The sequence below is a fragment of the Erpetoichthys calabaricus genome, chromosome 5 (assembly GCF_900747795.2).
Source record: "Erpetoichthys calabaricus chromosome 5, fErpCal1.3, whole genome shotgun sequence".
Lineage (NCBI taxonomy): Eukaryota > Metazoa > Chordata > Cladistia > Polypteriformes > Polypteridae > Erpetoichthys > Erpetoichthys calabaricus.
In genome coordinates, this window is record NC_041398.2 from 192,778,773 (window position 1) to 192,897,541 (window position 118,769).

General features: G+C 36.6%; 2 protein-coding genes and 1 long non-coding RNA gene across 4 annotated transcripts; 2 read left to right on the forward strand and 1 right to left on the reverse strand.

Annotated features, from left to right (window-relative positions):
- The first annotated feature begins 26,995 nt into the window (after nt 1-26,995).
- On the forward strand, nt 26,996-56,174 carry LOC127527961 (uncharacterized). Its single transcript, XR_007935154.1, has 2 exons — nt 26,996-28,200; nt 56,056-56,174. It is a non-coding gene; the product is annotated as an uncharacterized LOC127527961 (long non-coding RNA).
- abhd17b (abhydrolase domain containing 17B, depalmitoylase) lies at nt 38,566-84,095 on the reverse strand. Of its 2 annotated transcripts, none has more exons than XM_028802339.2 (4): nt 83,983-84,095; nt 77,408-77,882; nt 42,117-42,296; nt 38,566-39,742 (listed from the first exon to the last, which is right to left on the reverse strand). In XM_028802339.2, exons 2-4 carry the CDS (start codon nt 77,872-77,874, stop codon nt 39,523-39,525), a joined length of 867 nt encoding a protein of 288 aa, XP_028658172.1. In that variant the 5' UTR covers nt 77,875-77,882; nt 83,983-84,095; the 3' UTR covers nt 38,566-39,522. The 2 variants fall into 2 exon arrangements, with proteins under 2 accessions (XP_028658172.1, XP_028658173.1); XM_028802340.2 differs by having other exon boundaries at nt 83,974-84,083.
- Nucleotides 84,096-84,426: 331 nt separating this feature from the next.
- Nucleotides 84,427-111,936, forward strand: c5h9orf85 (chromosome 5 C9orf85 homolog). The gene is made up of 4 exons (XM_028802343.2): nt 84,427-84,685; nt 86,721-86,827; nt 99,301-99,414; nt 111,343-111,936. The coding sequence occupies exons 1-4, from the start codon at nt 84,584-84,586 to the stop codon at nt 111,665-111,667; spliced, it is 648 nt and encodes a 215-aa protein (XP_028658176.2). The 5' UTR covers nt 84,427-84,583; the 3' UTR covers nt 111,668-111,936.
- Nucleotides 111,937-118,769: the final 6,833 nt, after the last annotated feature.

The window sequence follows — 118,769 nt, forward strand, 5'->3', positions numbered from 1 at the left end:
TTCTGTGTCTTAACTTGTTATGCCTAGCATTATTGGCCAAGTTTCAAAAAGGTAGTCACTTGGGAAAATAAAGCAACTAGACTGGAAAAGCAATCAGACTTTAATACTATGGACACATGTTGTAGTTACTTTATATGTTAAAATGAACTGTTAAGTACAACATCCATATATATATATATATATATATATATATATATATATATATATATATATATATATATATATATATATATATATATATATATACTGTATATACATTGAAACATGACCCAATTGAAATTTTCTATTTTTAAGTGGCAGCATTTAAATGTGTTATAATAACCAAATAGCTATACTGTCATTCACATGTGGTCTAGTGGCCATATTATTAGATTTTAAAACTTACAGAAAGGAAATTAAAATTCGAATCACTGTTTACTCTGCCTCTGTACTCAAGTCTTTTAGCCTAGAAATATAAAAAAAAAAGTTTCTTTTCCTTCACATAACATATAAAGTTAAGGTTTAGGAAATGTACATTTTAGTTAACATTTATCATCTCAAAAACGTAAATAATGACTGCACATTTATACAGGTATATTAGTGTTTTTCCACATCCTAAAGATGTATGCATAATATTGACTGGTGGCTCTAAATTAGCCCAGTGTCAGTGAAAATGGATGTGTGTTGATGAGTCCTAAATACATTCTGGCTTCTCCTAACCTTATGCAAATTTAGAAATTGAAAGAGGATGAATGTTAAAGCTAATATAAGTTTGTAAAGGATGAGTAAAGACACTAAAGCCATGGGTTCCTTTTTAACCTTTACTTTCCTTTACTTTTCTTTTCACTTGTTTCTCCCCATCTCTCTTTTTTGCTCTCTTACTACTCTCCTTTATTCCTTCTGTAGACCCAACTAATACATTTACCTTATCCAAGGAAAAAGCAATAAATTAAGAGATCTCAAACAACTGAACCGAATTATATACAATAACAAAATTATTTGTATCTATACTTTAAATCTACTTAATTTGAATTATCTGTATTATCTAAAATATATTTCTTCTAGTGCTTACTCAGACAGAAAATTTATATACCCAAAAACAATAATTTTAAAACAATGGGACTAAAATATTAGCAAAGCCGAAGAATACTTTGTAGTAAAGCATTATCTATTGACTTTTAACTGGGAAAGATGTTCTTTAGATACTCTAAGCAGTTTAATGCATAGTTTTTCATCTTTCATTTATAAATATGCTAGTGTGACTACAACCAATGTCCTGTTGACCTGTATTTCATGAAAGTTTTAGATGTCAATAGTCTGACATTTTCCTCTACAGAACTCTTATTATAAAGAGAAGTTCACAGTGGACTCAGTAATTGTGAGGCATCCAAATTCTGTGGTTGCAAAACAGTTTCACATCTTCAGGATTCCACAACTATGCATGATGGATGGCACAGATTTCCTGTACTGAAATGTTGTGCTGGGATTCTCTCAAACATGCAATTGAGCAGACCAGACAACCCCATCTTGGTGTCATCTATCCAGGAAAAACTGTTCAAAAAGTCTTTTAGGTCATTCAGATGCAGCTTTACTAATTAAGCAGTGGTGCCATTTTCTTTTTGTAAAGAAAGGGCTGTCCTCTTCCTACCTTTACATAAAAGCAATATTCATTCAGTCCTATTCTGATCATAAATTCATAAACTGTAATATTTATCATGTTGATATGGTCTACAGATCACTGTATGTAACTTTTGGATTCTTTACATGGCTGAAAGACAGCTGTGCATAAATGGATGATATTAAATATTAACAAATTAAAGCAGTTTTGTAAGGAAGAGTACAATGCAAGAAACTGATAAATTCATACTGAAAATAATTACTTCAGATTAAATTATTATAGTCATAAAAATGACTCTATAAACTACTGGATCATGTGATTTACTATTTCCTTTCAATAAAAAATTGACAAAGTAAAATTTGGCACATGCTGTTTGTCACTTTAGGTATAATTCAATCCATTTTTGGACTTGGTCAGGCCCAAATAATTTTTGAATCTTTCAATATTTATTTCCTGAACAGAATGTGTTTTATGTCTATAATTTAGGAATCTTTATGTGCAGAATGGTCTGCTCTGTTCATTTGTCCAGTAATATATGATTTTTTTTTAATATTCCCCAAAGGGCTTAAAACCTCCTTCTGATTTATGAATGTACTTTATTGTTTTCAGAGATACCTAGCCTTACAGCATTGGGATTGCGGCTAACCCTGGATAAAATGGATGTCCTTCTCAGGGCCCATTCAAGCAAAGAGGGACAGTTTTTAATTAACTTAACATGCACATTTTGAGGGATGTGGGAGAGAGACAAGGAAAAAATAACAAACATAAGGTGAAAGTGCTTACTTGACACAGGCAGTGATCAGGCAGTATAATCAGACTCAAAGATACCAGTCCTTTAGAGGCGCGAGTGCATTATAGACATATTTGCTTTTTTAACAGTGTACAAACCTGTTAATAACATTATGTATTCTAGTATTTAGGAAAGGATTTAAAATCACAGAAGTCACTTCCTTGTACTGCATGTACCATTCATGAGTATGATAAAGTACAAAAAGAAATTCAATCAGTTAATGCTAAGATATTATAAAAATGCAATATATATAATACAGTAATGTTGTAGTCAATGTGTTCTCTTTAACTTTAAACAGCTCACATAATGTGAACAGGTGGAAGAACACTTGGGAACTTCAAAGTAGTGTTTAGTTGCCAGCAGGGTATTAACTAAAAAAAATCAATAAACAAAACAAGTTCTTGACGGCACAAAAGGCAGATAAATGGTTGCATTTCAGGTCCAGATTGAGACACCTCTATCTGGGGCATCCTGTCTCATAGGACTCCAGTTGGATGGAGCGGAGTCATTTGCCATCCCTGGGTGTCTTCTCCACGCTGTGGCAACAGCAACCGCCTTCACCTCAGAGTGGTATCGCTTACTTAAGATAAACCAGAAAGGTGATTTTTTGACACGCATGTGTGACAATATACAAACTACAATTCCATACTGTATATGTATAGTATAAAGATAGATTAAACTCAAAAGGCACTTGAAGTGTTTTTTTTTTTGTTTTTTTTGCCAGTTTCTCTTTTTTAGTGTGTGCCTGGATGGCAGACATCAAAACCTTGATGCAGTGAGATATGCGCTGATTATAGCGGTACTGTGTAATGTTTACTCAGGGTATCACAGTTGTGACTAACTTGATGATGAGCTTTAATTGAAAACATTTGTATCTATCAGATGTACTTTGTTTTTATCTTTAAATTTGCATACACAGAGAGTTTTAAACAACTGGTTTCCAAACTTAAACACAGTCTTTGTCTTTTTAAATGGAGAGAATAAACTGTTGGGTCAATTGTATTAAAGGTTATTTATTCAATGAAAAATGTATTGTAATTTCACAGTCGTTTTTCATTCCTAGTATTTCATCCAGGTATTTAATTATTTCTCCCCTTGGTTTAATTTTTGCATTGTTATGTTTTCTTTAGGGCCGCACGGTGGCGCAGTGGGTAGCGCTGCTGCCTCGCAGTAAGGAGACCTGTGTTTGCTTCCCGGGTCCTCCCTGCGTGGAGTTTGCATGTTCTTCCCATGTCTGCGTGGGTTTCCTCCCACAGTCCAAAGACATGCAGGTCAGGTGCTGTTATAATATGTTTTGTTATTAAGTTTAGTGTCACTGTCTCTGTGCCCACTATTATGGATTCATTCATACAGGCAGACCAAGCATGGTACGCAGGGGCTCAGCATTTAGAATTGCCAAGCCAAGCACAGGATTAGATAGCCAAAAGACAACTGGAGAATTGAATAGTCAGCCTAAAGACAGACTAGTATATTTCTGTCCTCTGTCAGCACAAAATCCTCTTTCCTTGTTGGGAGAATGAGAACTGCATGTAGGCATTGTGGTATTCCTGTATTTTTGAAGGTGGTGTTTGAGTCCTTTCCTGTCCTTGTTTGGATCCAGAGAAAGAGCCTGCACGTGGAACAACCAGTATATAAGGATGGACCTACAGCCAATACACTTTGAAGCTAACGGACGGAAGATTATGTCCTCCATCTGGAAAATCCTTTCAGCGTGGCGATGAAAGATGGCAGTCTGCGTAGATCAAGACCCCCAAATGCTTGATAGAGTCTGTCATAAGCTTCCCGTCTGTAATACCGCGTAAGCCGATATTAAACAAAGCTAAGTTATTCTTAAATTTCTCATGTAATCTTGTGACCGCCTATATTGCATGCTGGGAGGGGGGGGATAACACCTTTTAAATTTATAATTATTTAAAATCAGGTTAATTAAAACGCCGCAACTGAAAAGAACACATTTCCGGAGAGCTAATGTCTCTTAAGGAAACAGGTGCATTGGCGATTCTAAATTGTCCCTAGTGTGTGCTTGGTGTGTGTGTGTGTGTGTGTGTGTGTGTGCACCATGCAGTGGGCTGGCGCCCTGCCCAGGGTTTGTTTCCTGCCTTGCACCCTGTGTTGGCTGGGATTGGCTCCAGCAGACCACCGTGACCCTGCAGAAAGGATATAGTGGGTTGGATAATGGATGGATGGATGTTGCACAATTGCACAATTATTTAAAGTTAGTGAAATTAAATTCAGATTATGATAAGTGACTTTGGTTCAGGGCATCATTATACTAAAATAATTTAAGATATCTAAAATAAACTCATAGATAGCATGCATGCACACTATGTAGCACTGCAGTCGTACAAATCTAGTGTCTCGCTTTCAAGTCCCATGCTCTGCCATTGTCTCTGTGGAATTTTCACATTCTGCCTATGTTAGCCTTTGTTTTCATTCATGTGTTACTGTCTTCCTCTTATATTACTAAAAGTTGTTAAGTTGCTGGTTAAATTAATTGGTGATTCGGGTTGATGGGTTACCAGTTAAATGCAGACTGCACATTCAAAAGCATAGGACTAAAATGAATTAATATCAAATTAACTCGATTAGTTCCAATATGTCTAATTGTAAGTGTTTCTCTGCTAATACTATAACTATGGAGGTAAAGGCATGACTCTCATTTATGCAAATTAGGAGAAGCCTGCTAAACTTTGTGGCCTTTATAGAAAAGTGGAATGAAGTGCTTCAGCCAAATCTGGCTTTAATATTAATGATAGCAGCTCTGTTTTGATATAGTAAGCGACTATGTGTAATATTGAAATTTTAAAAACAATGTAGTTTTTATTATTCTAATTTATTATAATAGTTGATAGGCTGTTTAACTAAAAAGAGATTTGGCAGCACAATAGTCCAGAGGGCATGGGTAATATCTTGTAGTGCTTGAAATATGCACTCGGTTCCACAGTGGGTTGGCATCTCTGTGTAGTCATCATCATATCTTATCACGCCACTGCTGTATCCAGGTAAGAGCGATGTCATTGGCATCCTTAAGATCTTCATCGGTACATGTAGGGCCTCGGGAACATTCATGGAGAATGTGGTCCATTGTTTGGGTGAGCTCACCACAGGGACATTCAGCGCTTGTTGTGAGGCCCCATCTAAATAGGTTGTCCCTTGTTTTGCCCACCTTTGACCTAGCTCGGTTAATCGTGACCCAGTCTTTCCTAGAGAGGGATGTTCGATTGGGTAGATTTTCTTGAGGTGTAGGAAGAGCTTCATTGGGAGGGCTACAGTCAGTCTCTCGCCATCTCTCGCTTTCTTACCGTATATGGGGAGTTGCGATCCTGGCCAGCCTGTATAAAGCAGGAAGGCGCATTGTTTGCAATGTGCCGGTGATGATTCGGCATGCACTATTTAGCTCAGGGTCATCCTTATTGGCATGGGTTGACCTAGCCCACACTGGTGCGCAATACTCTGCTGTTGAATAACAGAGTGCCATGGCCGTTGATCGCAGGGTCTTAGGGTCTGCTCCCCAGGATGTGTTTGCTAGTTTGCTAAGGAGATTATTCCTGCTGGATATCATCTTTTTGAGTTTAAAAATATGTTCTTTAAATCACAGTGTCTTGTCCAGAGTGATGTCTAAGTAAACAGGATTTTTGGTGTTCTTCAGTACTTTGTTATTCCACCTGATCTCTAGAGTTGTGTTTGCTTGTCTATTGTTAATATGAAAGGTACATTTTTCTGATTCCTCCAGCGACACTTTTTACCGTCCATTTCTACATAGAACCTTCTGTTGACCAATAGTGACTCGATTATATGAACCAATGGACTGTTTTGTATGGTTCTAGCAAATTTCAAAAGAAGTGCTCTGTGGTTCACTGTATCACAGGCAGCGGAAAAGTCTACAAACATTGCCCCTGTAATTAGTTTCTGCTCAAACCCATCTTCAATGTTTTGAGTTAGGTTCAAGACTTGGCCACAACAGGATCGACCGGGTCGAAAGCCCGCTTGGTCTGGTGACATTTGATCCTCGATGGTTGGGGATATGCGTGCCAGTATCATCCTTTCATATACCTTATATAAGATGCATAACAGTGAAATTGGGCCGTAACTTTTTGGATCTTCTGGGTTTTTTTCAGGTTTCAGTAGTGCCACAACTTTTGCTCTTCTCCAGATCTTCAGGATGCGATATGATGTAGGACAGATGTTAAAAAATGAGAGAAGCCACTGTTTAGTTTTATCACCAAAGTGCTATATGATCTCTGTTGTAATCCCATCTAACCCAGCAGCTTTACCAGGCTTCAGTTGTTTTAAAGCATTATTCAGTTCTTCTATGACAAATGGATCAAAGTGGTTATCACTGGTGTTCATGACTCGATCCATGTCTTTTTTCATTTTCTTGAGATAACCTTTTTCCTTACTTGGTAATTTCCCGTTGAGTAACAACTCATGTGCCACCTCATTAGGTGGGAGGTTTCTTATCAGAATTTAATTTCCTAATTGTAGCCCAGGCCATTTTGCTATTACTAGTCATATCAATGTTCATTATGACTTCCTTCCACCGATCTTTCCTTTCTATCACTTAACAAGGTCATTAGGGTTTCTCCAAGCCCTATTGTATTTTCAGCAAAGGGGTCCTCATTATATGCTTGAATGTAATCTCTGGTTTCTTCGCTGAGGCCTAAGATGTACTCTTTCCTACTGCCCCTTGGGATGTTACTTTTAGAATACTCCCATACAGTATGCTGGAACTCTGCATAGCACTGTGGAACAGGTCTAATATTTAAGATGTCAGCTTCCAGGTCTGCTGTAAATTTCTCCCATTTGGCTTTCCGAAAGTTAACCTTGGTTTTGATTGTGTCTCTCTAGGTCTTATTATGGGCTTGATGTCAATTAGGATCGATTGGTGTTGGGATTTAGGTATGGGATTTGTGGTGGACTTTTTGAAGTTTGGGTAGTGTCTTGATGAGTCAACAACCAGGTCTGGAGTGTACCCTCGTTTCCAGCGAGCACTTTGGAAGGATGACTTGTCTTTAGCATTGTAGAGAATTGTGAGGTTATTAGCTAGTGCCCATTCTTTCACAGCTTCACCATCTTTATTGGTTTGACTGTATCCCCAGATGGTATTGTGACTATTAAAGTCACCTACTATGAGGTGAGCTTTTGGTTTAAACTGGACTTCCTGGGGCCAATTAAATGGGGTTGGAGGTGGCTTGTACACCAAGATAATGTTCAGGTGTTCCATTTCCACAGACAGGATCTCAATCCCCTCATCTATAAAATCTCTGCTTGTCAGGATGGTGGATTTGTCCCAGACATATATCGCACTTCCGTGAACCAAGCTTGGATGGAAAATTATATGATCCATTCCTGGTATTGTGGGAGGTGCAAAGGTCTTATAGGTCTCCTGCAGGCATTTAACGTCAGCATTGAGTGATTTAAGGAGTTGCACTTTGTTGGCAGACATGCCATCAGCATTGAAGGTAACAACTCTAAACTTGGACATTTTCGGGACCGAGGGTTTATCCTTTTACCACCCCTGGATCAATGCAGTGGACTGTGTAGTGTAGCAATTGGTCTCTGTCTGGTAGGGCAGATTAACAGGGGCACCACGACAAGATTTGCTACATGCCCCCCTCTTTGTAGTGCTTCAATCATACTACCATTTCAAATGCTGTGAATATGTACGTATGTTCGTCTGCTTAGGCAATTTCCTGACATCATATCTACAGTATGACTGGCTCTTGCTTTGCTCCAGTTTCGTCTGGGATAACCTCCATCTTTGCACAATCCCAAATTATAATGAGCTGATAATGAGCAGATGCTAAGCACACACAGAGAATGTTTTCTGTCTGCTGTTAGAAGTTATGTGCAGGTTTGCCAATTCAAAAATTGTTTCTGAATTACTCTGTTTTTTATAATTATGAAATACTTAAATAAATTTTTGATGGATTATTAATGTATTAACATTGAAAAGTATCACATGCCTTTTTATGTACATTTGATCATGTATCATGCCTGCAAATATTTACACATTTTTTGTCTTTTTGTCTGCTTAAAAAGAAAAACTGAGCTCATAAGCTCAGCATATTCCCAATACGATAGACAACGGAAATGACAAAACAAAGCTGCTTTTACATATGGAAGTGCCACATTTATAGTAACAGGTTAATATCAAGGAATATGGGAATGTGTTATATAAAATAAAATGTGTCAGTTTGTTTTATAATCCACCTTTCATAGTAAAACAATCCAATAGCTTCACCACCTGCGCAGACAATTTTTTTACAAAAACACAAGAGACAGTGAGGAGTGACTACATTAGAGAAGGAGACGGACAAACAAATATGCTTAGGCAAACATAGGCAGTTTGAATAACCTGCAAAGGACCAATGATTACTTCTGAATTTGTTTTAAAATCAAACTACTCTGTCAATAATTTCCATTACTTACTTTTTGTTTGTATTTTATCTAATTAGGATATTTTCAAGATTGCATGAGTGTCACTGAGAATTTATACATTGCTATGCTACATCACGTGCTACATTAAACGTGCTACATTAAAAAGGGAAACATTTAGAACTGGGATATAAACCTAGCATCTTACAAACCATGTTAGGGAACTTTTTAATGTGATCTATGTAAGGACCTAGGAATAAAACTGGAAGATCATAGGTTCCACTCCTACCTTTGGCTTCACAATTTAAGCAGAATATGTTTCATCTGCCCTGTGTGCAGTGTGTTTTAAGCCCCCACAGGCAAATTGTATGGAGTTGGTTATTTATAAATCTTTGTTATGGTAAAAATGAAATGAAATAGAAATGCCATTAAAGAAGGGGAGTACAAATATTTAAAACACAATATTTATTGCTTTGAAAATAGGTATACCATCCTTTTTAAAATTAGAGAGAAACATTTCACACATATGACATTTTTCCCAAATTCACATTCAGTTGTTGTTGGAGAGCTGAAGAGAATCTGTTTATTACACCACTACACAGAGAACTTATAAGATTGTAACAGTCAACATTCTCTCAATTGGAGTCTGCAAATGAATACCTTTGCTGTGATCGTGTTAAGATTATAGGTGTAGGCTGTATTTGCCCAGTCTTGAAAGAACAACCAGTTTTCATGACTATACCTATTTAATTATCAAGATCAAAGACAAGAAAGGTAAACATATTGTGGAAATTAAACAGGATTGATCAGTCTGTCTGGCAGCTCTCCCAATAATTAATATGCTTTTTGCATAACTAAAACATACAGGTCAAACTAGTAAAAAAAATTGATATTACGTGCCCATTTCTTCATATTTAAAAAATAAAAAAATGTTTCCTAGCACTTTATTTCTTTTGCCTTAGCAGGAATTACTAAAATGTTAAATTAATACTTTTGAAAATATTAAAATATTAAAGGAAAAAGAATTAAGGCAGCTTAATTTTGAATGAACTATTAGATTGTTCTAACTGTAAAAAACGTCTTTGAACATGAGTAGGAGTGGGATCAGAGCTTTACCTGGCCTCTGTGCAGCTTTTTTCAAGTTAACAACTTAAATATCCAACATCATTTGCCAAATCCTTCACTCATGAGACTAATTTTAAATGTTTCATTTTTGGAAGTGGTCCATCAATCCATTTTTGGCTTAATCATTGTCAGGTTTTTTCGGGACACTCTTGTTGATTACTTGATCAGAAATGTATAAATATTCCCACGAGTGAGAGCTTCTGCAGGTTATCTTGGATATTTCATTCTTAAGCAGTGAACCTGTAAAAGCTATAAGGAGTTTAGGTAAAGTTCTGATCATACACCTATTCATATGCAAAAATATATTCGTAACTCTTCTTTCACTGAATAAATGACAAAGAATGAGAATAAAATATATTTTAAGGTAGTTTTTAGGTAGTTTTTCCTGCCTAGTTTTCTGAAATCTTTGGTTAAAACATTTCTCATTTGGTTAACTGCCAAACCTAGTGCAAATTTAGTTTTATTCTTGTTTGCTTTGTTGAAATTATTCCAGTTCTTGTTTCTCTTTTCAAAAAATTGCAAAATCAGTTACATTTCTTGAGTAATAAGTACCAGAATGTTTTTAGACACATTTTATTTTTTTGTTTAATATATGTTTTTATATAATTTTCTGAAATTGTTTGTGTTGTATACATTTCCATTTTGGGTGGTGCAGTGGTAGCGCTGCTGCCTCGCAGTAAGGAGACCGGGGTTCGCTTCCCGGGTCCTCCCTGAGTGGAGTTTGCATGTTCTCCCCGTGTCTGCGTGGGTTTCCTCCGGGTGCTCCAGTTTCCTCCCACAGTCCAAAGACATGCCAGTTAGGTGCATTGGCACTCCTAAATTGTGCTTGGTGTGTGTGCTGGCGCCCTGCCCAGGGTTTATTCCTGCCTTGTGCCCTGTGTTGGCTGGGATTGGCTCCAGCAGACCCCCGTGACCCTGTGTTAGGATACAATGGGTTGGAAAAATGGTATGGTATGGTACATTTCTATTTTTGTGTAGATAAAGGGCTCTGTGTCTAATTTTTTTTCTTTTTTAATAGCGCAATGTATTATGGATCTAGTGAAGATAGTCACTCTGAAAGGCACAATACTATATAAGACTGTTTGATTAATGTTCTACTGTCAAGCGTTATTGTAGGTTTTATTTATGAATTTGTTTAATAAGAAAGCTCAGTTTGTCTAACTTATTTCTGCAAGTGCATGAGTATGTCTTGCAATGAACTAGAACAACATAAAACACTGATTACTGCCTTGTGGAGAGCGCCACCTGGATTGCTCCTGCTCCTGATACTCTTCATTACCCTAACCAGGTTCATAAAATTAATGGTTGTATAATCTACAGCTGTTTTCTCCCAAAGATGTATGCATTACTCTAATTGCTAGTTCTAACTAGGGTCACCATATGAGTGTACTCAGAAACAGACGGGCACCGGGACCACATCAATTTTGCCTTAGGCCCAGAGATATAATATCAGCTCCAGCTTCACTCCACCCAGTTTTGAAATAAATGCATTTGAATATATCTGATGGAATGAATGTTTAGCCGCTGCCAAAAGACTGTGAATCAGAAATATTTTCTTTGGGAAGGGTGAGGTACTGGTTTGTAACTGTTAAAAATGATATCAAAACATTTTGCAAGGAGTGGGTTATTGCAGTTTCTGTTTTGCAGTCCCTTAAGGTAAATCTAGGTATGTCCTAATAATTGTAAATGTAATAATGGTAGTATTGTTAGGCATATAGAGTACAGTGAAGTTCTTGCACAAAAAGTATAGTTTCCCTCTTATCCTGATTGCAGCACATTAAACATTTTAGGTATTTGTCATAATATCTTGTATTTGCAGTTAAAAGGGAAAAAAAAAGCAAGAATTAAACATATTTACCTGGACAACTGCAGTGATATGTAAGTTTATTTACACATATACATTATAAAGCCTTGACTTTACTGCATTTTATAGTCATGTTTATTATAAAATTTTTTAACGAACATTAGCACAAATATGGGCCTTCTATAAAAGGTTTGCTACAAGTTGTTTCTTCAAGAAATAAAGTATAATATAATTGGCTGCACTGTGATATAATACTGATTGCTGCTACCTCACAACTCCCATAGCTTGAGTCTGATTCCAGTGTGCTGTTTGTATATTTTGTGCATGTTATCCTTATGTCTGCTTTGGTTTTAACTCTTACTCCAGTTTTCTCCAACATTACAAAGATATGAATTAAGGGATGATTGATGACACTAAATTAGCTTAGCATGAGTAAGTGTGCCCAGCAGTAGAAAAGAGGGACATTTAAGGTCACTCTTCACAACCAAGTATATAATATGCACATATAAGGGTAAGTCATTAATTATCCTCACTTTTGCAATACTTTTGTTTGAGTTGGCTGTGGTGCTTTCCCCACATACATTTGGAAACATGGTATGTCTGAGGTCACAGTGGTTATGTTTCAACCTCAACCAGTCAGTGTCTCTTACTGTTTTGAGGCATAAACATGGCCACTCCACTCCCTGTTTGCACCAAAGAAGAGCAGCAAGCAGTGATCTGCTTTTTATAGGCGAGTTGCGGATATTTATTGACTTACCCTCAGTGTATGCATTCAAAACCAAAATAGATAGTTCCATGAGCAACATTTATGGTAGATACCCACAGATCACTGTTTTAGACTAATAGCAAACCATTCTTTCTAACAATATATATTATTGTCCCTTGTACCAAGCCTAAATAATTCACAAAACATAGATGAGAAAAATCAAAATTTGGTTTGTTTTAAGTGTTTAATTGTTCATTTAAGTGCATTGTATGTATGTCATTAAAGGAAAAATGAGCACTAAAGCATAGCATTTAAGGGTCTAGGCCTTGCAAAAGAGAAATGGCAAAATAACAGCATTGCTGCAATCATTTCTTTCTGATTTCTAAGAACTGACTATTAATCATTGTACTTCCAGTTTCCATTATAAATATTCTAAAAGGATATTTTGTTCAGGAAAGTAAAGAACATTTCCATTATTAATCTTTTAAACCCACCCCTCCCCTCCAAGAACCACTGCATGTTGACAAGGACAGTAAATCATTGTTTTCACACCCCAAATAAAAGTAGTAGGCACTTTTTCATATTGGTCAGCCATGTCTTAGACAAGATAAGGGAGAATCTAAATCTGTCTTCTCTGACTGAGATTCCTACACTGAAATGAAAGTTGTGGTTCTCCATCTCAGACCACAAACCAACAGGACACTCTTCCCTTCCTACCTCTCTTTGAGCCCTTCAGGGTGAACTGTAGGCATTTGGCAGGTCTGGCAAGCTACTCAGTCCAAATTACCAGGTGAAAGCAAAGGATGTTGCTGACAGCAGAATGAAGGTAATCATTAATGTATTTACAATAATGATTCCCTAGAAAGATAAAATCTTGTTTAGAACTCTCGACATGCACTATTAACTTATGCTATAGCTTTTACCTTTTTCAAATTGTCATAATTCCCTGGTTCCACCTTAACCTGATCCAGATCTATTCACATACTGAAATGATTTTATTCCCACACTGAAAATAAAAAAAGGAAATAGGCACAAAACTTAATCTATGCTGCCTTCATTGGGTGTATAAAGGCTACACAGCTAAAACATTGTGTCTCCTAATTCCTTTCTTTTCAGCGTGGGAATACCCTTTACAGTTTTTCACTCTGATGCAGCCCTTCACTAAAGGCAGTGATAAAATGATCTGCGGCTCTCCAGTAAGTTAAATACATTTCAAAGAACCTCATGTTGTGAGAAACTTGGCAAAGGCCTTCTTAGTGTCCCACACAATAATAAAATACTGTAAACAATTTAACATGAATTAAAATGTAAGATTTTCTGTTTTGTTATTAATGATTATATGTTGTCAGTTGTGAAGTTGTGCAAGCCCAAAGCTACTGTAATTTCAGATCATGCTTCAATTTTTGTAGAACAACAGTTGATATCTTGACTCTTGGTGTTTTAAATCATTCTTAATTTCAGGAAATGTTTTTATTAAATTTATGTCCTCACATATAGACTTCACCACAGTGCCTATAAAAAATGAATTCACCCCCTTGGAAATTTTCACATGTTATTGGTTTACTGCACTGAAGCAAAAAAAAAAAATGTAATTAATATTTTTTGACAGTATTCAACAGAAAACGAATCTTTAATGTCAAAATGAAGACACATCTCCACAAAGTGATCTAAATTATTTATAATATAAAGCACTAAATAATTGATCAAATAAGTATTCATTTCCTTTAATTTGACTCACCTAAATAATCAGTGATGCAACCAATTGGTTTTAGAAGTCACATAATTAGTTTAATGAAGACCACCTGTCTGTAGTCAAGGGGTTTCAATTAACTGCAATATAAATGTACCTGTAACTAGAACTAATTTGTGGTGAGTGAGTATCATGGCCTAACCTATGCAATGAAGACTTAAGAACACTTCAAGCAACTCTGTGAAAAAGTGATTGAAAAGCGCACATCAGGGAATGGTGACAAGAAAATATCCAAGTCACTGAATATCCATTGGAGTGCAGTTGAATCAGTCATTAAGAAATGGAAGGAGTATAGCACAGCTGTAAATCTGCCTAGAGAAGGTCTTCTTTAAAAGGTTTGTGATCGTGGAAGAAGAAAACTAGTGAGGAAGGCCAGTAAGAGACTTAAGATAACTCTGAAGGAGTTACAAGCTGTAGCAGCTAAGACTGGGAAGACTTTGCGTAAAACTATAGCCCGAGTGCTTCACCAGGTGCAGATTTATAGTGGAATGGCCAGGAGAAAGTCACTGCAATCCACATCTCAGCTTGAGTTCATGAGAATGCACACGGGAGACTCTGAAGTCAGCTGGAAGAAGATTATATGTTCTTATGAGACCAAAACTGAAATGTTTGAACACTCTGAATTATCAAAACCACACCACTTCCACCATGAAGCATCATGCTGGTGGCAGCATCATGTTGTGGGGATACTTCGCTGCAGCATGCTCTGGAAGGCTTTTAAGGGTAGAGGGTAAATTGAATGTATCAAAATGCAAAAAAAAAAAAATAATAATAATCCTGGAGGAAAAAATGATGCAGCCTTTAAGAAACCTGCACCTTGGGAGATCAGCAAGACAATCCCAAGCATAAAGCGAAAGCTACACAGGAATATCTTAAATACAACAATAATCTGTGGCTGCACTTCAGAAAGTCTATTGATGCATGGTCCCTATGCAGGCTGACAGAGTTTAAGAAAGTTTGCGAAGAAGAATGGGGAGAAGTTGCAGTGTCCAAATGTGCAAAGCTGATAGAGACCTGTCCACACAGACTTAAAGCTATCAAGGCTGCCAAAGGGGCCCTTACTAACTATTGACTTGAATGGGGTGAAATATTTTGTGTTTTAAATCTGTAATTAATTTAGACCCCATTTTGAAATTAAAGACTTTTTTTAATGTCGATCAGTCTCAAAAAAGGCACATTAAATCTGTTGTAATTCAACGATGTATTGCAATAAAAGGTGAAAATTTCCCAAGTTTGGGGATGAATATTTTTTACAGACACTCTATTTATCAAGATGAAATAAATGAAGAGCTAATTAGAAACTACAAGTAACTAGACCATAATAAACAGTTTCTTTAACAGACATGACATCACAAAACAGTGCACTGGTTCCGCCTTTACTTTTGTCTGAAATGCTTCGCACTTTAACGAATATGCAGAATTGTAAATCTCTTTTCTCATATAGACACATGTTAAAATTTTACAAGACACTTTTTTTGAAACCTTCACAGATACTAACAAAACTGTATAGGTATTTTGTAAGCACCTTAAACTGCAGATGTTTTAGACTTGTATCTCAAATACTACAACTAAGGTTCTGACTAAAGGACTTTCCAAATCATTTATATAAAGACATTAAATTTAATATCATTCTCTACAATACAGCTCCTTAGAATTCTTGAATCAATGTTGGAAGGATGACCTTTTGCTCAGAATAACAGATGAAAAGTAGAAAACCAGTTTCCAAATGAATATATTCCTCCTCAATTTGTGCTTGACATGGATTAATACAGTTTAAAATCAGATTTTCTAAATCTGTGCAGAAGTTGATTCAATGTTTTAGCCGCTAATCTCCAGCTTTCATTGCCATATGTTTTGAATTACACTTCACTGGTCACATATTTTGACTGTGCTAGTAAAAACATTGCCCATTCCAGTAGATCCTCATTCTTTTATAACCCTCTTTGAGGATATACCAGATGGTACTCACTTTCTGAATAGTCATTCTATTTCAGTTATCTTTTTTGCATCACTAGCTTGGATATCAATTTGTACTCAAATCAATAATAATTAGCATAAATTATTCACTGTATTTTTCATGGAAATAATCATAGTATGTTTAACATAAGAGTGTTTTTAGATATTAAATTGCTACATCATTGCATAAAAATCTTACAGTAAATTTAACATGAGAGTGCTTTTAAGTATTAGCTGGTTTAATGCATATGCAGTTGTAACTAATTATAAGAAGATAATTATAAGAATTATAAGAATTCAACTATGGTAAACATGCAGAACTAGTAAATTATGTTTTGTTATTATCATATTCATTCATTTATGATATTAGGCTTTAGCAAAATGCAGCTACACTTATTTATATATTTAAATGTACACATATGTTTATCCACTAAACCAAAATTTTACTTCTGGTGACAGCATATTTTCAAAATAGCCCTGTATGTAGACTGAACTTTACACTTCCAGCTTCAGGCACCTGAATGTCACAGGGTCCTGAAGCTGGAGCAGCCACAGAGGGGCTTGACACGGGAGGTCTGCAGCCAGACTCTATTGAGTTATTTACACATGTACTATATAACTTGAAATTTGAAATCATAAAGTTCAATCAACAGATGGCAGCCTGGCTTAGATGCAGCTATTTTTTTCAGTTTCCAGAGCAGTCAGAGATCTTTGACCTTTCTCTTCTGAATGTGCTTCCTACTATTGTTCCTCCAGTCTGGTAATAATTTAGCAGGTCACAGGGCACGTAACATGGACCAATTGATGAAGGCAAGGTCACTAAACTAATGGTGGTCAAGACCAGGAAATCTACCGACACTGTGATGAAACCCCAATACTGTTTTGCAATACCCAGAGTATCATCCCTTGTTCAAGTGTGTTTTCATTTTATTTAATCTTTTTGCTAATCTTAAATATTATTTTGTATATTTTGTTATGTCTTTATGAATATTGTTCTGTTTATTAATTTTAAACTGTCATATTGACCGTATATACATTTAAGTGCCTTGCTGCTTTATGTTGAATCTAAGGGTGCAGAACAACTAACACTACAGTCGTGAGGCTTCCCCAGTCTTGTCTAAGAGCACACCAGAATGTAAGAGGGTCAATGTGGCATTAGTTTCCTACTTCTGTCTTTCAGCTCCCATTAAAACTTTTTATTCTTTTAAACCGTTGCAAGTACTTTGTATTGATTCTCCAGTTTTGGACTTTGGCTTGTTAAAGAATTATAATTTGGATTTGTGAATTACCTGTGTTCTGTTTGGTTTGTCTTGTTAAGGCATACGTTTTTGAATCTATTTTTACCTTTGTTCTTTTTGTAAGTAATTTTGTAAATAAATTATATAGCTGTGTTACGGGTAAAGTCAAAAATTGGATAAACCTAGCATTACCTGGGTAAAGCTCACATTATCCAACAGACCTGAGTAAAGCTGGAATTTGAAATAACATTTTGTTAAAATCGGGCTTCATCCAGGTGAATAAACGTAAGATTACCCAGGTAAAGTTAGAAACTCATATTTATTCCAGCTTTACACAGGTCTTTTGCATAATACAAGCTTCACCCGAGTAATGCTAGGTTTATTCAATTTTTGGGCTTTACCACAACAGATACAGTATAAAGAATCATTATTTTGGTTAATGAGGGCTAGGGATTTTACATGGTTCCCCTTTTCCTTTCTTAGAAGTTTCAATAATACAGGCTGTACTTCTTTTTGCTGAGTCAGTGTAGGCTAAATGCCTGCTTCTGTTTTTAAGGGTAAGACTTATAGAGTAGTATGGTAATAAGTAGATGGGAGGTCACATCCCAGTTGCTGCCTGTGTGGAGTTTGCATGTTCTACCCATGTGGGTTTCATTTGTGTTTTCCAGGTTCCTCCCACAGTTCAAAGACATGTGGGTTATGTGGATTGGCGATGCTAAATTGGCTCTGACATGTGTGTGTTGACCCTGTGATGATTTTGCACCATGACCAGGGATTGTTCCAGCCTTGTGCCCAGCTAAGGAACTTGGGTTCCTAAATGGACTTGGGTCTAGCTTCCCACCAACCCTGCTCTTGATAAGCAGGTTTAGAAAATGAATGGATGGATGGACTCACTTTATTGTTAGGCTTTACTGAAGCCTAGATTCCTGTATTTTTGAGAGAAGCCTTGGTCTTGAGATTGTGGAGCTAATCAGACTCATAAGAAATACAAAAAACCAAGAACATAGTCAAAATAACAAAGCTAGAAATTTGTAAAAAATGTTTGAAGATTACATGCATAAAGGGTTTTAAGAATTTATTTACAAACTCAGAGAAAGGTCTATTTCACCCAAAAGTGGAACATTAGCAAAAGCTTGAAGCTTCTTAGTAATGAATGCTCAAAATGGTGACACCTACAGAAAAACAAAATGTTGACAAACTACAAACAAAAAAATACAAACAAATCAAAAAATAGAATAGAGAAAGAAAACAAATATGAAACTAAAACCTCCATACTCTAAAGTCCCAGGAAAATATTGTTAAGTTTCAGAAGAAAATGAACAAAACAAATTCATGACAGCTATATTATTTGAGGGAAAGCTCATAGAGAAATGATTAGTAATATTAAAAGAGGAAAATACACATGTCAAATTATATTGTAGTAGTGATATTAAGTATTGTTAAATAGATGTGTACAGTTAATAAAAGATGATTATTTTAAGTTTTGTCAGGTTTAGGAAATGGTTGGATGGATGAATGACTTGTGTGAATTAATAGTGCTTCTTCATATACAGTAAGTGCATTTCTTTAGCCTAAGATCTTCACTTACAAGGAAGCATTTAAAGAGAACATCGAAAAGTGGAGACTTCAGACTCCAAGGCTGGGTTCTCTGAATCCAAATGGGTTCTAAGGCACTAGCTGATATGAGAAGACTCTTTATTATTTGAATGGAAGCTACACCTTCATACTAGTAATGTCAACTTTAATAAAGACAGATGGCCAACATAGGGTTAGGAGATAGGTAACTAAAACACGCTCATTTTAAGACACCGAATAATGCAATTTATGTATATACATATGGATTATAGAAATTTACTGATAAATGTTGGAGAATGTTACTTTTACTCATCACTTAAAAAAATGAATTATGTTATATTGTTACATATTATAAAATGTAGAACACTACAAACAGTTTGTTACTTTTTCAACTTTTGTATGAAAAATTACACATTTCACTAGCCAGCATTTATTATTAAATCCAGTGACTGAAGTTGGCAAATGGCGTTTCAGCTTTATCCAGTTTTTGACCTTGGTATACCAGCAGTAAATGGTTGTTTACCAGCATATCTTGCCCCAGCCTTCAACATGAACAACCCCTAAGTTCGCCAATCCAATAAATGAATATCATCCTGATTGACATGTGAAAAGTGAACCCCCAACAATATCCCACACCCTCTCCTCCACCCACACTCTCTGATCTAGTGTACCAAAATCATTGCCCTAGGAACTCTGAGGGGGCACACCACCAGGTCAGTTAAGAAATTTTGTAAAATTTGACATGCATCACAAGGACGACCAAGGACTAAGTATCCGAAAAAAGACAGAGACTATTGGCACTTTTTTTGTTTCTAATTCAATTCTAAAACCCAAATAAGAACCTTCGTGTGTTTTATAAATACATTTGGTCCTTCATGTGCTGTGCAGTAAATAAAATCCATCTGCTTTTTCCATTCTCAATGTATGCCCCTGAAGATTAGAGGTGTGAACACTAGACCCTGCACCACCAGATACAACATATCAATAACAAATAATTGAGCTGAAAATCTCAATTTATTTATAAGTTTCTGTTACTGGATTACACACAGCACACGCTTTTCACCTTGGCTGTGTGACTGTGTCCTGCAAAGGACTGCCATACCGCCTAACATGCAATGCTGCTACAATAATCACTGAATCCCAGTGTCCCTAAATTAGGACAATTAAAATTACCCATCAGCACTTGCACTTTTAAGTGTATACCTATCTTTTTTTTTCATTCCACTCCACATGCTTTTTTTTTTTGGTTGGGAATAAAGTAAGGTATATCTGGTTTTTTTTAAGTCACACAGGTATTTTTATTTTAGTCAAGTTAAGTATTGCATTACATTACATGTTACTTTAAAAAGTAATCTGAGTACATAATGCACATTACTTTTTAACTTGAATTCATATCAACATAAAAGATGGGACACAAAACAGATGAGACAGACAAATGTACCGCAGAAAGTGTTGGTGATTCTCCGTTTGTTTACAAATTTTCTAGATTTCCATGGTTTTTTGTAATCTTTTTGTTTAGTGTTTTACTTTTTACGTTTGAGCATGATGTCATAGTCATCCCAGTCTTGCTCAAATTCAAAGCCTTGGATGGGTAGGAGATAAGTTATGTTGAAATTTAAGGTTTTTGTTTCCAATTTAGCTGAAAACTTATATAATTTAGTTTACCTGATACTGCTATGAGATTGTTAAACATGAGGAAGGAGGTCTTTAGGTGACTGCTTTACTAACTACTTACAGTTTTACGATACCAAGTCTTCTGTTGCATGTTTGAGTGAAGAACTTTGGAGTGCACTATTTTTCTTTGCCTCATGATCTTTTATCCATGTTTTGGTGTTTTCTTCCTTAGCTTATCATTAGGCTCTATACTGTGTCTTCTGCAACTTCAAAGGGAAAAAGCGGAACTCTTTAGTACCAAATTTTAGGCACCAAAGTTCCCTTCTTGAAGTAATGCTGTTTTTCAGTATACTCAGACTAAGCTCAATCACTGGCACAGTGCTTGGCTTGGAAGGGCAGATCGTAGAGCTATTTCAGGGCGCCCAGCTCTAAGGCTCTATGGAGAGTAGCTTTGAGGTTCAATATGAGTTTGTGAGCTTTTTGCTCCCTAGTGAATGTTAGACTCATCCTCAAAAACAGTGCATTGTTTGCTTTCAGCTACAAAGAGCCAGAAGAGATGCATGCACCTAGTTTCAATGAAAGGTTGTTGCCTCTGGTGATTGGTCCAAGGTTCCTCTCAGTTACAGATTCAGTGCCTGCTTATGGGTGCCTCCTTTTGTCCAACAGTGTCAGCCAGAGTTCAAGTAGCTCTTACATGCTTAAAATTGAATGTCGTTTAGGGCGTGTTTTCTTTTGAATGAGTCTCTGCAGAGGTGTCAGTTCAACCTTGATTTATACCATTATTATCAGATGAAGTACAGCGCTGACCAAAGTGTTAGTAGACAGCAGTTTAGCCATTCAATTTTACGTTCATTCTGGAATGCAGCTGGTTTGTGGCTGGCTTTACTCATTTTTGATATGTCCACTTTCTTAAACAGGCCTTGTGTACCACAGAAAGTCTAGCAAAATGGGGCAATGCCCATTTTGTTCTACAGCAGAAGGATAATGCTACAATGGCACATAATTACAAAATATAGGTAACTGAAAAATGTTGCCTGGGGTGACTAATCTTCTGCCACAAAATGCAGATACATAGGATCAGAATTTGGAGCAAGCAACATGGATTGATTCTGCTTTGTGTCAATGGTACACAACCTGTTATATTAAGGAGTAAGGTTAGAGGAGAATGACAAGACTGGTTAAGATGAAAGGCCATGTCAATTACATGATCTTTTCCAATAATCTTCAATTGTAGACTTCATTTACATAATTTTAGTGAGTCAGGGACAGTGCCAGTGCTCTCCTATAATTTACAATGGTATAGTGTGATATACCCAGTGATTCATTCCAACTTGTCTGTGACTTGTCTCAACAAAATTAAACACGTTTAATTTGTGTCTTAGGTCATAGGGCCAGGCTGTGTGAGCATAAGAGGTGACAACCGATGACTGCTCACTTAGAGTTACAATGCATATAATAAAGTGGCAAACAATAAGGAACGCAGGTGTTTTGGAAGTCTTATGTTTTATATACAGCAATGAAATGGAAAAAACAAAAACAGGGCAGAAACTGAGGCTGAACTCTCCATACCAGTGCACCCATCACATAGGAAATGGCCGTGTTAGGCATCACGTTAATGGTGGTCAGACAAATTGGTGAGCTTGAGGCACTTAGAAAAATTAAAACTGATGGAAAGTCATCACAGAGCTATATAAGTTGACACTGCCAGTGATTTCTTATAATTTAAATTAACATACTCAGATGACAAGATCATCAACTGTAGTCATCAAGTTTGGCATCCCCTCTGACTTGAAGTCGTATAATGTGTAATGTGACATCGACTTAACAGAAAGGCAAAATTACACGCAAATAAAGAGCTGTTTATGGCAGTAGTATGCAAAACTGCTTCTCTGAATGCACAACATGTCAGATATTGAAGCAGATTGGTTACATTAGTGGTAGAATGTGCTAGTTTCTATTCCTATCTGGTATGAACAGGAGGATAAGGCTACACTGGCACACAATCATGAAAAATAGACTGAAAACTGGAAAAATGTTGCCTGGTCTGACAGATCTTCTGCTATGAAATGAAGATGGCAGGGTCACAATTTGTAGTAAGCAACATGGATCCATTCTGCTTTGTGTCAATGATACATGCTGATGGTAGTTGTACATTGGTGTAGGAATGTCGTAAAATATTTGCAATGACTGAGTGATTATATCAAATCAATATGGACCAAGGGAAAACTATTTAAGGGTTATTTCTAGAACACTATTGAATGCATGTGTTTGAGTAGCTGGTCTTCATTCATCACAAAGCATCCCTACCATCACATTGGATCACCATTGTCCAGACAGGTTAACCAAAGATGCTATTTTTAAGGCATTTCACACAATCGTGTCCTGGACAACTGTGGTACCTATATGAGGATACCATTCATTGACATTAGTTCAACTTCAGGGAGCTTGACCTTAGCAATTCACTCTGTAGTTGGATACTGGATTTCCTGACCAACAGACCATAGTCTATTAGGTTAGACAACCACTTTCTCACCCCTGATCCTGATGTAATCATTAAGTTTGCTGATGACACCATGATAGTAGGCCTAATCAGTGACGAGGATGAGTCACCCTTTGTGGTGGACATCCGGGGCTCCTACCCAACTGGGATGCCTGGGTAACAGAAAGACTGGGGGAAAGAACACATACAGGGCATTATCTCCTCTGGAGTGGTAGATGGCAGCCCCCTCGGGTTGCAGCAGTGCTTTGGACTCCCACAGTCTTCCATGGGAGTTGGAATTCAGCACAACCCTGTGTGTTCTGTGGGTGCCACCAGGGGGTGCTGCTTCCAGTAACGCTAACAGGCCACTGGAAGTATTACCAGGTGCAGGATAAAAGAAGCCTGTTGCCACTGCTCCGAGAGCCAGAGTAGGGAGGTGGAGGACAGAACTTGCTGGAGGAGGAGTGGAAGTGGAAAAGAAAAAAGACAAAGTTCTGTTTATTTGACTATGATTGCTGTACTATGCTTTGGTGCTGGTGGGAAACGAAAGGAAAGAGTTTCCAACACCTCAATAAAAGTCTGTGTTGTTCTGGATTTGTGCCTGGTGTATGTCTGTGTCACGTTTGGGGGGCTGGTGCGCCCCCCTGGTGGCCACACCTACAAAGAAGAGGCCCAGCATCTAACGAAATGGTGTTCAAACAATGGCCCAACTTTGAAAATAATGAAAACCAAGGAACTCATTGTGGACAGTCCATAGGCTGCGGACACACCCCCATCTTCATCAACAGGACTGTGGTTGAGCATGTCTCCAGCCTTAAATTCTGGGAGTTCACATTTACACCCTGGTCAAGAAGGCAGAGAAATATCTTTAGTTTCTGAGGAGGTTGAGGAAAGTCCAACTGACTAGTCAGATTCTAGTGAATTTCAACCACTGCACCATCAAGAGTATTCTAATCAATTGTATCAGAATATGGTAACTGCATACTCTCAGATAGACTGGAACTCTCTGCAGCAGGAAGTGAAAGCTTCCCAGCATATATGGTGTCTCTTTAACTACCATTGTGGACCTTCAGTGCAATCAGTGCCTGCAGGGGGTGTGTAGCATCATTGTGGACCTCTCTCACTCCAGTCAAGGTCTGTGTTCACGTTTACATTCTGGGAAGTGCTACAGTAGCCTACTTGCCAGAACAAGCAGGCTCAGGAACACCTTCTACCCTTTAGTTGTCAACCTACCGATCCCAAAATTAAAGTACTAGGCCAGCCCTACCCTTCCCACCTCATCTTAAAGCCATACATGTACACCCTTGGATTATTTAACTATCACTAATCACTCTACATATACTCTTGTCTGTACATATCCCTCACTACTGTATATATTTAAATGTATCTGATTACTTCCAGTTAATTACTATTTCCACTTCTGGTTAGATGCAAAATTGCATTTCATTGTCATGGTACAGGTACTGTCTTCAGTGACAATAAAGCTGATCTAAATAAATCTAATCAAAAGAATTCTGGCTGTTGTGGAGCCAAAATTGTTCCTGCCTGGGGCACATTACATGTAGCTATTATGTTACTCCTGTTAAATGAAGATCTATACAGTTGTTAACATCAAATAGTATATGCAAACACAACAAAATTACAATCAATATTAAATTTCTGTTCAGATAGTGACTATGGCTGGATTTGGGTGTTTCACTTTAGTAACACTGTATTGGCCACATAAAAATGCATAAGAATCCAAATATCTCAAATCAGCTCTGCTGGAAATAATTCAGCACTTACAAGTGTTTTTATGATCCCAGTGGGATGACATAGAAATAAGGTTGATTTGACACTGCTGACTTTGCTTTCCTGGGAAAGAGGGGGAGTGGAAGCTCCTTTCTTGACACATATTCAAGTGGTCAACTCACCCAAGCATCAACTTAATGATTTGTTTACTGTGCCCTTTGCCCTGTAAGTGGCTGTTGTCCTCTTGTCATAGGGGTTCTCACGATTTGTTGGGTACACTTCACTAAGCCACTTTTATAACAGACTTTAATAAGACACATTGGTCTAGTGTTGCAGAAGAAAGGCTTCCTTTGAGGAAGTAGCACCCATATACTAATAATCGTAAAAAGAGTTATGAGAAAGACCTAATAAGGCATTGTTTAGGATATAGCTTAAATTACCCTCTTTTGTCAAACTTTCTGTGTATTTTTACTGGCTCTGACCTCCATTACATTGAATTGGACAAAGCAGGTCCTAAAAATGGATGTTTCTTTGTTAATCCCTGTAAAGGCAGCATATTTCACATCCCCATGTACTTTGTGGTAATTACTCTCAGTGAGTAGTGTCAAAATGCAGAGCTCTAATAAAGGTACAGCAGTGTTATTTTAGGGTTGACCGTAACAAAATCATTTTGTCAAGGAACAGAGAAGCTGTTGGTGATAAGGTTAAATCTTGTAACACAAAATGTTGGGAAAATGCAAGTGCAATATGAGGCAGGAACAGAGTGGTGGGGTTGACTGCATAGATCACTGTTTTTAATCTATTTGTTTTTCTTTTATACTTTCTCATATATGAAGTATAGGGAAAGCAATGTAATCGTCCAAAAATTCAATTTTGAAATTTTAATGAATGTCGACGTTTTAGACTTCCCTGAGTACGAAAATACCATTTTTGGAATTATGTGTGTGTCTGTGTGTGTGTGTGTGTGTGTATATGTAACATGATAACCTGAGTACGCTTTTGTTTAGGTCAACCAAATTTTGCATACAAGTATTAGGTACAAAACATAGATTTCTATCAACTTTTGAGCTATTTCCTCTAACCAGAAGTGGTACTTTTTTATTCATGCAGCTGCAGAGTCTGATTTATTCAACTTTACTTTTATAATAATTGTTCTATATATTATTATTTTGATTTCATTTGTTGTTGATGGTTCTTTAATATACATAATATAAAACTACAATAATTGTCTTGCAGTTTACTCCTCAAATATCCATCCCCATATCTGAGTATACAAGAAAATCTGGGGGGATGATGAGTAGTGCTATACTAAAAAAATAAAATGAGCCATCCTGTGAGAATAGATTACTACACTCTAAAAGCTACTTAAAGCTGACAGCAGGAATGGTTGTTGGCTCCATTAGAACATGAGAACGATCTAGACGAGAACAGGCCATTCAGCCCAACAAAGCTCGCCAGTCCTATCCACCTTATTTCTTCTAAAAAACATCAAATGTAATTTTGAAAGTCTTACTGTCTACCACACTACTTGGTAGCTTATTCCATATTTCTATGGTTCTCTGTGTAAATAAAAACCTTCCTAATGTTTGTGTGAAACTTACCCTTAACAAGTTTCCAGCTGTGTCCCCGTGTTCTTGATGAACTCATTTTAAAATAACAGTCTCAATTCACTGTACTAATTCCCTTCAAAATTTTAAACACTTCAATCACATCACCTCTTAATATTTTCACATAAACTGAAAAGGTTCAGTTCTTTTAATCTTTCTTCATAATTCATCCCCTGTAATCCTGGTATCCACCTGGTTGCTCTTCTCTGGACTTTTTCTGGTGCTGCTATGTCCTTTTTGTAGCCTGGAGACCAAAGCTACACACAATACTCCAGATCAAGCCTCACCCGTGTGTTATAAAGCTTCACCATAGCCCCCTCTCTACTCTACACATCGTGCTATATAGCCTAACATTCTGCTAGGCTATATATTTTTAATGGCTTCTGAAGCTACATGTTGAACTTCTAGGTATTATTGTTTGTAGTTATTGTTTAACCGAGTAATATGCTGATTTCACTGTGAACCACCACAAATATATACAGTGGTGTGAAAAACTATTTGCCCCCTTCCTGATTTCTTATTCTTTTGCATATTTGTCACACAAAATGTTTCTGATCATCAAACACATTTAACCATTAGTCAAATATAACACAAGTAAACACAAAATGCAGTTTGTAAATGGTGGTTTTTATTATTTAGGGAGAAAAAAAAATCCAGACCTACATGGCCCTGTGTGAAAAAGTAATTGCCCCCTGAACCTAATAACTGGTTCGGCCACCCTTAGCAGCAATAACTGCAATCAAGCGTTTACGATAACTTGCAATGAGTCTTTTACAGCGCTCTGGAGGAATTTTGGCCCACTCATCTTTGCAAAATTGTTGTAATTCAGCTTTATTTGAGGGTTTTCTAGCATGAACCGCCTTTTTAAGGTCATGCCATAGCATCTCAATTGGATTCAGGTCAGGACTTTGACTAGGCCACTCCAAAGTCTTCATTTTGTTTTTCTTCAGCCATTCAGAGGTGGATTTGCTGGTGTGTTTTGGGTCATTGTCCTGTTGCAGCACCCAAGATCGCTTCAGCTTGAGTTGACGAACAGATGGCCGGACATTCTCCTTCAGGATTTTTTGGTAGACAGTAGAATTCATGGTTCCATCTATCACAGCAAGCCTTCCAGGTCCTGAAGCAGCAAAACAACCCCAGACCATCACACTACCACCACCATATTTTACTGTTGGTATGATGTTCTTTTTCTGAAATGCTGTGTTCCTTTTACGTCAGATGTAACGGGACATTTGCCTTCCAAAAAGTTCAACTTTTGACTCATCAGTCCACAAGGTATTTTCCCAAAAGTCTTGGCAATCATTGAGATGTTTCTTAGCAAAATTGAGACGAGCCCTAATGTTCTTTTTGCTTAACAGTGGTTTGCGTCTTGGAAATCTGCCATGCAGGCCGTTTTTTGCCCAGTCTCTTTCTTATCGTGGAGTCGTGAACACTGACCTTAATTGAGGCAAGTGAGGCCTGCAGTTCTTTAGACGTTGTCCTGGGGTCTTTTGTGACCTCTCGGATGAGTCGTCTCTGCGCTCTTGGGGTAATTTTGGTCGGCCGGCCACTCCTGGGAAGGTTCACCACTGTTCCATGTTTTTGCCATTTGTGGATAATGGCTCTCACTGTGGTTCGCTGGAGTCCCAAAGCTTTAGAAATGGCTTTATAACCTTTACCAGACTGATAGATCTCAATTACTTCTGTTCTCATTTGTTCCTGAATTTCTTTGGATCTTGGCATGATGTCTAGCTTTTGAGGTGCTTTTGGTCTACTTCTCTGTGTCAGGCAGCTCCTATTTAAGTGATTTCTTGATTGAAACAGGTGTGGCAGTAATCAGGCCTGGGGGTGGCTACGGAAATTGAACTCGGGTGTGATACACCACAGTTAGGTTATTTTTTAACAAGGGGGCAATTACTTTTTCACACAGGGCCATGTAGGTTTGGATTTTTTTTCTCCCTAAATAATAAACACCATCATTTAAAAACTGCATTTTGTGTTTACTTGTGTTATATTTGACTAATGGTTAAATGTGTTTTATGATCAGAAACATTTTGTGTGACAAACATGCAAAAGAATAAGAAATCAGGAAGGGGGCAAATAGTTTTTCACACCACTGTAGATGACACACAGCTTTACTTATCTATAGCACCTGATGACACTGAAGCTCTGGGCTCTCTGATCGATTGTCTATCTTATATGTATAGTAATATTCTTAAGCTTAATAAGGAAAAACAGAAATCTTTGTTGTTGGCAAATATTGAAATAGTGAGGGTGTTAGAAATAAATTTTATCCTTTAGCATTAAAAGTCAAAGCAGACGTATTTAAGTTTAATCATGGCCTCTGACCTAAACATCAAATCACACAGATTACTAGGACTGCATTTTTTCATTTAAAGAACATTACAAAGCATATACCTCTATATAACATTGCAAGATGCTGAGAAAGTATGCTGAGAAGTGAATTCACACTTTTGTTTTTAATTAACTAGATTACTGTAATGCACTCCTAATAGGATTACATAAGAAAGACATCAATTGGTTGCAATTAAATCAAAATTCAGCAGCAAGAATCGTAAGCAGGAAAAGAAAATTTAAGCGCACCTCACCGGTTTTGGCAATGTTACATTGGTTACCTGTGTTCTTTAAATATTACTATTGTTATATAATGCTGTAAATAATCTTGCCTCTTATATTCCCAGTCGTAAAGTTAAATCTTCGATTAATGGTTTGTTTATCATTCCAAGATAAGGAGTGGTGAAGTAGCTTTTTGCCGTTATGCACCAAAAATTTGGAATACTTTACCGAGAGAATATGCTAGGCTAACCCCATGGAATATTTAAAAAAAAAACTCTAAAACTCACTTTTTTAAATTTGGATCTTCCATTGCAGAATGTTAATTGTATTTCTAATAGATTATATTTGAATATAAATATATGTTGCATTTATTTGCAATAATTTTTAATTTCTACTTTTCTCTGCTCTCTTTTCTGTAAGCTCCACCACCACCAAAGTACTGTGCAGCTGCCTGTAATGTTTGAATGAAAGCAAGCACTCTAGCTGTTTAATGAGGCTCACTGCATTATATCTTTTAGGATGAAGTTTTAAAAAAACAATTAGAAATGACCTAAGTACATTTAGGTTAAGTAGAATGCCCCGTGGGGGCTTTTGACCTTGGAACCCCTGGAGGTTTTGTTTTTTTTTTCTCCAGCATCTCACCAGCTGTTTTTATTTTTCTGTCCTCCTTGTCTTCCTTGGCCACCTGACCATTTCATCAGACTTATCATTAGAGACTTGAAGACACATCTATAATTAAGAACTCTAGTTTATCTAGGACTTGTGTTAGAGCGCTAAAACATTAGATAAATTATGACCAGAACAGAGAATTCGAACCAACAAGTTCTACTCTCCACCACACTACAATTTATTCCACATGTCTATGGTTATTTGCAAAAAGAAAAACTTTATCACATTTGTGTGAAATATGTTCTTCAGTTTCCAACCATGTCTCCATGTTCTTATTGCTGAATTTAAGTAATGACTGAAATCTACGTTGTAATTTCCTTCAAAAAAATTTGTAATTTCTTTTCATAACTTTAATCACTTCAGTCATATCTCTTCTTAATTTCTGTTTGCTCAGAACTGAAAAGGTATGATTCCTTCAATTCCTTCTCATAGCTCATACCTCTCAGTCCTGGAATCAGCCTAGTTGTTCTTCTCTGAACTTTCTCTAATGCTGCTATGTCACTTTCTAATATGGAGATATACACAAGTCTATCTGTGTTACGTAAGTGAGTTTAATTTATTCTTACTGATTTTGGTGTACCATTTATTCATTCATATTGTTATCTACTTTCAATTTGCTTTTCTTTTCTTGAAACTTTTTACTTTGATATCTTATAGAGTACTTTGAGCTCTATTCCCTGCACGAAAATGTGCTATAAAAATAAATGCTGTTGTTCAGTCTTTGTGTTTGTCTCAATTTGTTTGTTTTGGCCTTTTCTCTCCTCCTGAGTGAGGGCTGGCAGAATTGCTAGAGTCAGGTACAGACATGATTAACTCATTATGTCTTTCAATTTCCAGTATTTTAATGGCTCCAACTTGACAACGGTAAATCATTTGGCCATGACAATAAAAAAGAGTATGATGATTATGGTAAAAAAGCAGACTAAGAATAAGTGAACTTCTGATTGGATAAGTGGGTGCTCTTGCAGACATTGAACAGTGGGTAGATTTCCTGGATGCTCCTGACCAGCATGCAGTTTAAATACACACTTGTGACAAACAGCGTCAATTGGCAACAATCATAGCAAAAATAACATAACATTCTCAAAACATATTAGGCCAATTCGGTGTTATGGGAGGTCTCCTAACAGCCCTGCTCAGGATGCTAGTCCATTAAGTACAATGCATAAAATTCAGCAATGACTAAAAAGGAACGTGGGTGTTTTGGACCTCACAAACAGAAAAGAAGCTTGTCTATCTGATGTCTTGTGTTTTACATACCACGACAGAATAGGAAAAAGATCAAAAAGGCTGAGATTGTGACTGAACTTGCTGTAGCTGTTAACCTTTCGGTCAGTGCTGGCGCCATCAGGCAGCACAGTATTAGTTGCTAGAAAAACAGGCGATCAATCACTAAATGTGACATGGGCAGCAATTTTCAGTAATTTCGATTAACACAGTCTGGCAAAGTTGACAAATCTGACTAGAAGTCGTGCAATGTGATATCTGCCTTAGTTAAAAAGTGGCATTAGTCACGGCTAAACTGGATACTTTGCGGAACTCTGTCTTAAAGTTTGTCCATGAATCCAAATTTTCTCTTGTTTTGTTAGATCTGCTATTTATTTTAAAGGTGACATGTATTGCTCCCCTTTTGCTTCTTTAGTGTTTAATATATTTATTATTTTTTCCTGTCATAATTAAACTGTTAAAACGTTAAGGCCTAAAATTTGGCAAGAAAAATATACTTTATTCTGTCCAATGTGTTTGTATTTTTACATCATCAAGGGTTTGCCTGTAATTTCTGTTTGGAGGCCAAATGTCACTTTTTTACTCCGAGGACTCGACTTCCAATATTGCCAAATCAGCATTAACACTTAAGCATTATCTTCCACTCTAAATTACCATTTCATGTTCACTTAACTACTCTAAATTAAGAAATACAGCAAATATTAAGGCATCCTGGGTAGGATACTGGAAAATTCTGACAATGTAGTATAGTGGCTAAGGCACTAGAATTAAAACTCCAAACCTGTCGCTTCATTTCCCATTTTTGATGGACTCTTGTGACCCAGAAATGATCACTTAAACTGCCTGTGCACCTTTTGTAAAAAAAATAATGTAAACAATCGTAACATATTTTGAACTTGATAGTTACCTTGGAGAGAGTCACTTCCCAGAAACCCAACAAAAATTAAACATATTCAAAGCAGACCAGTGGTTTCAGACTCCGGTCCTGGAGGGCCACAAAGTTTTCACTCTAACTCATTTCTTAATTAGTGACTTGTTTTTGCTAATTAACTTCTTTGGAATTAATTTTAATTGACTTGTTCTTGAAAACACAGACCCCTCAATTGTTTCTTTTTCCTTAATTAGAATTCAAACAATAATGAGATGCAAAATGAGCCAAAACATGATCAGCAAACTGTGCCCATCATACAATATCTGAAAATAAAGAAAGATGAAGGAATGCTGATCTGTTCAGGTCCACAAAATATTTTAACAGTGCTCTTAGAAAAGAGACAAATCTATATTTTTGGAAATGTAGGCCATTGCACAATGAGAGCAGCAACAATCCATGGAATTAAAGAACGGGTTTAATTAACAAGAATCAGAGCCTAATTAAGCAACTGGCCGGAGTGAAATTGGTTGGAGTTTGAGGCCTCGACTTAGTTGGTCTTCTGTTGGCTCACTCACTTCACATTTCATTTCTGTTTGGGGACCATTTATGGAAAGAAATGAAGCGATTCGGAGGAACGATGAAGAAATTCAGGTTATCAAATCTTAAAAAACAAGTCAATTAAAATGAAAGGAAAAGGAATTAATTAGCAACAGGTCACCAATTAAGAAAAGGGTTAGAATGGAAACCTGTACCGGAGTTTGAAACCACTGTTGTAGACAGTTTAGAATCCCACTGCATAATTGATAAAAGCTTCTGCATTTGTGCCAGACACTTCAATTTCAGGGTCATCCATCCATCCATCCTCCAACCCACTATATCCTAACTACAGGGTCAAGGGAGTCTGCTGGAGTCAATCCCAGCCAACACAGGCCGCAAGGCAGGAAACAAACCCCAGGCAGGGCGCCAGCCCACCGCTGGGCGCACACACACGAGGGACAATTTAGGAGCACCAATGCACCTAACCTGCATGTCTTTGGACTGTGGGAGGAAACCGGAGTACCCGGACGAAACCCATGCAGACACGGGGAGAACATGCAAACTCCACGCAGGGAGGACCCGGGAAGTGAACCCAGGTCTCCTAACTGCGAGGCAGCAGTGCTACCCACTGCATCACAGTGCCACCCATTTCAGGATCAAGAAGAAATTAAAACAGTACCTGTCACTGGCAACACCAGTTAAATGGTTGTTCTTCCATGTAAGAGAGAAGAGAACTTGCTGCTTGGACAGTGAGTGCATGGCACTTATTAATGTTAAGATTAGATACAATCTTTCATCTAGCTTGGCACTGTACTTTTTTAAATGGATTGTTAAATTTAAGATCTGTTGTCATTGCAAACCTGAGTGTCAGCTCATCTTAACTGCGAGGGTTTCAAATTTGTGTTTTATGTCCATGTGGTTCATTTCTGATTCATTCTCTGTATATAAGCTCTCTTTGTTATGTTCCACATGTTTTGTGGGTGATCCCCCAAGAGGCGGGGCCACCAGGAACTGCCCTCCACCAATCATTGTGAGTGCTTTTCGGAGTGGTGAGTTCATGTTTTGCTTATACTTAATCATTAGCCGTGTATTTACCATGTAACACAATGTAATGCTGTGGTTAAGCAATCAATTGTAATTGTTATTCCACAATTTATATACTGTACATACATACTTATAAAAATTGTGGAAAAACAATTACAATCGAGAACTTAATTATAGTGTTACACAGTAAATACAAGGTAATAACACCTAGTTACTCTGTAATTATACAAGTAATTACATGGTAAGTGCAGCATATTAGGGACACCTAATCCAAAGTGATACCCTACAATTTTATAACAAAACATTCGTAAAGATTTCACAAACAAATTCACAGAACAAAGTACTAATCTGTGGTTCTTTTAATTCTTTCATTTTTTCTTAAAATTAGAACTTATAAGATTAAATGACAGGGAGAAATACTCTAAGCTCAAGCCCAGTGCTGTCCTGCTTCCATTTGACCTTCCATGATTCCTCTTGAGACGATGAGCAATATATCCTCAAAGAAATAACAGAGGAGTCCTTATGCATATACACTATGTACAGGAGCATCCCATTTTCTTCTTGCCTCTAAATTAAGGCAATTCTCATACACAACAACAAAAGAATGAACATGCATTTGTAGAATACATTTTATTTGTTAGGGTAATTTTTATTTTTATTTTTTTTTTTTACAAATACAATGCACAGATTTTTAATATTGTACATGCTAATTAATATCATTTTAAGTGGCATTTTACCTGAACTGTTGAAATAGATTCCAGTAACTAAATAATCTTAAATACATGCAAGATTGTGCCTTACATCTTTTGTGAGGTATCCTGTATAAATGCTCCCAGATATATTAAGTGATATTAAAATCCATGCCTGCAGAGAGAACACTGAATCCAGTTTAATCTTTAAGAAGGCTGCCCCATCGTCTTAAAGGTTACATTCTGCTACATTTTTTAAATAACATCTTTCATTTGCTAGATTGCCATTTGGGATGTAAATCCAATAGTGACCTTTTTGTCAATTTTCACCTTTTTAAACATTCCTTAAATGGCAATTTATTTTTAGCATGTCTCATCTCAAGTGTCTTATACAACACAGAGTGTTGGGGCAGCACAAATGCTGCTTATTTGAGAGTATTGCACAACATCTCAGCATGGCATTAAGGACAGAAGAGTGTCACAAAACTAAACCTAAGATATTCAACTTTTTCCTTTTTACTCAAAATGTTCTGTAGGAAAACAGCACTAAAAATACACACAAGCCTCCTTTACAAGAAGATGAGAAATCTAGCCAACAAGAAAATGCCATTCAAGTCCATTAAATGTGTTTGGTTTTCTAGCAGCTAAAATTGTCCCAATACCTTATCAGATACTTTTATAAAGCTGTCAGGGTTTCTTCTGCTTTAAGTAAAGTAAGAGAATTTTTGATAAGTGGAATGAGGTAATGCTGGTGGTAATTATTTTAAAAGAAATAATGAAAAAAAAAAAAAAAAACACATGGAAAATAATGTCCATTAATTCAGTTGCTTTTAGCTGCTTTTTCTATACCTGACCTTGGAATGCTTACACATGCTTCATGTCAATGGGCTTTTTTGTAATCAGCATGGGTTATTTCCAAAACAATTTCTCAAGTGGCCATTCACTTAACTACAAATAAAACTGATAATTGAGAATACATGTATGGGTGCTTCCAGTTTTGAAAATTATACTTAAGTTTGTCATGTTATACAAGTTGGTCGTTAAACATTTTAGAAATACGAAAATGTTCAGCATTATGTACATATGGGTTTCTGTCTCGGTGGATGTGAATGTTGGGCTATCTAGCAGTTCTAAATTAGCCTCATACAAGCGAGTCCTGCAATGGCTGCAATCCTGACTAGGGTTGGTTTCTGCTTTGAGCGCAGAGCTGCTGCTAATGGCTCCAGTAACTCACCATAAGCAGATTTCAGAATGTGATGGCATGTAGCAGCTCCATAGTTTTAACTTTCACACAAAATTAAAATGAACCTAATTCCCAGCTGGGTAGCTTGATGATGAAAGTTTTCTTATTTGCTAACAAAACAAATTAAGTTTAGTTTACTCACTCAAGGTGAAACTTTTTGCAACTGTTTAGTCTGCATCTATGTGGACTTCAGCTACCTTAGGTCCTATAAACTTCCACTTGAATTATTGGTACAGACCTTGAACTCTTTAAATGATACAATAGTGCAAGTAAAGAAAAATTTGTATAAAAAAAAATTCAAACTTATGTAAAGATGCTGAATGATAAGTTTGGCATTTTCAACTCAGCTAGTTTTTCATTATCATAGAATGGATTAATTTGCCACAGAAAAAGGTCTACTTACGTGTATAAAATTCGATAAAAATTTAAAAAAACAAATACCGTGCTTGTTCTTGCAAGGGATCTAAAGGGCAATGGTCCAAATGTAAAAACATAAGCCTTAAAAATTTACAGAGTATATCCACTTTGGAGGGGCAAAGGTTTTAATTTCAGAAAACAAGCTTGCCATGTTCCTGAGTTGTATTAGGTCAGCAAAAGGAAATCAGAAGTAATAAATGGTACAAAGGATTCTTGGCACTGTTTCTCCTGAGGTAAGGATATGTTCCTGTTCACAGTGACCATCTGGGGTGGAGTTCTCATGTATATAATTAAGTAAACCATGCACATATCAGAGGCTGTTTAGCGGGACATTGCTATACTACTTCTTCATTGTAGGACAAATCATTGGTATAAAATGACAGCTTACTTGTTTAAGTCCTGAGAAAAGTCTTACTCTAAGCGCTCAAATCACTCTAAGAACAACAATGACAAGCCCAGCATTCACAAAACATGTGGGTGAAAAGATTTCTGCATTGGGGACAGGAAATGAGGTAAAGGAAAAAAAAATTGGGGTGGTCTCCCCTAGGCTTTCTTGTATACTCAGATATGGGGATGGATATTTGAGGAGTAAACTGCAAGACAATGATTATATTTTTATATTATATACATTAAAGAACCATCAACAAGAAATCAAATCCAATTAATATATTGAACAATTATTATAAAAGTAAAGTTGAATAAATCGGACTCTGCAGCTACATGAATAAAACGTAAAGTACCACTTCTGGTTAACGGAAATAGCCTAAATATTGAGAGAAATCTACGTTTTGTACCTAATACTTGTGTGCAAAATTTGGTTGACCTAAGTGAAAACGTACTCAAGTTATTGTGTTTATATTTATATATATATATATATATATATATATATATATATATATATATATATATATATATATATATATATATATATATATATATATATATATACACACACACACACACACACACACAATTTCAAAAATGGTATTTTTGGACTCTTGGAGGTCTAAAAATATAGAGATTCATCAAACTCTCGAAATAGAATTTTTGGAGGATTCCAACACTTTCCCTATACTTCTTATACGAGAAAATCATGGAGGTCTAAAACGGCGAGATTCATCAAAATCTTGACATAGAATTTTTGGACGATTATAATGCTTTCCCTAAACAAGAAAGTAATGAACCAAAACTCACAAAAAGTATTTTATTTCTTCCCCCAAAAACACTGTTGATACATGGTCTTACATGTTAAGCAATCTCAAAGTGTGGATCAATACTCAAGAATGTTCTTGGGTTAAAAATAATTTTAAGGCTTTTGTTTTCACATTTGGATCAATGCCCAGTAGGCTCAATTTTAAACTTAAAAAAAATTAATAGTCATCCTCTTGAAGTTTTTAAGCAATGCTACACTTAAGAACACAATTTCCTTTGCTAAATTAAAAAATACTAAAGTTATCCTTTAAATATATTGCCTCAACCAAGGATAGGGGCTAAAGGCATGAAACCACATCTCTTTACTTTTAAAGATCTGTGTTTTCCTGACAAACATTAAAGCAATATTCTCTCAACTCAAATGCCTAATTACCCTGTAGACAAACCTTACTTTGATTTAATTGGTCTATACCAAACAAACAAACAAACATTTTAAAATAACTAAAAAAAAAAAAAGATATTTTTGACTTTCTGGTACTTTTAAACAAGATTTCAATGATGATTATCTTTAAATACACTGCAGGTGTTAATAACAGTCTGGTGGTTTTTATTCCATGTAACCACCTGTCTCTGTTCAATCTTCATACCTGTTCATAATTTTCATGGACAGGAGAGCAAGGCACAGCCAAGGCTTCGAGAGTGTCAAGTATGGGAATTTCATGGTTGCATCTCTGCTGGTAAGCAGATAGTGTCATCAGTCTCAGATCTATATTGTGCAACGCAATGGGTCACAACAGAGTGTGATGTGGAAAGGATGTAAATTGGCACTGCCAAATCGGAGGTCATGATACTCCTGGAAAATGTGGCCTGTTCCCACCAGGAGAGGAACGACCAGCTGCTGTGGTGTTGAAGTACTTTGAGGTTGTGTTTACAATTAAAAGTGAGGGTTGAGAGATTGCGAGAATAACTAGCAAAACTGGTACAATGGAAGCAGTTTTACTCACATTGTACCAGACAGGAGTGGTGACATGAGATTTCAGTTTACCTGTACATCTACATCCCTATCCAAACCTAGATTTGTGAGCTCTTCTCACTGAACAAAAGTTATTGTAAGGACAAAAGGTTTTAGATGAAGTTTCTGCACAGGATTGCCAGGCTGAAACTCTGTGATAGGGTTAGGAGCTCAACAATACGGAGTGACCTCTGAGGAGAAGCATTTCTTTCTTCATAGGAAGTGGAGCCTACTGAAGTTAGGATGTTTCTGGACAACTCCTGTGTGAGGTTTACTAGGCATAGCCCTTAGGAGAAGACTGAGGGATATACGCAGAACAGTCTGAATGGTTCTCTGTCTCCCTCAACTATGTATCTGGAACTCAGGAGGAGTTGAATTATGGTGCTAGGGAAAGGATAGCCTGGTCAGCATAGCTCATCATGTTGCTATAATGATCTTCACCAGGAAAAGTGGAATGAAAATGAGGATGACAACATGCTTTTCATTTTTTTTAATTCTAGATCTTTTTTCAAAGGTATTATGAAACTATCATACTAAAGAGTTTTCAGTTACTCAGTATAGTTGGCATAATAGTGATCCCAAAAAAAACCTTTAATTTAAATTAAGTCAGACACCTCTTGTTTGTAGCTGACATGACTTGATTCATATTTCATATTCATACTCATTAACTAATGGGTGGTTTGTTGAGCACTTTAAACTTTATAATAATGTGAACAGCCCCATGTAAAAAAGTTATAGATCGCATATTCACATTAGACATTGTATTGAGTTTAAAAATGAATAAATTTATCACTTAAATAATCTTTCAGATTTCTATTTATTAGTGTTTTTTTCTTTTAAATGCAAAGCACCTTCAGTAAGGCTACCTGTACACACGCACACACAAACGTAAAAATTAAAATTTTCTACACAGATTAAGAAACTAACATTTTTTGCTATTCACCCAATTTAAACAAAAAACAAACTGTACACTTATGTATGCATAATACACAGGAAGAATGCAAAATAAAAATATTATAAAGTACAAATACTAAATATTTACAAATTCAAAAGGGAGATATTTTCTCATTAACCTCTACAAGGTAAACTGCATAATAAGGCTTTTTAAATTAGCCACACCTAAGAACAATCACAATTGAATTTTAAACATCTGAGCAGTCTTCATTTGCATTTCCTAACAAACCATGCTTTGTATGTTGCAAAAGCACAAAACAAGGCTTGAAATAAAAATCCCACGCCCAGTAGTTAATTAATCCAGCACTCAAGTGTTTTAAGAAATACAACAAAACTTACTACTTAATGAAATTTATAAATGTAAACATTAACTTAAAAAAGTTACAGCTTTTGAGATGTTTTAAAAAAGGTTTCCATATAAATGTATTTCTCATTTGCTGAACATTTGGCAACACTTGCACAGCAGTTTTCTGAATTAATATTATTATAGCAAGTTCAAATAGGAGTACTACTACATAATGGACATTTACATTTGGAAGTATTAAAAATTGAGAAAAAATAACTAAGTAAACATATTAGTTACAGGGGAAACCGCATGATATTCCAAAAAATAATTGCTAAAATTTGCAAATCATACCCTGTACATTTCTAGAAGGCAGCAAACATGATCTGCAAAACAAATTTGAAAAGTTATCATTTTATTAGCCAATCTAGAAATTAGGGAAAAGAAAAATAAACAAAAAAAACCAAAACAAAAACAAAAGCTATATTCACAAAGTTATGGAAATGCCAATGGTCCATTTACAAATGTTTTAATTCATGAGAGACAAACTGTTTTAATCTCTCAAGATACTGTCCATACAGCTCCACGTCATTATGGCCGGCTCCTTCTACCCACAGAGGCTCCACTGGTCTCTGGCATCGTTCATAGAGTGCAAGGCCATGTGAAAAGTCTATAACTTCATCTTCAGTTCCATGGATAATTAATACTGGAGATGTAATCTTAGATATTTTGTCAATGCTGTTTAAAAAGAAATACATAAATGAAAAAAACATTTGTGAAAACAGCAAAATACAGTAAACATTCAGCTTGCAGGAATGTGAAATCAATCAGTCCTTCTTGCACATACATTGGATGGAAAAATATCATCAATCCATCCATCCAAAGAAATAAAATAACATTTACTTCAATCATCATTATAATTCTTTGTATAGCCGAGTTATTCTACTTCAACAGTTTCCCCAAACTTAATCAATTTACTGGAGACATGTTTTTAAGTAACATTCCTCCCAGAAGTATATTTTTATGCATTACTTACCCATATAGTTTGTATTGATAACTGAACAAAATGTTTACCTATACCTCCATTCTGCAATAATCTGATAAACTAGTCATCCAAAAATCTCATGTTACTAGTATTACATAATCCTAATGTTGAGTCATGTATATGTGTGCCACTGTGAGCATACAACTGGATATTTTCACTAAAACATTGTTAAATAAGCCACTTCCAGGAAAACTCTCTCAGGAACAAAAATGGAATGCACTCATGCACCCAGCATTTGAATTGAAGACCCAACGACACACGTCTCCTTCTCATTCATTGGTTGCACTTCAGTCCAGTAACAACTTGTGCATTGGCTAACATTACTTTTCATGTGATAACAAAAAGCATGCACTGGGAGACAAGTACAACTAAATATTAAAAGGTAAAGAATGAAAACATTATAAAGGAAGAGAATATGCCCTGGATTTGTGCATATCTGAGATCTTCAACAAGCAGCTGGTCAACTCAACTGTGCAGTTACACAGACTGGCACTAAATAATTCTGAGGTAGTCCAGGTGTGGTTAATCATTATGAATATTAATGTAGCAATGGGAAGAAGGTCTTCAATTCATATGTTCGCTTTTGCATCTCAGCAGGTTCCATTTTAGATCTCCAGACGTAATTTAACAATATTTTTAGTAAAAATGTGTTTGGGACATTGTTAGCATATGACTGAACATTTCGACATGATGCAGCACTAGGAACGTGAGAATTCCATGAATGTTTTGATATTGTTTGCTGTTGTCCAACGTTGGCCACCATAGACAATTATGGCACCAGAAACTTTGTGAAATTTCTTCTTGGCCATAACTACAGACTATCTAGGGTAACTAACTTTAAAAAATATTCTTGGGTGGAATATTCGTTTAATTTGTTAAATTAACATTTACACTTGTAATTACAGAAAACTGGCAAAATGAAAAGTTATGTTCAGACATTCATCTAACTCATTTATCCAATTCAAGATCATGGGGTGCTAGTGTTTATTCGTTCAGAACAGATGTCAAGTCGGAGCCTATACCAGACTGGGCACCAGGCTATTACAGGGTCATTGTCACACATACAGAGCACAATGAAATTTGTACTTGCATGTGCAATTCAGCAAGCAACACATCACCACTTTCGCTCTATGATTAGTGAGTATACACACCTTACCCTTTCAGCTTTCTTAAGGCCATGTCAAATTGCACAACTTTTCCAGTGATTTTCAGACATAACGTTCATTTACATAATCTTAGTGAGTCAGAGGCAGCTGGTGGCTTGCTCCCGTGAAGCCGGTCAAGCAGTGTGGCATGCCCAGAGACTCACTCTGGTAAAATCAAATGTTTTTAGTCATAGAGGTAGGCTTGTGTACAAGAGAGCCGACAATCAATGAAAGCTCATCCAGAAGTATAATTCACAAAATTCACTGGCAAGAAATAAGGAATATGGGGATATTGGACGTTGCAACCAGAATACGGGCTTGTCCACCTGATATATTGTGTCATACGTACAACAATAGAATGGAAAAAAGAAAAAGGGCAAACCTGGCCGTGCCCATTAACCTTACATACATCACTGGATGAGTCAGGCAGCACCCTTCTTGGCTGTCACAAAAAAGCGGTGGGCACAACTGTGTTGGAAGGTTAGCACTCATTCGGCAAATGTGACATGGCCCTCAATTTTTCAATTGTGTTAAATGACACGGCCTGGTTCTACGATCAGCAACTGCAGTCAGCAAAGCAGAGATACGCAATTACTAGAAGTCACATAATGTGATATCAGCTTTATGTGAAGCATCTGAGAAGACACTTATTACATACCTTATGCAGTCCATTCTCACACTGGTCCAATTTACAAACACCAATTAATCTAACATGCACAACACTCAGTTGCTAATGAAAACCTTTAGCATGATGTATATTTTTTTTTAATTTCAAGTATAGATAGATAGACAGATAAGATGGTGCTTAGTTTTTCTCTAAAGGCAAACTTGGCAAAAAACAAAACCAAAAAAAGTGAGGTCAAATAGCTTAACTATTACATTAATTGAAATGTCTGTGGAGGACGAAGTAAAAAACACCTACTTTGGGAACGCATCAAAGCAATAGGTCTTTTTTGTATCTGGAAACGCAACACGCATTCCTGAGGTTAATGGAGAATGAAGAACAACAGCAGCACTCTCATACTGTGCAGCCAGATCCACAGAGGGCACAGTTCCTATACTTTGGCCATAGATAATGACATGCTCAGGACGGATACCATATCTGCAAATGAGAAAGTAGAGAAAACTATTCATTAGTCATATTTAAATATATTAAAGTGTATATTAAAAAAACATGTTCATGAAAAAATTAAAATAGCGTCCAAAGCACTTCACTGGTACACTCTTCTGATGACTATAAATGTTAATGACATTTTAAAAACAAGTAATTTTTCCCCTTTTTTAAATGAATATAGATTATTATATAAACATAACTGCAAACAAGTTAAGATGTTATTGGTTTTGTGAAGATTTGCTGCAAAAGTGTGGGGCCTTTCCTTAAAAAATAAAATGAAAAGCAAGACAGATAGAAGGATAGATATAGAACTTTAAAAGAAAATGGACAGCTGCCTACTTCAAATAAATATGCTAAAGTATTCCTCATGAAAAGAGTGCCATTGTTCACAAATGTGCTCAGGACTGTGAAGCCTCCAGGCCACAGTGGGTCATGAAGGTCAGCTAAGAGGACCAGGCGGCTGCATTGTAAAGGCTACTTCCTGGATAAGCTAGTAAGGCCCATGTTGTAACCATTGTGTGAGGCATGTGTTCTTGCTTTCCTGTGAACATCTATGGGAATATTGAGGTTTTGGATTCTTTGGTGTTGGTGCAGTCAATATACATGCCCCCTTTACAGAATTGATTTCCTTCTTTCTTTGAAAGATAATTTTTTTTTTTTTTTACTAAAAATGACAGCTGTGCTCTACATGCAAACGTATCTTTGATGTACTGGTGATTGTACTTGTAGCTCTTCAAAGTAATTTAGTCTTGCTATGAAAAAGCAAATAACCCTTACCTATTACACTCTCAAAAAACAACCACTCAGAGTTAGTTTCAACTGAGCTGACAAATCTGAAAAGCCACTGGATTTCTGGAACATGAATTATACATCCTTTATGCCCCGTATTCTCTTCTGTGTAGTGTCTCCTCTTTTAATGTGTATACAATCTGGAACATATATTTTGCCCCTTCCTCATCCAACTGTTGGAATACAGTCCTTATTCATATAAAAGTTTGTTCCAGAAATCCAGATTATCAATTTACCCAATTTAATTTTGTGCATAAATTACACTTAACTCATTGGATCCTTTTTGCTTTGCCTGCAGGTCTAATTTTCCTAGTACTTTTATGCTTAGCTGTGTTTAAGTCATCATTTCTCTCTCTCTCCAAACATGTTTATTTCATTAGATACATCTACGCAAGAGCTTTGTCTTTGAAAAACAGTCTTCGTTTTAGGTAAAATTGAAAAAAACAGCAGCTAAAATTGTTGTTGGTATCCATATGGAAGTCACCTGCAATTTGTTACCTCTTATTACTTCTTTTTATAATCTCATACACTTAGAGCTCTCTGCAGCTTGTATTAGTAAAACATCTTTTTAAACCTTACAAATATGTGAGATAGCACGACTTGACTCATGGTTTCTGGATCTTTATGCATGTTTGCATATAATGTGAAAAGCACTTGCTGTCTTCACCACGTATCTGTCAGCATGAATCAATTAGTCCTGGTTATCCTAGTCCAAAATCCTAGTTAGTCAATGTTGTGTATACTTGGCACTCTTATTCTTCAAGGAAGTTTGTTGGTAGCAAAATTTTTGAGTGTGTCGATCTAAAAATAGAGAAACTTCAATTACAGATTTGAAAATTTATTGAGAGAGAGAGAGAGGTTACTTTTACGTCTGTGATAGATGGCCGGCAGCACAACCCAGGCCGGGACGCCCTGAGGTGGAAAGATGGGGTGGGGCAGCTACTTTGGATACTGCCTCCCCCAAAAATGCCGGATGGCAGCTCCCCTGGAGTGTAGCGGTGCCTGGGACTTGGGAGTTCGGGTCCTGCCAGGGGAAGCTGTCGAAGGACTTAGGGAATCATCCTTTCCCTATAGCCCAGAAGTACAAGATAGTCACGAGGATGGAAGCCCAAAGAACTTCTGGGCTGAAGAAAAAAGCCAGTTCTTCATTTGACCCGGGTCAAGGACTATTTAAAGGACTGCTGGAAACCCAACAAGTGAGCCAGAGTCAGGAGGAGGTGAACAACGCTTGCTATGAGGTGTGGAGGACAGAATTGTAGTGTGTTTGTGCTCGAATTGTGATTATTTACCTGTGCTATTGTGGCTGCAGTGCATAAGGCACAGTCTCTAGGAAGAAAAGTAATTAAAAAACTTCTTGGGACTTTTACCTGTATCCAGAGAATCTGTCTGTTGAGGTTAACAGGGCGACAGCAACCCCTAGAGTTTTACAGTGTATATTTTGCATATTTTCTTTTATCATTTGGCCAACAGCAACTCCTGAGGGCAAACACCAAAATCCCTACAGAATCACACATGCAGCAGAGACTTCTGTCTGAAGCTGCCAGTAGAAGTGGCAGCAGTGGCTTGTGTATACCACTATCATACCAGCTCACTTCTGCTGCTTAAAAATATACCATGTAAGTCACATGACCTTCATGACTATAAAAGTAAAATATGCAAGCAACTTAAATTATCTACAAATGAACAGAAGAGGAAATGTGGCTATATGCATGACCACAATGATTCAATATTTCTTTCACACTGTATTTACTGGCAAAACACCACAATCATCTCCTATATATCATGGTCCAAAGCAGCCGACAATTTGAGTGCGAGGCTTCCACTATAGGGTACATCTAACAAAAATGTCATATTTAATAAATTAGCTATAGGCCCTTCACAACCAACAACTAACACTCTAAAAAAATGCTGCTTTTTTATATCACTTGAGTTGGACTTGCTGTCTATGAAAGTTATTCTGTACTCAGTTTTAAAACTACACTGTAAATGCTATTACAAAAAAAAAATCTATCAACTGTAATTATACTCTATTATATTCTACTATCAGTACAATTTTTGAAAAGAACTCACTATTGCAAAATACTAAAACAAAACCATGGGAAATGACTCAATGATGAAGTAAATAAAAAACTAAACATATTCCCAACTTTCAAAACAGTTAATTACGTCAAGAAACGAACCAGAAAGTTATGCAATGCACAACTTTCCCTACAGTAAACGTGTGTCAGTTTGTTATGGTTTGGTGTTGTGGTACCAATTACGGGTCTGCTGTCAGATTGGGCGAGGTGTTTGCTTTTGGGATAGGGATATGGGTGGGTGGTTGTGTGTGTGTGTGGTCTGTGTGACTTTGTAGTGTTATTGTACTCCATTATACATATGGGGTTTGAGAGTTGTTCTGTTTCCTTTTTATTACTACTTAGTTTCGGTATTCAAATTGCTTGCATCTTCAGGTCTAGACCACTCTTCAATAGAAACGAATCCCATACCCAAAAAAAAAAAAAAAAAAAAAAAGTATACATCCGTTAAGTCATAAGACATAAATGCACCCCCTTTGCCTACAGTTCCCAAACCTTTTAAAAGTTTTATTTTCAAAATGTTTGTGGATAAACAATGGATTATCCCCCCCAAGCTTTCCAAAGTATCTAGAGTATACAATATTGTTTAATTGTGGGGTTGGCCCAGGCTATACAGTGTCACTTTCTCATGGGTGCACACTTGTGACAACTATAACAGGAGTAGAATGATATAAAAATGTCAGGATTTTGCATATTCACTTATTAGAAGTTATAAAAGATATGTTCATAATACATTCTAAAATAATGAATGCAGGATTAAATTTTAAAAGGCAGCAGATATATACAAGTAATTGGCTGCAAGTTATTAAAAAAAATCTAAATATACATTAACTAAATAAAGATACACTAGTAAATCAAATGTTGTAACATCCAAAACAACCAAATAACCCTTACTATTATACTCTCATATTTGACAGAGGCTGATTAAATACACCTTTTAAAAACATAGATGGAATTTTTTTTTCCATTAAAAGGAAGCAACTAATTAATACTGCTGAGGGAAAAAAGGACAACTGGTTCACATCGGTAATACACCTACAAAACTACTTCTTGCCTGTTAATACCAGATTATGTATTGGATATGGACTGTATTGTGGCTCCACCTTGTGGCTAAGAAACATGCACAAAAATAACTGAATTCTAATTCATTTCTTTGAAGCTGGTTTGTCAAGGCAAACTTTGCAAATGTGTGTCATGCCTTAGTTCGGGGTTCTCAAAATCTGCTCCTGGAGGGCTGAAGTGGCTGCAGGTTTTCATTCTAACCCTTTTCCTAATAAGTGACCTGTTTTTTTGCTGCTAATCAACTTCTTTTGAATTTTTCCTTAATTAGCTGCCAAACAATAATGAGATACAAAATGAGCCAAAACATGACCATCAAACTGTGTCCATCATATAATATCTGAAAACAAAGAAGGATGAAGGTCTTGGGCATGTTGATCTGCTCAGGTCCACAAAACACTTTAACACTGCTCTTGGAAAAGAGAAAAATCACTAATTTCAGATTAACAACAAAACCCTGAGCCTAATTAAGCAACTGGCTGGAGTTTGAGGCTCTGACTTAGTTGGTCTTCTGTTAGCTCACTCGCTTCACGTTTCATTCCTGTTTGGTTGCCACTTAAGGTAAGAAATGAAGCAATTCCGAGGAATGATGAAGAAATTCAGGAAACAAAAAATAATTCAAAAAGAAGTTAATTAGCAGCAAAAATAGTGCACTAATTAAGAAAAGGGTTAGAATGAAAACCTGCAGCCACTGAGGCCCTCCAGAACCGGACTTTGAGAACCCTGTCATAGTTTATGCCAGAGAAGTTCCTATCAGCCCTAAATTGACTGGAAGTTCTTACTAGTTTCTTATTTTGTTGGAAATATAGTATGAGAAGTGATCATTTTTTTAGGCTGGCCTTTTAAGAGACACAATAATTAAACCAAACACGCTTAATTTTTCCAACCTTATCCTAACCTCTCTCTCTTATCCTATGAACACTAATATACAAATCCTTTCTATGCCATTCATATAATATATGTGTATCCACTATTCAGAGGCAGACTTAACATCTTTACCAGTTAATTATTACTTATATACAACATTATATATGTTTGCATATAGTGGCAATTTCAATTTATCAGGTTACTGACCTTAGACAAGTTTCACTTGTTTTTGCTTTGCGATCATTTTATTTTGCTACCCAAAGTCCTATTATAAAATTATACATAAACATTTATTAAAGATAGGAACTATTTTCAAATAAAAATCAAACAGCTGTTTGAGGATGCAGCACATTTTCTGAAAGATTGATTGTATCAGTCCTGCCAGTGATAAGGAATTGACAGACAAAGAGGCTTGTCAGTAGAGATTTCCACTAAACCAATTTAATCTAACAAGTATTATAACATTAAGGCTTTAGTCCTACAATTGGCATCATGTGAAGAAGCCCAATTAATTCTGTTCTGTTTAACTGAATGTGCACTTGGTATTAAAATGAAAATACCTGGCCTGAGCTACAGCCAGCAGGTGACTGGCAAGGGGAAAAAGCTTTTAGCTGATTGGCTGCCAACACTTCAGCAGTTGGCCATTTTCAAAGAAACACCAATTGGGGAAAAAAAAATGTAAGGAGACTGTCTATTTAAGGAAGGGAGTACATTTTGATGTTAAGTGGCTGCCCCTTTCTTGCAGTCTAGTAAAACAGCCTTCTGAGAGTACAACAGGATTACACTCTGTCTGTAGGCAGAGTAGGCCTTTTTACCTTTCTAACAACTCAAAAGTTTTTGTTTTTCTATATATTTCATGGCAACGCCACAGCTGAAAGCATATTTGGTGTCATTCATGGTGCATTTTAGCACTACTCTTACCAGAATGAGGGCATATTTCATTATACAGTACATAGAATTCTTTTACAGAATGAATAACTGCACCATACCAAAACCTTTTAATATTGGAGCTAATCTGTGTTGCATAAAAATTAACCTTGCATAGTTTTATGAATATTTTCTGACCTGCCATTTAAATAAAATTTCAATTCAGAAGTTCCTATTGTGCATAATTGTAGATACTCCAAGTGATATTTGAATTCTTTTCACTAGACTAAATATGATAATGCTGGGTAAATAAGTTAAAATGTCAGTAACAAACAAAAATACAAGTTAGGGTTAGCAATCAGAATTAAACAATGATGCAGACTGCCTTCTAAAAATCTTTCAAAAGCCGGACAGTTCTTGTTAAGTCAGCAATGCACCACTTGAATTTGTATAAAGGTCATCATTAAAAAAAGAAAACACAACAAGTGATGGTGTGAAGATGTGGCTTTCAATTAATAGGACAAGCAGCTGTATCAGGAAGCAAGTTTTTGAAAATTAGATCTTCAGGTTAATATGTTGAAGCAATGAATGTCATACTACTGCAGAACCATATTTCACAATGCCTGATTGTTTATGAGTTATCTATCAAAAGTGAAAAATGGTTCAATAACTTTAATTATGTTTATTCACAAGTCAAGACAAAACATTACTTTTTTTTTTTTTTTATACAAATGTTGCATGATCATTCAAAATGTACTCTGCATGGTGCTCACTGCATTCTATTTTACAAAGAAAATGTTATAGAAAAGAAAAAAAAATTGTATGCTTCTCACCATTCACTATTAGCACACATGCTATTTTGACACAATTCCTTTAAAGCAGTTTGACACATCAATGCATCCTGTGAGAGAACAATTTCCAAACTTATTTGGAAATACTGAGTATTTCAATTAAGGCTTTACCAAAAATAAAGTTATAAAATTAGAAAGATCTGACCAGAGAGCATGAAGTTTAAAATGGTGGGAAGCATTGTAAGTACTGAAGTACATTCATTCATTATATATTGCATTAAATGAGCATACAAAGCACATTTTATTTATTTACTTCCATTGAAGTCACAAGAAGAATTAAATGTACAAAAAAAGACACTGGAATTTCTATTTAAGGTATAATTCCAAAAATTAACCAAAAATATTTCTAAGAATTCTCTTCAGAGACTGTGTATGCTACTAAACACTAGAGATGAAATTTAAAACTAGAGAGACCAATTCACAAAAAGTAGCGCAACTTTTTTTAAGAGAAAATATACTTTAAATTGTCTTCCTGTTTAACTAGGATATCCAAACATTTGTTCCAGTACATTTAAATTAGAAGAGAATTCCATATATAACATTTAACTTTGTATTTTGTACTCTGATAAAGACTTCTTATGTGTAACCGGTTATTTCTATGAATCAGATATTAACTTGAGACTTTTAATATGTTTAACTAATTTGGGACTTTACATAATACTTGATGGCATAAGAGATGTTGCTAGAGTATCCATCTATTTGCATGCTGATTAGTGTTGATCAGCAAATTCTGTTAAAGTGTTACTCGCAGCAAATTTGCTGTATTCACATTTGCCCTTGTTCAATTTTTACTTATTTTAAATACCAGTGCCCCATAATGCTTTGCGAGGCCAGTGCAACATCTTCTGGAACTGTAACAGCCAACATTGATGGGGCTGCCCCCCAGGAATATAATGCTGATCACTACATTACAGACTCTGTGGGATGAGTTTTCTGTGCTTGTAGCCAAATGTGCAGGTTGATCTTCAAGTTCCACATCAACATTAGAGAAGGAGTTATGTGCCCTGTGGATGCATAATAATTAGCCACGTGGCGTGGTGAGAATGAAAGCAAACCTTGAAGAAGCCCGGGAGAGACTATGAAATAATAATAATAATAATAATAATGCAAAATGTATTACTATTTAATAATAATAATATTAATACATTTTATTTATTTGTAGGCGCCGGACACCGAACAATAGACAAAACACAGATTATAAACAAAAGTAAAATATAAAAGTTAAAATTAGACAGAGCAATTGTAATCAAAGAGAAAAAGCAGTCTTAAACAAATGAGTTTTAAGTTTAGATCTGAAAAGTGAAAATGATTCAATATTTCTAAGCTCAGATGGTAGTGAGTTCCAAAGCTGGGGAGCTGAGCAACTGAATGCTCTGCTCCCCATAGTGGTAAGACAGACGAAGGACGAAGACATTTCTATCTTTCTGACAGAATAAAAAGTGCAGAGCATCAGCACAAACAGTTTGGACAATCTTCAGAGCAACTTCAAAAAAAAAAGAAAAACCAGAATGAGCCAGCGGCTTCAATCATGGCACACCTTTATAAAAAAAAAAAAAGACCTACATATTTTTTCTGACTTTTGACTACAATTTCAGCATTTCTGCCTTGTTTTGGTGAAATCTATGATTGCATGTCTCTGACTGCATACTTTCTTTTTTGATATCATGGAGGCACAGTGGTGCAGTGGTTGTCACAGCTCAGGTTACCTTTTTGGCCACAAAAATGAGTTCAGTATAGCTGTCCTCAGGGACACTTTAAATACGACTCCACCATTAGAATCCAGCCAAATCTACTTCACTTAGTCCTTCCCCATTGACTTTAATGCAGTTCTCGAAGTTTGGCGAATAACACAAACATTTCAGTGATTTTGGGGAACTCACAGCAAAGCGAACTCAGCAATGTTCGCTCCTCACTAATGCTGATTGATGTAAATTAAAATACATTTAAATGTGGTATGTAGATATACCTAAATGATAATAATAATAATTAATAATTCTTTGCGTTTAGACACTGCTCTTAATTTTAGTCAATCTGCCATTTTGCACTGAACAAAGCAAAGGGTTCCTCCAATTGGTGTAAGTAAAGGATGTTCATCTTGGATGTCATTTGTAATGATGATTCATGATTATTTATCGACTAAGTATTTCTTGCAACTAATTTACATACATTGAGCCGGTTTAGATATTTGCTGAAAACTGAACAGTGCCTTCTGTAGTAAGCAATGAGTCAACAACATAACCACGTGACAATTGTTGATAAAGCCTTTGACATAAACCTTTGGATTTCTCATTAGACAGTTTAATGATATTCCTTTCTGATGAAAGTTATCTTTTCAGACTAGTAGAAAACCCATGCCAAACCAAGACAGAATAATACAATTGAAATGTATGTAAATGGAAGCAAAAGCATTTTCAAAATGCCAGTTCTGAAGAACTTCAGCTCTGCAGAAGACTGGTAGCAAATTGTGAAATGTATTGATTATTCAATTTTAATCTCAGTTAAAACATGCTTCACAATGTCTACAAATAAGTGATAAGCTGAGCCTAAAATATTTTTTTCACAACATCAGAAAATAAAGACGGAGAGACCCTCAGAATTAGATGTGTAGAATTTTATGGGAGTGTGTTTGTATATGTAAAGAAAAAGAAATTCTGAGGCCCTGATAAAGCATGCACGTATTAAATAACTTTTGGTGCTCCACTTACAACAATGTCTTTCCTTGTCCTCAAAAGCCTGTCTATTTTTGTTGCTTGCTTTCTGAACTTTTCTTTTACCTATTTAAAACATGGCTTCTCCTGTTACACTGCGTAATTATGGAACACTATTCCTTTAGATTGAAATGTATTTCTGCTTACAAAATATTTTTTTATGATGCAAATTTCTCAGAGTTGCTTTTGTCATTTGATCTCTTTTAAAATTAAGGAATGAAAATTAAAGTGGCATTTATATGTAGAAAGAAACAAGGAGTTAGATTAAATTACACAATAAAAACACTTTCTCCATAGGGCCAAAATTGGCAGTGTTGGCAAGTGACTCTGGATTTATATCTGCAAGGAAGCTTTTGAAATGAAAGGCCTCATTATTCACTTCAGTACTATAAACAAATCTGTAACAGGATCATAGGATATCCAAAGCTATTTATTACAAAGAAAAAAAAAATCATGTTTTTGTGCAAAATATTGATGTATAGCTTCCAGTGCTGTAGGCAGTAGGATTGATATTGACAAATAACTGACCGGGTTTAAAGTTAAAAGCTTTATATGTCAAGTATTAAAAAGTTTACTTGCCTTGTGTATCCTCTCCATGTCTATTTTAAAAAGTAGGTATTATGTCGTATTTTCTACATGATCTATGTATCAGTTTTGCGTTCAAGATCAATTTAGGCTACAATGCACTAAAACCATCCCTTTTAGGGTGTAGTCCTTCTGCAGTGTACCATTAAAGGAGAGCATTTATCATTAATAAACTGCAGATCACATCAAACATGTTGGAATAAAGGCATAACAAAAGGTTATGGTGAACTTAAATAAATTTGCAATCCAAAGAATGGTCACAACAGGCAGATAGATATTGCTTATAGATGTGACTAACAGAACAGGGAGTTGAATGCAAAATACAGTTAGGTACTGTCGCATAACTAAATTTGTCATACTGTATATGCTTGCATTTAAGTTCTCTCGGGGATAAGTCGGGGCTTGATTTTACTGTATAATTTCCGGTATTTTATACTGTCGAATCTAGAAAACACTACTGGTCCAAGAGATTAGGATATGCTAACGCCCACCTGAGAGAGTAACCACATAGCAAACTGCCTTTTTTTTTTTTCTTTTATGTATTGTGCCTACGTGACCACACGGTAATACCCAAACTATTCCAAAGCAATGTTTGCACTGTTATGTGTTTTTTGTATCTTATACCCTTATACACCTTCATCGTAAGAGCATCCCTTATCTACGATGGAGCATTTGATCAGAAGAAAATATGAAACTGGTTTTAAATTAAAAGTTATTGAAGTGGCGAAAGAAATTGGTAACTGCACTGCTGCAACAAAATTCAATGTGTCTGAGAAACTGGTGCGAGATTGGAGGAGGCAAGAAGATGTATAAAAAAAATTTAAGTGTCGCATTTTTGAACAGACATACTGTAAGTTGGGGTCTAATTTTATGATTGATTTTTTGGGTTTCAGTATGAGAGTATATACGGTATTTTTTTTTGAATGCAAGAATAACTAATTTAGAAATCTAAAAATTAATGGTCAGATTACTTTGCTGTGCATTGCATATTAATCATTCACAACATTAAAACCAATTGCCTAGTATTGTATAGGTCATTCTTAAGCTGCCAAAATTACTCTGTCCCGTCGGGGCATAGACTCCACAAGACCTCTGAAGGTGTCCTGTGGTATCTGGCAACAAGACATTAGCAGCAGATCCTTCAAGTCCTGTAAGCTGCAAGGTTGGGGCCTCCATGGATCGGACTTGCTTTTCCAGCACATCCTATAGATTCTCGGACTGAGAATTTGGAGGCCAAATCAACACCTTAAACTCTTAGCCATACTCCTCAAAACCATTTCTGAACAATTTTTAGTAGTATGGCAAGGTACATTATCCTGATGAAAGAGGTCACCGTTATCAGGAAATACCATTGCTATAGAGGGGTACATGGTGTGCAACAATCTTTAGGTAGGTGGTACGTGTCAAAGTAAGATCCACATGAATTCCATGAACCAAAGTTTCCCAGCAGAACATTACCCAGGGTGTTACAACGTCTCTGCTGGCATGCCTTCTTCCATTAGTGTATACTAAAGCAATCTCTTCCCCAGGTAAACTACGCACATGAATCCAGCCATCCACCTGGTTTAAAAGAAAATAATTCATCAGACCAGGCCAATTTTTTCCATTGCTCCATGGTCCAATTCAGATGCTCAAGTGCCTATTGTTGGCGCTTTCGGTGGTGGATAGGGGTCAGAATGGGCACTCTGACCAGTCAGCAAGTGCACAGCAAGCTGCAGTGCATTGTGTGTTCTGATGCCTCTCTCTCTCATGCCCAGAATTGAGCTTTTCAGCAAATTGTGCTACAGTAGTTCTTCTGTGGGATCAGCCCAGATGGGCTAGTCTTTGCTCCCCACATACATAATGGTTCACTAGTTGTCCTTCCTTGACAACTTTTGGTAGGTACTAACCAATATATATGGGGAACAACATTTAAGACTTAACATTTTAGAGTTGCTCTGACCCAGTCATCTAGCCATCACAATATGGCCCGTGTCAGATCCTATGCATGCCCATTTTTCCTGTTTCCAACACATCAACTTCAAGAACCGACTGTTTACTTGATCCCACCCCTTGACAGGTGCCACAGTAATGAGATAAATCAATGTTATTCACTTCACCTGTAAGTGGTTGATCAGTGCATATTAAGTCAATTACTTTAGGATACCAAAAAAATTACTTTCAGGAAAAATGGATCCTATATAAACATATAAAAAACAAACACTAAAAGATGTTATATTCATTAGTTTGATATAATTCAGCATTTCTCAGAAACATTTAAAAAAACCTTAGCACTTCTATTAGCCATACAGATTCGCTAACTTTAGATATGCCTATCTAACCATGTCACAGCTTAACAAAAAAACTAAAGAAAATTTTAACACTTCATCTGTAATAATTCTCCTTTGGCATTGTTCTGATGGTTTGGATGATCTTCACATACATCCAGTTTACAAGGTACTACTATTCATAGAACTTTAATGTTGGTAGTATGGATGTTTTCATTTGTCGACACAAACAGGACAATCTTATTATTTATTAAAAGGTGCCTATATTTTTGTTTCAAATTGCAATGAAAAAAATTAAATACAGATGACATATACAGTGGTGTGAAAAACTATTTGCCCCCTTCCTGATTTCTTATTTTTTTGCATGTTTGTCACACAAAATGTTTCTGATCATCACATTTAACCATTAGTCAAATATAACACAAGTAAACACAAAATGCAGTTTGTAAATGGTGGTTTTTATTATTTAGGGAGAAAAAAAAATCCAAACCTACATGGCCCTGTGTGAAAAAGTAATTGCCCCCTGAACCTAATAACTGGTTGGGCCACCCTTAGCAGCAATAACTGCAATCAAGCGTTTGCGATAACTTGCAATGAGTTATTACAGCGCTCTGGAGGAATTTTGGCCCACTCATCTTTGCAAAATTGTTGTAATTCAGCTTTATTTGAGGGTTTTCTAGCATGAACCGCCTTTTTAAGGTCATGCCATAGCATCTCAATTGGATTCAGGTCAGGACTTTGACTAGGCCACTCCAAAGTCTTCATTTTGTTTTTCTTCAGCCATTCAGAGGTGGATTTGCTGGTGTGTTTTGGGTCATTGTCCTGTTGCAGCACCCAAGATCGCTTCAGCTTGAGTTGACGAACAGATGGCCGGACATTCTCCTTCAGGATTTTTTGGTAGACAGTAGAATTCATGGTTCCATCTATCACAGCAAGCCTTCCAGGTCCTGAAGCAGCAAAACAACCCCAGACCATCACACTACCACCACCATATTTTACTGTTGGTATGATGTTCTTTTTCTGAAATGCTGTGTTCCTTTTACGCCAGATGTAACGGGACATTTGCCTTCCAAAAAGTTCAACTTTTGACTCATCAGTCCACAAGGTATTTTCCCAAAAGTCTTGGCAATCATTGAGATGTTTCTTAGCAAAATTGAGACGAGCCCTAATGTTCTTTTTGCTTAACAGTGGTTTGCGTCTTGGAAATCTGCCATGCAGGCCGTTTTTGCCCAGTCTCTTTCTTATGGTGGAGTCGTGAACACTGACCTTAATTGAGGCAAGTGAGGCCTGCAGTTCTTTAGACGTTGTCCTGGGGTCTTTTGTGACTTCTCGGATGAGTCGTCTCTGCGCTCTTGGGGTAATTTTGGTCGGCCGGCCACTCCTGGGAAGGTTCACCACTGTTCCATGTTTTTGCCATTTGTGGATAATGGCTCTCACTGTGGTTCGCTGGAGTCCCAAAGCTTTAGAAATGGCTTTATAACCTTTACCAGACTGATAGATCTCAATTACTTCTGTTCTCATTTGTTCCTGAATTTCTTTGGATCTTGGCATGATGTCTAGCTTTTGAGGTGCTTTTGGTCTACTTCTCTGTGTCAGGCAGCTCCTATTTAAGTGATTTCTTGATTGAAACAGGTGTGGCAGTAATCAGGCCTGGGGGTGGCTACGGAAATTGAACTCAGGTATGATACACCACAGTTAGGTTATTTTTTAACAAGGGGGCAATTACTTTTTCACACAGGGCCATGTAGGTTTGGATTTTTTTTCTCCCTAAATAATAAAAACCATCATTTAAAAACTGCATTTTGTGTTTACTTGTGTTATATTTGGCTAATGGTTAAATGTGTTTGATGATCAGAAACATTTTGTGTGACAAACATGCAAAAGAATAAGAAATCAGGAAGGGGGCAAATAGTTTTTCACACCACTGTAAATATGCAACTTGCAAACTCCATTCCTAATACATGCTAAATTATACATGGAATTGCTTATATATAACACTTTTTATATTGCCATCAACAGGCTTCGTTAAGCCAAGAAAAATTCAAGTTCCAAAAACCTTCAAAGTAATTTGCAACACATTGAAAAACGCTTTTCTATACAACAGTGGTCCTCACGGTTTATTTCAAAGAGTCAAACTGGCAGAAAACAATGGATTGGAGAGACGCCCATTAATCAGCATAAACCACACTTAACAGCTGTCAGCTTTTCTTTGCCCAGACAACAAAATATTTCACCTTTAGAGGTCTACTAAAGTAATTAACACTAAATATACCTGAAACCAGTAACGGCATAGAATATACTTGACTTGAGCATTCATAGTTTTCATCCTCTTTCTCTGTACATTTAGCATTCATTTGCTCAGAGGTTGATGCGCTTGCTGCTTCCTGAGCAGCTCTTCTTTTCTCCACCCTAACGGCCCACTTCTTCTCTTCTTTTGTCGGCATCTTTTCACGTTAAAACTGTTTAAGTCAGTGTTTGTGTTGCAATTACTTAGTACGGTTTTCCTTAATTTTTCACTTAAGCTAGCACTTGAAGTCTTCAATCTGCCTCAAGAATGATTTAAGATATGAAGAGGTAGGGGAAGTGACGGCAAAGGTGGTAGGGATGAGAACGGCGCTCGTACGCATGCGCAGCACGGCCACCCTGCTGGCTGCTGCCGAGAGTTGATTCTACAATAAAATAAAAAACAAAGAGGATTAATCTTGGAGGTCAATCATTACCCCAATAGCGGACAGTAGAGGTCTCGTAGTATATGTGTACCAAATTTCAGGTCAATAGGTCAAACGGTTTGCAAGCTACAGGTGATTTAAAATCCTAGACAGACAAATGAACAGCCACGGTAATGGATTATATATAAAGATAGGGGTCTATGTTCATGGTGAAAAGCAGCACACAAAATTTTAAGTGTGCAAGCATCTGCTTGACAATCAACCTTACATTTGTTATTTGTTGAGGCTATTGTGGTGGCCTATATAAATGTGTGCTATCCTGTCTGCTTGGTCTTTATCGTGTTTCTTGTGAAAATTGTGAAACCACATCTTCTACACATACAGTTTCATTACAGAAATGTTCCAGATGTGACTAACACTTCACATTTTAGGTAGTCATTTCATCTGAAGCTCAACAATTTCACTTTCCAATGCAGCACACTCAGCAGGACCAATGCGAGAGGTAGAAGCGAAATAAGAGACACTGCCATATGAAAAGCATGACCACTGAAACAAAATGACTCCATTCTAATTCATTTACTCATGGAATATCAATTCAGTCTCACCCCTCAACTTCTCCAATATATTTTGTACTGCAAACTAAATAAAGGTAACATTCTTTTGCAGGTATATACAATGTCACACACATGTGCACAGGAGGCATGCTTAAGGGCTCTGGCAATTGTAAATACCTGCCGTTCCAGGGGTCAAAGCTGTCTTCTGATGCCTTTTCTCCTCTCTGCAGACTGGATGACCGACAACTGTAACATCTCTGACATCACTACCAGTGTCGGTCCGCCTAGACCTGCCACTTCCTGCTGGAAAGACTTATGACCAGAATTTTGGCCATTATAACAACAGTTCACTTAGGAACTGGTTTCTAAAAAGACATTTTTACAATTATTGCTCGATTTCTTTTGAATTGCTGCATTCCAATTATACAGGGTCATCAGTGTGGTACCCAAACTATTTATCATGGTCTGTCTGTTCTCTTACAACAGTGCTGGGATTTAATTGTGGAATGATTGTGTCAAGCTCAGTTATGTAAGCTAACAGTTTCCTTCTCTCTTATAAATTTTGGAATTAGCATTTTTGGGTGAATTCATTATATTTTCCAATTTTGGCTCGCTTCTCCTTTGCAATATATGGAGTGAGCATTAAAAAAGAGCTCATGTACTCTTCTATGAGAAAACCTTCCAACTACTGTAGATACTCACGTAGAAGTCGAAAAATGTATACCTTAAAATTCATTCAAAAAAACAGGGTCGACTTATCCATGGGGCAACACAATTGTCCATAGAATTTAGGTAATGACATTGTATACTCAATGCTTCATGGTGTTAAGTCACCGGTCATCTGCAGTTTCCCATGGTCTTTGAAATAATTATAAGCCAGCAATACTATTGCTAATTAGCTAGTTTTTTTCTAATTTCATTAAATGATTCTTTAAACTGTGAAATACTTGAATTTGAGCATTAGCTTTTGCAGGTTTTGGATAACAAACATACCATTAGCTGCCATGTGCAACCAGATTTGGAATCAAAAGAACCAAGGCAACACACGCTATCAATGCGATGCAAGCGCAGCCCGCGATTCAAAAAATTTCTCTGCCTACCTGTTTGTCTCGTCTGATAGTAGCTGAAAAGCAGCATCAGGAGAGAGCAGCCTGAAGTAGTCCAACAGCGGGTGATCTGTCGTGTCCAACAGCAAGCCATACTGTCTTGTGAAGTCCGGTAGCCAGTTCGGCTCACACGGATCAATGTCTGGGTATTCCTCCCATGCGAACCTTGCCGTAGGTGCATCGGTTGCGCGAATGCGTTCAGCTGGCGCAGCATCAGCTGGTGTCCAATCAGCTGATGCCGGCTTCTCACTCTCTTGCTCGATTCCTGATCACTGTCAATAAAATCCGATTCTGAAAAATCAGAGTCCGACTCGGCGATGATGTGCAAAACATCGACTGCCGAGGGTTTTCTTTTCTGCACTCGCTTCGCTCAATTGTGACATGTCGATGCCATCTTGCCTTTGTTTACATTTGTTTATATTTCGCAACTCACGCACACGCAAGGATTAGTTGCTGAGTCAACGAGTCTAGCATTTCTCCAAGCACAGAGGGAATGCCTGTGACGTGACAGTGAGTTTTGTCGCCATTAACAGCTGATTGTCACCCTCTATCTCTGATAGCTGTAAAGTTCTACCCTCGACTTATACACGGGTCATAACAAATTTCGTAATTTTCGGCTTAAAAATACACTTGACTTATCTGCGCGATCGACTAATACGCGAGTATCTACGGTATATGGTAAACTGTGCATTACCCAAGAACATACACCATAGAACAAAGTGGACAATGTATTGATAGATCCAGTATACTAGATGAAATTCTTCAGTATGGATTATGAGAAACATTAACCCCTTCACCGCCCTCTGCCGGATATATCCGGCACCGCTGTTTTAATGCTAACGCCATACTGCCGGAATTATCCGGCACATTTGCCTGTGGTTATATGAATGCCTGGCAAGTAGTATAACTGACGGTTTGGCGTGGGTATTATTACTACGTTGTATTTCGACAAGTCTGTGGTTGTTTTGGCCGGTCATGTGACGTGATTCGCATGTAACAGCTGTGAATATGGCGAAACGTAAACTGACTTCAAGTGAGGCTTTGCAGGCGATTTTGGACAGTTCTGATCATGATTGTAGCAGTTCTGAAGAAGATTTTAGTGACAGTGATGAGCAGCAACGTGCGCTGCATGATATTGTGAATGAAGACGCATCGGATGACGGCGCTGAGTGGGTGTATCCCCAGCATCTCAGCTGGGCTGCTGCCCGTGGTGAACTACCTTTTCTGCATTCGTTTGAGGGAACGTGTGGCTTTATTGTTGATGTAAACAATTACACTGCTGAGCAGTTTTATGAGCTGTTTGTGTCACCTGATTTGATTAGACATTTTGTTCATCAGACAAATCTGTATGCAGCACAGTTTATTGAGAAAAATCCCAATTTACCTCCACATTCCCGTGTTCGTGCTTGGTTTGACACTGATGAAAACGAAATGAAAAAATTCATTGGGATTTTGATGTTGATGGGAATAATCAGAAAACCAGATATTGAGATGTACTGGTCTACAGATCCTATGTATGCAACACCTATTTTTGCAGCTGTCATGACACGTAACCGATTCTCTTTGCTGCTGAAACTCTTTCATTTGAATGACAACAGAAACGAGCCAGATAAGAAAGATCCAAACCGCGACCACTTGTTCAAGCTACGTCCTTTGATTGATCATTTATTTGAAGCATTTCAGTTGCCCTACATGCCAGGACCGTCAGTTGCAGTTGATGAAAGTTTATTGTCGTGGAAGGGCCGCTTACAGTTTCGACAGTATCTACCATTGAAAAGGGCACGGTTTGGTATCAAGATGTTTTGCTTAGCTGAGAATTCAGGTTACATTTATAGATTTCGTGTATACACTGGCAACTTGCACAACATTTAGTGGTCAATACTGCTTGAATAAATGTAAAAAATGTAAAAAAAATGTAAAAAAGTAAAAAAACAAAAATTGTTCAGATTTCGCCTGGCTTGGGGAATATTTAGGGAGTTGGCGGTTAAAGGGTTAATGAAATACTTGTAAATACATAAAGTGTGCAAGTGAAAGGAAATGGGAAATATGAAGTTTTTTGTATTAGTGTTTTAAAGGTAATGTCTCTGGGTATGGACATGCATGTGAACTGTGTGTAAGAACGGAAGTTACATCTGTAAAGGTTTACCCCTTTTCAGAGTTTAAAAATGTATTAAAAAATAAAGTAAAATAAAAAAAGGACATGTTTACAATATGAACAAGAAAGACTACAAGCTGGTCCATCCACAAGATTTGCTCGACAAAATGTCCCAAGGAAGAAGATTTAAAAAAAAGACCTGCTGTGTAACAAACTAATCCAAACATATATGAGGAAAACCATATAGGGGAAAGTTACTATAATGCAGAGAAACCCAGTGCTGTAGCAACACATAGAGACAGCCACACCTTTATAAATAATCACCTGATGTGACCTACGTGCTTGCAAATAAGGATGACTCAACTTCCTCGTGACATTAGCTAGTTTCACCTGAAATTACGCTTAACACAATCGTTCAAAAGAAAAACTAAAACACCTGGAACATGCCATCACGGTTAAATCACATAAGACTTTCAATTAGCCATTTGTTTGTCCTATTGCATGGAAGACTGTCTTGTTTAAATGTGAAGAATGTCTCAGTTCAAAACTAGGAAATCAGGTTTTCTAGTCTGTTCAAGAAGAATATAAACGGACTATTATCTTCTTTAAAGTTGCCATTTTACACAGCATACTTTTCCTGTACATTACATTCAACATATTAGTCATCCCCTTTGCAATATTCTTTAAACATATAGAGCCTTTTCAACTTAGCTTGCCTTTTGCAAGCCGTTAATTCAGTAACAGATAAAACCGACATGTAAATCGTTTAATTATGATAGCAATAGAAAGTGCAAACAGATTTGCAGTTCTAGTATAATGAAAAAAGAAATAATCAGCATAAATTCAGACATGAAAATACTGCTTTTCCAATTTAACGGTTTGTACAGTATCATCTGTGTCTTGCAAGTAACACACAAAAGAATTGAAACACGACAGTAAACTAACAAAGCATTTAACAACCCATCATGCTCTTAGCTTTGCATAGAAATCTTGGGCAGATACTGTGGCTCATTACATTGGCTACCATAACAACTTCTTCAGGCTAAGAGAGATCTGAATGTTAGGGCTCATTTGGCAAAAGCTCCAAGCAACTTGCTGGTGCTTCATTAGAAACAGTTTAGATGGATGGAGGGAAAGAAACCATCAGCTTTCAACAAGTATTACTGACCTTAAACCTGGTTTGCCCTTACCTGGAGTTTTGGTTACCCCAGTTTGTGTGACATCCGGTGGTGGAACCCTACTTGTTTTTAACCAAGGCCTTGCCAGCATTCTTCAATTTATAAGAAAGAAGAACAATTCATAATCCAACTGGAACAATGAACAATTTTCTTTATTCCATGCTTTGTCTCTCCAACTGCAGGGATGGACAAAATGTAAATGCATATGGTAGTCTTCATGGCTACCAGCTTTGCAAACCTGGTAGTCCAGGTACGCTTTCAGTTAGCCCAGCTTTATACAGCATATGGAGTGGGGGGTTACCTGCACTTGTTCAGCAACGTTTTATTTGTGAAATGTTTTGTACACGAGTGCATACTACACGTCTACCCAATATAAACACAATTTGGCATACTAGAAACTGCGGTGGGTTGGCACCCTGCCCGGGATTGGTTCCTGCCTTGCGCCCTGTGTTGGCTGGGATTGGCTCCAGCAGACCCCCGTGACCCTGTGTTTGGATTCAGCGGGTTGGAAAATGGATGGATGGATGGCATACTAGAAAATAATTTAGTAGATGTTTTATTAAAGAAGGGTCTCACGCTGATGGCGATCTTATTCCAATGTACACAATAATATTTTATAAAAAAAAATGAACTGAAATACTGCATTGATATTGCATTCTAAAATTTTGTTCTTTGGGCCAAATTTAGACCTTGCCAATTAGTTTCTCTGTCAAAAAAAATCATACACCTTAAGTTGACTGCAGACAGTGATCAATTTATACAGTAAAAATTTGCCATGCATGGTCCATTAAAGGGGGTCAATCATGTTAGTACAGTGGAGGATTTGGCCTGAAAAAGCACATTCATGCTCTTTAGGTTAACAGTAAGGAGCATTTTCACATTCCAACTCTATCAGTTAATGGTGAGCATCTTAGTTTTTTTTCCCCCCCGAGATTCCTCTCTGTGACTGCATACAGCAACATGTGTTTGTAATGGAGTAGAGAGTCACTTAATTTCAAAAAGTTATTATGTCTTTATTAAGTCTCTTGAAAATTTGCAACAGGAGCATTGCTGCAACATTTCATTCATAGCATGTGAACAACAAGCTGCTGAATATTGTAGGTAATTTTCTCAAATGGTAGCAAGCCCTGTTAGTTGAAAAGAGCTACATGAGTGTACATTTTTGTTTCCATATTGTACATTTCTTGAATTTGTTAGACATTGCAGGCTGACCAATATAATAGTCTAATGTTACCATGCTTCCTCACCATTTTAATCCAAAAATTAGTTTTGCCTTAAAACAAGGGACTATACTTTTATATATGGTTTCTGGATGTTCTCTCCATACAGCACAGTACATTCTCTGACTTAGCTGAGATGCTGTCCCCTCTCTGCAGTGATCATTACTTTGCAGAATATCCTCCATATGTAATCCGCTAAAAAAAAAAAAAAGTTCTTCCAGTATTTAAAAAGTTATTTTCTATTTGTGTTATAATGCTTCTTGTAATTATGATTCCCTTTTACTTGTATCTGGAACTGAAGCAGTAATGGAAAGGTTCACCTTTGCCTCTTTTTTCTCTACGCCTTAATTATTACTTTACTTACATCACAGTAAATGATGAGAGGAAAGGATTAACATTTGCCATTCTTGCCCTTACTGCCCCAGCTGCTTTACAGCTATTATTATTTCTTTTGATGGCTTTATAGACTAGCTGCAGATTTTCTCTGTATTGTTCACTAGTGTGTGTGCATGCATGCAAGAAGACCCATTAACCAAAAGTGTCGAAAGGAGGGAGAGTATGATATTCTCATGACTGGGTACAGGATGAAGAGATGCTATTCAAAGATTTTTGCATAATTTCCTTGCACTTTGCTGATATGTTGTGTCATAATTAGCAGTTCATTAATTATTCTGACAGTTATATCACCGGCTTTTCTTCAAAATTCATCATTAAAGATACGTGGTGCCATGCCCACATCATAACATAGTTGGAAAAATTCAGTGCACAGCATGCAGTGAAAACCCAGTGTGTGTCGCTGCACCTGACATCTACCGTGGACGCTTCAAGTATGAACCAGTCTTTAGGCATGCGGTTGCACCAGTCTGGAATGTACTATGAGCAGCGGTCTTCAAAAGTGACACCAAAGTTAAGATATTACATGAAGAACTGGCTCTTTAATTCAAATTGTTTTTGCTTAGAAAAATATTGCATGAACCAAAGATCCAAAATATCCAGTAGTAAGCCAAACTTGTAGTTTAGATGATTGGATTAAAAAATGGTAATCCCAGGCACCTGGAACTCTGATTCGTCCACCCCCTGAATTGGATCAACAAAGAAGCACAATGAAACACAAACAGATATGATTTGCATGCAATCTGCATAGAAAGGAAAGAAATACAATGAATAGTTTAAAAAGAATGGCAACAATGTTAACCAAATACTTTGGCTGCCCCAGTTATCATACCTCAACCAAATAATACATTTACTGCACATCAGATTCTGGAGCAGTTCAGCAGGCATCATTTTCAAGGTCATAATGGGTCTAGTTTAACACGGTCAATTACCTTTAATCATCCTTCATTCATAATGAGGTATCTACTATAAAATAAAACACTAAGGTCTGTGTGTCCAGACCCTCACAACAGCTTTAGTGATGTGACGAAAGAGGAAGTGCGAGTGTGAGACGCAAAAGGAAGGGTAAAAGAATAGAAGACACTCAGAGAGTTGCCTTCAAAAGGTGGGAAGAGGTGAGAAATATGCTTCAAAAATAATGACAGAGTCTGAGAAGCTGGTTTTAAGAAAACACGTTCAAGAGAGGGATGGCTGACAAAGACATTCACACTAATGTGAATACAGAGGAAAGGTGCTGCAGGGCAACAGACAGGAAATATATTTAAATTATTCAATTACCTTTGTTTGACAGGTACCATAGCTAGTGAAATCATAAACTGAGATAAATATTTTTGGAATAAATATTGATTTAAAAATATATACTGAAATACTGCCAGATCCATTTTAAGGTCACAAAACAGAAAAGCTTTCCAACAGAGCCTAAGGCTGTTTATGGTCTATCCATCATCAAACCTGCTTAACTGAGTTCATGTTCAATGGAGCTGCAGCCCATCTCGAAGGTTTCAGACACTAGGTAAGAATCAATCCTGGAGGAAATGCCTGCCAATACAACACATGGCACACTCACACATGTAATGGTAATCTAGATTTGACAGTTAACCTAACATGCCTTTCTTCTAGATGTGGGAGCAATCTAGTGTACCCAGAGAAACTCAAGAACATAAAGGGTAAATGTGTAAAAAGGTTAATCAATTAGGCCAGGATTCACACTCGGAACTCTGGATACATGACAGGCCATCAGATGTTTTTTTCACTGTATTTTAACATTTGCCCTTAACAGATAAAACTGCATGACACCTAGAATGATAATTTTGAGGTTACTCCTTGCAAGGACTCTTCTCAAAGACTTTTCTCCCTCTAACAATCGTCCCACTTAGCGGAGTGCTAAACATTATTATGGGCGGCACGGTGGCGAAAGCTGCCTCACAGTAAGGAGACCTGGGTTCGCTTCCCGGAGTGTGGAGTTTGCATGTTCCCCCCATGTCTGCGTGGGTTTCCTCTGGGTGCTCCAGTTTCCTCCCACAGTCCAAAGACATGCAGGTTAGGTGCATTGGTGATCCTAAATTGTCCCTAGTGAGTGTGCTTGGTGTGTGGGTGTCTGGCACTCTGCCTGGGATTTGTTCCTCCAGCAGATTCAAACCCCCCCCCCCCCCATGATATAGCGGGTTGAACGATGGCTGACTGACAGACTAAATATTATTATACATAATATTTATAATAATAAATATTATTATAGAGTATTTGCTTTTAACATACTCCACAAAATGTAAATAAAATGAAACAGCTATCAAGCAGAATTCAAAAGTAAAATTACATTGCTAATCTTGGGTTAACCTTATTATGGCTGTTTGAAAAAAATGTAGCACTTCTTGTATGAAAATAACATGGCCAATGACTGAATTCCACAAACATTACGATACTGTCATATGGTAGAGATTAGGGATGGAATTTATAATCCTAATTTAAATGATAATCCACTCTTGAATTGAAATGGAATTGACCCTAACCCTGAGTAAGGATTAGAAGAAAAATAAACAATTAAAAACATCATGTTTAGCATTAATTCCCCAACAACCTGCATAACATACATATTGGAACTGGGCGCTCTAGTGAAAAAGGTGAAAGTAAGGAGCACCTCCACAAATGCAGTAGGTTTCACAGGATGATAGGTGGCAGTGAGGAGAACAGTATACACAGAAGAGCATTTGGTGAGGGAAATGTGCAGGATTGCAATGGATGAGAAACGCTAGGATTCTGTACAAAAGGGAGATGTGCAGAGTGGTAGCACGTCTACTACTGGTAGCAATTCAACGGAGCAGAGAAAGCTGAAAGAGGGTAGACAGAACAGTAAACATAATTCTTTTAAATAAATGTACAATATTCTATAAAGGAAAAGGGTGTTCAAGCTAAAATGCCCAGAATGAAACTATACACCTTTATTATACAACTTTGTTTATAAAATAAAGGCCAAACAAAGCATGTAGTGCGATTTGATGGCATACAATTCTGCAGTGATTATGAAACGTGTAATAGAAGAAAAGGCAGAGGAGGCAATGATACCACAGCAACGCACCGACAGCATATACTTGGTATTATTATTACCAGATTCAGTGCTGAAGAACCAAGCCGATTACCTGTTGTTGTTCATCTGAAATCCAGCTGCAATTTCAGTTTAAAGGTGACTGTTTGCTTTGTGATGCACATACATGCAAAGAGAATAAATATGTGTTTTAATATCAAGTTTCAAAGTCTTTAATTAAAGCCTATATGTAAGGCTTTAATGTGTGGACTTTTTGTTTTTTTATATAATCACTGTGTGCAAACACATGAAAGAGTTTGGATTCAGATAAAGCACTATCAGCTGTGATGCACTTCAGATCAAGCAAAGAAAGACTGCTTGTACTCTGCATGTAAGGAGAGACCAAGGGAGTGGCAATCCTGAAAGGATTAGTGAAGATGCCAGAAATTATTATAAGGTGTGAGCTGAAGAATGAAGAGTGTAAGAAAGCACGGCTTCTGCACTTTTTCAACAGACAGAATGGAGTTTTCTTCTGTCCAGTAATGTCTGCGTGGATTTTCATGCAGGATCTCCAATGTTCCTGCCGAGCACTAAAGATGTCTACAGTATATTTGGTTAAACAGATATTCCATACTGGACCCTGTGCGAATGTGAATTTGCTTGTGTGTGTGTGTGTGTGTGTGTGTGTGTGTGTGTGTGAGAGAGAGTAGGCACTGTGATAGACTTCTGCCTAGGGCTGGAGAGTTTAAGCCGACACAACTTTGCATTTCATTAATAATGTTTGAGAATGTTTGTTACATTTCACATAGCTACAGATAGATAAAAGGGGAAAGACATAAAATGTAAGGGCCTTTGATCCATTAAAGATTTGGACACACATACTCAAGTTTTTTTTTTTTTTGTTTGTTTCATTTTTACTATTATCTACATTTTAGAAGAGTAAAGTCATCAAAACTATGAAAAAATGCATATGGAATCATGTAGTAGCCATAAAAAAAGTGTTAAATTCTTTTAAAATCTTCAAAGTAATCATCATCCTTTTCTTGATGACATCTTAGTACACTTTTGGCATTCTCTCAGCGATCTGGAATTCTTTTCCAACCGTCTTGAAAGAGTTCCTACATATGCTGAGCACTTGTTGGCTGCTATTCCTTTATTCTCTTTTCCAACTCACTCAAAGCCAGTTTTTGGTCACTGAACTGTTGAATAACAAAAGGAAGCCCAACTAAATGCAAACCGTAAGAATTGGAGTCCCACTGTAAATTGCTGTGTAGTCATGATGGTTAAGTGTAGCTTTAATTCGGAATAAAATGTTGACAGTGTCACCAGTAAAGCATTCCCAAACAATCAAACTTTACCTCACACATTAGTTCACTTTCTCTGCATCTCATGAAGACAGAGTGCATAGAATGAACATTATATTTGCACTCAAAGCAAAGGACAAGCTTTCCCTGGTCTGATGTCTATAGCACATGTTTCTTGGAACAAGCAGGTTTTGATTGTCTCCTTCAGCAGGTTGATTTGTGTAAACCAGGCATTCAAGGTAGACTTGCTGCACTCTCCACTGAATAGATGATGATGACAATGCCATGTGCCAGCTGCTTGAAATAGGTGAAGCATTATCTGGGCTGTAATAAGCAGTGTTATGAACTGGAAATTTGAAAGTGGTGAATAGTGATTCTAAAAAAACTTGTTCTCTGTGGCAGAGGTAACTCTTGGTCTGGCTTACTCCAGAGGCAGCCAGGAGCGCCAGTTTCATCATAGTGCTCAATGTCTTTTGCAGCTGCACTTAAGCTAACTCACTTCGCTGAAATTTTCCTGAATATTTGACCTTAATTTGTTTTTGTTTTTTTGTTAAGAACTTCTTGTTAAGTTCTGAAGTTCCTGTCATATTTAAGGACTAATGACCTACCAAAATAGAGCTACTTACAGTAGCAGTATCTTGATACATCAACAACTGGCTCAAATGCACTACCGAGGAAAGAAACTCCATAAATTATTTTTAATAACTATACACATAGTAATTATGATATGATGACTGTTTTTCATTTATTCCATTAAATGTCACTATAATTCAAAATGAAAACTACATTTTCATACATATGCATTAGTCTCCCCGCCAACAGCAGTCTTAGAAAAATATTTTAAGTATTTAATATACAGCTTTAGATCTAAATAAAATGTATTATAAATGTATTTAAGATTATGAAAAACATATATTCAAGCAAGTCTTCTCAAATGTTTGAATGACACATTGTGTATATTACATATAAAAAAAAGTTTAGGTTCCCTTCATCCATTTGAATGTTACAAGTACATGCAAAAAAAAAAAAAAAAAACAAAACACTGCCATTCAATGAACTCCTGGCACATTGCAAGCAAGCACTAAAAATGTACCTAAGCATTTCTGACTGATCTTAATCTGCAGTCATCCGCCTAGAGATTCAACCAGTTTGCAGGTTACCAAGTGAAATCAAAAAACATCTACCTTTTCCAAAAAGGGCAGCGAGTTAGAAATGAGAAATGACTCAATCCTGTCTTCAAAAGGATTTATCACAGTGATTTTCAAAACCATATAGAAGTTAACAGTCACTGCTGATAACAAGAGATGGTTTTGTTTGAACACACTTGCATGCAAGCAAATGTTTAACATTCTACACATCACAAGAATTACACATTATAAATCCATTTTTGATTGTAACTTCAAGAGAAAATGTTCGCAGTAAACTGAAGTACACTTTAGTGTTGATTCTAACCCATCTTGCTCATTAAAACACAGGAAAAATGCTACCATCAACAACAAATCTTATTAACAACAGTCTCTTAAGGTTGTAACTTGGAACTAGACATAATTTGTTTGCATTTGTTCCAATTTGAAAATTAATATCATGTACCATCTGCTTTACAATAAAGAACAGTTATTTTTTCCAAAGTAGACAGCTTTTTTTTATTTTCATTTTACTACATCAAGGATACAATAGCAAACTTTCCAGCAAATACTAGTTTCCAATATGTGAAGTTCTTTTAAAGTACAGATGTGTTTAATTCTTTTTTGACTCATGAAAACTGAGAAACAATGCCCAGTGACGTCTAGAGTGCTGTCAATTACACATTTATGTAATTAAAGATAGCTGCAGATCAGATTTTCACTAGTCAAAATGTAAAGAGTCAGAATTAAAAATATCTAAGTGTAACAACCTAAAATAAAACTAACTACTAAAAACAGACAATATCTGCAACATACTGTAGCTAGCTCAAATTGGACTTCAAATTTTGAGGTATCTGAAAATTACATTTCATTAAACATTGAAAGAAAGGCATTAAATATTAAATTCAGCTTGCCAAACTATTTATATTATATACGCTGTTCAAAATTTTAGAGTTACCCAGAAATGTTTGTGTTTATAATACCTTTTACTAATATATTACTAATATTTTATTAATGGTAATTCCTCCTAGCTCACCCTTAATCAATCATTTTTAAATGCGCTTTATTTTGAGCAACATTTGCAATTCTGCTAGCACAGCTGTAGTTCTAGGGTGTTGTACCGTGTTAGCCATTATGGATGTAGTGAGAAGTCAAGAAAAATGACACCTTTTATTGGCTAACTAAAAAGATTACAATATGCAAGCTTTTGAGGCAACTCAGGCCCCTTCTTCAGGCAACACAGCTGAAATCAGTTACTCAACTGGCTTCCCTTGGGATGCAAGATACTGACATTCCTAAGGTTCAAAACCAAACGGGTCTCAAGAAACAGATCACTCTATTGTTGATCTGTAAAGTGAAGGTTATTCCATACAATTGATTGCCAAGAAAATTTGCCAAAAAAATGTATCATTCCTGCAAAAGTGGTCCACTACTGTCGAGAGAAGGGGACAAACTGGATCTCATATGGATAGTAACAGAAGGCCCAGATGAACAATTACACACGAGGATGAGCACAATCTGTAGTGTGAGAAACAGGCCCCTTACATGTCCTCAGTTGGCTACTTCTATAAACCGTGCATGCCAGTGTACATTGATTGTAGAATGTCAAAGAGTTTCAGTAATTAATTTACTGTCATTTGTTTAAAGTTTTTAATCCTCACTTTTCTAGGTAAGAAAAGTTAGTGTTTTGGTAATTATTATAGATTATTACAGAAGCATACACATTACATGCTTTGCCATATATACAGAAAATGGCTGCTTTCAGCACTACCCCCACATATATTCATATATACATGCCCACACACACTGTACATTTGTTTTACACTGCAATGTCATGACAGCTGTGCCAGAAGACAGAAGCGCCCACTCACTCAGAAAAAGGTAACCCTGAAATCAACATACCAAAGAGGATTTAGGTAAATGGAAATTCAAAAGTATGCTCATAATTTAGCAATGCATGCTATCATTTCAGCAAACAGACAAAAGCCATTTTGGTAAAAAGCATTTATACTAATCTCAGAAATACAGAACTTGAGATATAAAAATCAGAACAAATCTATTTCCCAAAAGAGTTCACTGCTAATTTCATTAAGGAAGAAGTCGCTGTCTGAGCAGATATGAAGCTACACACTTAATTTCACATTATTTTTCAAAGTAGGCCTGTGACAATTTATTTAATAGAGGTTAAGTGAAAATGGTAAAACTAAGTGCAACTAATGTGCTTTAACTCATGTAGCAAATGAACTGGAAGCTTACTCAAATCTTTATAGATTAAAAGCAAATATGAAGCCACAAAAGCATATTGACTAAAATCTGTTTTTCCATGTTTTAATGTGATGCCAATATCACCATCACTAACTGATCAAAGTAACATAAATGTACTAATTTTCAAAAGGCACAAAAACTAAGGGAAAACCTATACCTTGTATTTTCTGCTTTACATTTTTAAACAAAAATACAGACTAGTTTGTCCTCAAAAATTACAGACAGATTTCATTTTAGTACTTGTTGTTACCTTGTATATACCATATATACTGTATACACCATTTTTCGTACTTTTACACCAAAGTTATTTAGGACTAAGTGGTTACCAGAATATATTTGAGGGTTTTTATAAAAAAAAAAAAAATAAAAATAAAAAAAAGGTACCCACATTATCTTTTTCTTTTAAACAACTAAGGGGTTCCACCCCCTGCTTGCTTTGCTCGCTCACCCCCGGGTTTGGTTTACCGGATATACAATTTAAAGAGATTTGTTATTTTCATGGGAATCATTACATATGCATTATTTTCACTTTTACTTTAAAACTTTTGTAAAAACAATACTTGTCCTTTATTTCCGGCCGCGGGGGTGGTTAAATCTTTCTCGCAGGACGTATAATGCTGCTCGTGTTGTGAAGGGGTGGGGGTGAACACATGCTAAAGAGATGCCATTGCATCATCTGCTGTCTTTCTCCTGCTGCTGCTGGCGAGCTGCGTGTTCTTTTTGTCGTGCTGCACATCGATCATTTAAAAGCCTGTACAGCAGCTGTCCTTTGCCACTTTGTGTCTCTGCCGCTTGCGTTGTAAAGGGGGGGCTGAACGCACGCCAAGGAGTTGCAGTCGGATCATCTGCTGGCTTGTTGCTGCTGGCGAGCTGCGTTTTCTGCTTGTCGCGCTTTGTGTCAATCATTTCAAAGCCTGTACACAGCTGTCCTTTTTGCCACTTCGTGTCTCTGCCGCTCACGTTGTGAAAGGGGGGGGAGGGGCGTAACGCACACTAAGGAGAAGCGGTTGGATCATCTGCTGGCTTCCTGCTGCTGGCAAGCTGCGTGTTCTGCTTGTTGCTTCTCATTGATTTAAGAGCTGGGAGTACATGATGTCTGTTTACCAAAAGCATTCCCACAACTGCTTGGTTAGATGTTCGTGAACTTATTTTAAATGTTGTCTCACTGCCTTGTCTCGCGGGACGTCAAATAATCTTGCGAGAAGATCACGTCTCGTTTCCCTAGTCTCCCTCCCAGGATTTTTTTTTTTTTATAATAGAGAGATTTAAATCAAATGAATTCTCAATACAGTCTCCCTTCTTCATATTACATGTACACCAGCATTCAAAAAGCTTATGAATACCATCAAAAAAATAAAAGCATCTACCTATGGACCTCTTCTAGTCATAATGCAATTTCCTCTATTATTAGCATTATTGCTTCTAGTGTTCCAAGGAATATCTTAGGTGAAATAGCAGAAATTTACTAAACATTTCAGTTTAGTGGCCTGAAATTCTGATACACCAGAAAGACCTAGAATGGTTGCTCAAAAGAGACAAAACCATTACTTTTGACAACACTGAATATGTGGACACTATAGAAAGTTCTCATGTTCAGTGAAGTCACACAAGTTTTACTTTTTACCATGATCCCTGTGGTGTTAGGTCAGAGTCTAAACTTCTTGATTATCATCAATATATAATATAATATAAAATATATACACACACAGTATATACATATACATACATACATACAGTATATACATATATATATTTATATTATACATGTAAATGTATAAACATGCATAGTCTGTCTCGACTTTCTCAGTTATACAAGTAATTTGAAGCAATCCAACAAAAGTTAATTGTGACAAGAACAGTAACAAGATGTATATCTTGCCTGGAGAAGGAGCCCGAGTTGCCTTGAAAGCTTGCATATTGGTTTTCTTTTTAGTTAGCCAATAGTAGGCATCATTTTGCTTGAATTCTCATTTCTTCCTCCTGAAATTCAGCATATTAGTGAAGCAACTTTTCTCTCCTGAACCAATGCTGAGCAGCTGCTAATACACCAGTTTCAGACATAAGCTTCTCTATGGAGCTTACTGGCCTATAGTTACTTGGATCAGCCTGATCACCCTTTTTATACAACGGGATATTTGTTAACCTTCTGTCTTTAGAAATTTCAACAGTGTGCAGAGATTTTTGAAAAATACATGCCAAGGGTTTATATATGTACTGTACTTACTAACTCCCTTAAACAGCACAAACCCATACATCCTGCCTTATGTCAACAGTACGGACTGGTGATGGTACTAAGAAAGTGGAAAATACAGTAGAATACTGATTATCCAAGATAATGCAGTCCAATGCTACCACAGATTGCTTAAAAACCAGGATAAAATGGATGCAGTCATGACGCTGTGCAGATAAGATGGAGGCTTACACAGACACATCCACTGATGTCACAAGGGGATCGCACCGCTCACAGTGGTCAGAGATGGGCAATGCATGCCTAACAGAAGGAGGTCTCCATTTAACTCGCGCTGCAAAATGCTTACTTCTAAGCAAGTGAACACGGGTTTGCAGCTCATCACCATCTCTTCAAACTGAGATGCTTTGAGATGTTAGTCCACATTAATACAATCAGTGATAAGGGTGGGATTTGAACTGTGGACAGGTGGAATGTAGTGGTGACACTATGCAGAAAAGGCAGAGAATGATACAGAGACAGCTGACATCCCCAGGTAAGTGCACCACTCACAGTGGTCAGAGACAGGCTCTGTGTGATTGATAGGTGGAACATACCATTTAACTTACACTACAGAGCACTTGTCCCTGAGCCAGGGAATGTGGTTTAGCAGTTCACCACAGAACTTTGAAATGTATAAACACAAAAGTCCTATGTGAAAGAAACATTAGAGCTTGTGTACATGGTCAATTCTGGGCACATACTGACAACAGCCGAGGGGTGTAGTTAGGGAGGAGTGAGTGAGTTATAACCACATTCTCAGAGTCACCAGCTCCTCGACCAATCGGTCAGTACAGTCATGGTTAAAAGTAAAGTATTTATGCGCTAGATACTGTATTCATGGCAAAGCTTTTATGAATTATAAGAATTACATTTAGAGGTTCACTTCGGATTACGCAGAACCACCATGGTAAATCTAGGCATGGATAATCAGGGTTCTTAGCACACATCAGACCTATTAATACCAGCAGAGTATCATCTGAATGCCATAGGGTATGTATAGATTATTGCTGTCCAGGTGTATTTCTATTTTGTGACCCTCTACCCTTTTTCATATCAATACTTCAAAGTAGGAAACATCTTAAAACTAGTTCCCAAAGGAAAAAAAAAAACCTGCATTCAGTTTACTTTAAAGGCTTGAAGAGACCCAGTCCTCAATCTTATACAGCATGGATTAAATTTGGCAGAATGTGTTTGTGTGTGTCCTGCGGTAGGTTGGCACCCTGCCCAGGATTGTTTCCTGCCTTGTGCCCTGTGTTGGCTGGGATTGGCTCCAGCAGACCCCCGTGACCCTGTGTTCGGATTCAGCGGGTTGGAAAATGGATGGATGGATGAATGGAAGGTTATATCATATCAGTGCAAGGCAGATTATTCAGTATTTCTTTGCAAATTGTGTGATGGCATTAAGTCAGCATGATCTACCTTGCTTAATACAGGAACTGAAGAATTTGATCTTTTCTCAAGGCAAAAAGGGATCCTACCTGGCACTACATAGGCAAACCTAATCATGTATTTATATACTTAGTGACCACAAGTTCACAAGTATTTTCATTTCCTAGACTGATTTAAGTATTGGTGAGCAAAATGAAACAAAGTAAAAGATAAGCTATATCAGGTTTTGGTTAAAAATAAAAAAAAATAAATCTATATTTTTAGCAAAATCACATTCCCCTTTAAGTATGTTCAAACCGCTTGTCATTTGTGATGCAAGTTTTTTTTTTTTATCTGGAAACAGGAAAATGCTGCAGCAGTTTCTAAAGTCAATTAAGATACCAGTAGAAGTGCATGGAGGAGGGCAAAGCAAAGCTGCATTGCACGGCCTACTTCAACTCCTCATGTGCACAAAGAAGCATGTGCTCAACAAAGAATACCGTATATACAATATATCAACTGCTGTCAAAAGCTTAATACAGTAATCCATTGTACACTGGAAAATATTTATGCCTGAAATATAAACACTGCCCTCAAGCAATTACGACAGTGTTCATAAAAAAAAAACCAAAAAAAAAAAAAAACGCCCAAACAAATGTCTGAAATGCAAAGGAATAGACAGAAAATGGATTCAAATACAACCAAAAGAAATATCTTATTAATTTCCTATTTTCAATTATATACTTTTCTCCAAAGAAATGATGGAATAAGCACCAACTATCTGCGGCCCTGAACAAGATTAAATGGGACTGAAAATGGATGGATGGATTCTATGTTAAAAAGTACCTTAAAGTTAAAGATTATCTGCCTAGCATACTGTTCACAGCTAAATGCATAAACCTGTAGATTTAATATGGAGTGCATTGACAAAAATCTGGCTGTAATTTGCTGAAATATGAAAAAAAACTCAACGCTGTGTCAGATATCAGACTAAGACCAAATGGAAATCTCCAAAACAGCAGCAATACTATGATCTGGTTCCTAAATGGATAGTCTTCATATTTTGGTTGTAAATTGGTATGCTGCCCAAGGGGGGGGGGGGGGGGGGTTAAATGGGTGCAAAACCTTCATTACAGTCCCATCTTAAGCAAGGTTGCCTTCCAGAGGTGGGCAGATTCAGTCCTGGAGGGCCGCAGTGTCTGCAGGTTTTTGTTCCAACCCAGTTGCTTAATAAGAAGCACTTATTGCTCAAGTAACACTTCTGCTTTACTTTAGATGTCTCGCTCATTAAGATTTTGAACCCTTATTGCTTATTTTAGTCTTAAATGGCTGTAGTCTTGGTTTTTAATTGCTCCTTATTAGCAATAAGATGCAAATGACAAAAGATACCAGCATTTCTCCATTTAGCTTGTTTCTATTTACACCTGTGTGTATTTATCATGCACTATTGGGTTTAATTAAATACTTGGAAGGAAAGTGAAGAGAAAAAAGTGAAGCACTGAGAATAACTCATCTGTTTTGGACTTCAAATCATTTGGATGATATCCTTAGAAAGGAAAAAAATATCTATGATAGGAGAATGACCTGACATGGCAGAGTTAAAGCACTAGCAAGCCATGAAATAAAAATATTTGACAAGGATTGGTTTTTAATTAAGCAACTGGGTTGGAACAGAAACCTGCAACCACTGTGGCCCTCCAGGACTGAATTTGCCCACCTGTGCCTTAAACTTTTGTATAGACTAAATTTGTCACACTAATAGGAAAGCTTTACATCAATATCCATGACACATGGAATGCAGAAACAGCTTCAAATCACCAATTAGCTGCTCATCCCCAGGTGAGAGATGAAGCTGGGGTCCCTGGTATAGAAGTTAAACTCTGTCGAGGACTTGTTCCTAAATTAAAACAGGAAGAAAAAACTGTGACATCTATCAGAATGCATGTGTAGCTGTGATTCAGTGACCACAGAGTATAGCTATACAGCGGCTATAAAATGCATGGTGAGCTTTCTGGTATCAAAAGACAGCCATTGAATGAATACTGGTTTCTTTCTGACAGCTGACTTATAATATTTAAAAAAAAAAAAAAAAAACCTGACAATTATATTAAAAAAAAAAAACACCACACACACACACACAACACCAAACTGCATAACATACTGTAAAATAGAGAGGTATTCCTTGACAGGAGGAACAGACAAAAAATAAAATAAATTACCCAGTTTTGCAAGCAAAGTTTATCAAACAGAAAAACATGGAGATTTTTTTTTAAAGTCCAACATCTAAAATTCATGATTACCTTATTTACAAAAATACAACTTTACCACCTTTAAATAAATCAGACAGCAATACCAGGAAACCACCACAATAAAAGGAAAATCAAATCTATAGAGAAAAGCATATGAAAGAAGTGATATCCAAGCTACAGAACAAGTCAATTATTTTAGTCAAAGTGCAGCAAGTGAAGGAGTCGGGTTACTCAGACAGGATGAAACGTCTGCTTACCGTGTCCTGAGGGACTGCCAGGCAGCATCAATGTCTGCATAGAGGTTTTTCTCAGATGGTTTTCCAGAACTTGCCCCATATCCAGAGTAGTCATAAGAAAAAACATTGCAGTTAATCCGGGAACCAAGTCCAATATAAAAACTGCTCATCTGTCCTAGGTCAACCGCATTTCCATGAGAGAAGAGCAGGGTAAACTTGGCATTTGGTGAGCAGCGAACAAACATACAAGCTATCCGGTTTCCACGACTGGTCCTGGTCATGAAGCATTCAATTGCTTCTTTTTCCCTGGCAGAGTATTGCCAATCTGCACGTTCTGACAGGTGCAAGGTCCACCGGCTCCCACTTTCATCAGACATCAGCGTATAGGTGGGGTCAGGGGGTAGAAAAGCAAGCTTGGAGGCAATCTTACTCGGGCATGGAGGGCAACAAAACAAGCAACAAAGCTCACTAATCGAAAGGTTATTCATTTTCTCTCCTACAATAGAAAGACAAAGAATCAATGAACAATTAAAAATAATACACACAAACAAAGGAATAAGCTTCAACTTGGACTTACTGTGGAAATTTGTATTGTTAAAACTGCTCTAGAACTGAAAGAATATAAAAATGAAAATGCATATGTTGTTAACTTACACTTTAGATTGTGGATTTTTTAATAACATTAAAATTAAAATAGATGCCATTCTTTTTATTCTATTCAAAACTGTCAAATTTCCAGGAACAATGTCAGAACATATTGTATGGGGGAAGCTAACATGCATTATACATTCAACAGCGGAAAAGCAGATTTTAATGACAGTAATAAATTTGTCAATTTTCTGAAAACCACTTATTCCCAGAATGGGGTAAGCAATTGCAGGGCACACTCACTCATAAAGGGACAATTAAGACTCACCAAGAGTATCCAAGCAACAAATATAGCAAAAATGTACAAAAACTAAAGAGGCAGTAAATGGGCTGGGATATGAAACCAGGCTACCCCTGGAACTGTGAGACGGAAGGGCCAACTACTTTACTGCCACACCATGCAGTAGATTTAGATATTAAAACAAAACTCAACCACTGCAGAACCGTAACTGGCGTAGCCAATTTATTATAACATGCATGAAACAGTAATAAATAGCGTGGTAGATACATTTCCATTACTAACTACAGGAAAAAGACTTATAAAGCTATACAATACAGAACTTGTGCATTTCTGAAGCTTCTGTAAAGTTCTAATTTCCCCTTACGGACTAATAAATTATTTTTCTACTATACATTCTACTATGCCCAGCTGCCCTCTCAAATACCTTTTGGAAAAATCAAAAGTGTGAATTAAATAAGCCTGCATTTTACTAGTAGTTGTCACAAGGACCAGCGTAAATCTTGGCTGCATAATATAAACAGCAAAACAAATTCTCTGGATAGAATGACAAAACAACATTAGTACATGTTCACCAAAGAACCCACTGTCAAGTAAAGCAAGTTCGAAACTTATCTTCGTACTGTGGGAGGAAGCGGAAAAAAAAAGATAAAAAAATCTCGCTTGGGGTATAAAAAACAATCACATACAAAACAGACCACAGGGACCTGATGTAATCTCCAAACAAACACAAGAAAGTAATGCAAAAGCTTTACAAACTTAACTATAGCTCTAACACAAGTTGTATCCTTAGGGCTTCAAGGCTGCTCCTCATATATGCAGGTAAATTAGACTATGGTGGAATACCTACTCTGAAGTACAGGTCCTATACTAAGCAGCATGACAACAAAACCAACTATGTGAAACCATTGCAATTTGGAGCAACTTCTCCCTCAACACCCCTAGCTAATAAAAAATGAGTTGAATATGCAAACGTATAACAGAACAGCTGGAGGAGACTCTGGCTATGTTTCATTCATAGCAATTCAGTATGTCATTTTAAAGACTTTAATATGTAAAAGAAAAGTATACCCACCTTAAATGTATTCAGTAATGGTAAAGTAAAACATGCTCTGTGTTGTCTGTCACACCAAAGATTAGACTTCACGAAGTCTTAAATCTTGATAAATTTAAATGATTGTTGATCTTCCAATATGCAAAGAATTTCAACTGAAAGGGTGTATATACCCCTTGAATAGTTTGTGACTACCTCTCCACTCCCACCATGGATATCTTTATAAGCCAAAGGGAACACCCAAAAACTAATCTAAATATGTGACCTTAAACAAAACAATTACTCTTTGAACAGTTTAATTGTAGGCAACTGTTATGTACTGTCCATGTTAAGCATGTTAATATTGTGGACATTGCACAGTATAAAGATACGATATAAAATGATCTTTATTAAAAGAAACTCAAGATAGAATCTTTAATATAATAAATGTTGCTTTAATCTTACATTCATAAAGAAAAGCATGAAATAAAAACCTATGATCAAATTAATAAAAAGTTTTTATTTATAAAGTTCATTAGCAATTTCTCACAAAAAAAACATTAAAATTAATTGTTGAGTAACAAGAGGTAGTCATTTCAAGTTGCTTTACCAATGCTATGTTTCATTATTGATACAATGAGCAAACCAGCACTAGGAGGTCTTCTTTCATGTCTGATGAACATCTTGTTTCTTCTGCTATAGATAAAAATGTGCATCACAAGATGAATCTCTGAGTTTCAGTAACTGTGTACAGCAGTGTTTTTTTTCCCCAAAATGGTATACTCTTCCATTAAAAAGAAACATAAGATTTTTCTTTTTAATAAGAGCACTGAACACACTGCACATGATTTTTTCTTTTTTTAATAAGAGCACTGAACACACTGCACATGATTAAGTATGCTACGATTAAAATGTAATCATACGACAGTAATGGATACATATATAGGGGTGTTTCAGGGAAGTCCAGCACCACTAAGTTGTTGTTGCATACAAGGATAGGCACAGGGTTAAGAGCAAAAGCAAACAGAAGACAACGTCAACAGTCCTGGCATGCACACAATACATAAGCAATAGGTACAAGCTTTGCCAGATGTGGGACACAGTGTAGGTACTGATCTCAGGATATTTTGCAGGATAGATATACCTAAGAAACTTCAGTGCCACCTGCCAGGTGTATCATGTTCTTTGGATCCATGCTTGCAATCTGAAAGCCAGGCCAAGATGGCACTCTGTGAAACATTCCAGGTTGCTTCCAAATGACCACTCCTGAGCTCCAACCCAAGGTTCATATATCAAGCAGCTACAAAATTTATCTATCAACTGGGAAAGAAACGTTCTGTATTTTATCACACTCTTGTATACTCTGTCTTTTTGTTTTTTGGAATCAATGTCATAGTGACACTCGTACTTCACTTCTATGTCGCTCAAGGGCAGAAAATAAGCACACATTATAGGAAAAAAACCTAACATATCCACAAGCTCTAAAGCTATAAATAATGGTAATCCTACATAATTACACTAACTCCAGCAAACAGGCACAGTAAAATGAAACATAGCGTAACAGAAAACAGGAAGAATAGTACAACTCCAGAGATGAAAAAAAATAAAATAAAAATAACATTAAAAAAATTCAGCTCATGCCAACTAAACCATATGCCCAAAAGTTTCCCTTTTCTTAAAGTTATCTTTGCTTACATGGTACCATAATAAGAAATGTATTAATTTAACTGCCAACATCATTATTTAGCAATATTGCACAGGGACTTTCAATTAAGAATTCAATTACAGCATATTTTTGTATCATGATACTTCACAAAATTGAGCAAAATTTCCTTAAAGGAAATAACTGGCATGCTTCTAAAGATCAAAATACAATGTCCGAAAACTGTTTCAAAAATTCAAAGTTAATATAAATGAAAGGCCACTCAGGCATAAAAACTATGCATAATAATGAAAAAGGAATTCGGTCACATTTGCAATTCAATTAAATGAATACATTACACAGTTTTTTAAGCACGTGACCAAACAAATTAGAATCAAGAAACCTACAGAGAGATTATATAACAAACCACACTGACTAGAATATCTCAAATATGGCAATGACAGACAAAATAATTGTATACATGTAGAATCTGAGCTTGGGTTTTTTTCCCTTGTCCATTATTCCCGATTATCTTTAGAGGGCTAAATGAAAGCATTTTTCAAGGAAAGTTTATGTTGACACAAAACTGGCCAGGCATGACAGTGTGCATGAATGAGCCCCATATGAGAGTAAGTTTGTTTCTACCTTGCACACAATGTTACTGGGAAAGGCTCCAACCCTCTGCAACTCTAAAATTAAATCAAATGGGCACATTGAACTAGCAGAGAGAGACACTCATCTAATGATATTTCTGGCAGGTCTACCAAAATGAAGCTCTAAACAAGTACAATTCACTTGCTCATTGGGTTAATAATGTCACAGAGTAAAGTTAGTACTTTGTTGGATTTTGCTCTTGGTCTCTTGTGTCTTTGACATAAAAATTCAAAATCACAACCCATTTTCACATATACAGTATGTAGGAAAAACCAAACTTCTGTTAATGCTTTGCAAAGGTCAATGTGGTGCTAAATCAAGATGGCTAGTTTATACTCGCTGCTGTAAAGCTAAGAAGCAAAATATTTTAAGGAATCCATAACATGTATTCACTGAAGAGAAATAGCGCAAAAATAATAACCTAAAAGCTAAAGCTAAAAAAATTCAGATGCGTTTCCTTCCTGATCTATAACAAACATCTCAGGAGTCATGTATTTCTTACATTATTAACTCCTACTTAAAATATATTAGCTTAGGTAATATTTTATTCTGTCTGGAGACACTTGTCTACAAGAGGCCTACTCTCAATACACCAGTGGATGAGACACTCATTTAAAAATTGCTTTGTGTGCCAAAGTATGAGCAAGTGTGCCTGTCAAGACGGGAGTCCGTAGCTCGGAAGTGACTCATTAGGCAATCAAAAGATGCATTATGGCAGAAGCAAACCAAACTGGTGAAAGATAACTAGGCAAAGATGAAAATAGACAGCACTCAGGAACAATGACTTATTTGTACAATATAAAAATCTCAAGAAATGTATCTGCACAGCTGCCCAGCTGTATATAGTTTCACTGTATTAAGTATTATGGTTTTTATGCTTTGACTAGCTAATCACACCGAGACTGCTGACTATTTTTGCAAATGAAAAATGACTACAACTGGCACAGGTTTACTCATACACAGAAAGCCTTTCAATGAGATCATACAAAAACACTACTGGTTAAGATGATTACATAACTGCATCAAGACCCTTTAAATAAAAAAAGATATCATAAAGACATGAAATGCGCATCAATGAAATCTAACATTATATAAAGTCAAAAAATAAAAAAAACAAAAAAAAAACCACTCGTATTCCAAAACATAAAATATGCTAAAGGGGAAAAGGTTAACACATCATTAATATATCAATAAAAATGTACATGTCTTAGCAAAAGAACAGCAACTGGGTCACTCTCTGTGTGAACCAAATACGTTTTCTGGGGGTACTTTTTTCCTTCTTCTACCACATCTCAAGAAACAGAATTTTAGGTAAATGAGTGATTCTAAATTGAACCTACGTGAGCAATTGCCCCAGGAAACAGATTTGTGCCTAATACTTTCGTGGCTGTCCTGACAGCAAATTCTGACTCCGAAATGTAATGGATCTTCAAAAAAATCGATCGACGGGACTTTAGAAAAATATTTTAAGAAATTACACAGGTTGGGATAATATACCATTATATTTAAAATACCCGACAATGGAATATTTTCTGCGCTATCTTTAACACTCAGTTCAAACTTAGAGACGAGTAAGTTACAGGCAACACTCATAGGCAAGATGAAAGATGGGATACCACAACGTCTTTAATGATCAAATTCGTACACAGCTTGGGAGATTGAGACGTCATTCGTTTACTCTCAATAAAATGTATGTTCAAAAAAATGGGACTCATAACTCGGCTCATTTAACAAGAACTCATTGAGCGAGTTTAGTCAGCAAAACAATGCATGAGTCAGACAGACTACACCTTGCAAAAGGATGTGGATGGACTAAAAGGACACACCACAGTCGCGGAAATACAGCACTGATTCATAGAGAGAGGAGACAAAAATGGAAGCGCAACACAGCAGAAATAGCACTAGTGTCTCGCGCTACAAATTAAAATAAAACCTAAACATAAAAGGTCAACCAGTATCTTTTAAACATTTCATCGAAAATCAATCTTGATCAGTTGAGTTTTTTCTCCCCACTTTTCCTTTTTGGATAGATGCAGTGTTACAAGTACGACTCGTATTTATCTACATGGAGTCACAAGCTCATATAATATGCACCAGAAAACCAGCCTTTCCGATCTAAGTCTCGATAAACATACAGTTAAAAACCAACATAAACCATTTCAATAAATGCCGAAAAAATGCGGCGTTTCAGTGCCCTTACCGCTGACTACAATTAAAACTGCAGCTGACTAACATAAACCCAACAGCAATCGGCTGGGCCACACTTAGATAAGCACATCTCGATACCATGTACATGAAGATTGTTGCTTGCCTATAATAGCCACATATTTACAAGCACTATTAGAATGTAACCAAAGAACATTTTCTACAACCTTGCTTACCCGGGTCGGTCGCCTTCAACCTGCTGTAGACAATAACCTCCCTCTTAATGATAACTACCTTCTGTTTTCATGGATGCAGACGGGGCAGGATTCGTGGCCAATAGGAAGACCAAAAAGAGAACAAGCGACCAATGAAAATTACAGAGAAAGTGTGAGAAGGCGGAGACAGAATGTCTACTGCGAGACAGAAAAGTGGCGTTTGGAGGACGGAGAGACTGGCAGTTAGGGGAACCAATGATAAAAAGGAAGGGCGGATTTGCAAATCTCGCGTGTGCTGCTTTATTCTAATTCTGTCAAGCAAGATCACATGCGTAGAATTGAACCAATGGTTCTCTCCTTTCTGAACTTTGTCCGTAGAGTCGCCGACTAGAGCCAATCACATCAAACGTGTGGATCACACACATTCAAATACATCCAATGGATTTACAGTAAATGTCACATTGCCCTGTTATGACGTATGCTTTCTCAGATTTACTTCCAGATTACGCGACTCTCAACGTGACTCCAGAGAAATGTGAAACAACCAACTGGAAAGGGGAATTATTAAAGAAGTTTTGATTGTGAGATATATAAGTTTTATTTGCTTTTTCTGATAAAGGCTATGAGTTCCCAAAGAGGCAACGTTACTCGCTCGCGATCGCAAAAACACCAGAATTCATCTGTGTATAAAAACAACAAGTACGGCGCCACCTCTCAATTAAAGGTGAGAGAATTCAAGCCAGTAATGAAGCACGCTGCGTTAAACTTGCTGTAATTATTGTTTTTTGACCTCGTTGCTTATTATCATAGAGTGCAGCCGCGGTTTAACACGAGTAAGCAAAATCTGAACCCATTATTTTAGTGAGTCAGTTATTTTGTTGCCGAATATGTGCACCGTTGCAGGAATTTTGACATGCGTGTTTTTTGAAAGTGACACGTTTGGTGTGACAGCTGGTAAATACTGTAATTGCACTGAATGTACAAATTTTCATGTCATATTTTTTATGTTGAGTAGCGTGATGTTTAACCACGCTCTTCCTTTCCAAGTGTGAGATTCAATAATGGTCAGAAGGAGACCTAATACTTCTCGTTAGTCTCGTTTAGTGTTTTAAGTTCTTGTAACACGTTAGGCCTGGATGCATAATAATCCTGATCAGTATGTTGCTAGATTTCTTTAGAATATATTTTATGCATTGACCAATGTACGGTTTTGACATTCTAGGCATCTGAAGCCAATCCCAACAGCACTGAATGTCATGCAGAAACCACTCTTGAAATGGTTCATCTTAGGAGATAAATACACACCATACATGTTGTTCAAGCTACCGTAATTGTGGGAGATGTAATGGAACCTGGAGGATATGTCAACATACAAAATAAACAAGGCCCAGTTTCTTGGAGCTGTAAAGCAGCAGAATTAACCTATGTGGTACATCAGGTGTCACTTATTTCGTTTGAACCTGCTAGTTGTTTTCATTGTCTTCAATCTCATCTCAGTTAAATTTTAATTCTTTTAATAAAATGTATTGTTAGGATCATTTGTCAATATCATTTTGTCCCTGATGCTGAATTTGTCCAGTTATCATAGCTCAAATAAATTAGTTTTTTATATGTAGTGGTCCAACGTTGTACTTGATAGCTATAAAAAAAAAAAAAATCAGAACAATCCTTTACAGTGCATTGGAATGTCAGGAACTTTGTTATCTCCGTTCAGCATTAAAACACGACATTAAAATTTTTATTTTCCATTTCTACAAATGGCACAGGGTAAGTAACAGATTTATAATGGTAATTTTTGGATGGAGTATTCATTTAGTTGTATCTTTTGGTGTATACCAAAACTGCACCTTTCTCTTTAAATTGTAGTTTTCCCTTAGATGTTTTATCTCAGTTAGGTTACTCAGTTAATCTCCTTTTAAGAAGCATGGCAGAATAGATGATTACAACAATAAAGAGTCATTAAAGGGATCTATGGTGTCACAGTCATTACTATTATTACCTCCTATGCCCAGGAACCTGGAGTTATGACTCAGTCATAATACAGTCTATAGTATAGAGTGGAAAATCCAGCAGCATTTGGTGCAATGTAGTTACAAAGTCAGGATGAGAAACCAGTCTGATATATTGCTTGCTCATGAGCATATTTACATTTTCCTCTGAGATTATCCAGTTAACATAATATGTGCCAGTTCGGCATGTGAGTGGAAACTGGGGTGACTGATGAAAACTCTCACAGATATTGGTAGAATATGCAAACTCCAAAATAAAAAGTGACCAGGCTACTAATCAGTCTTATTCCCCAGTTACATTTTCTAGGCAGATGCAGAACAGACATGTTGCAGGGATTGCAGCATGGAGACAGAACGCATCTTAGGTTGTAATGGTTCTTAACTTCTTGCTGCTAGTCAATATGACATTAACCAAATTCCTGTCAGACTTGGCATGGATTTGTATAATGCCAAATTACTGTTTTAGGTGGAAATTGTGATTCTAAAGCTTTAAACATAAAATTTTGTTACTATTTCTTAAATTAATTATTCCCACTTCTGTTCATTATATCAATTAACAGCATGCCAAAGGTCTCTGTACTAATTGTTGACCATACCTACTGCTTATTACTTAGAACTTTGCAGACAGGTTTACAAAAGGCAACCTGCTAGATAAGGACACATCAACACTACTTACATATGTTGTATATTGTGTACAATTGGAGGATACATTTTCAATGAGTAATTTATGTATCTTTTTCCATTTCATAGAAGGCAAATGCTAAAGCTCATGATGGAATTTGTCAACGGTGTAAAGATGTCATTGAGTGGAAAATAAAATATAATAAATACAAACCTCTTTCTCAGCCGCGAAAGTGGTAAGACCCATTTATTTATTTTATACATTTGTAAATTTTAAACATCTTAAATTAAGACCTAACTAGAAATTACATTTACAGGTTGTTTTGTTTTAAATTGTGTGATTGCCGTCTGATTCAATTAATAGAAATATGAAATGTCTGCACATAGTAAATTCACATGTGCCAGTTGTCCACTTTGTTTTGTCGTATCATATCATTTTCTCAGCTGCTTTTCCTAGTGATAGTGGTGACAGCAGCTGGCAAAGCAGGTCAGCCCAGACTTCCCTGTCCCCAGCTACAAATTCCAGCTTTTCCTGGAGAATTCCCAGGCATTCAAAAGCTATCCGAGAGGTATAATCCCAGTGGGATGTGCCCAGAGCAGGTTTGGGGGAGCCACTCAGGCTGCATCTTTACGACATGCATGCCTAAACCGCATCAAATGGCACCAGAGTGTCAGCCCAGGGACTCTGCGAAGGGACCTCATTTCAGCAATCTCATTTTTTCGGCCATTATCCCACAGCTCATGACCATAGGTGAGGAGAGGGATGTAGATTGAATGTTAAACGAGACTTTTGTCTTTAGACTATGCTCCTGCATCACCAGCATTAACCAGTATAGTGCCTACAAAACAACTGCCACTGCTCCAGTCTGTTTGTTAATGTTATACTGTCTTTTTTCCTATACTTGTGAACAAGATCTCAAGACACTTAAACTCCTCCACTAAGGGCAGTTGTTCCTCCCTCACCCAGAGAGAGCAATCAACTCTTTTCTGAAAGTGAACCATGACTTCAGACTATGGAGGTGCTGATCCTCATCCTAGTGGCTTCACACTTGGCAATGAACTGCTGAAGTGCATGCCGAAGGTCACAGTCAGATGAGACAAAGAGGAAAATGTCATCGCTACTCCCTGGCTTCCCCAAATTGACTTTCATATCTTGCACCTTGATATCTTATCCATGAAAACCACAGATAGGAGTGGTAACATGACACAGCCTTGATGGAGTCTGACCTCCACAATGAATACATTTGACTTAATGCCAAGTATTTGGAGACCGTTTGTCATTACCTTCATACAGGAAACAAGCAGCACACAGGAGCAGCCCTGTTAACCCATACTCCTGGAGCATCTCCCACAACACACACCAAGGGACAAGGTTGTGTGCTTTTTCCAGAGCTACAAAGTACATGTAGACTGGGTTCTCATTCTCCTTCCCATCCTTCAACAACTGTGCAATTGTGTGAACTGTTTCACGACCTGGATGAAATCCACATGGTAGAGCTTGTGCACCTTAGTGTTACTCAGAGCTAGGTCATATGGAGCTTTTTGCTACTGGTAGGGTCACGCTTGGCAAACAGGTTTAGGCAGAAAGGTCAGACAAAGAGCGGTTCATAATGACGCTTGTGATTACCAGGAACCACTTCTCGAGCCAGGTCTGGGTGCAGTGTCCGCTGACAATTGCTTGTTGGTTGGGCAACCCTCATAACCTGGCCGGGTTCAGCCTGAAATGGTGATGTGGAGCTGTCTTGTGGGCTCACTGCCTGCCAGGAAAAGTGTGAGACTCAGATGCGATGGCAGTTTAGTGGTAAGCATAGGCAAGAAAGACCGCAACCACAATTTGTTTTTTGTATAGCCCAAAATCATAGAAGGAGTGCCACAATGGCCATTAGCATTCTGTCTTTTTTGACAGCTCCCTAGCCTTGAATTCCCATGAAGACAAGAAAAAACTCCCCCCCAAAAAAAAAGTTTTATACGGAAAAAATTTAAGAAATCCTCAGAAAGGCAATTGAGAGAGAACCCTTTCCTGGCAGTTTGGACATGCAATGGGTGTCACAAAATGGGGTGAAAGTAATACAATACATAAAACAGAACCCAAGTAATCCTAGACAGATATAGACAGATTAATTTGTTGTATTTTTTTTTAATTTGTTATTGAGTGTTTTTTTTTTTTTTGTATTATAACCCACAATTCAAAGGGATTTGTAATGTGCTACAGTGCTTTATTAGTCTTATTAAGTCTTATCTGATAAAAAAAATTCAAGATATCCACAGAATATACTGTACTGTTGTTAATTAAATTTATAGGATTTATGTTATTTCATCTTTTCTTGCAGTTGATGGATAAGTGCTTTTTTGGGCAAATGTTATTAATATTATACTGTGTCTTTTACAAAAGTTGGATGCCAAAATGACCCTAAACCTGGTCTACTCGCATAATTCAATATGTGACTTGGAATCGGTGTGAAAACTCAAATACAATCTTAAAATTATTTAATTTTGATGTCAGTTCCAGCCACTGAGGAGTGATGAGATTAAACACAAACATGCCTTCCATCTAAAACTTTTTGCAAATTGTTCTGAGATGTAAATCTGATACTGCCCATAGGCGATAACAGGATGTCCTTTGCCCCCAAAGTAAATGCACTGCCACAGTTCTCACCATCTATCATTAATTTAACTTATAATGCAAAGCAAACAACAGTGTTTTGACCTCCTTCTTATTATAACAAGTTAACTGTCTTGAAATTTGGAGCATTTTAAGTTTTTGTTTACTTTTTTAAAGAGGTTACATTGTTGTGTATTAAATATACTGTATATATATATATATATATATATATATAAATAATAATAATAGAGACAGAATACAGTTGTATTGGTAGGGTATATTAAGTATGCTTTTGAATGACCTAGTTTTTAATTGTGGTGTTCAAAACTCAAAAATATTGCCATGACAACTTTTTAAGCTTAGAATGTTTTGGAAATGTATTTTATTCATTTATGTAAGAATCTGTACTTTATAAATATAAGTTGTGACAGTTTTGTCTACCCCTTGCAATGGCACAACTGAAAGTGATTCAGTTGATTATATTTTAAAAATGTGTATAAATAAATGCGTTTTTTGAATATGATTCAAATTACAATTTATGTTATTCCTTTTTTGTGGATATTACTATTTTAATTATGATTCAATTAAACATAGTGTGTGTTTTTTTGTTGGGATGCGTATTTTGATTATGGTGCCTTTTTTATGTGCATGCATTTTGTGAATGTGATTCAATGTACAGTTTCTTTATACTGTGTGCCTTTTTTGTGTGCTATGGTTTTATTGTAATAGAATGAAAAATTTATTTATATATATATTCTTTTTTTAGTTCTAAGAGGATTTTCTTTTCTTTCTTTCTGTAATATATTTCATGGGGCCCCTGACAGTTCCTGCCACTAATAATTAGTATTTTAATTGATAATATTTGGTACATAATGTGCTAATATTATATCCTGCAATGTCATTTTATGTTCCCTTTAAAATATTTTATTTCAATGAATAATTTGTAAGAAATTATTTTAGTTCCTCCATCACTTTTAGCTTTTATTAAATTACCATTGGACATGCCTAAATCGCCACATGTGCATAAGACTCCTATGGTTGCAGTGATGTGCAATACAAAATTTTAAACAAAAAGTATCCTTTTGCAAAGTGTCTGAAAGTAAAACAAATATATTGTTCCAAAACCAGTGCATTCTCCAATGTGGAAAAGTGGGTATTGCTTTGTATAGTTGTAATGTGATAAAGCAGCTAGTTAGAAGATACATTAACATGTGAAGTGACGTGTGAGATGGCAGTGTGTTTTGTGTATGTGTGTGTGTTTTTTTTTTTTTAAGACTTCTAAATCTGAAGTGCGGCATTATTTAGATAAGGCCACTTTACTTATAAGATGTGTTCCAAAATGAAAGGATGCTTTGTTACAGGATTTTTAAATCTGGGCAATTTTAGCTGAATGAGCTAAGCTGTTGATTTTTATTTTGCGTTAGAATTAGAGAATAGGCAGCAGAAGGTTTCCAGTTGGTACAAAAAGCAATCTTGTGCATGACTTGCTATTCAAGGAATGTGATAAACATGAGGGTAGAATCATTTCGGAATGAGTTCTGAGAAGTAAACAACTAAATAGAGGAATACTATGTAAAGTTAAATAAATCAGAAACTCCCAGAATATATATAAAATCGAATTTAAGGAGTGATATGAAGATATAGGGTATATTAGTATTTTTTTTTTTTACTCTTAATTCTATTTTAAAGATAAGTAGTGTTGTATATTGGGCACATGCAGTCAAGCACTGGATATTATACTTTTTAGTATTTATCAGTGTTTTTTTTGTAAAAATTAGCAATTCTCAAACATCATCATAATAATTATTATTTACATTTATATATTTTTATAAATAAATATATATGTAATTCTTTTATGATTTTACATATCTTAAAAAAATTATTTACAAAATATGCTGGAAAGTCACCAATGAGTGACATTATTGTGACATCCGATTTATGGCCACACTTTTCTATGTCCTCATTAATCATCATCAAGAAACATTTTTTCAGTTTCAGACTTCTTTTCCTTAAGAATTTATTTCTCATTTTTTAACCTTCCCACATCCTACAGTGTAATAAAGTGCACAAACAAGCCTGAAGTGATAAAGGAGCTTTCACAAATTGAATGCCTGTTTTTTTTTTCTCTTCAATGCATCTTCTAAATAAAGTGTTCCTGTCTAAATAGTGCAGTGCTTTAAATTTATATCAATTTATATCCCCTAGTTTCTCCCGCTCCTCTTTGTGAAGAGCATTTTTTCAGTATTTTACAGTAGAGGTTCCTTTTTTAGATTGTCCTTTGTATTTGGTTGTAAGTAGAGTCAGTGTTGGTGTGTCTTTTTCAGTGTAATACATTCGTATACTTTAGATTACACAATCTCATCTTTTTTATTATTATTTTACAAATAGATTTTTTAAGTAAGTAGAAAATACTTTTCTGTAATCCATTAACTGTGTGGTTGTCTCAAACAAGAACATTACTGGGTCAGTATTAGTCCATATTTTAATAATATGTAGTGTACAGTAATCCCTCGCTACTTCGCGGTTCACTTTTCGCAGATTCACGACTTCGCGGATTTTATATGTAAGCATATCTAAATATATAACGCGGATTTTTCGCTGCTTCGCGGGTTTCTGCGGACAATGGGTCTTTTTACTTCTGGTATTTGCTTCCTCAGTTGGTTTGCCCAGTTGATTTCATGAAAGAGATACTATTGGCGGATGGCTGAGAAGCTACCCAATCAGAGCATGCAGTTAAGTTCCTGTGTGCTGCTGATTGGCTCAGTGACGGAGTGCTGCATTAACCAGGAAGTCTCATCTCACTCATTCAGCATTAACATGCTCTTGCTACTGCATTCAGGGGATTATCACCTTCATCTTCATCATTTTCACTGCACAGCATATTCATCACCATCATCACGTCATATATAGCTACGTGTACTTCGCTATACAGTAAGTGTAAACTTATCTACCGATTTTCATATTGCTTAGCAGTTGTCCCTGTTATTAATAGAGTAAAGGGTGGGTTGTAAACAATACAGGGAGGGTTTAAAAACATCCAAATACATGTTAAATAATTAAATAAATATGGTGTCCCTACTTCGCGGAAATTCAGTTATCGCGGTCGGCCTTGGAACCTATCTCCCGCGATAAGTGAGGGATTACTGTATACAGTTTGTCTTGTCATGTTAAAGCCTTTGCTTGTATTATACACTCCTCTCAAGTTAAGGTTGTTGTATCTATATTAATATTTTAGTATTATTAATAATCATTTTAGTAATTATCAATATTTTTAATATATATTATTATTTTTTACTGAGTGTTTTTTTTTTTTTTTTTTTGCTCATTCCTTTGTTGACCGTAGGTGTATTTTGAAAGTACTAATGCTCGATACACGGTTAACAACAGTGTAAGCCTACATTGTTTTATCCTAATATGCTGAAAACTAGAGTTTCTTGAAAGTCATGTGAATCATTGTGGCCTACAAACTCAAGAATATCAAACATTAAAACTGCAAGTAACAACAAAAAGAAGTTTTATTTTTGTAACTGAAAGTGAAAAAGAGAAGCTATCAAAATTATTTATTTCCCTTGAGAAGCATACCAGCGATATTAGTCAGCTTTTTGAACTTTTGTTTAAAGACAACAGGAAGAAAAAAGAAAAGTTGAATCAATAATAATATCCATCCATCAATTTTCCAACCCGCTGAATCCGAACACAAGGTCACAGGGGTCTGCCGGAGCCAATCCCAGCCAACACAGGGCACAAGGCAGGAACCAATCCCAGGCAGGGTGCCACCCCACCGCAGCAATAATAATATAACACATAAAAAGAGTCCTATATGCTTAAAACTGTGACTGAACTGTAAGGTCCCCACTTGGATATTACAATGCACTGAAGCAATTAATTAAGCAAATACATGGTTCTGAGTAATAAGCTGGCACCTCAGTGAAAAACTGTTTAAAATGTAAACCGGAATCCACAGTGGTCTCCAAGGCTGAATCTGCAAGAGTTTATGCAACCTACAGTAAATTTCAAATGCACATCTTGTTGCTTTGTATGTCGTTTAACTATTGAGGGCAAATTGCTGCTTTGTGTCATTTTTTTCACGCCCTCAGTAACACTAAATTGTGAGAAGTGTGTTAAACAAATCTGTATTTTAGCATGTAATAGTTGCTATGAATGAATTGCAGACAATATGCAAAGTCTTTAATATATCCATTTTAAAACAGTTAGGATAACAGTCAGTGACACACTTACTAAGGAAATCCACTTTAGTTTTTGAACTATAGATTAGATAAGTCAAGCCTGATAATAGGAAACTTCATAAAAGACATAACTAGTGGAGCTAGCCTTATATTCCTATAAACATTTGTGTCCTTCTCTTCCAGTATCCAGTTAGTTCAGTCTATCTGGGTCTAGTTGACCTAATCATAATTCAAAAAGGGGCCCTAAGGCCATAATATGGGAGTGGTTAGGAAATGGAGAGGTGGTGCAATAATTTTTGGTTAATGTGAATTAATTTGTTATAAGTAGTCTGCTGAGGCTAACATGAGGAAAGCATTTTTATGAAACTACAGTAATCCCTCCTCCATCGCGGGGTTGCGTTCCAGAGCCACCCGCGAAATAAGAAAATCCGCGAAGTAGAAACCATATGTTTATATGGTTATTTTTATATTGTCATGCTTGGGTCACAGATTTGCGCAGAAACACAGGAGGTTGTAGAGAGACAGGAACGTTATTCAAACACTGCAAACAAACATTTGTCTCTTTTTCAAAAGTTTAAACTGTGCTCCATGACAAGACAGAGATGACAGTTCCGTCTCACAATTAAAAGAATGCAAACATATCTTCCTCTTCAAAGGAGTGAAGCAAAACAAATCAATATGTCTGTTTGGCTTTTAAGTATGCGAAGCACCGCGGCACAAAGCTGTTGAAGGCGGCAGCTCACACCCCCCTCCGTCAGGAGCAGAGAGAGAGAGAGAGACAGAGAAAAATCAATACGTGCCCTTTGAACTTTTAAGTATGCGAAGCACCTTGCAGCATGTCGCTTCACGAATCAGCTGCACACAGAAGGTAGCAACGTGAAGATAATCTTTCAGCATTTTTAGACGAGCGTCCGTATAGTCTAGGTGTGCGAACAGCCCCCCTGCTCACACCCCCTACGTCAGGATCAGAGAGAGTCAGCGCAAGAGAGAGAGAGAAAAGTAAGTTGGGTAGCTTCTCAGCCATCTGCCAATAGCGTCCCTTGTATGAAATCAAATGGGCAAACCAACTGAGGAAGCATGTACCAGAAATTAAAAGACCCATTGTCCGTAGAAATCCGCGAACCAGCAAAAAATCCGCGATGTATATTTAAATATGCTTACATATAAAATCCGCAATGGAGTGAAGCCGCAAAAGGCGAAGCGCGATATAGCGAGGGATTACTGTATTAAGAAAAAAATCAACAAGCAAGTTGAATGATTAAGTATTAAGTTAACTTTAAAGTGTGACAAATCACTCAGCTGTCACTTTCAGTCTCTACCTTATGGATTCACAAAATTGTGCTTTTAATGCTTTTCATTGGCCTGTAATGTACTGTATTTTCAATGTGGTAAGTTTGTTTGAATATTTATATCTCGTTTATATCTTTTATGAAGGTTTATTCGCCTGTCAGAAACTGAGAGACTTTCCTAAACTCTCCCTTTTTGAAAAGCTCATCCACTCTTCGTGATCATTCCTACAGTGATTTAGCTCGCTCTTTCTGTCCTCTGTTTTATCTGTGGTTTTTTATTTAAATGCTTTGTTGGATTCATACTTCACTTTTTTAATTGGTATAAGCAGGGTGCTAATGTTGGTTTATAATGATATACCCATGCATTTACATATTCTTTCATACTGTATTCTGTAATTCTCTTCAACATTTTTATATAGCCCCTATTAAATGCACACCTTTTTTACTCACACATACTATCACTCAAATTATCTAGGTTATGTTATTATTGGACTGTGTGTTACACACATAAAACTAACAATGATAAGGAAAAGTAGAAAACAGAAACAAATCACTAATCACAAATCATTTTTTTTCTTAATTCTTGACTATAGGTTGTATCCCCCCCACCCCCACATGCTTCTGTAATATCAAATTTTAAACACTTTATATCAAGATTTATAAGCCAGATATCAAATTTCATAAATATGACATCAAAATTACAGAATTTAAAATTAACATATATATTAGCATTTAAGATTTTTTTTGGTACAAATTTTTAAAACCTTCATATAAAATTTCAGAGGCACAGTACTGTATCTAATTTAAAAAATATTTGATATCAAATTTTGAAAGCATGATGTCAAATTTTATAACCCCGATGTCAAATTTCTAAGTGCTGATATCAAACTTAAAACCCAGGATATCAACTTGTTGAAAGCAAATATCAAATTAAAGGATTTAAATATTAAAATGGCTTGCCATAGATATTGGCATGCATATTCTGGGAGAGAGAGATTGTTTTGGAAATGCTGAACAACCGTGAACTCATGAAAACTTCTCGATTTCACAGTAACAAATTTTGCGTCACGTTTAAAAGCCATCTATTTGAAGAAACCATGTGCTGGCAACATTATGTATTTTTGGCCAAGGGGAAATTGGATCTTTACAATAGCAGTAATTTGGGTATGTCAAAACCAACCATTTCTTGAGTTTTGCACTAAACTTAATATGTAGATTTATGCATTTCCCCATCACTCCACATGAGGTAATGTAAAAGCAAGCTGCATTCATATACGTAACTGGTTTTCCTTGAGTTGTTCATATGATTGATGGCACACACATAAAGAGTCTTTGCCCCAAATGTGAAAAGCACACATACGTTAATTGCAGGCAGTATCACAGTATCAACACACAGGTGGTCAACCGTATTATCCTGAAAGTAGGTGAGGTTGGATGGATGGTTGACAGTAAAATGTCACACAGAAGGTAAGCTGAACTCCGCATTCCACAAAACCTTGGAATATTCATGATACAATTTACAATCCAAGGATGGTTACCTGGGGCACTAGATAAATACGGCCTCACAGACGATTTGGTGGGTGGGATTCAGAGCGAGACAAGTCACATGAACGTAGAAGACGGATTGTGAACATTACTTCAGAAATTGCACAATAATATCTATGGCTGGTTTCAGTAACTGCTATTTTATGAGGCATTTCCCATTGCCGTAACAGCAGGAAGGTGTTTCTTCTGAAAGTATGGTTGTGAATTACAGTGGTGTGAAAAACTATTTGCCCCCCTTCCTGATTTCTTATTCTTTTGCATGTTTGTCACACAAAATGTTTCTGATCATCAAACACATTTAACCATTAGTCAAATATAACACAAGTAAACACAAAATGCAGTTTTTAAATGATGGTTTTTATTATTTAGGGAGAAAAAAAATCCAAACCTACATGGCCCTGTGTGAAAAAGTAATTGCCCCCTTGTTAAAAAAATAACCTAACTGTGGTGTATCACACCTGAGTTCAATTTCCGTAGCCACCCCCAAGCCTGATTACTGCCACACCTGTTTCAATCAAGAAATCACTTAAATAGGAGCTGCCTGACACAGAGAAGTAGACCAAAAGCACCTCAAAAGCTAGACATCATGCCAAGATCCAAAGAAATTCAGGAACAAATGAGAACAGAAGTAATTGAGATCTATCAGTCTGGTAAAGGTTATAAAGCCATTTCTAAAGCTTTGGGGCTCCAGCGAACCACAGTGAGAGCCATTATCCACAAATGGCAAAAACATGGAACAGTGGTGAACCTTCCCAGGAGTGGCCGGCCGACCAAAATTACCCCAAGAGCGCAGAGACGACTCATCCGAGAGGTCACAAAAGACCCCAGGACAACGTCTAAAGAACTGCAGGCCTCACTTGCCTCAATTAAGGTCAGTGTTCACGACTCCACCATAAGAAAGAGACTGGGCAAAAACGGCCTGCATGGCAGATTTCCAAGACGCAAACCACTGTTAAGCAAAAAGAACATTAGGGCTCGTCTCAATTTTGCTAAGAAACATCTCAATGATTGCCAAGACTTTTGGGAAAATACCTTGTGGACTGATGAGACAAAAGTTGAACTTTTTGGAAGGCAAATGTCCCGTTACATCTGGCGTAAAAGGAACACAGCATTTCAGAAAAAGAACATCATACCAGCAGTAAAATATGGTGGTGGTAGTGTGATGGTCTGGGGTTGTTTTGCTGCTTCAGGACCTGGAAGGCTTGCTGTGATAGATGGAACCATGAATTCTACTGTCTACCAAAAAATCCTGAAGGAGAATGTCCGGCCATCTGTTCGTCATCTCAAGCTGAAGCGATCTTGGGTGCTGCAACAGGACAATGACCCAAAACACACCAGCAAATCCACCTCTGAATGGCTGAAGAAAAACAAAATGAAGACTTTGGAGTGGCCTAGTCAAAGTCCTGACCTGAATCCAATTGAGATGCTATGGCATGACCTTAAAAAGGCGGTTCATGCTAGAAAACCCTCAAATAAAGCTGAATTACAACAATTTTGCAAAGATGAGTGGGCCAAAATTCCTCCAGAGTGCTGTAATAGACTCATTGCAAGTTATCGCAAACGCTTGATTGCAGTTATTGCTGCTAAGGGTGGCCCAACCAGTTATTAGGTTCAGGGGGCAATTACTTTTTCACACAGGGCCATGTAGGTTTGGATTTTTTTTTCTCCCTAAATAATAAAAACCACCATTTACAAACTGCATTTTGTGTTTACTTGTGTTATATTTGACTAATGGTTAAATGTGTTTGATGATCAGAAACATTTTGTGTGACAAACATGCAAAAGAATAAGAAATCAGGAAGGGGGCAAATAGTTTTTCACACCACTGTATTTGTTGTTAAATAAACATGCCTGCTATCTGGCTTTAATCTTATTCATTATGTGTCTTGATCTTTCTGTCTCAGTGCTTGTTACAGTATTATTATTGATGTTGTGAAGTGGCCCAGTTCAACGCATGGCTCTAGAGTTCTTCATGAGATTGGCATAAACCTTTTATTCAATCTTAATCACCTCCCTTTGAATGTTATTAGTAGTATTATTTTTGTGGTGAAACCGTAGCGTTAGTGTGTGAAAAATACACAACATCGTCATGATTTCTTAGAAAACTACAAAGCACCTTTCATGAGTGCCATTTTGCAACTCAAGATAACGTGAAACCATGACACCATTCCTTATCAAGCATGAACTCCTGCTTCTAGCTGGTAGTGGGTATAGGATGCTTCATAACTACTTCTCATATCCTACTCTGGGTTGGTCAAATTCTTATCCTAGTCAGATGTTTAGTATAATTCCCAGGAGTAATTCTGGGATGGAAGATAAATATGAGCACAGATTTTTATGGAGGTCCAAAAACTAGATAAAGAGAACCCAATTAAACAAATGACACAAAAACAATACATTTGTTTATTTAGGAGGAAAATTATCTGTGGTGACATATTTATAAAGAGTATAAATCTGGGTCTTCCCCATCAATTTTAGACAATAAAGTTATTCTAAATAACTGACATTGTTGAATTTACTAAGAAAGCATTTAAAATGCATTTTAAGTCTTGTTTGAAGGTGATTAAAAGTTTGGCTTTTTGGTAGAAATGTGAGTTTGCTGTTCATTTGTTAGTTTGTTTGCACAAAAGCATTCAAGAATTAGAAATTATGAAACAAATTAAGTGTGTAACACTTCACTCCAAATACAGTTCATCTACATACAGTAAATAACATTTCTGGCTGTCCGTTCATGTCATGTTTCCCACATAATATTTCTTCTGTAGAATGTGACCATAGCATGATTGGTAGATTGAATTTTTTTTAAGAATGAGTGAGAGAGAGGACTGATTGTGAATGGGCCTACATCTCAGGCAGGGCCATGTGTTGTATGCTGTGCTGCTAGAATAGGCTCTTGCTTAATACAACCTGATAATGGAGAAAAGGTCGTACAGAAAATATACTGATGAAAGGATAGGTTTAAAGTTCCTTATTAGGAGTCATGCATTTTAGTATAGGCTATTAATTTGTAGAGTGAAAATAAAAATGATGTTGGGAAAATTAAACTTCAGTTGTATGTGACAATAATATTACTTTTTATCTTACAGCATTAAATGTTTACAGAAGACTGTAAGAGATGCTTATCACATTATTTGCAAGCCTTGTGGCCTTAAACTAGGTACCTGCACTAAATGTGGGACAAATGAAGAAATTGTGACTCCGTAAGTTTTTTTTTTTTTTTTAATATAAATATACTATCTGTGTTACCTGACTTTGCCCAGGAAATTACTTAAGTGCCCTTAGTTACAGTGCTGAGAGTTCAAGTGATGTAAGTAACTGAGTACTTCCTGTATACATTACTTATTGTTTTTTTTTATTTTTCACAGGGGGCTAATATTATTAGTTTTCTGGAGCTTGTTACTCTTGAACATATTACATACATTTGCCTATGAATAAAACATTCCTACTGTAGATCACTTCTTGAAACTTGACTTTTATTGATAGCCATTGCAAACCACAATTTTAGGGGAAACTGTATTCTTTTTAATTCTAACGAGTAATTAGCTGGAATAATGGGAATTTTGGGTATAAATATAATTTCACTCTTTAGCAGATCCTATAAAACTGGTAGCTTCAGACAGATTAGAATCAAACACTCTGATCTGTAATCTTGTCCTGTCACAAAGTTTTGGAGGTTTAAGATCTAAAGCAGTAGACACCGAACATAAAAGAACAGATAAAAAATATCATGAACTATGTACAGTGTCCACCTCCTCTATGTTCTGTCTGTGGGGGAACCCTTAACTGAGCTTTGCAAGTGTTGAAACTGACCAAGGCATGCTGTTACTCCTGGCTTGTGTTGTACCCAGGGCTTTAAGTTGGCTGGTATGGCACACTGACATTTCCCTGTTTCTGCTTTGTGAACTGGAGCATAGTGAACGTCATGGTCAGACCTCAAGGGGACACTTTTATCCACAATATTGCTTGTATTTTACCACCAAGGAGCACCCCATTCTCCCCCAACCCCATTCTTTGAAGTATAAGTTATGTAAGTGCACTTCACCATCCAATCTGGCTTGAATTTGTATGTGTTTTATACCACATCATGAGTAGTAAGAATAATCCAACAGGATTGCCCTCCTGCCAAAATTCATCTTTTGAAGTAATTTTATATTTTTTAACTAAATAAAGAATAAATTTTACTTTAGGTAAAGGTTGGATTTTTCTCATATCTTTTATTTCTATACCTGGGATGCCAGTAATTTCGGAAGGGGACTATATAAAAATATATGTAGTTAATGTGCTTAAGTGTTAAGCTGTTAAATTGAAAAAGGATGTACTAATGTTTTCATATGAGTTAATCTGCAGTACCTCTAGGAGATGTTTATCTTGGGAACATTTTGCAGTGAAGGATATTTATATACGTTTTGCTACCCCATCGTCCGGTCTTCTTACTGGCCCTGTTCCATAAATAAAGTCATTATTGTTAAGTGCCTTGAGACAGTTGATTCATAAAAAGCATCTTTTTATTGAAGTCACTTGACTTTTGTAACTCTTTTTAGAATTCCTAATGACCTTGCAGTGACATCCCTAAGAAGTGTTCTTGTTGTCTGGCAACTAACTTTAGGGGAATGGACAGATATAGGCAGTGAGACAATGGATTCTCTGAGGGATGTTCATTGTAACTGAAATAGTTTTGTATCCTCCTCGGGCCTTTTCTGCTCTATATTCAGATCTTGGACATGCTTAGAATGGTCTTTTGTGTCGATTTTTAAGTTTTCTTTAGAAAGTGTTTTCTGTTGTCTTGTAACTTGCCAAGAAAGGGAGAATAAAAAATGTATCATCACATTAAAGCAGGTTTAAAGCATTGATTCACTAATTTCCCACGCAGGTCTGTCAACTTTAATTTGTGACTCTTTAAGCTGAAATATATTGTGTCTCACTTATAATTGGAATTAACACTTTTAATCTGAAGATTTCTTTAATTTTCTTACATCTCCATTTTATGTTAAAATTCTAATATAATAATGAGAAGAGGAGTTGCAGTCTTAATCCAACTTTCAAATACACAGTAAGAAAATGGAAGTTGTTCTAAACTATTTTATCACATCACTTTTAATGCTGACCTGTTTATTCTGCAAAAATCTTTAAAAACATCCATATTAAATCTATCTATTTTGCTAGTTGTAAGATGTCCATTATTCATAATGCTAATAATTGTCATAGAACAAAATATCAATGTGAATATTTAGTAATACTATTATTACTATCATGCGTGCATTGAAATTATTAATTAAATGTCCCATCAACATAACAATGTCACCGATCTCTGGTGCCATGATAAATAAGAATGTATTGAAATACACATTTTATTTAGTAGAAAATACAATTTAGCTTACCTGATATACTGCTCAAACCTGTTTTCAGACCACTTGGCCAAGTTTGATTTAAGTTTCTGAAATCTTGTTGGTGGAAAAATCCCTGAGAAAATCTCCACTATAATTGGCTAGCCTGTCAATTCTAAACAGTTCTAGCAACCACTAGAGTGACTTAATATTTTCTCTGTTTGCCTAAAAAAAACTAAAGGCTATCCTCCTCAACCGGCTTGTGATCTTAACCCTTACTTGGTTACAGAAAGTTTAGAAATGTATTCAAGGGTGATATGGAAGAAGTACCAGGTGATTTCTCCAATGCTGCTTCTGTTTGATTTTTTTTTATTTTTTTTATTAAAAATAAAACTGTACTAACACCACATTCTGCACCACGTTCTGTTATTAATTACAGGTCTACTTAAAACTGTATGCTCATACAGGCAGTTTTAGGCAGTCCCTGTCACCTCCCACCAGTAACCATATTTGGCTTTAGCTCTTTTTTTATATTCATGATCTAATCACCGTATAAATTTGGCCATGTCCCAGAGTGATTTGTTTACTACAAAATGGGAGAACATGAAACTTCAGCTTATGTGAACTTAAGGTATTACTAACTGAAGTAGAGAGCCATAAAAACATTCTTTTTGCTGGTATGTTTGCAGTAGTCACAAAAAACAAACTAAAGTAAAAATGGGAACAAGTGACTGCAGCAAAGTAGAAAGAGCAGCAGCATTTTGCCATCATGCAGCAGTCACCAAAGGAAACACTGCTTGAATTGACCTAGGCTGCGTGCAGAGAACTGCAAGATATTAAGAATGTTCTTACTGAACTTGTAAAATAATAAAATGATTTTGTCAAAGAACATTCTTATTGAACTTATAAAATAATATAATAATTTTGTCAAGTATATGTCTGTTGCAATGCATACAAGTAGATAGGTAGAACTTAACTTGTCTCCCAGGGAAGTTTGGCTTTTTACAGAAGCTGTTTACATAAATAAGTAATATATACACACACACATTATAGTCTAAGCACACATCAGAATGAGTAATATGGAAGAAAATTAAAAATAAAATTCAGAATTACTAGATGCTATGAACTCAATTCAGAGCAGGAAAGCAATAGGCCTTTGGTTACCCTGCCAAATTTTATAAAAAAAATTCTCAACTAAGTTAACTCTCCTTTTATTAGCAATATTTACAGAAGCTAGAGACAATAAAATTCTACCACAAACTTTTTGCCAAGCATTAATTACCGTGTTTCCTAAGTAAAATAAGGATTTATTACAATGTGCATCATACAGACCAATCTCACTTCTGAATAATGATGTTAAGATACCCTCCAAAGTCCTTTCCAGTAGAATTGAGAAAGTTCTTCCTTCAATAACATCACAAGACCAAACTGGATTTATTAAAGGTAGACACTTAGCTTCCAATCTTTGTTGCCTCTTTAATGTAATATATTCACCAACAAAGTCTTAAAACCCCACAGATATTATTATTGTTAGATGCAGAAAAAGCATTTGACATGGTTGAATGGAACTACCTTTTCACCACATTGGAAAAATTTGGGTTTGGCCCGAACATATGTGCATGGACTAAACTCCTGTATATCAGTCCAGAAGCTTCATTTTGTATTAACAATATTATTTCAGACTACTGCCCCTTGTCACCACTGCTTTTTGCAATCACCATAGAATCACTGGCAGTTCACTGTCGAAATGCTTATGAGGTAAAGGGGATTGATTATCAGAGAATGACTTGAATAGAAAATTTCACTATATGCAGATAATATGGTACTATATATATATATCAGATCCACAAAATACCGTGCCTGCAGTCCTAACAGCATTAATAGAATTTCAAAAGATTTCCGGTCTCAGAATGAAGTTGAATAAAAGTATTCACTTTCCAGTGAACTCTCCAGCACACAATATTAGGTTGGACAGCTTCCCTTTTATCATCGCAGGTCAGTTTAAATAACTAGGGGTAAACATTACAAGTAAACATAACACTCTTTAACAACAAAATTTTGCTGTCTGCTTGGTAAAACTTAAGCAAGACTTGTATAGATGGTCCACCCTTCATCTCACTTTAGCTGAAGGAATTAACATTGTCAAGATGAATATCCTTCCTAAGCTTCTTTTTCTATATCAAAGCATTCAAATATACATCGACAAATCATTTTTTAAGAAGTTAGATTCAATCATAACCTCATTTATTAGGAATTCAAAACATCCACACATCCAAAGGGCGACCATACAAAGACCTAAGGCAAAAGGTGGCATGGCTCTACCTAACTTTTAAGTTTTATTACTGGGCAGCAAATATACAAGCTATAAAAACCTGGACATTGGCACAAATGGATGAACATACACAGGCCTGGTCCGCAATAGAAATACAATCCTGCAGCACCTCTTTATATTTCTTGCTTTGTACCCCAGTAAATACAAGTTATCGCCAATATACTAATAACCCAATTGTGCTTTATTCACTCAGAATATGGAACCAAGGTAGGAACTACTTTAAGACAGAGAAGCTTTTATCTGTGGCACTTTTACATGATAACCACCTTTTTCCATCCTCTCAAAAGTACATAGCTTTTAATGTCTAGAAAACATTCGGGATTAAATCACTTAGAGATCTGTACATTGATAACGTCTTCGCATCCTATGAACAATTACACTCCAAATTTAACCATTCAGCAACACATTTCTTTCACTACCTCCGAATTAGAAACTTTGTTAAACAAAACCTGCCTGACTTTCCTTACCTACCACCTACTTCTACTCCTGAAAAAATATTGATCAGTCTTGAGGACTAAGACAGCATTTTTCTAACATATAAAAACGTGTTAAAGTCCCTCCCTTTCAAAGATCCCAGAGTACAGTGGGAAAAGGATCTCTCACTCAACATTTCAGAAAAGGAATGGAAGGTAGCAATACACAGAATTCGCTCTAGCTCCATATGTGCAAAGCATACAATTATTCAACTTAAAATTGTTTATCAAGCACACCTGTCTCATTTAAAATTGTCCAAAATGTTTCCAGGGCATGATCTAACCTGTGAACGTTGCAATCAAGTTACAGCCTCAGTGGGTCCTATGTTTTGGGTGTGCACCAAATTAAAATCATTTTGGACCAAAATTTTAAATGCCTTTCAGACAGCCTGGGTGCCACAAACCTTCCTAACCCATTAACAGCTATGTTTGGTGTACTCCCAGATGGGCTTAAAGTGAAGGACAAACAAACTATAATTGCCTTTACTTCGCTATTAGCACGTAGATTTATCTTGCTCAGCTGAAAGAATCCAAACTCGCCTTTTTTCAGTCATTGGGTAACCGATGTTATATACTACTTGAAGTTGGAAAAAATGAACTATTCATTTAGCAGGGGTGTCGAACTCCAGGCCTGGAGGGCTGCAGTGGCTACAGGTTTTCATTCTAACCCTTTTCCTAATCAGTGAGTAGTTTTCACTGCTAATTAGCTCCTTTTCCATTCATTTCAACAGCCCTGTTTTTAAGGATTCAGTCCTCTGAATTGATTTGTTTCTTCATTAAATGGCAGCCAAACAGAAATGAGACATGAAACGAGCCAACAGAAGAACAGCTAAACTGGGATTTCAAACTCCAACCAATTTCACTCCAACCAATCTCTTAATGAGAAGTTGATTCTTGCTGTTAATTAAGCTGTTATTTAATTCAATGGCTTGTTGCTGCTCTCATTCTTCCACAGCAGACATTTCCAAATCTGTTGATTTTTCTGTTTTTTCTGTCATATGGTGGCTTGTTTGAGGTCTCATTATTGTTTGGCTACTAATTAAGGAAAAAGAGACAACTAAGGGGCCTTAGTCAAGTTAATTAAAACTAAAGCAAAAGAAGTTAATTAGCAGTAAAAACGGCTCACTAATGAAGATGATGGTTAGAATGAAAACATGCAGCCACTGCGGCCCTCCAGGTCCGGAGTTCGACACCTGTGATTTAGAGGATCTGTCATTCTCTTGGAGTTGTGTGCTGAATTAGAACCAGCATTACAGAGATCATCACACAAAAGTCAAATGATTCCTGTTCTGTTACAGGTTTTAACAAATGTATGGTATTTAATGATGTGCACCTATTAGTGTGAACTGGATGACTTGTCACGTTGCAATAAAGAATGCAGTTCACAGAATGAATTTGCTTTTGTAATTGGAGAGCACTTTCATTAAATTAATATACAATTAATATGTGATGCTGAAAGGTACAAAGTTATTGTAAGATGGCCCAGCTAATCCCATGATTCCTTTATTATATTATTATTAATTATTATAATAATGGTCGAATTATGGTCAAAACTTTCTGTAATGTTAGGCCAGTTTTCATGCCAAGTTCATGTTTTATAAATCCCTTTTACGTAAGAAATGGCTTACACATGTTTCTGAGTGTAAGCAAGTTTTATTCATGATGAGCACTTCTAACAGCCAACTCATTGATCAGGGCAGAGCAGTTTCCTAGTGGCACAGACAACACTCCCTTAATAACTTCTTCTTTCAGCTGCTCCAATTAGACAACCATCCATCCATTTTCCAACCCGCTGAATCCGAACACAGGGTCACGGGGGTCTGCTGGAGCCAATCCCAGCCAACACAGGGCACAAGGCAGGAACCAATCCCGGGCAGGGTGCCAACCTACCGCAGGACACACACAAACACACCCACACACCAGGGCCAATTTAGAATCGCCAATCCACCTAACCGGCATGTCTTTGGACTGTGGGAGGAAACCGGAGCGCCCGGAGGAAACCCACGCAGACACGGGGAGAACATGCAAACTCCACGCAGGGAGGACCCGGGAAGCGAACCCAGGTCTCCTAAATGCGAGGCAGCAGCGCTACCACTGCGCCACCGTGCCGTCTCCAATTAGACATCTTTTTCCATATCTTCCTGTCCTCTGCATCTTGCTCTGTTACACTCTCATTATTATAATATGCTAGCTGCTTTATTAAACTGAACATCACTTAAGCCATTCCACAGGATATGATTCACCAATGTTTGTTTTCCACTTCTGTTAGCAATAACAGTTCTTAAGGTGGTGACCTGTAACACATTGACTGAGTGAGTGAGTGGCTTCAAAATTACATTTTTTGTTAAAACGCCTGTTGCAAATCACCTGCAGGGCAACATATAGTAAATGTTATTGGGTTAAAAAAATCACTGGACAGTAGTCTTTCAGTCTTACAGTTGTAGGTAGCAATCTGTGGCTGCAAACTGAACTTGCACTCTGATAAATAGATGCTGAAAAGATAGCAATTGTTGCTTCAACAGCAGCGCAGGTTTTGGTAACTAGCAACTGCAAAAGTGTTAAAGATGTACAGATGTTTGCATGTTAGAAGGATAGAGTGCTCTAGAAATGTGACTGGCAGTGACCAATCATGGAATGCAGAAGATGAAAATTATATTACCTCTGTTGTTTCGGTATGATGTAATCCTATAGAAAATGAAATTTTCAGGCAAAGTAGCCTGAACTGTACTGTAGTCTTTGAGTATACTGTATATAAATTGCCCTCTCATTGATAGACAGCTCTTCTTAGTACATAACAATAGTATCTTCCATGCCCTACTGTCCACAGTGTCACTTACCACTATTTTGTAGGGCCGGATAGCCAGCTGTTTTTACACATTCAACTGTAAAAAACAAAAAGACAGTGAAAAACTGATGGTGTTTTCATTTGTGCATCCTAATGGTATACAAAGCCTATTCACTATAGATTTAAAATATACAGTCGACCCTTGATATACGAACGGCCTGACATGCGAACAACTTGATTTATGACCAAAATTGTAAACAAACAGCCAAGAGGGTTCGTAAGCGTCAGTCGGAGCCCAGATACATGTGTTTGTGGACATAATTTTGGTCAGTGCAGTGATTTATATAATTTATTTCGATAATTGCTAAGGAAGGAAGAGAAGGTAACGAAGGTAAAGAAAGCGATCACAATTGAAATGAAGAAGGAAATTGTGCAGAAATATGAGGGTGGTGTTCGTGTGACCGATCTCGCTAATATGTACAGCATGTTGAAATCCACCATCTTGACAATTTTACAAAGAAAAGATTTGTATAAGGAGGCACCTTCCATTTCATTCTCCTCCTCCTCCCTTCTTGCAGCCCAAAGATATCAAATTAAATGGTGAGTACAGTATGGTGAGGCTAGACACTTTTTATAACTTTTTGGTTAGTACATTAGAAAAATTATTGGTGTTTTGGTAAATTATGCACATTATACAACCCTTTTTTATTATGAAAAGATTAAGTAAGTGTTGCTGTGGGAGGTTCAGAACGCATTATGGGTATTTCCATTATTTCTTATGGGAAACATAGTCTTGACTTACAACCAACTTGAGTCACAACCAGCCCTCGCGAACAAATTGAGTTCGTAAGTCAAGGGTCCACTGTGTTTCCTTTTTCATATATATGACATTACAATTACAAAGAAATAAACATTTCAGCTTTAGCCTCATATTCGGAGTGTTATCTGTCTGTCTAAAAGTGATACAGGACAAAAGAGCTATAGAGTCCAATGTAATGTACTGAGGTTTAAAATTGATTTTACAGGAGAGGAAGAACAAAATTCAGAGTCTACCATAGAGTTCTTAAATTGTGCATTGCACAGAACCCAAGAGGGGTCTTTCTACAAGGAGAAATTTCCATAGGGAAAAAAGTTACATTTTTATTTACAGTTAATAACAAAATACTGGAGCGATACACCGGTGCATATGTCAGTTTTTAAATAGATCTACTGTGCCACCACTTTAAATTCTGTGGAGCACTAGCAGTAGGAATAGAACAATTGGGAAGATGTCGTGTTCTGTGTCTGTTTTACACTTTCAAGCTCAGAAGTCAGATTTTCACAAACAGTGCCATGGAAAAGTGCTTTTGGGATTCTATTAAACCTGTCTCTACTCATCATCTATATAAAATGATCAATTTTAAAGTCTTATTTTACTTGTTCCTCACTCATTTTGTGTGTAACCTTTTCACATACTCTAAGATGACTATCGGGTACAAATGATAATTTTATTAATGCATAGATTTTCTCAACCTGCTTTTTCTATTGCAGCATCACAGGAATGTTTATCAAGACAGACAATTGATAACATTACAGGGCACCATCATGCAAAACCTTATGCCCCCTCACACTAGATTAACTCATAGCAGCCATTGAACTGAAAGTGAACAACAACAACATTTATTTATATAGCACATTTTCATACAAAAACTAGCTCAAAGTGCTTTACATAATGAAGAAAACAAAAATAAAAGACAAAATAAGAAATTAAAGTAAGACAACATTAGTTAACATAGAAAAGGAGTAAGGTCCGATGGCCAGGGTGGACAGAAAAAAAAAAAAAAAAAACTCCAGACGGCTGTAGAGAAAAATAAAATCTGCAGGGGTTCCAGGCCACGAGACCACCCAGTCCCCTCTGGGCATTCTACTTAACATAAATGAAATAGTCCTCTTTGTAGTTAGGGTTCTCACGGAGTCACTTGATGCTGATGGTCATACAGACTTCCAGCTTTTAATCCATCCATCATTGTTGGAACATCACGGTGCTTTGAGTAGATGGTGGTGGCACAAGCCACCACCAAAAGGACACCGGAAAAGGAAACAGAAGAGAGAGTAGGGGTTAGTACAGATTTTAGAGCCACCATGAATAGTTATTATAATGAATTGGATATACAGAGTATCAGGATTTAAATTACAGTGAAGTTATGAGAAGGCCATGTTAAAATAATGTGTTTTCAGCAGTTTTTTTAAAGTGCCCCACTGTATTAGCCTGGTGAATTCCTACTGGCAGGCTATTCCAGATTTTAGGTGCATAACAGCAGAAGGCCGCCTCACCACTTCTTTTAAGTTTTGCTCTTGGAATTCTAAGCAGACACTCATTTGAGGATCTGAGGTTACGATTTGGAATATAAGATGTCAGACATTCCAATATATAAGATGGGGCGAGATTATTTAAGGCTTTATAAACCATAAGCAGAATTTTAAAGTCAATTCTGAATGACACAGGTAACCAGTGTAGTGACATCAAAACTGGAGAAATGTGCTCAGATTTTCTTTTCCTGGCTAGGATTCTAGCAGCTGCATTCTGCACTAGTTGCAAATGATTTATGTCTCTTTTGGGTAGTCCTGAGAGGAGTGTGTTACAGTAATCTAGTCGACTGAAAACAAAAGCATGAACTAATTTCTCAGCATCTTTCAATGATATAAGAGGTCTAACTTTTGCTATGTTTCTTAAGTGAAAAAATGATGTCCTAGTGATCTGATTAATATGCAATTTAAAATTTAGATTACAGTCAAGTTACCCCTAAGCTTTTTACCTCCGTCTTGACTTTTAATCCTAATGTATTCAGTTTATTTCTAATCGCCTCATTGTATCCATTATTGCCAATCACTAAGATTTCAGTTTTCTCTTTATTTAACTTGAGAAAGTTACTATTCATCCATTCTGAAGTGAATGGTGTTAGGGGAGTACCAAGAGAAAGCACATGAACACAGGGAGAGCATTTAAACTCTGTGGAGATAGTAACTTGACTTAGGCTCAAATCTCCATTTCCGCAGCTTTAGGACAGTGTTACTAGTGACCGTGACAGCATGCCAACCCCAAATATATTAATAATAATAGACAATATTGGTGACACTGTGGTTAGTACTTTTTTGTCTTACAACTCCAGATACCTGTTTTTGACTGCATGAGTTTTTGTCCTGATACTCCATTTTACCTTAGAGATCCCAAAGACATCCATGTAATGTTAATTAATTGGAAGTTGACTCCATGTGGATGTATGCACTAGAGCAGGGGCCGCCATCTCCAGTCCTGGAGGACCACCGTGGCTGCAGGCTTTCATTCTAACCCATTTTTTAATGAGTGCCCTGTTTGTGCTGCTAATTAACTTCTTGTGAATTCATTTTAATTGAATTGCTGTCTGAAGATTTGTTCCCCTGAAGTTCTTCATTGTTCCTCTGAATTGCTTCATGTCTTTTCCTTAAATGGCACCCAAACAGAAATGAAATGTGAAGTGAGTGAGCTAACAGAAGACCAACTAAGTCAGGGCCTCAAACTCCAACCAATTTCACTCCAACCAGCTGCTTAATGAGGTGCCGATTCTTGTCGTTAATTAAAACTGTTCTTAAATTCCATGGCTTGTTACTGCTCTCATTGTGCAATAGCAGACATTTCAGAAATTGTTGATTTTCTCTTTCTAAAAGTGCTGTTAAAATGTTTTGAGGACCTGAGCAGATCGACATTCCTGAGACGTTCACCTTTCTTTATTTTCAGATATTGTATGATGGACACCAGTTGTTTTGGCTCATTTTGTATCTCATTACTGTTTGGTTGCTAATTAAGGAAAAAGAAACAATTAAGGGGTCTGAGTCTTCAAGAGCAAGTCAATTAAAATTAGTTCAAAAGACGTTAATTAGCAGCAAAAACAGGTCACTCATTAAGAAAAGGGTTAGAATGAAAACCTGCAGCCACGGTGGTCCTCCGGGACTGGAGTTGGCGACCTTTGCTTTAGAGTGCCCTCCCTACAGTGAACTCATGCAGAATCGGTTCCTGCCACACTACTGGGATAGGCACCAGTTCCCCTTTACCTTAAATTAGATAAGTAGGTTGGAAGATTGTGTGGATAAATTGATTATTGTTACTTGTGCTTTTTTTAAGATGGGCTATGTTTATTTTCTTACTTATTTGTATAATCAAGGTGCATGAATTTAATATGTTAAATCTCTTCTCTTAGCCTGAAAACTGAAGTTGAGCCTGTACATACCAGCGATGGTGATCCTCATCTCTCAAACAGGCAGAGCACAGAAGAAGACAACAGAGACTTTGAAGATGATGACTTCGATTTCAGTAGTGACCTTGATTCTGATCTTTCTGATGATGATGATGATGATTTAGACAAAAGGACCTCCATGAAAGTAAAACCAGTTGCTCCTGTATGCAGTAAAAAATGCCAGGATGGGAGTACAAAAAAATCAGTAGGCAGTGCAGAGACGATAAAAACACAAAGTGACCTTCCCAACATTTCCTTATTAAAAGTACAAAGCTCTCCAGAGCATTAAGTCTGAACATTCAGTTCTCATCTAGGACGAAATTCAGATTTTGCCCTCATGAGAAATCTACTTTATTCTCAGTCTTGAACAAGATATAGGGAGTTACATTTTGAAAATTTTATTTGAGTATGTTTGCTTATTTTCTTTTTTTTGTATTCACAATTCAAATGTGTATTGCATAAAACCATAATATTGTCTGTAAAAAGTACTGTAAAAAACAAGAATGGAGAAATGCTGAGTCTGTTGAATTTATTTCAATAAAATGAGTGTGAAACATGCTTTTTGCTTTTCAGTTCAAGGCTTATATTTGGTACATAATGGACAAATTATTATTCACTTCATTTTATCATTTCACCATGGTTCTTTTCTCAGTCTGTGAAAGACATTAGGTCTTTGTGTGGCCAAGTATGTTTTATTCCTATACAGGAATGACAGTAGAAATATGGTTCACTTTAAAGTATTGAATAATGTGGCACAGTGGTGCAGTGGTTAGTATTGCTGCTGCCACAGGTATCTAAAGTTCTGATTTTCATTCCCAGTTGTTGCGTGGGTGAAGTTTGTATGTTCTCCTTGTGTATATGTGGGTTTTCCTCCCATATACCCAAAGGTGCACAGGGTCAGGTTAATTGATGACTCTTAACTGGCCCCACTATGATTTATTGTTTGGGTGGGCGAGTGTGTTGTAGTGGGTGCTGCACTGTGCAGGGTTGTTTCTCACCTTGTGCCCAATAAAGCCCAAATAATTTTGGCCTTGTCTTACTATGAAATAAATGAAGCAACTGGCTAAAGTGTGTGTTTGTATATACGGATGTATGTAAAAATAGTGAATGGCGTCAGAATCAATGACAGCAGGCACAGCAGATCCCAGACACCTTCTACCAAGAGCCTCAATCATGATCAAAAACAGACAATTCATGTTACAGCATCTGCAATTCTCTTTTTAAAAATACACATTTTCATATTACAAGAGAACCCTATGTATAGCTCAATTTTAGGCAAATATGGGTAGAGTACAAAAAAAAAAACATGGGCCCTATTTAAATAGTCACTGATTTATGAGCAGAACAACATTTAATTCACAATATCTTTAAAGATGTTGGTGGCAGAGGTAGACCAAGTAGTGCCTGAATCTCTTTATATGTACAAATGTGGCCATTCCTGGTCTTGGTGGACTGCAGTGGTGGCAGCGAGTTTTTTTGTTCCTTCACATTTCTTATTTGGAGTGAATTATTATTATTTATTGATTGGAATGTACTACTGACCTATTCTGGCCTAGTGTGTTTCATTTTATCAGAAAAGTAAGCCTGGATGGTTTAGAACCCTACAATCAACAATCTTTTAATCTTTATTTTAATCATACTCTCAATTTACATATTTTGATAAAATAGCTGTTTATTATGGACAATTGCAGATATGAATACAGCCATTAGATACTGGATACTTTGATGCCTCAAAATTAAATTTGATAAAGTTGGTAAATACACCAATTGCAGATCACCTGTAGTGCAACATACATTAGGTGTTATTGCTACAAGACTTTGAGAAGAAAATCACTGGACAGTATTGTGGAGAAAATTTTCCTGTATTTTGAAATAAGTCAGATGAAAAACCAGGTGAAAATGCAGAATAGTTTTTTATTTGTACAGATGTATGCACAAATGTCTCAGTCTATGGAGTGGGCAATCAATAAAACAATTCATCTGCTTTTATGCTTTTCTGTTACATTACCTCATCTAATACATCATGTGATCTGACTCTTATTATGCATAATATGCCACCAGTATTTTCTGACATCTTTTGACTCTCTCATTAATCTGAACATTGCCTTGTAAATAGGGGTGATCTGCAGATTCTTCTATTTATTTTAGCACCGCTTCACAGGAGGGGAGCTTGGGCTTTCCCGTTATTTTATTACCACTTTCTAGAGGGGTGTTTGTTACCTACTTCATTTTAACCTTAGCAACTATCTATCTATCTATTTTGATGGCTCCTTTAAAATGAGGCAAAACCCTAACGTGCCAAGACTTAAAATAACATTTAGTTAACCCTTTAATTACATTCAACTTTTATCCTTATATTTAACAGCTAGGGGGTTAACACCTGCTCACTTCACTCGCCAACCCCTCGGCCTGCACTAAGCACCAGCCACTTGGCATCTCTGCCGCTCACGTTGTGAAGAGGGGGGCTGATCGCACCCCAAGGAGATGCGGTCGCTCCTCCAAAACCCCCTCTTAAACGGTGATGGAATGGGAAACAAATAGTTTTTTTTTAACCTCCTCTTTGCTCGATAAGCTGCTGCCTTGCATGGCACTTCGAACATTTAAAAGCCCGTACAGCAGCTGTCTTTGTCATCTACTCTTTGTCTTTTATTTCCAGCCCCGTGCATGTTTAAATGTCTTGGCACAAAGTCTTGTCTTGCGGGATGTGAGGTCTTGATATTTTAGTTTATAATTTAAAAATGGAATAAGAATCTGAAAATTTAACAACATCACATTAAAATTTGTTAAATTCTGAAAAGAATGATACCAAACATATATATGTAGGTTTTAAAATAAGCCCAATTTAAAGCATGACAAAAAACATGACATAAAATCGTTGCACAAAATCGTTGTACTTTTAGTCTTAAATTTATATATATAGAGAGAGAGAGAGACAGAGAGAGTAGATTCATTGTTATAACTTCACATACAAGTATATAGAGAGAGAGTTTAGGGGGTATAGCCTGATAGCATGTTCCTGCACCCACCACACGTCAAACCACCTGGATTGGGACCCGAGTGCAGCGGGTGACACCTCAGCACCACAACGGAACAGTGTTGAGTTTTTTTTTTTTTTTTTTTTTTATGGTGGCTGGAATGCCAATCCTGCCAACAACCCCCAAGTTTTCCCTGCAGGTTGGAGGACCTGCTTGCAGGGCTGGATGCAGATCAGCGTCATACCCAGGATGAAGCAATTGCAGGTTAAGGGTCTTAGTCAAAAACCTAATGGAGTAGAGTCAATTCTGGCATTTATGGCATTTGAACCGGCAACCTTACAATTGCCAGAGCAGATCCATAGCCTCAGAGCCACCACTCTATAGATTTTCAGCCTTACAGTTGCAGGCAAAAATATGTGGCTGGAAACTGAATTTGCACTCTGCAAAATTGATGCTGGAAAGATCCTGATTATTGCTTAAACAGCAGCACATGTTTTGGCAAGTAGCCATCGCAAAAGTGTTAAAGATATACAGATGTTTGTATGTTGATAGAACAGAGTGCTTTAGAAATGTGATTGTCAGTGACAAATCACAGAATGCAGAAGATGAAAATTATATTACCTCTGTTGTTTTAGTATGAGGTAATCTTACAAAAAACAAAGCTTACAGGCAAAACTGCCCAAACTTGCACACCAAACACAAAGATTGTTTCTACTCTTTGAGCCACGTTAAAAAGATACAAAAATATATGTCTACTGTGTATAAAATGCCCTCACGTTATTAGACAGTGATCTTCTTAGTAGATAGCAAAAGTATCTGCCATTGCCCTGCTGTCCACACAGTTACTTACAAGTATTTCGTATGGCTGGATAGCCAGCAATTTTTTTCGCACTGAACTGTAAAGAAAAAGACAATGAGAAACTGGGGAATGCTAATTTTGTGCACCCCAATGGTACAAAAAACCTGTTTGTTTCTACATTGTGCTATAGATTACAATATATTTCCTTTTTCATAAATATATATAGTATTACAGTTCCAAAGACATAAAACATTTCAGTTTTACTTTATACTTTAATGCCTCTCCTCATAATTATTTGCAGAGTAAGAAAAAATAAAAATCAAAGGACAAACTGTGGAAATTAAATAATAAATCAAGCTCTTGTAATAAACATCTTCGTAAATTTGGCTAAAGTTAAATTCACACTTGATTGCTAAGGCTGCTAAGATTGCAATGAGCTGAGACACGTTGAACCTAAAGCCTGCAGCCACCGTGGCCATCCAAGGCCAGAAGTGGTTCTGGCTGCAGTAAGTTATGAAAATCATACTGTATTTTAAGGGAATGGAGCACAGAGAGAATTCAAACCACTTTGACTTATTTATATGTAGTGTATTAATTGCATTATTCACCTCTTTGTTCTGTAATTTATTAAATTTAAGAATCTTAACACTAATTTTGCTTAATAGTGTATTTTTCCCCTTCCACTCAAAGTGCAATAAAAAGTTATAAATCTGAGTCAAACTCTAATTTTAGTCTTGTAAACTGAAAATAATATATATGAAATGAAAATTTATTTTGCAAAATACCTAAAAGATTTTAAATGTATTTTTCTCAAATGCAGTGAATCATTGCTTCACTTCTATTGTTATATTTCTTTTTATTATATTTTTTATATTTTTCGGTGTGTCATATTAATGGGGATGAATACTTAACCAATCAACTATTTTGTGTTTCATATTCAAATTTAGTTGAGACTTTCTTTTCACTTTGACATTAAAGAGTCTTTCTGTTGATCACTTTTAAGAAAAAAAAAATTAAAAATCCACTATGATTCAATGTTTTAGAACATTTGGATACTTTCTATAGGCTCTGTAGTTTTTAGTTAGCACCAAATTCATTATTTAAAAAGAAAAGTGAGTAATACTGACAATGAAATGTTGTAAGATATTCTTTGGTACTGTAAATCTTGTATTGATCTAACAGTATAATTTATTCAAACATTGCATAACTATAGATTAGGGGTGTCCAACTCCGAACCTGGTGGGCTGTGGTGGCTGCAGATTTTCATTCTAACCCTTTTCCTAATCAGTAACCAATTTTCACTGCTAATTAACTTCTTTTCCCTTCACTTTAATATCCCTGTTTTTAAGGATTCAGTCATCTAAATTGATTCTTTTATTTATTAAATGGTATCCAAATACAAATGAGATGTGAACTGAATTAACAGCTAAGTCGGGGCTTCAACCCCATTAATTAAACCCATTATGTAATTCCATGATTTGTTGCCGCTCTCATTCTTCCACAGCAGATGTTTCAAAAACTGTTAATTTTCTGTTTTTTCTAATAACACCATCAAAATGTTTTGGTGACCTGAACCGATCACCCAAAAATCGGGTGTGGTCTCCCCTAAACTTTCTCATGTACTCAGATATGGGGATGGATATTTGAGGAATAAACTGCAAGACAATGATTAAGTTTTTATATTATGTACAATTAAAGAACCATCAACAACAAATCAAATTAAATTAATAATATATTGAACAATTATTTAAAAAGTAAAGTTGAATAAATTGGACTCTGCAGCTGTGTAAATAAAAAAAAATCGAGTATGTGTTCTGGTAAAGTACATATTCCAGTTAGCAGAAATAGCCCAAAAGTTGATACAAATCTATGTTTTGTACCTAGTACTTATATGCAAAATTTGGTTGACCTCAGTGAAAGTGTACTCAAGTTATCGTGTTTACATACACACATAGACAGACAGACAGACACACAGACATAATTCCAAAAGGAGGTCTAAAACGTCAATTTATCAAAATCTTGACATCGAATTTTTGGACAATTACAATACTTTCCCTATACTTCATATACAAGAAAGTAAAAAAAAGAAATTCTGGGTTCTGAGTCAAATCAGGTAAAATTAAGGCAAAAAGAAGTTAATTAGCAGCAAAAACTAGACACTAATTAAGAAGATGGTTAGAATGAAAACCTGCAGCTACTGTGGCCTCCACGACACCCTGCTATAGATGTTTGTGGTCAAACACTGTTTGTATAGATGCTTGGTCAAACACGCTGCACAGATGAAACTGCATTTGTCAGCCTCCATGCCCAGACTTTACCAGTAGATGGCAGTTAACTCATGCGGTTTAGCACAAGGAGTGAATCTCACACTACAGACAAAGTATTTAACAGAGAATTATATACAGCCTATGCTTTATTAACAACCCTCTATTAATATGTTATGTATATTTGTAAAGTATAATTTAGTCTTAGACTTAGCTTTTCAGTTAATTAATTAGCTTCTTTGAGGTGTACAATGATAATTATTTTGTCATATTTTTCTGTAAATTGGCACAATAGATGTATCTCCATTTTCAAATATGTACTGTTCACACTAGCTTATCCTTAATAATACTCAGGACCTCTGGGTTTTCTGTCAACTGGCAGAAAGAAGAGACGCCAGATTGAGGAAGAGGAAATTATTCAATGCGTTGGGTTCATCTATGAAAGTCGAGGAATTAACACCTGTTAGTCAGGCCCATAGAGGAACAGCGGGTTTATCGTTTTCTTCTGTTTATGTTGTACAGGGGGTCCTCTGGTTACAACGTCTTGACATACGATGTTTCGAGTTTACAACGCTCACTCCCATAAAAACTTTAAAAAAATTGAGATGCGAGTGTTTCGGCTTACGCCATTAGCGTTGTACTTACAGACTATGTGGGCGAACTCGTTTGGTTGTGCACGGCGGAAGTACACAACGTTTGAGTGAGGGAGTTGCCAAACTAGTTTGATTGCGCGCGGCACAAGTGTTATGTTTGTGTTGCTTTGTTTAGTGACTTTTTGGCCCTTATCATGGCTCCTAAAAGAAAGTCAGAGTCTTCAGATGGTAGTGCTTCGAAGAAGAGGAAAGCCATCACGATTGAAGTGAAATTATATAGTGCATCCGGAAAGTATTCACAGCGCATCACTTTTATCACATTTTGTTATGTTACAGCCTTTTTCCAAAATGGATTAAATTCATTTTTTTCCTCAGAATTCTACACACAACACCCCATAATGACAACGTGAAAAAAGTTTACTTGAGGTTTTTGCAAATTTATTAAAAATAAAAAAATTGAAAGCACATGTACATAAGTATTCACAGCCTTTGTCATGAAGCTGAAAATTGAGCTCAGGTGCATCCTGTTTCCCCTGATCATCCTTGAGATGTTTCTGCGGCTTAGTTGGAGTCCACCTGTGGTAAATTCAGTTGACTGGACATGATTTGGAAAGGCACACACCTGTCTATATAAGGTCCCACAGTTGACAGTTCATGTCAGAGCACAAACCAAGCATGAAGTCAAAGGAATTGTCTGTAGACCTCCGAGACAGGATTGTCTCGAGGCACAAATCTGGGGAAGGTTACAGAAAAATTTCTG

Excerpts from the sequence above, each read along its gene's own strand:
- abhd17b (XM_028802339.2), bottom strand. The coding sequence starts at position 77,874 with ATGAATAACCTTTCGATTAGTGAGCTTTGTTGCTTGTTTTGTTGCCCT. Across the intron at positions 42,297-77,407 it reads TGGCAGTCCCTCAGGACACG|ATATGGTATCCGTCCTGAGC; the intron begins GTAAGCAGACGT and ends TCTCATTTGCAG. Across the intron at positions 39,743-42,116 it reads TGCTTTGATGCGTTCCCAAA|CATTGACAAAATATCTAAGA; the intron begins GTAGGTGTTTTT and ends CTTTTTAAACAG.
- c5h9orf85 (XM_028802343.2), top strand. The coding sequence starts at position 84,584 with ATGAGTTCCCAAAGAGGCAACGTTACTCGCTCGCGATCGCAAAAACAC. Across the intron at positions 84,686-86,720 it reads GCGCCACCTCTCAATTAAAG|AAGGCAAATGCTAAAGCTCA; the intron begins GTGAGAGAATTC and ends TCCATTTCATAG. Across the intron at positions 99,415-111,342 it reads AATGAAGAAATTGTGACTCC|CCTGAAAACTGAAGTTGAGC; the intron begins GTAAGTTTTTTT and ends CTCTTCTCTTAG.